Source organism: Gorilla gorilla, chromosome 14, assembly GCF_029281585.2.
Source record: "Gorilla gorilla gorilla isolate KB3781 chromosome 14, NHGRI_mGorGor1-v2.1_pri, whole genome shotgun sequence".
In the NCBI taxonomy this organism is placed as follows: Eukaryota; Metazoa; Chordata; class Mammalia; order Primates; family Hominidae; genus Gorilla; species Gorilla gorilla.
The window spans coordinates 37,879,004-37,986,317 of NC_073238.2; the positions used below are offsets into that span (position 1 = coordinate 37,879,004).

General features: G+C 40.2%; 1 protein-coding gene across 8 annotated transcripts; it reads left to right on the forward strand.

The window, feature by feature from the left end:
- The first annotated feature begins 895 nt into the window (after positions 1-895).
- On the forward strand, positions 896-106,663 carry TNFRSF19 (TNF receptor superfamily member 19). Of its 8 annotated transcripts, none has more exons than XM_055359677.2 (10): positions 896-1,438; positions 20,705-20,807; positions 23,897-24,007; positions 46,421-46,599; positions 57,270-57,355; positions 89,609-89,773; positions 90,958-91,083; positions 98,556-98,658; positions 99,269-99,674; positions 103,947-106,663. In XM_055359677.2, the coding sequence occupies exons 2-10, from the start codon at positions 20,739-20,741 to the stop codon at positions 103,953-103,955; spliced, it is 1,254 nt and encodes a 417-aa protein (XP_055215652.2). In that variant the 5' UTR covers positions 896-1,438; positions 20,705-20,738; the 3' UTR covers positions 103,956-106,663. The 8 variants fall into 8 exon arrangements, with proteins under 8 accessions (XP_055215652.2, XP_055215649.2, XP_004054303.3 ...); XM_004054255.5 differs by lacking the exon at positions 896-1,438 and adding an exon at positions 9,896-10,113; XM_055359676.2 differs by lacking the exon at positions 896-1,438 and adding an exon at positions 9,938-10,117.
- The last annotated feature ends 651 nt before the right edge of the window (positions 106,664-107,314 follow it).

Sequence of the window (107,314 nt, forward strand, 5' to 3'; positions counted from 1 at the left end):
TTCAAGGAAGATGAAACTTCTTCTTATCTTCTATTTTACTAAATACTCAAAATAAAATAATCATATTGTATTGAATCTGACATTGTTAAGGAAAATAGCTTAAAAATTTTAAATAATGAGCAATATGTTTAATTTTAAAATATGAAGAATTAGGCTAAGGTGGTAATTTTTTAGTGAGTTGAAAGTCCAAACTATGAGTTTGGAAGAAACAGCCCTAAAAGGCAAATAACATGGCTTTGGAATAATCACAGGGCAAATGCTTTGTTCTACATAATTCTTCTTTTGTGAATTTTAAAATGCTCAACAAGTATTAATGAAATATGTCTAAGAAGTAGATATTGCTTTCAAATCTAATTTCCAGAGTCCCAAACTAAGGCAAAGATTGAGATTAAGTCTCTGCCCAAAGTCTTAAGTGAGCCAGTGGAAGATAGCAGTTTATTCATGAATTGTTGGTTATCTGCTGCTTAACTACTTAACACACCCCGGTTTGATTGGTAATCAGACCCTAATAATGTATGTTTTAAAGAAAGGGCAGTTTCCTTAAAATCCTTAAAGACTTGTCACTTTGAAAACTGGAAACACAATGTGAAAATGTTATCGGTCCATCTGGCAGTGTCCTTGGGTGTTTTTCAGAGTGGTCTCATAGTGCTATTTAACTATGCTGAATATTTGACACCCAGTCTCTGTAGGAAATTGTGATTTTTATCAGCGAAGAGGCAATTAAATGCTGTCATTTGGCACGTCCATCCATCAGGGATCTTATCACCCAAGAAGCATCCAGCAGCAGTTGCTGTCCTTTCCAGCTGGCAGACAGATAACAGAAACTGTCCTGTGTGAGGCACAATAGTCTAACGTGATTAGAAATCAGCCAAACTCTGGCTTCTCTTGAGCTATACTCCCCCACAGGCTGAATTATAGCTCTCCTACCAGTCCCACGGCGCGGAATGATGTCATGGGATCTGCAGTTCAGCGAGATGAAAGGGATAAAGCAGAACCCGCTGGCACTAGGAAAAGCTTCCAACACACAGTCCACAACACAGCTTGGGAACCAAAAAAGCTGCAGATCCAGCCACTCAGCCCAAGCATGGGAGAACTACCAGCATTGCCTCATTGCAAAAAAGAGGAGGAAAACAACGTGATCCATGTTTAACAAAAGAATCTGTGGACTAGGAGGCGGGAGGGTAACTACCTGCTGAAAGTGAACTTTCTTGATATCCATGCATATATATAAACTCAGCCCTGCCTTTGATGTTCAGCAACTGATCACTGATCAGATTACAGGCATTTCATCTCCCTGCTCGTCTGCCTTTGATCTGCATGGTTAATTTTATTTTCCTGGATTTGAAGTTTCGTCTGGGCTTGTGCTGACATACATTTTTGGGAAGGTAGAAGCATTTGGCACAGAAGTGCTGCCAGGAGAAACTAAGTTGCCGAACGGGTAAGTACTGCAAAGAGCTCAGCATGTTGCAGGTACTCTGTTTTAAGTTTTGTTGTAGCTTTCACTGCATTTTTCGCATGTGTTCTGAGAAAAGAATGGTTTTAATTAATTTTTTAGAAAGCATTTATACAGCTGAATACTACATGATGCTGAACGTGTGTATCAGAGTAACTATGGAACTTGATGTAATTTTTAGTAGTTTGTACAAGAGGGTTTGCAGTCTGTCATGCAAATTTTACTTGGAAATGAGTTGTACAAACAGGACAAAACAGAACAGCGCTAACTTTAGCATGCAACTGGTACTTCAACCCCTGAGATCTGTGAGCTATAATTGCTCTAAGTATTTACAGGTTACCTTATTTAGTAAACAGTCAGTGCAACTTTGCTTGTTGAAAATGCTTTCTTTGTTTTCTTATATAAAAGAGTAAAATGTACCTCTGGCAATACTGTTTCTTTAGTTTATTTATTCTCTCACTTCCAAGATGTAAATCTATCAAATACATTTCCTTATGCAGTTTGTACACTCAAGGGAATCACTGAAAAACCATCAAGTATGATTAAAGACTTTTATGTGTAAAACTGAAGAATTTTAAAACAGTGAGGATAAAGTTGCACTAAGTTTGGCTAAAAATACTCTAGTGATTTTCTATAACCTTTGGAAACAGCATAAGCCTTATTTACAGTAACATTCACAAGGTTAATATTCCTAAATTAACATTTACTTTACATTTATAGTGACAGCTGTATTAAGTCAAAATTTGCCAACTGTTTATGAAAACTGAGTAATCAACAGTTATTATGTTACATAAAGTATCTTAGTCACATTTTCACTTTAGCTAATGCCCAACATGACAAAACCAAATTATATTGCTGTACCGAATTTGAAAGTTAACTGTTATTTTTTTGTCAGTTCATGATACACACACACTCACGCTCACACACACACAGAGTAAAATCTTTACAGTGAAATATAAAAACTAAATACAATGGAAAAGTAACACTGTTACTTTGTTCGCGATTTTTTTTTTTAATGTTCTAGTCCTAAATTTATCTGGGCAAAATATTTAATTATTATCACAAGTCTATTTGATGCTAGCTGAACCACAAAGAAACCATAAGTGATAAGACCAGTTATCCTTCAGTCTGAAATTCTGATGAAACAGGAAAGGTCTAATGAGTCTCATTTCATAAGTAATTAATTGTTCACAGCCAATTAATTAAATTACTTTCTACACTTTCCTCTTGATACTAGAAGGGTAATTAGCATTGTTTATTTAATTTTAAAACTTTGCTAGTTGTTAAGTGGAGGTTATTTAAAGCCATGCTAAACTGATTATATTTTTAAAGTGTGTCATTAATAATTTAATCTTAAAGATTTAACTGCTGTTTTTAGTCATGCCAGGAGAGGCATTTGCTTTTTTTTTCTAAGAGTACAACAAATCATGTTCACAATATCCTGCAATATCGGTTTAGTTTGATTTTTTTTTAATTTGTTTGCTTAAAATCTTCCTTTTAATCACAAAAGTGGTATTAATGTTCACATTCAGATAAAGAAAATTAGCCTTTTAAAACAATGACTGGAGACGGTGCCTAAAGAAATAGTGTGTCTGAAACTTGCTCATTTAGTTCAGATTTGGATTTTAAAATTTTTAAAATGACTGTTTATCCTGCTACTAGGATCATTTTAACAAATACAGGCTCTCCTCAGCACAAAACAAAGGGGAGAATTAGCAATTATCTGATTAATTTAGGCTTTGTAGAAAACTAGCTTGGGCAAGTCAAGTCCTTGAAAATCCACTTCAGTGTTTGAATTAATTCAGTTAATTGTTTACTTCTAGTGTCATTGTTGAGAAATGAAATAGAGTGTATTTGATTTTAAAAGAAAGATGGTTATATCTGAAGGTACAGGTACAGTCTCAAAAGGCATTTCCTAATTAATTGCCACAAAATGACTTTGGCAGATATAGTCCTATTACTTCTACTGAACAAAACCCTTATGTGACATTTTTCAAAGCACTTTCCTATCTGTTGCTTCAATGGCAGCTTTGTTACTACAGAAAGTCCAAGTCTTCAAAAGACTTTTATGTTGAGTCCTGATACTGTCACCAATTAGCTATATGACCTCAAGAGAGTTTCCTCATGTGTGAAGTGAGGGAGTTGATCACATCATCTTTATGAAATAAGCAGAATTGGAATTTTTATGGCCATTTTACAGATGAGGAAACTGAGGCTATAGAAAATGAATGTCCCTATCTTAACAAGGTCACATGGCTGATTTTCCCAGTTCTAGTCCAATGTTCTTTCCAGTCTACCATGCAGGGTCTGCTTTCCAACAACTGCTTAAACAAATGCACTCTGTAGCTCATCAAGGAACAATGTTAGTTTGAAAAATAAAGACAGCCACTTCCTATTGTAGTGCATTTTTTTTTTGTTTCCATGATAGATATGTCAGTCAGCTGGATTCGTCTGATTATTTTCCAACTGTTCCTTCTACTTCTGGACTTCTAAGCTGTCTAAACACAGTAGCTGCTACCCATAATTTAACATAATTTAACATGTAAAATAATTTTCACAAAAAGTTTAATGCATCAATGTGATGTGGAATTATATATGTATTTCTGTGTTTGCCTCTGTGTGTATGTGTACATAGGAGTTTGGCATTATATCAACACATATTTGTGTGTTTTGAAGGAATTGATATTTTCTTAGATGATGCCAGTGGCATCCACAAAAAGTTTAATAATTAAAGGTTAATTTTCCTCCAGGGAAATTCCCAGTGGGATTTTGTGAAACTTCAGTTGACAAACTCAATGTGCATTTCAAACATGATATGATATGTGTTTCATATCATGTTTGATTATGTTAAGAATCTTGAGCATGTTTTCATTAGCTCTTTGCTTTTCTTCCTTGAAAAAATATATCTTGGGGCCCGGAGCGGTGGCTCATGCCTGTAATCCCAGCACTTTGGGAGGCCGAGGCGGGCGGATCACGAGGTCAGGAGATCGAGACCATCCTGGCTAACATGGTGAAACCCCATCTCTACTAAAAATACAAAAAATTAGCCAGGCAAGGTGGCAGGCGCCTGTAGTCCCAGCTACTTGGGAGGCTGAGGCAGAAGAATGGTGTGAACCCGGGAGGCAGAGCTTTCAGTGAGCCGAGATCACACCACTGCACTCCAGCCTGGGTGACAGAGTGAGACTCCATCTCAAAAAAAAAAAAAAATCTATCTATCTATATCTTGTGTGAAAAATTTTAATTTAGTTACTGATAAAATTTTATACAAATACAGGACTCTCATGGCCAAACAACTGCCCTCATAATAGGGCTTATCACCCTCCTTAGGATTCCTATATATACAAGATTATTACTAACATGACCTAATATTTATTAATTCACTCATTATCAATTAATTCAATATCAAGTACTTGTGCAAGGATAAATAACATGTGCAAGATTATAGGAATAATTCAGTGGCAGCATTGTGATCTACATTTTTTTTGTTCTGGGGCTAGGTGATTCATTCTTTCTCTTATAAGAATTACACAAAGCTGAACTTGACTGTCAGCAAACATTATAGCCAAAATTTTGGCCAAAAATGTGGGCTCCAGTTTTTTTTTTTCCTTTTATATATTTTGTAAGAACTATTAGACATTTTTAATAGTATTTTCTGTCAGGATGGCCATAAAGGACCTCCCTAAGCCATGAAGGCATAATCTGTTCTCCCTCTGCTTCAGGAGTGAACTGAACTCAACCATCTGGCATTGGTTTAGTCGGATTCTCTTTCTGTGATGGCAAGGCCAGTCCAAGCCACCCTGGAAGAATGAGTGATTTGGTCCCCTTTAAAGGATGGTTCTTTAAAACACTGTCCCTCTGGGTTGGGTGAGCTCTGTGATGGGAGGGCAGAGGGAGGCTCCCTGGTGGCTGTGTTGGCTGTGCTTTAATTTCTCCTCTACTGTCACTAGTCATTCAGCTTTGGCTCCAAAGTTGTTACCTCAAACCTACCCACTTGCCAAAATCAATACTCACTTCTTTAGATTAAGTAGGTAGTTTAACACCCTCCTTTGTGACTTAAATTTTCTCTTTGATGAGAAGGGGAAGGAGAAGTCATGTGGGGGTTTCAATTGACTTCATAAAACCATTCCTTCCAACGTAACCCACTGTCTTTGAGAGAAGTTCTGATAAAGATAGTTTTCTCCATCCTGTTAAATGCCCCCCATTCTTTGGTGACTCTATAGCTTAGCACCATGGGCTGCTGCTCAGCCAGCCTGGCCTCAAGCCAGCCCTAGGTCGGGGAGTCCACCACGTTCATCAGGAAGGAGAGAAGGAGAGTCAATGGACTGTCTCTTTCCTCATCAAACTCATGAAAAGGGTCTAGCCAATGAGGTACTCAGGGCCAAACTCACAAAGATCAGTGCAAGTGCTGCAACTTGTAACAACTTTGCTCTGTAAGTGTCTTGAGCTCCACTTACAGGAGGAGGCTATAAAAATAGCCTCCTTGGGTTTTTCATATATATTGGTTTATGCACCCATGGTATGGTGAAGATTATGTTAAGATACAGAAAGCCCAGATTCTGATTCCAGCTTTGTTAATTAACTTGGTGTGCGGCATTCAGGAAGTCACTGGGCATTGGCCTCACAGTGCTCCCTCAGCCCCATGCTGATAGTCTATAATTGGCAGTAGTGGGTATTGGGAATTACTTAAATAGCTAGGTCTTGGGGGTTCCTCCTCCACATATTTTCTTAACTGTATTTGGAAAACTTTATTACCCTTTGAGATTCTCACTCTCAATTACTAATTCATCCAACAAATTTTTAATGAGAACTTACTATGTGCCAGAAACTGTAAACCAAAGAGATAAAATTTCATATTCTCCTGTAGCTTGCATTCTATTCCACTTTTTTCCCAAGGAATAGTGATTTACACTAGAAATGACTAGAAGTCAGGCAATTTTTCATTAGCTTTGCTACCAGTGAGCTAATTTATCACTGAAACTATTTTTTCAGGGGTTTTTCAAGTTTTCCTTAGTTCAACTTCTGGGGAAAAATATTTTAAACAAATGCACTTTGTATCAGCTCAGATATTGCTAAAACTATCTTCAGAAAACTAACTTTTAACATAAATCTTAAAAACAAACACCTCTATCAAGATTGTCATAGCAATTTTGCTTTTCCAGTAAAAATTTTAACCCATTAATGATATGCAGTGTTTTAAAGGAAGTAAAATGCTCCCAGTCCTAATTACAAGCATCCAGTTTCATTTTGCATGAGCCTAAGGATCACAGAATTCTCTTTTTTTTTTTTTTTTTTTTTTTTGAGACCGAGTCTTGCTCTGTCCCCCAGGCTGGAGTGCAGTGGCATGATTTTGGCTCACTGCAACCTCTGCCTCCCGGGTTCAAGTGATTCTCCTGCCTCAGCCTCCCTGGTAGCTGGGATTACAGGCACCTGCCACCATGCCTGGCTAATTTTTGTATTTTTACAGAGACGGGGCTTCGCCATGTTGGCCAGGCTGGTCTCAAACTCCTGACCTTAGGTGATCCGCCTGCCTCGGCCTCCCAAAGTGCCGGGATTACAAGCGTGAGCCACTGCACCCGGCCCACAGAATTCTTTTTATACTACTATGGTGCTCAATTGTGTGCCTGAGTTTTTGTTCAGACACTGTCTCCAAATCATATAACACTCAAATGAGGGAAAGTGGGAACTATAGTGTTTGTTCCCTCAGCATCTGAGGGGGACTGCTTTCAGGACACCCTCTTGGATACCAAAATCTGCAAATGCTCAAGTCCCTTACAAAAAATGGTATAAATTTGCATATGCTCTGAATCATCTCTGTATTACTTATAATATCTAATACAATGTCAATGCTGTGTACATAGTTGTTATACCATATTGTTTAGGGAATAATGACAAAATAAAGTGTACATGTTCAGTACAGACACAACCATTCTTTTTTTTCAAATATTTTCAATCTGCAGTTGGTTGAATCGATGATGTAAAATCCATGGATGTGGAGGGCCAACTGTGTTTAACTTAATGAGTCTCTTTAAAGAATTAGATGAATCTAACAGCTGGAGTCCAGAGGTTCAATGTCCTTTTTCTCACTGTCAATGATCATTTATTGATTGATGCTAGGCATTGTAAGAGGATATATTGCTACTAAGAATGGCTATTTCTAAGTGTTAGGCATTGGCCTAAGCACTTTAAATACCTTATCTATTAATACTTAACAACCATCAATGAAGCAACTCATTTTACATATGGAGAACCAGAAACTTAGAGAGGTTAAGTAACTTTTCCAAAGTCATGCAACTATTGAATGACAGGTTGGCATTGGGACCAGATTGTCAGATGCCCAAGCCCATTCAGGCTAACAATAGTTGTAAGCTAACAGGCTAACTGGGAAGATCAGTCAAAACACATAAAATGATTCAAGAACTAATGAACTCAGTAATGTGTTACTGTCTCTAAGGACAAAAGGAGGTCAGAGAGAAGAAGAACATTTGGTTGAAGTCAGAGAAGGTAGTTCCTGAGCTGGCAGATTCAATTCCACTCAGAAAGATTTGGTTGAACATTTATTTGAATGATTGATACTGTCAGAGATACAAATCGGAACAAAATATGCCCCTTCTCTGAAAGTGTTTTTAACTCCTTGAAGAAGAAAGTTAGTACACAGAATCTTATGATACAGGACACAATGGGCAAGTGCTAAATTGCCACAAACCTTGGAGCAAGGAAATACATAGGCTCAGAATTGAGGGAAAACTCGTGAGAGCCGTGGCTTTTGAGCGAGGTGCTGAAACTGGAGTAAGACAAGTAGGTAAAGCTCACAGGTAAGATGGGAGAGCACGAAGAGGAAGTAGAGAGCAAAGGAAGGGCCACGCGGCGCAGTTTATAAAGCCTGCTCCAGAGGCGAGGCAAGGCTGGAAATAGGTGTAGGGCTGCACCTGGACATATCGGAATGCTAATCTAAGGAGCGCAGAATCCATTCTTTACAGTGAGGAACCTCCCGTGACTCTTCAGCCTGACAGTAGCAGTGATGAAAGGCGGGAAGCAGCGTTGATGACCGAGGCAGTGCTGTGGTGAGGGGTGGGGAGGGTCTGCATGGTGGTGAAGGAGGTGGTGGGCACCAAGACAAAGAGAGGACGATGGGGGACTGCGTGAGACCTTGCAAAGGAAGATGCAGGAACTCAGCTTAGAAGTGCTGAGTATCCATCGTGTGCTAGGCCCCGGGATATCAAGGAATTAGGAGATGCCCTCGGGAGATCCAGGTGTAGTTGGGGAAGGAAACAGATAAAGAAGTGACTTTTCAGGTTCAGCGGGATGTGGGAATGAATATGGTAGTGATGTGCACTGAGGGCTGGAGTCTGATCAGGTAGCCGCTGGGAGATGGGACAGGGAAGCACACACTTGCCTTGAGGTTCAAATTAGATAACGTACATCATTTGGAAATCGTTTACCAGTAAGTCGTTATTGTGATCTATATTCTGGATGTGTTAGATTTGAAATATACAACCTCTGTGACATCGGGAATGATAATATTTTTAACATTGTTCACAAGTACCTAGTATAATGCTTACGCTGTTGGAAGCTTGGGATCACAAGCTGTGCTTTTGGGCAATTAAATACAACAACCTATTCACTCATTCATTCAACAAATACTGATGGAGGGGCTCCAGTGGGCCTTGGGGTGTAGAAAAGAAACAGGGACTTGGGTCCATCCACACAGTGCAGTTGAGTCGGGAAGTCAAAACCAACACGTGAGAAACGGTGGATGCCTTGGTACCAAAGTCATGCACCGTATCTTGGGTGAACGAATAGAACAATACTGCTTGCACTTTTACAGCATTCTACTGGTGGAAAAGTATTTTGTTACAGACGCGATTCTCTTAACCCTTTCAGCAAAACTGCCCAGTGAGTCCCTGGCCCTGGCCCCGCCTCGCACGCGCTGGTGCTACAGCTGTGGTGCAGACGCCCTTCCGCTGCGAGGGTGCGGCCGTCTCGGGGCGAGTGCTTCCCGGCCTGCAGGAGGCGAACTCGGGCTTCCCCGGGAGGCGTCCGTGGGAACGCGCACCTGCGAATCCCTGCCGGCTGAGGAGCCGAGGTCTGCGACCTCTGCCGGACCTGAGCTCAGGCGCAGCAGCGCAGACCTGGCCGCCGTATCCCCTCTGGGTGGGATGCGGACCCACGCGGGAAAGGCTGAAAGGTGGGGAACACCCCGGCGGAAAGGAACCCTCCCTCTCTGCTCTGAAGGAAAGTTTCCCAACACGGCCATGTTCTTGGTGGTCTCCGGTCCCCCATCCCCAAGCCCCTAGTCAGCCTCACACTCATCCGCTTCAGTAGCCGCGGAGTGGGGGCCTCCAAAGAACCCAACTGCAGAGCAAGTCCGGCTGACGCAGTGGGGGCTGGGGGCGGGGCTCTGGACGGGGGCGGAGCCACGGTAAGGGCGGGGCCCGGGTGGGCGGTGCCCTGGGCGGGGCTCCTGGTGGGCGGGGCTCTGGGGTGGCGGCCGTTGCCGGGCTACGGGAGAGCGCGGAGCCCTGCGCGGGGAGGTGCACGGCGTGCACGCTGGACTGGACCCCCGTGCAACCCCGCGCCCTGCGCCTTAACCAGGGCTGCTCCGCGCGCCCCTGAGCCTCGGGCTCCGACCCGGACCTGCAGCCTCCCAGGTGGCTGGGAAGGTAGGTGCGTCGCTGTCCCGGGCGCGCGGCGTCCTGCGAGGTCTTCAGCCCTCGCCCTGGTGGATCCCCGCTGGGTGGGAGCCGGGAGAGGAGGCGGCCGCCCGAGGGAGGGAGGAGCGCAGGCGGGGGCTGCTCACGGACGGAGTACTGCGCGGCGAAGGGCACCCCCGAAGGGGCTGACCGGGTCCCGGGGCCGTGACAGGCGGCGAGGCGGTGGGAGGGGAGCGTGTGAATTCACGCCGGGTCCCCGCGGGCGACGCGAGCGACGCGACCTGGACTCCTATCCGGGATATTGTAAATAGATCTGCTTGTGAGGCTCACGACTGGGAGCCTGTCACTCTGCCCAAGCCCGACCCGGCCCCGGCGCCCGCCCGCGTCCTGCGGAGGTCCCCTGAGCCAGCGCGCGGCTGCAGGGGTCTCGGGGCCGCATCCCGGACCAGCGCGAGCGGCGGGAGAGCGTTGTCTGTGAGCGGCCCAGGGTATATTCATTCTGTAGGAAAGAGTTCCTTAGAGTTCAGCAGGAATTATTAGTATATTGAGGAGTAGAGCCTGTGATAGATTTAGAGAGTGAGAAAGCCAGCTCTTACAATGCGTGTAATGCCATCTCATGGGACAGAAATTTGGCTAATATACTCCTGGAGATCAAGTTTGGCGGATCAAAATTCTGTGATCTGTTTTGATGGTAGTGCACTAGTCATCCAGTCTCCGTTCGCTATTGTAAGAAATCCATGTCATTTGTTTGCATTTTAATAAAGGACTCAATTTGCATACAAAATCATCACCATTGTTCAGTGTTTCTTTTAACTGAAACAGTTTAACCCAAGATATGTATGAAGACGTAGTTTTTACTCCGATTACAGTTTCTTTGACTACAAAACCAAACAATTTCTTTATGCAAACAGGAAACAGTTATTGTTAAACATACCTCATGCAAACGATATTTCTTAGTGTTGTCATTTCAGGATCAGATATTAGATGCAAAAGGGAGGATTACATTGCGTTACTTCAGGATTTACTCAGTACCTTTTCTGTGGTGCAGTTTCACCTTAGGCGTTTTTGCCAACACTGCTTTCATGTAGTCTTAAAAATTCCAGGCAGTGCTTATTTTCTAATTGAAAGGTATAGAACTGGAGGGGTGAGAATTGAGTCCTAGTGTGGAAGACAATTTTTGACATTCACAAAGATGTGAGTACTTAAAAAGAAAGCTTCTTTGCATAACACTTATCAAATTGTTCTGAAAGTAAAACAAAACATAGAAATGCATTTTCATTTGCACAATATAGCCTTGGCATCAATGCATGAAGCATTATCATGAGCTCTCTTCTTTACTTTTTAATCTATGAAAATGTCTTACCGTATCTACTTTATTACCAAAGCCACATGGCTTTACTGACTTTAGGAAACTTTTTTCCATAGTAAGTGCTAACTCTGAGAGGTGGTGTTAGTATTTTCAGAACAATCATAAAAGTTATTTGTTTCTTTGGCCGGAGTGTGTCTTGCAACTCTGAGTCCAGGCTGGATCTTGAATATGCAGTTATGGACACATGAAGAGCATTATGCACTGGAAATTGCAATGTCAATGTGCCTTTTCGTTTTTTTTCTTGTTTTTTTTTTTTTTGAAACGGAGTCTCGCTCTGTCACCCAGGCTGGAGTGCAGTGGCGCTCTGCGCACTGCAAGCTCCACTTCCCGGGTTCACGCCATACTCCTGCCTCAGCCTCCCGAGTAGCTGGGACTACAGGCGCCCGCCACCACACCCAGCTAATTTTTTTGTATTTTTAGTAGAGACGGGGTTTCACCGTGTTAGCCAGGATGGTCTCGATCTCCTGACCGCGTGATCCGCCTGCCTCGACCTCCCAAAGTGCTGGGATTACAGGCCTGAGCCACCGCGCCCGGCCGTCGATGTGCCTTTTCTATCCAGAAGACTGAATAAGGAACATTGCTCACATGTAAAAGTAGCTGTAAAAGGGATTTTTTAAAGGGACAGAACTTTTTTTTTTAACTTCAGATGATAATAGGCTTTTTAACATATATTTTATAATGGAAAATGGATTGCGACATGTAATGTCATATGCTGTCCTTAATATATTAATTTCCTAGTTATAGCTCTGTTACATGAATTTAGGGCATGTTGGGGACTTTTTAAACATAAGTAAGGAATTCTGCTAACATTCATAAAAAGAATTTGAGTCTCTTTTTTCACCTATTGCAATCTCTGAACCTATGCTTAACTCAATCCCCTGTGGCCAATTCTACCCCTCAAAAATTAACACGATTCAAACAAAAACTCCAGGCATCTTTAGTACGTGAAAAAAGCCAAAGCCCTTTTAAAACTGATTTATCAATATTTAAAATCAAGCATTAAAAAGTCTGAAAAAGGCCAACATGTTCTATTTGTGTTGACTACAGATTGAATATGAATGCCCACTTGAATAAAACACACTCCCAATAAATACATTGACAGCTGCCTATGTGATAAGAGAGCCAGGGAACAGTTAAACGGTTAAATATATTTGTCTTGTGGCAGCTGATTATTAAATATTCACAGGCTTGGCCGGGCGCGGTGGCTCACGCCTGTAATCCCAACACTTTGGGAGGCCGAGGCGGGCGGATCAGGTGGTCAGAAGATCAAGACCATCCTGGCTAACATGGTGAAACCCCGTCCCTACTACAAATACAAAAAAAAAAAAAAAAAAAAAAAATTAGCCGGGCGTGGTGGCGGGCGCCTGTAGTCCCAGCTACTCGGGAGGCTGAGGCAGGAGAATGGCGTCAACCCGGGAGGCGGAGCTTGCAGTGAGCTGAGATCGTGCTACTGCACTCCAGCCTGGGCAACAGTGCGAGACTCCGTCTCAAAAAAAATAAATAAATAAATAATAAAGATTTGGGATAATGCATATGTGAATTACCCCGATTTGATCATTACACATTGTGTACATATATTAAAATATCACTGTCTCCGATAAATATTACAATTATTACATGTTAACTGAAATTCAACAAAACTAACACCTTTAGTGAGATTGATTCGCATACAGTAAGTGGCATATATTTAAATTTATAATTAGGTAAGTTTTGACATACTGTGAAACTGCCAACACAATCCTGATGGTGAACACATAAAACACACCCAAAAGTTTCCTTACAACTCGTTGTAATCCCTTTCTTCCATATTTCCTTGCCCTCTTCAAGCCCCTGACAACCTCTGATCTGCTTTGTCATTATGTATTAGTTCGCATTTTCTAGAATTTCATATAAATGTAATCGTATAGTATGTCATTCTGGGAGGAGGGGTCTGGCTTCTTTCACTCACAATAATTATTTTGAGTTTCATCCACATTATTACAGGTATCAAAAGTTAAATCATTTTTATTGCTGACTAGTATTCCATTGCATGCACCATAACTTGTTTATTTCTTGACTTGTTTATGGACACATGGTTGTTTTCAGTTTTCAGCTATTATATATAAAACTGCTATGAACATTCATGTGCAACTTTTTGTATGAAAGTTTACTTTCCAAAATATTGGGAGAAGAATATCTAGGTGTTATTAAAGGTGTGTGCTTAACATTTTAAGAAATGTCCAAATTGTTTTCCAAAGTGTTTGTTAACACTTTCATTTCTAGTAACAGTGTACGGGAGTTCGAATTCTCCAAATCTTCACCAACAATGGTGCGACCAGATGTTGTATTTTAGACATTCAAATAAGTAGGCCGTAATAGTTCATTGTGTATTTAATTTTCATCACTCCAGTGGCTAAAAATGTTGGACCAAAAAAAAATGATAAAATAACCCTCTAGGTGAAGAAAAAGAAAATTAAAGTGGGTATGAACATAATTTTTTTTCATGATTTAGTGATTGAGTAGTGAGTTCTTGGTATTTTATGTGTCTAAAATGTTTACATTTAAAAGTAAGATGTTTAAACAGTATTGGGTTATCTTCTGGTCCACATGTCACATAATATGTACTTTTATTTACCTTTTAAACTGAAGTTTTAAAACCTGGGTTTTAAAAAGAGAACAACTACCCATCAGCAATTACAGAAGACAAAGGAACTTGTGTATCTGAAGACTGAATGTTATTTAGCAGCTCTTTGGTCAGCTTGGATTGGTTACATATGTGGAAACTGGGAAATAATAGGGGCTACTTACACTGGAGAAGAACACTACAAATGGTGTAAAGAGTGGTTTTGGAATGTATCCAGACTTCCTTCTAAAATAAAAATTTAAACAGCTGTGTTTGAGAGATGGGTATGCACAATTCTTGTAAGAAAGACTGTGTAGATGTTTGAGGCCCCCTTAGTCCCTGATGCTACCATTGTTCCATTTGCATTTCAGGGTAGAGAAACATTCATGAATTTTGGGAAAAACACATTAGTTACAGTATGCTTGTTGACTGAACATTTTGAGAATTCTGACAGTGATTTTCCTAATGCAAAGATGATAAAATGTACAACTTAGAGAAATAAAAAGAATTAGTCTCAGAAAACCCTGCACTAGGTTATTTTTTGTTGTTGTTGTTTTTATTTTTATTTATTTATTTTTTCTTTATTTCCATAGGGTTTTGGGGAACAGGTGGTATTTGGTTGCATGAGTAAGTTCTTCAGTGGTGATTTGTGAGATTTTGGTGCACCCATCCCCTGAGCAGTATACACTGAACCCAATTTGTAGCCTTTTATCCCTCACCCCCTTCCACCCTTTCCCCCCAAGTCCCCAAAGTCCATTGTATCATTTTTATGCCTTTGCATCCTCATAGCTTAGCTCCCAGTTATGAGTAAGAACATACAATGTTTGGTTTTCCATTCCTGAGTTACTTCACTTTGAATAACAGTCTCCAGTCCCATCCAGGTTGCTGTGAATGCCATTGATTCATTCCTTTTTATGGATGAATAGTATTCCATCATATGTATATACCACAGTTTTTTTAGCCACTCGTTGATTTATGGGCATTTGGGCTGGTTACATATTTTTGCAACTACGAATTGTGCTGCTATAAACATGTGTGTGCAAGTATCTCTTTTGTGTAATGACTTCTTTTCTCCTGGGTAGATACCCAGTAGTGGGATTGCTGGATCTAGGTTAAGTTTTATTTAAAAAAAAAAAAGGAGCCTAATAGAGGCCCTTACTGTTTTGAACTTTGGGAGAATTGGAGATACTGTATTTGGCAGCAGAAAATTTTTAAGTTTTTAGGGTTTTTAGTAGAAAATACCTTGTAATTTGAAAAAGAGAAACCATTCTCATTTTCCAGCCAATAACAATACGTATATTCTTAGCACACCTTTGTGAGTTCCTAGGCTACAAAGAGATCTGCCAACTCTACTATGTAAGAAGAATGATTTTCAGAATATAGTGAGATTGAAAGCTAAGATACAGAATAGCTAGAAGCCGGGGGTTATTGTTTTGTTTGGAAATAGCATTACTCTAAATTTCTAATTAATGTTTTATTCTCTTTGCATGTGGGACTGGCAGTATTTCTAAGTCATTCGTGATTATGTTGTGCCATTAAAATGTCAAAGGCTGTATTTATAGCATTGGCTTTATTTCAGTGCTGATTTATAAATTGTAAAACTGCCAGTTGAATATCAACATTTTAAAAATGTTTCATCTTATTACATATTAGAAAAATGTATGGGTTGAATATAGTTTCATTACATAGTGTGAATACAGTTTTTTTGATGAAAACTGTTACCAATTGCATGCACTGCATCTGTTGGATAATAAATAGCTTTCAAGAGATAGGAAAAAAACAAAATTAAATAATTTATTCTGAAAAAAAGAGTATCCAGATTATTAGAATTATTACAAAGCACATATGTTTTCGTCATTTACACCATCAAAAATATAGATGATTCTCAGAAAGGTTACTGATTATAATATAATTTTCTTTCTAATTATCACCATTCTTCCTCCTTAGTGATTCTTGTCTGTATTAGAGCACTACCTTCAAAAAATGGGGTTCTGACCTGGATTTGTTCTACCACAGTGACTTGCATTTCAACCTCAGGTTATATTTGCTCATATTTTTCACATATACTATTTTATCCCTTAGAACTCTGAGAAGTAAACTGTTATCCCTAGTTAATGAATTTCTCTCTTCATTTAGCATGCATTGGGCACATATTGTGAGTTACAGTTCTATAGTGAAATCACAGCTCTTGTCATTAAGCCCTCAAATCTTATTTGATTGGTGGTCAACTCCAGTGGCTGGGTTGGTGATAAAATGAGGGAAGGGAGCCCAGCGTGACAGTGGGGAGTGGTGGAGACTAGTGCACTAAAGATATGTCCTTCCGTGTAAGGGACAACTGATCATTAGCTCTAGCTCATATTGCTTTGATGTGGGACTCAAGGCTGTCAGATTGTCTAATTTTTCAAGAACATTTTTCATTTTTAATACTGAAAGCAAATTTTAAAGATTAAGTGCTGCAGTGACTAAAGAAAATAAATGTAGCCGGGCGCAGTGGCTCACGCCTGTAATCCCAGCACTTTGAGAGGCCAAGGCGGGCGGATCACGAGGTCAGGAGATGGAGACCACGGCGAAACCCCGTCTCTACTAAAAATACAAAAAATTAGCCAGGCGCAGTGGCGGGCACCTGTAGTCCCAGCTACTTCGGAGGCTGAGGTAGGAGAATGGCGTGAACCTGGGAGGCGGAGCTTGCAGGGAGCTGAGATCACGCTACTGCACTCCAGCCTGGGTGACAGAGCGAGACTCTGTCTCAAAAAAAAAAAAAAAAAGAAAAGAAATGCTGACCAGATGCAACAAAAAGGCTAGAAAGAGAGAGGAGTAACAAGGTAATTATGCAGTGAGTGGAAGTCCGGGGTGCTGTGGAAGCAGAAAGAAGAGATGCTGATGCAGATTTAAGGGGATTCCAGAAGACCTGTGACAGGCCGGGGCAGGCATTGTAGAGGAAGGGACAGTTGAGGGGCCTGTTGGTGGAAGCAGTCACTGTGGTTTGAGATCCACGGGTCCGCCCAGCCAATCAGAGATGAAGCCCAGAGCTGCCCTTCCCCGGCAGTGCACCCCTGTCTCGGCGTGGTGACACGCTAGCACCGGTGTTCATGATTTTGGGCAAGAAGGCACAAGGGGTGTGCATTATAACACCTATTGGATTTATCTTAGTTAGAGGGAGGCCAATTAGGACACATCCGTGTTAGTTACCATTCACTCAAATGAGCAGGCTGAGCAGCTTTGAGAAGCAGCCACTCTGTGTGCAGCTGAACAGCATGTTTCCCCGCTCTGCACTTGGGGTTTGTGTCCCTTCTTTGCATGCTCCTGATACTGCCAAGCTGCGTATTGTTGTTGAATAGCAGATAGTGAGGCCGACATTTCATGCTTGTGGAATACAGTAAACCAGGCATCATTAGTCTTCTCTCTAGTGCTTATGTGGAGGACATGTACAGAGGAACAGTTTCTCTGTACATGTCCTCCAAGAAATGCATGCTACACTGTTACAGATGCTGTGGAGACTGGAGGTTTTGGCAAACTGTAAAAACCCCAGCAGCCAGACCCATGGTACATAATCTCAGTTATTTGTATGGCTTGTGCTTGCTAAATCATCCCCAAGTAAATAGAACACTGAAGCATATAAAAGCATTTTTCTATCTTTGGGCCAGACCTTGAATGTCCAGAATTTAAAAATAATTTTAATAAATAACCTTTTGATTGCCTTATTTTTATTTTAAATATTATTACTTAAACGCTTAAGCTATTTCATTAAATTTTCCTTCTTTTTATGAATGCCAAATAATTTCTTAAGGAATTTCATTCCACTCCAGGAAATTCAAGGTCACACTTATAACCCTCCACCAGCTAAATTGTTTATTTCTAAAATACTCCTAGGCCAGGCTATGTCAAAAGGTGTTTTGGAGATCACTACCTTGGCCAAGCTGTGAGCTCCATTGAAGGAACAAGTTGTAGTGTCTTCTAGCCTAGTCCTGCCTCCTTTCAGGCACCTAATGACCGTTTAACCAATGTTTGTTGAATAAATAAATACATGATTAAATGTATTATTGCATTATGTGTCTCTCATCAGTTTTGTTGAGGTAGCCATGCTGTCCCGAATGGCAGGAGTCATTGGATGCTGGTGATGGGTTAGGACACAACCCTAGGTCAGCATGGCGGGATGCTGAGGAGCCCTGTTGTGGAGTTACCAGGCATGAATTGGATTTGATTTCCACTGGTTCTAGTATTTGTTTCCTTTGACCTTCAGTTTTCTCTTCCATCATATGAGGATAAATGTCTACTTTAGAGTGTGGTAGAAAGGAGAAAAAGTTATCCTTTTTTAAAGCATTAGCACAGTACTCAACATTATAAATGTTTGGTTCAAACTCTTAGTGGATTCTTAGTCTTCAGATGCCTTCTGCAGGCTCCCAGGTCCCGAGCTGTTGCCACTTGACTGCGGCCGCCTAGTGCCTCCTATTTGTCCGATGGATTACAGTCTTCAAGGACTGTCACATCCTAACGGATCATTTGATCCTCAATAATAATGTCATTAACATGAAGGACAATAGTAGTTGCTAACACTTCTATAGCACTTATCATAAGTGCCAGAAACGGTTTACATCAGCTAATTCTCCTGAAAGTGCTTTACAGCTGTTAGACTCATTCCTCACAGCAATTTCAGGAGGTAGGTACTATCATTCTGCCCCATTTAGAGATGAGGAAACTGAGACTCAGGGTTAAGTAACTTATCCCAGGTTGCACAGCTCATAAGTAGTGGTCTCAATAACAACAGCAGCAGTAACAGCATCAGCAACTGCTCCGGGCGCTGGGCTCAGCACTTTGTGTTAGCCCAGTTAGTCCTCACAATGCCCCTGTGAGATGGGTTCTATTTTTGTCTCCTTATGGATGTGTAGCATCAAAGTGACCATGTTAAGAAATGCTTCACAATTTGTCTGCCTTTTTCAGTAGTTAGTGTAGCATCCCACTAGACGATTCTATCCAGACTAATTGCTCGAATATGGTATGTGCTGATTGACTTGTCAATTTCTTTGTCTCATATTTTGTGTAAATGCTTTGGCATTATCCCTGTTTTTTCTTATTAGTTTTAATTCCACCTAAATTACACATTTTTTACTTTTAGAACTTAATACATTTTTTAAAATGTAAGATCGTATCATGAAAGAAATAACCTGAAGCATGTGCTTCAAAGAATGTGATTTTTATCTTCTCACCCTAACCCTGTGTCTACACAAGCAGTAAGTTGCATGGTTGAGTAATTGCTGGATGATTTTGAGATATGCCAGCAGGAAAAAAAGTTATGACCAAGTAGCTGGAAAAGTGAAAAAAGCTGTTTGAATTCACTTCAAATGGGTCATTCACTCAACAAAGGTAAATGATTTTTCATTGCCCCGGCAATGTGACCTGCCCAGGCAGTGGACGTGGTTCATCTGGGTTCAGCCACTTCCGGGGTACCCGTCAGCTCACCCCTGATAGCCGCTCAGCCTGCAGCGGAGGCAGCTCTGCCCCCTCTGCCTCCTTTGTTGTTGTCGTTGTTGTTTTTCTTGAGCTGTTTGCCCATGGTTCTGGTTCTGTGCTCTGGTTTCTTTCTAAGTCAGATGATCCACTTGGGACCTGTTAGTTTTGGAAACTTCAACTTTAAAGGAAACAGAACCGCTGTTTCTCTACCTGATGGAGCAGCCAGATGAGGCTTCGCTTTTTCTTTTTGATCTCTTCTCCGGACATGTGTGGATCTGTAAAAAACAGCCAGGTTTGGTTCTACATTTTAGATCATTCCTGGTAAAGATAAAGAGGCTTGGTTTATCTTGTATTGAAATGTTAGGTTAGTGCCTGTGATTTCATCACTCGTCAATGACTTTCAGATGTTTTAAGATGAATGCTTATTTTTCTGCCATACATACTTTGCCCTATTCTGGTTTGGGAAAGAATTCATAAATGCAAAATATTGTCTGTCTGCTTCTTAGTGAAGACGAAGTTGTCAAGATACAAGCCTGGTGTCTTTAATAGCACATTGTCTGTCAGGGCGTATGTGACACAGGAGCTGTAGAAAGGGATGCTCCACCTGGGTTTGCATCCAGCTGTGCCTCTCACTAGCAGTGTGACCTTGGGCAGGTTGCTTAGCCCTCTCTGAGTTTCCCCATCGCTAAAATGGGAATAATGATAGGATCTACCTTCTAGAGTAGTTGTGAGGATTAAGTGAGTTAGCATGCTGAAAATAGTACCTGGCACATAGTTGTTATTTTATCACTATTATTACCCTGTTGGCATTGTCCAAACCCAGATAAATGGGAGGTTTATATAGTCACTATTTGAATAGAATTTCATGCTGAGTGAAGTAGATTGGCTGCTGTAGAGACATGGGTAGAAAATGTCAATAAAGGCGGGTATAGCCTGGGAACTCAGAGCCTATAAGAGTTTTGCATATAATGTATAGGTAAACAGAGCTTCAATTCTCATAATATGAGTTATAAAATAATTACATATTATTTGTCTTTTTTCTTTTTTAAAGGTGGTTTCTTTTAAAACACAAGTAATATTTATTACCTAGTCTATATAGTAAGTGGTAAATATTATATAGTAAACAAAGCACAGTCACTGATGTTTTTAATATTAACTGCATCTTCCTATCTTTTATTTAGAACTCTCCAACAATAAATACATTTGATAAGAAAGATGGCTTTAAAAGTGCTACTAGAACAAGAGAAAACGTTTTTCACTCTTTTAGTATTACTAGGCTATTTGGTAAGTAAAGTCCTTTTTTCTTTCATAAGAATGTGGTGAAAGAATTCATGTACTAATAAGTAGTAGGAGTACCAAAATCATTTTATTTTTTATTTTTTTTGAGACAGAGTCTTGCTCTTTTGCCCAGGCTGGAGTGCAGTGGTGCAATCTTGGCTCACTGTAACCTCTGCCTCCCGGGTTCAAGTGATTCTCCTGCCTCAGCCTCCCGAGTCACTGGGATTACAGGCACCCACCACCACTCCCAGCTAATTTTTGTATTTTTAGTAGAGATGCGGTTTCACCATGTTGTCCAGGCTGGTCTTGAATACCTGACCTCAGGTGATCCGCCTGCTTTGGCCTCCCAAAGTGCCGGGATTACAGGCATGAGCCACCACGCCCAGCCCAAAATTATTTTCTATTTCTGATCCAATATTATGTTTTTATCTCTTTCAAATGGCATTTTATTATTTTTGCATGTAATTAATAAGTGAAAGATTGCTGCTCATTCATGATATTTGTAACAATTGTTGAAATTATCTTATTTAAATGTAGGTGAAGTCATAAAATTGCAGTGTTGCTTGTGGCACTATGATGATGATATTATTTTGCCTTTATAGGCATATATCTCTTGTAACATATTCTAGAAGCTAAAAGACCATAAATTCTAATTTGGAGCCCATGACCTACACGGTTTATGAATAATTTAGAATAGATTTTTTAAAGTTATTATTTTATATAGTTGTTTATATTCTTCTTGGTTCCAAAAAGCAGGAAACACAGATGGAAAATTTTAATATTTGAAAGTTTGACAAAAGATTTATGAACGTGTTCAAAAGAACAAAGTTTATTTAATTTAGTGATAAAATAATGATCTACAGATATATAAAGAAAGATTTACACTGAAGACAGTATGCAAAGTTTTCTTGAAAGACGAGGTTAGGCTGGATGCTGTGACTCATGCTTGTATTCCCAGCACTTTGGGAGGCTGAGGCAGGTGGATCGTTTGCGGTGAGGAGTTCAATACCAGCTTGGCCAACATGGTGAGACCTCATCATTACTAAAAATACAAAAATTACCTGGGCGTGGTGATGCACACCTGTAATCCTAGCTACTTGAGAGGCTGAGGTAGGAGAATCGCTTGAACATGGGAGGCAGAGGTTTCAGTGAGCTGAGATTGCGCCATTGCACTCTAGCCTGGGCAACAGAGTGAGACTTTGTCTCAGAAATAAATAAATAGATAAAAATAAAAAAATAAAAAAATAAAGACAAAGTGGGATTCAGGTGAATGTAGGAGAGCTTCCCTGCTATAATTGGAGGCTGTTAAACATTGAATAATGGTCTAAGAGGAAGGTTGTGTAATTTCTTTCTCTTTACAGTCTCTCTGTGGTGGAAGGGAAGCTCCTACCCCTTATAAATAAGTAAACTGCAAGATTGGGAGTTGAGGAGGAGTTGAGGCAAGAATCTTTATAGCCTTAAAAATTTTTCTTTCTTTCTTTCTTTTTTTTTTTTTTTTTTTGAGACGAAGTCTCGCTTTGTCACCAGGCTGGAGTGCAGTGGTGTGATCTTGGCTCACTGCAACCTCCGCTTCCCAGGTTCAAGTGATTCTCCTGCCTCAGCCCTTGCAAGTAGCTGGGACTACAGGTGCGCACCACCACACCTAGCTAATTTTTGTATTTTTAGTAGAGACAAGGTTTCACCATGTTGGCCAGGATGGTCTCAATCTCTTGACCTCGTGATCTGCCCACCTGGGCCTCCCAAGGTGCTAGGATTACAGGCGTGAGCCACCGTGCCTGTCTGCCTCAAAGAATTTTCTAGTCTCAAACCTCACCTTGAATTCTTCCTCCTGCTTGCCCTAGATGTTAAACCTTTGACCTTAAAGAGGTTGTTAGATATCTTCACAGATATTCCTGCTTCAAGGTGGAGAAGGTTTGTACAGAATTATATGCATCAAAAACAATGTCCTGTGCTCAACTGTGTGGTAAGCATTAGACAGAACAGCAGTGTCTGTTACCCCAGTTCCTCCTAAGATTTTCAGCTTCCATTAAGGAAAACAGAACCGCGTCAGTTGCACTATTCAGGGCATTCTTGCTTAGGGTAAGGGGTTGGACCAAACGTCTTCACCAAGTCTGTGATGCTGCTAATACCAACGTTACTCATGAAATACTGTCCGTTAAGCAGATAAACATACTTGTCTAGGATGATATCATACAAGGAGAACTTGTTGTTTTCAGAAAAAATAAGAGAAAAAAGCTATATTTTGGAAAATGACAAATAACCTCTGTTTTTGCCTAAGTATAAATTTTCCATTTAAGTCCTATGCTGTGAACCAAAGCATACTGTTAGGTCCCAGGCAGTGGCTCAGTGGTAATCAGTAAAGGCATAAGCTTAGATTTGGATGGCACTTCTACTTTGAAGAGTCCCGAGAGTTGGGCCACTACTGCCATCTTTATCATCATCACCAAGAATTTTACTGGTGTCCTGATTGTTAGAAATTATTATTTGAAAGACATCCTCTAAGGAAATGTAGTTCAGTTGAAAAGGGTTGAAACTTCCTCATCAAAACCGCGTGGCAGATAAGTCTAAACGATAATTGCGAAGTTCTTGTGGCTACACTCTTGTGGCTATACTAATTATTCAGTTTATTTAATTCATTATACTTGAATATGTTTATATTTCTTAGATTAAAAAATTTTTCAATTCAGATTTTTTTCTGGTAGCAAAAGGACCTTGGGTCATATATCAAAGAAAGTCATAACTGTTTTTTTTTTAAATATCTTCTTACTTAGAGAAGATAACAGCTCCTAAGTCATGTCATATCTTGAGTCCCAGAGGGTATCTGAGGAGGATAGCAGTTAATTCCAAGAAAATGGGATACCCTGTTTAGAGAATCAATGAGTATTCTCTGGAATACAGAGAAGAATTTGGCTTATTTAGTTGTTCCACTGACTTATTCAGAAAGTGTGTTTTCTTCCTAAAGTGAACATTGAATTGACTTGAACTGATATTTACATTCAGTGATTGTGTGACTAATATTGAAAATATTGTTCCTTTCTTGCAAAAAAATGTTTAACATACTTTAAGATAACATTTTGTTAAATTTTTTTTTTCAGTCATGTAAAGTGACTTGTGAAACAGGAGACTGTAGACAACAAGAATTCAGGGATCGGTCTGGAAATTGTGTTCCCTGCAACCAATGTGGGCCAGGCATGGAGTTGTCTAAGGTATATTGGATACATGGCAAAGTTGTGTATCTGTGTTTGTAAAATGCATCGTCTTAACTCAATTCTTTGAGTTAATTATTAATGAAACTTTGGATACCATGACAGAATTATTGGATCATTATGTCACTTTAGCCAAATATCATGCAATTCCTTTTTTAATACTTTTGATTCATGTGTCTTACTGAGATAAATAGGTTCTCAAACCCAGAATTCAACAGATGTCATTGTTTTATATAATTTAAGATTTGTAGTGTTTCACTAAAACAATAAAATTTTTAAGGTTAATTTGCATTAATCAATAACAACCGAAATTCCATTGAAGATTTAAAACTAAAGCATTGTGGGGTGGCTAGCAAGATGGCCAAATAGGAACAACTCTGATCTGCAGCTCCCAGCCAGATCAATGCAGAAGGCAGGTGTTTTCTGCATTTCCAACTGAGGTACCCAGCTCATCTCATTGGGACTGGTTAGACAGTGGGTGCAGCCCATGGAGGGTGAGCCAAAGCAGGATGGGGTGTCACTTCACCTGGGAAGTGCAAGGGGTCCAGGTACTCCTTCCCCTCGCCAAGGGAAGCCTTGAGGGACTGTGCCATGAGTAATGGTGCACTCCAACCCGGATACTACGCTTTTCCCATTGTCTGTGCAACCCACAGACCAGGAGATTCCCTTAGGTGCCTACACCACTGGGGCCCTGAGTTTTAAGCACAAAACTGGGCAGCTGTTTGGGCAGACACTGAGCTAGCTGCAGGAGTTTTTTTTTCATACCCTAGTGGCATCTGGAACACCAGCGAGACAGAACCATTCACTCCCCTGGAAAGGGGGATGAAGCCAGGGAGACAAATGGTCTAGCTCAGCAGATCCTACTCCCATGGAGCCCAGCAAGCTAAGATCCACTGGCTTGAAATTCTCACTGCCAGCACAGCAGTGTGAAGTCCACCTGGGACACTCAAGCGTGGTGAGGGGAGGGGCATCTGCCATTACTGAGGATTGAGTAGGTGGTTTTCCCCTCACAGTGTAAACAAAGCCACCTGGAAGTTCAAACTGGGTGGATCCCGCCACAGCTTGGCAAAGCCACTGTAGCTAGACTGCCTTTCTAGATTCCCCCTCTCTGGGGAGGGCATCTCTGAAAGAAAGGCAGCAGCCCCAGTGAGGGGCTTATAGATAAACTCCCATCTCCCTGGAACAGAGCACTTCAGGGAAGGGGTGGCTGTGGGTGCAGCTTCAGCAGACTTAGACGTTCCTGCCTGCCAGTTCTGAAGAAAGCAGCAGATCTCCCAGCAAAGCACTCGAGCTCTGCTAAGGGACAGACTGCCTCCTCAAGTGGGTTGCTGACCCCCCAGCCTCCCGACTGGGAGACACCTCCCATCAGGGGTCCACAGACACCTCATACAGGAGAGCTCTGGCTGGCATCTGGTGGGTGCCCCTTTGGGACGAAGCTTCCAGAGGAAGGAACAGGCAGCAATCTTTGCTGTTCTGCAGCCTCTGCCAATGATACCCAGGCAAACAGGGTCTGGAGTGGACCTCCAACAAACTCCAGCAGACCTGAAGCAAAGGGCCTGACTGTTTGAAGGAAAACTAACACACAGAAAGGAATAGCATCAACAAAAAGGACATCTACACAAAAACCCCATCCAAAGGTCACCAGCATCAAAGACTAAAGGTAGATAAATCCACAAAGATGAGGAAAAACCAGTGCAGACAGGCTGAAAATTCCAGAAACCAGAATGTCTCTTCTCCTCCAAAGGATCACAACTCCTTGCCAGCAAGAGAACAAAACTGGCAGAGAATGAGTTTGACAAATTGACAGAAGTAGGCTTCAGAAGGTGGGTAATAACAAACTTCACCAAGCTAAAGGAGCATGTTCTAACCCAATGCAAGGAAGCTAAGAACCTTGAAAAAAGGTTAAAGGAATTGCTGACTAGAATAACCAGTTTAGAGAAGAACATAAATGACCTGATGGAGCTGAAAAACACAGCACAAGAACTTCGTGAAGCATACACAAGTATCAATAGCTGAATCAATCAGGCAGAAGAAAGGATATCAGAGATTGAAAATCAACTTAATGAAATAAAGCGTGAAGACAAGATGAGAGAAAAAAGAATGAAAAGGAACAAACAAAGCCTGCAAGAAATATGAGACTATGTGAAAAGACCAAACCTACATTTTATTGGTGTCCCTGAAAGTGATGGGGAGAATGGAACCAAATTGGAAAACACTCTTCAGGATATTATCCAGGAGAACTTCCCCAACCTAGCAAGAGAGGCCAACATTCAAATTCAGGAAATACAGAGAACACCACAAAGATACTCCTCAAGACGAGCAACCCCAAGACACGTAATCTTCAGATTCACAAAGGTTGAAATAAAGGAAAAAATGTTAAGGGCAGCCAGAGAGAAAGGTCAGGTTACCCACAAAGGGAAACCCATCGGACTAACAGTGGATCTCTCTGCAGAAATCCTACAAGCCAGAAGAGAGTGGGGGCCAGTATTCCACGTTCTTAAAGAAAAGAATTTTCAACCCAGAATTTCATATCCAGCCAAACTAAGCTTCATAAGTGAAGGAGAAATAAACTCCTTTACAGACAAGCAAATGCTGAGAGATTTTGTCACCACCAGGCCTGCCTTACAAGAGCTCCTGAAGGAAGCACTGAATATGGAAAGGAAAAACTGGTACCAGGCACTACAAAAACATACCAAATTGTAAAGACCATTGACACTATGAAGAAACTGCATCAACAGGCAAAATAACCAGCTAGCATCATAATGACAGGATCAAATTCACATATAACAATATTAACCTTAAATGTAAATGGGCTAAATACACCAATTAGACTGGCAAATTAGATAAAGAGTCAAGACCCATCAGTGTGCAGTATTCAGGAGATCCATCTCACGTGCAAAGACACACATAGGCTCAAAATAAAGGGATGAAGGAATATTTACTAAGCAAATGGAAAGCAAAAAAAAGCAGGGGTTGCAATCTTAGTCTCTGATAAAAGACTTTAAACCAACAAAGATTGCAAAAGACAAGGGCGTTACATAATGGTATAAGGGATCAATGCAACAAGAGGAATGGAAGGGCTAACTATCCTAAATATATATGCACCCAATACAGGAGCACCCAGATTTACAAAGCAAGTTCTTAGAGACCTACACAAAGAGACCTGGACTCCCACACAATAATAGTGGGAGACTTTAACACCCCACTGTCAATATTAGATCAACGAGACAGAAAATTAACAAGGATATTCAGGACCAAACTCAACTCTGGATCAATTGGACCTAATAGACATCTACAGAACTCTCCACCCCTAATCAACAGAATATACGTTCTTCTCAGCACCACGTCGCACTTACTCTAAAACTGACCACATATTTGGAAGTAAAACGCTCCTCAGCAAATGCAAAAGAATGGAAATCATAACAGTCTCTCAGACCACAGTGCAATCAAATTAGAACTCAGGATTGAGAAACTCACTCAAAGCCGCATGACTACATGGAAACTGAACAACCTCCTGAATGAACTGGGTAAATAACAAAATTAAGGCAGAAATAAATAAGTTATTTGAAACCAAAGAGAACAAAGACACAATGTACCAGAATCTCTGGGATACAGCTAAAGTAGCATTTAGAAGGAAGTTTATAGCACTAAATGCCCACAGGAGGAAGTGGAAAAGATCTAAAATTGACACCCTAACATCACAATGAAAAGAACTAGAGAAGCAAGGGCAAACAAATTCAAAAGCTAGCAGAAGACAGGAAACAACTAAGATCAGAGCAGAACTGAAGGAGATAGAGACACCAAAAAACCCTTTAAAAATCAATTAATCCAGGAGCTGTTTTTTTTAAAAGATTAACAAAATAGATAGATCGCTAGCTAGACTAATAAAGATAAAAAGAGAAAAGAATCAAATGGAAACAATAAAAAAGGATAAAGGGGATATCACCACTGATCCCACAGAAATACAAACTACCATCAGAGAATACTATAAACACCTCTATGCAAATAAATTAGAAAATCTAGAAGAAATTGATAAATTCCTGGACACATACACCCTCCCTAGACTAAACCAGGAAGAAGTTAAATCCCTGAATAGACCAATAACAAGTTCTGAAATTGAGGCAATAATTAATAGCCTACCAACCAAAAAAACCTCATGACCAGATGGATTCACAGCCGAATTCTACCAGAGGTACAAAGAGGAGCTGGTACCATTCCTTCTGAAACTATTCCAAACAATCGAAAAAGAGGGACTCCTCTCTAACTCATTTTATGAGGTCAGCATCATCCTGATATCAAAACCTGGCAGAGACACAACAAAAAAAGAAAATTTCAGGCCACTATCCCTGATGAACATCAATGCGAAAATCCTCAATAAAATACTGGCAAACCGAATCCAGCAGCACATCAAAAAGCTTATCCACCACAATCAAGTCGGCTTCATCCCTAGGATGCAAGGCTGGTTCAATATACTCAAAACAATAAATGTAATCCAGCACATAAACAGAACCAATGACAAAAACCACATGATTATCTCAGTAGATGCAGAAAAGACCTTTAACAAAATTCACCCCGTCATGCTAAAAACTCTCAATAAACTAGATATTGATTGAATGTATCTGGAAATAATAAGAGCTATTTATGACAAACCCACAGCTAATATCATAGTGAATGGGCAAAAGCTGGAAGCATTCCCATTCTCATTGAACAATGAGAACACATGGACACAGGGAGGGGAACATTACACACCAGGCCCTGTCATGGTGTGGGCGATAAGGGGAGGGATAGCATTAGGAGAAATACCTAATGTGGATGATGGATTGATGGGTGCAGCAAACCACCATGGCACATTTATACCTATGTAACAAACCTGCACGTTCTGCACATGTATCCCAGAACTTAACAGTTATATATATATATAAACCCTAAATCATTGATAACAGAAATCATGAATGCTACTACTTACTGGGACTTCTTTTTCTTAAAATGAATGTTAGCATTACTAGTCAAGAAGTAGAGCCTGCCAGTGTCTTAAGTAAAGATGCTCTGAGATAGCAGGCATTTTCCAAACCATGGTTTTGAACATTCCTTTGACAGTATGTGTCTTATTATTGATCTCACCACAGTGAGTGTATGTTACTCCCAGGAGCACTTTAAATATATTCATTTCAACCACTATACGCTAAGAAACTGTGTGTTAGTGTGTGTTATATCAGGACACATTTCACAGTCTTGGATGTTTTGAAGCCTGCCTTTTCTTGTGAGCACATTCAGAGCTATACATCCATTTGCTTTATTTGCTGATCTTTTGAAGATGTTACTAGTTGTGGAGAAGTGATGTATTGTTTTGTTTTAAATAAAACATCAAAGCCTTTTTGTTAGAAAAGGAACAATAGATTTTTCTTTTTATTTAAAGGGACTTTTAAAGAGAAGTCCTTTTCCCCAACAGACTGCCATTATCTACAGTTGAGTCTTGTCATTCATAGATTTTTGATCAATGATCTATAAACAGCAGGAAACAAGGAATTATGCATTCCGCAAGTGGCTTCTGGTAGATAGCGTTTCTCTCTGGCTTTTGTGTTAAATGAGTGGTGGCTTTTAGTATCCTGGGCTTTACATTTGGATTGAAACTGACTGACCTTCAAAGTCTGTGTGATATCTCATTAACAGTAGCATCTCAACAGGTATTTTTCAACCCCTGTTGATTACAGTAACATGCACTTTCAGACATAGATTTTTCTGTGTTGGGTGTAAAAAGATTAATTTTTAACAGGTTGACATATCTAGGATCAGTGAACAAAGTATTTAAAAATGCCATCATGCCCAAGAGGAAAATAGACTGCTGATGGAAAGAGTGAAACTCTGTAAAATATTTGAAGAGATTTATTCTGAGCCAAAAATGTGTGACCAGTGGCCCATGACACAGCCCTCGAGAGATCCTGACAGCATGTGTCCAAGGTGGTAGGGCTACAAGTTGGTTTTATACAATTTAGGGAGACATAAGACATTACTCAACATTGGTTCAGTCTGGAAAGGCAGGACACCTGGGAGTGGGGTGCAGGTAGGGGAAGGGGGATTCCAGGTCATAGGTGGATTGCATGATTTTCTGATTGGCTATTGGTTATTATCTAAAGACCTGGAGTCAATAGAAAGGAATGCCTAGAGTCAATAGAAAGGAATGTCAATAGAAAGGGTTAAGATAAGGGGTTTTAGAGACCAAGGTTTTATCATGCAGATGAAGCCTCCAGGTAGCAGACTTCAGAGAGAATAGATTGTAAGTGTTTTCTTATCAGACTTAAAGAGTCTGTTCCATCAGTAATTCCAGAAGGGAGGAGGGTACCATGAGGCATGTCTGGCTCCCCCTTTCCATCTTGGCCTGAACTAGTTTTTCAGGTTAACTTTGGAATGTCCTTGGCCAAGAGGAGGGGTCCATTCAGATGGTGGGGGCTTAGAATTTTAATTTTGGTTTAAAGATGATGACATTTTCTTTTCCTCAAACATTCTTCTTTTCCCAAATCTCAGTGAAAATCTGAATGAAACTTCACAGATTCTGAGACATGAGTGAATAGTTTCTAAGAAATTACTGTCTTATATTCATCCTTTGAATCTGCAGAATATAACCTTAAGGTAATTTTTGGAGAATCAGACCATAAGATGAAAGTCCTATTCGCCTTAATATTTTTGTTGATTAAGAAATCATTTTCCCATTTCTGATTTCATATATATGAGGAATTTAGAGGTTGTCACTCTATCCCAACAGGAAGTAAAAAGCTGAACAAACTGAAAAGTCCGCAGCTCTTAGACCTGCAAGAGAAGTGAGGTCGCAGGCAGCTACAGAGAATCACAATACACTGCTGCAGAAGCCTCCCCTGGAGCCAGCACCAGGGTGGGAAACCTGCACTGTTATTGACAGCCTGCTGTAGCCTAGGTTTGGAAAAGTCTGAGAGTTAAAACTCCAGGAGGACCCACTCATAGAGCACCCTCCCATGCTTTTGTGAGTTTTACTTCCAGGAACTCAAACCGATTTTCATAGTAAATGTCAAAATCAAAACAAAACCAAACCAAAAAATCCCTTGTTTTTCTGACAGGGGAGGCAGAAAAGGAACATTTTGAAATATGCTAGAGTGCTCTTTTTCTTAACAAGGACTGCCCTCAAGAGAAACACATACACCAAAGGCTCACCTGCTGGGGTTTTATCAGAGCCTAACTGACCTGGGGGAGGGAAATACTGACTCAGTCTGCTCCAGCCATTCTCTCCCATTTAAGGGAGAGGCACTGGGGAAGCTTACGACGCACAGGCCTGCACAGGACTATGGAAAGCTGCCCTTTCCTTCACATCTCGCCTCCACATTACTAAAGGCCTGTTTATAGCAGCTCCTTCTACCCAGTGTATCATGTATGACATTTAACAAAAATGTACAAAGCATACTAAAAGGCAAAAAATACAATTTGAAGAGACAATGCAAGCATCAGAACCAGACTTGGCAGGGATCTTGGAGTTATCAGAGAGAATCAAGAACAACTATGATTAATATGCTAATAGCATTAATCATGAATATTCTGATTTAATATGCTAATCTGAGAAAGGAACAGAAGAAATATTTGAAACAATAATGACTTAGAATTTTCCCAAGTTAATGCCAGACACCAAACTGCAGATCCAGGAAACTCAGAGAACACCAAGCAAGATAAATGCCCCAAAACGACACCAAGTATATCATTTGCAAATTGCAGAAAAACAAAGAAAAAACCCTCCAAGAAACTAGAGGGAAAAAACTCCATATGTACAGAGGAGCAGAGATAAGAGTGACATCTGACTTTTACTCAGAAATCATGCAAGGCAGAAAGAGTGCAGTGAAACATTTAAAGTATTGAGAAAATAGCACCTAAAATTCTGTACCCTGAGAAATTTTCCTTCAAAAGTTAAGGACAAATAAAGACTTTCTCAGTCAATTGAGGGAATTTGTTACCAGTAGACCTGCCATGTAAGAAATGTTAAAAGAAGTTCTTTAGACAGAAGGAAAATAATATAGGTCAGAAACAGGGATCTACATAAAGAAAAGAGCATCAAAGAAGTGCTAAGTGAAGGTAAAATAAAAACTTTAATTTTCCTATTCTTAATTGATGTAATAGATGATAGTGTGTTCAAACAAATAATAGCAACAATGTATTTGATTGAGTATGCTTGTGGGTACACACACACACACACATAAGTGAAATTAATTACAGCAATGATACAAAGGGTGAGGAGGAGGAATTAGAATTATTTTGTTGTTATAAGGTATTCACACTATCTGTGAAGTAGTACAGTGTTAGTTGAAAGGAGGCTTGGACTGGTTATAAATGTGTAGTGCAACCTCTAGGGCAACCGTTAAAACAGGTATAAAAAGAAGTATAACTGATATGCTAAGAAAGGAGATAAAATGAAACCACATAAAATGCTCAATTAAAACTACAAAAGGGAAAATGTGGAAGACAGAAATAAGAACAAATAAGGCCAAGAAATGGAAAACAGTAATATATATGGTAACTATTAGCCCAACTATATAAATAATCATTTTCAGTGTCAGTGATCTGAATGTACCAATTTATAAACATTGTCAGAGCAGGTCAAAAAACAAGATCCAACTCTGTGGTCTACAAGAACCCACTTCAAATATAAAGACACACATAGATGAAAAGTAAGTGGATGGAGAAATATATAACATGCTAACACTAATCAGAAGAGCAGGAGTAGCTATATTAATTTCAGACAGAGCAGACTTCAAAGCAAAGACAGATGTCAGGGATAAAGATGGACATCACATAATCATAAGGGAGCTAATTCTCTAAGAAATTATAATAATCTTTAATGGGTATGCCCCTAGCAACAGAGAATCAAACCATGTGGGACAAAAACTGATAGAACTACAAGGAGATATAGATAAATCCACTATTGTAGTTGGAGACTTCAACACTATCAGAAATGGACAGATTCAGCAGTCAGAAAGTCAATATGGACATAGTTGGACTCAACACCATCAATCAACTGGATATAACTGACACCTATAGACAACTTCATTCAGCAACAGCAAAAGACACATTATTCTTAAGCTCTCATGGAAAATTCACCAAGCTAGACCACATTTGGGGCCATAAAACACACCTTAACAAAGGTAAAAGCATAGAAATCGTATAGTGTCTGCTGTCAGATCACAATGGAATAAAACTAGCAATCAATAACAGAAAGATAGCTGGAAAATTCTAAAATACTTGGAGATTAAGAACACACTTCTAAATAACACATGGGTCAAAGAGGATATTGCAAGATAAATTTAAAAATATTTTGAACTAAATGAAAATGAAAACAGAACTTGTCAAAATTTGTGGGATGCAGTGAACCAGTGCTCAGGGGGTACTGAAGGCACATATTAGAAAAAAGAAAGAGCCAAAATTGGTGACCTAAGCTTATACCTTATAAAACTAGAAAAAGAAGAACAAATTAAATTCAGAGTAAGCAGAATAAAATAAATAACTATTAAAGCAGAAATCAATGAAATTAAAAACAGAAACTCAGTAGAGGGTGAAGAATCACCAAAAGGTGAGTCTTTGAAAAAGTTCAATAAAACTGATGGTCCTCTAACTAGGCCAACTTAGAAAATAAGGGAGAGGACACAAAGTACTAATATCAGCGATGAAAGCATGGACATCACTATAGGAACATTAGAAATGCTGTGAACAACTCAGTGCCCACACATTTGGTAACCTAGATGAAGTGAATCAATTCCTTGAAAGACGCAGTCTGACAAAGCTCACACAAGAAGAAATCCACAGTCTGTATAGGCCTATATTGACTGAAGAAATTGAATCAATAATTCATAACCTTCCAAAACAGAGAGCACCAAGTTAAAGTGAATTTACTGGTGAATTCTACCAAAAATTAAGAAGAAATTATACTCATTATCCACAACTTCTTCCAGAATATAGCAGAGAAAATACTTTCTAACTCATTCTGTGAGGCCAGAAATCACCCTAATGCCTAAACCAAAGACCTTACAAGGAAACTATATACCAATATCTCTCATGAACAAAGATACAAAAATTCTCAACAAAATATTAGCAAATTGAATCCAACAATGTATATTAAAAAAATCACACACTGTGACAAAATGGGATTTATCCCACATACACAAGGCTGGTTCAGCCTTTGAAATTCAGTTAATGTAATATGTCACATCAGTGGGCTAAAGAGGAAAAAAATCACATATAGCAGTAAGTGCACAAAAAGCATTTGAAAAATCTAACACCCATTCATGATTAAACAACAACAACAACAAAAACCTCTCAGTAAACTAGGAATGGAAAGGAATTTCCTCTACTTGGTAAAGAATTTCTACAACAACCACAACAAAACCAAAACTCTAGAGTTGATATCATACTTAATGATGGAAACTAGAAGCTTTCCACTAAGATCAAGAACAAGGCAAGGATGTTCCCTTTCACCACTCATTTTCAGCATCATACAAGAAATCCTACCTCATGCACCAAGACAAAAAAAAAAAAAAAAGAAATAAAAGGTAAACTGATTTGGAAGGAAGAAATAAAGTTCTCCTTGTTCACATATGGCATAATCATCTATGTAGAAAATGCAAGGGAATTAACAGAAAAACTCCTGGAATGAATAAGCAATTATAGTAATATTTCAAGATACCTGGTTAATGTACAAAAGTCAGTAACTTTCATATATACTGTCAGTGAACAAGTGGGATTTGAAATTAAAAACAATATAATTTATATTAGCACCCCCCCAAAATAAAATACCTAGGGATAAATCTAACAAAATATGTACAAGATCTTTATGAGGAAAATTACAAGACTCTGATGAAAGAAATAAAAGAAGAACTAAATAAATGGAGAGATATTCCATGTTTATGGATAGGAAGATTCAATATTGTCAAGATGTCAGTGTTTCTCAACTTGATTTATAGATTCGATGGAATCCCAATCAAAGTCCCAGCAAGTTATTTTGTAGATATTGACAAACTGATTCTAAAGTTTATATGTAGAGGCAAAAGACCCAGAATAATCAACACAGTTATTTAGAAGAAAAAGTTGGAGGATTGACACTACCCACATCAAGACTTACTGTAAACATATAGTAATCAAGACAGTGTGGTATTGACAAAAGAAGAGACAAGCCAATCAGTGGAACAGAATAGAGAGCCCAGGAATAGACCCAGGTAAGTGTAGTCATCTGGTCTTTGACAAAGTAGCAAACAACATGATGGAGAAAAGATAGACTCTTCAACAAATGGATCTAAAACAACTTGACATCCACATGCAAAAAATGAATCTAGACACACCTAACTCAAAACAGGTCACAGACCTAACTGTAAAATGCAAAGCTATAAAACTCCTAGAAGATTTTCTCTAGAAGACCTTGGGTTTGGTGATGACTGTTTTATATGACACCAAAGGCACAACCTATGAAAGAAAGAATTAATAAGCTAGACTTAATTAAAATGGAAAATTTCCACTCTGCGTAAGACACTGTTGAGAGAATGGAAATACAAGCCAGAAACTGGTGGAAAACATTTGTAAAAGATATCTGAAAAAGGACTGTTATTCAAAACATACAAAAAATTCTTAAAACTCAACACTGAGAAAACAAACAAATCCAGTTTAAAAATGGGTAAAAGACCTTAACAAACACCTCACCAAAGAAGATATACAGATGGCAAATAAGCATATGAAAAGATCCTCCATATAGAATGTCATCAGGGAAATGCAAATTTAAGCAATGCAATACCACCGTACACCTATTAGAAATCCAGAATCCAGAATCCAGAACACAGACAACACCGAAGGCTGTTAAGGATGTGGAGTGACAGGAGTTCTCATTCCTTGCTAGTGGGAATGCAAAATGGTACAGCCATTTGGAAGACAACTTGGCAGTGTCTTACAAAACTAAGCATACTCTTATTATTTGATCCAGCAATTGAGCTCCTTAGTATTTTGTCAAAGGAATGGACACTTAACGCTTATACAGATACCTGCACACAGATGCTTATAGCAAGTTTGCTCATAATTATGAAGACTTGAAAGCAACCCAGCGGTACTTTAGTAAGGGGTGGGTAAATAAGCTGTGATCCCTACAATGGAATATTACTCTGCACTAAAAGGAAATAAGCTATCAAGCCGTGAAAAGACATAGAGGACCTTAAATGCACATTACCAAGTGAAACAAGCCAATTGGAAAAGTCTGCTTCCTGTATGATTCCAACTATACGACATTCTAGAAAAGGCAAAACTATGGAAACAGTAAAAAGATCACTGGTTTTGCCAGGGGTAAGGGTGAGGGAGGGATGGATATGTGGGCATGGAAGATTTTTAGGGCAGGGAATCTACTCTGCATGATACCGTAATGGTGGATGCATATCATTCTGTGTTGTTCAAACTCACAGAATATAACACCAAGAATAAACCCTAATGTAAACTATGGAACTTAGGTGACAGTGATGTGTTCATAGATTGTAAAAAATGTATCATTCTGGTGCAGGGTGCTGATAAGAATGAGCCTTTGTGTGTGGCGGGGGAGGGCAGAGCATTGTAAGGACTATCTCTCTACCTTCCTCTCAATTTCGTTATGAACCTAAAAACTGCTCTAAAAAATTGTGTTTCTAAACAGAAATAATCCATCTTCTGAGAACAGTATCTGATAACAGGTGCTGTATTTCATATTCCCATGGCTATCCAGAGAAATATTTTCTCTAGATAGCAGTTTTCCATAAGGATTGAAACAGCTGTCCCCCTGTGAAGGAAGAGCCAAAGGGAAGCAACCAGAACATTTCTGCCTTTATGTACTTATTTCATTTGTTCATCTTCTGTTCCCATATTTATAATTTTTTTTAAAAAAGACCAGGACAAATTGAGTGAGGAGCAATAAAAGTAAAGGTAATAATGTCAGAGAAAAATGAGATTCTTAGGACCCACTCAGGTGCACAGTTGTATACCATGTTACCACATGCCTGCCCTGAGCTGTCCACCTGGAAGCCCATGTTGTTCAGTTTTCTACCCTGTATCTACAGAGCACCCAGCTCCTGACACAGTACATGAGTGAACAAATCAGTTAATCTCAAATATTACTTGGAAAAAAAAGTGACACTTAAATCTGGTAATATAAAAATGAATGAATTTGTATATATGTTATAAATCATATATTTTGCCAAGTCTTTTTTCTTAGTTTTAGCTCATAATAAATAAAATCAGCAACTTAACTTTGCTCATGCTCTAACATACAACAGAGAGGCAAAGGATTCAGATACACAAATGAAAACATAAATATATTTTTATTTTCCACCCCACTTAACTCAGAGAGCTTGAGCTTTTTATAAGCAGTTACTTTAAGGTTAGATGTTTTTAAATTGTCCATTCATGAATTTGTGATTTCTTCTTTTCATTGTTCCTTTTGCAACAGCATATGTCTTTCAGAGGAAAGAAAAATAAGTTATGAGGATATTAAAGTCAGATAAATCACTGAAATTAAAATTACATTTAACTGGCTAATTTTCACTTCCAAGCTTTACAAATCAAGGGAAAATTTAGTCTTTTGACTAAGACTAAGCTTTAAAAATTTTTTCAGACAACTACGTTTATAAATAATCTTTTTTAAAGCTTGAGATATTAAATGTATAGTTTGGGCCAGGCACAGTGGCTCACACCTGTAATCCCAGCACTTTGGGAGGCCGAGGCAGGTGGATTGCCTGAGGTCAGGAGTTCCAGACTAGCCTGGCCAACATGGTGAAACCGCATCTCTACTAAAAATACAAAAATTAGCCAGGCGTGGTGGTGGGCGCCTTTAATCCCAGCTACTTAGGAGGCTGAGGCAGGAGAATCGCTTGAGTCTGGGAGGCGGAGTTGTGGTGAGCCGAGATTACACCACCGCACTCAAGTCTGGGTGACAAAGTGAGACCCTGTCTCAAATAAATAAATACATAAATAGATAGACAGTTTGGAGGGATACCTTTTAATTTGTAATTAAACAAGCCTCAGGGCCCTTTTTGACTGAGGCTTAGAATTTTGGTTACCTATGGTATTTGAAATTTTGAAAGCAGAGTAAACATAAAACTTTTTAAAGTTAATTATGAAAAAGAAGAAAAGCTAGACCAAACTATTGATATATACAACAGAAGATTTTTTTATATTGTGGGTAAAAGTACATTTTTTAGTAGGCCATTAGCATTTTCAAATAACCTTTATTGTAACATTGTTATATTATTTGCTTCTCTGTATTAAAAGTATCTTAAAACTTCTGACATTTTCTGTCCTCCAGTCCATCTGTCTAAAATAACGCACTCTGGGTCATGAGGTTCTTTCAATTACAGACATGTACCTGTGCCTTAAAACTAAAGCCTGGAAGTGCTTTGGTTAAGCAGGTATAGTTAAACTTTCCATCTGCGGTTTTATTTCTCCTAATTATTATTTTCTTTGGAAGGCATTCAATTCTATTTTTTCCCAAGGTATCTGAGCGTCTCTTCCATTGTTAGTTAGGTTTCTACCATAAAAATGTGTAGTCAGGGCTGGCTGGGGCTGCTGGAATCGTATTCCTGGATACAGTCTACGCCTTGACCCACCAGTGGTGTGTGGTCAGTAGGTCCCAGCCTCTTTTCACTTCCTTTCAATTATTAGGTATTAAGAAGTCTGCACAGCAGCTCCAGGTCCACCGATACTGTTGCTGACTTAGATTGATGATACCCTTCTCTTCCTTGGCCACTTTTAAAAGATTCTTATTTTAACCGTTTACCTTGGATATCTTGGGCTATGTTCACGTAAACGACATCTGTTAACATAAATATGAGCTATCTCTTGTAATACATATACAACTGAGATAATATTAGCTAATTTTTCATACAGTGAGCCAGGTACTATGTGATCTTTGTATATTAAATGATGGAATCCTTACAACATATGTTTTAAATAGGGAATATAACCATCCCCATCTTATGGACAGGGAAACTGGGACACAGTGGTTCACTGATTTGTCCATTGTCACTGCTAGTAAGTAACAGTGCGGGAGGAAGGAGTGGTGGAGCCACGTGGGAGTAGCAATCTCTTGCTCGTTTTGTAAATAGCCTAGTGCAATTCTCTCTGATAGAACTGTCTGTGATGGTGGAAGTGGTCTCTGTCTGCTCTATCCAGTATACGAACAACTAGCCACTGCGGTTACTGAACACTTACAGAATTTTATTTCATTTTAATTGATGAAAATTAAATGAGGCCACATGGGGTCTGGCTATTGTATTGGACAGTACAGCTCTAGAATGATTAACTTTCTTCCAGCAATTCTGGCATGGGACCAGCCTGTAAAACAAGGAGATACCAGAATCATGTTGACCTAACGCACATGCACCGCGGGAGCTGCCTTGCTGGTCAGCCTTCTTCCTGTCCTTCTTCCTCTGAGCCACCCTCGACCTCGCCACCAGTTCCCGACCCATCTGTTTCCGGTCCTCCATGCTCCTCATGCCAGATGCTGTTGCCCTGGGCGTTCTGAGCAAGCGCCTCTCGCTAGCTCCTTTGCTTCCTTCCCTGTAAGCCCCAAGCAGCATCTCTTCCCATTCAGTTCTTTTTTAGAAATTTTGCTTAATACATAGTTATCTTTCCTGCATTTTTAGGAAAATATATGACAGGTCGCTGAGCCATGTGGAGCCTGAGGATTTTATCCCATTGAGCCGTATTTACCCTATCTCTCCTCCACTACAGGATTTCGATTTTGAAAGTGTATGAGAAAGATAATTCAGAATATTTTTCCTATTTCAGAGTCAAAAAATACAAAAGCTTGTTCTGGGCGCCCCATAAGTAGTACCTGCTCGGCATTCTGAACCATAAATATGGTGAGGGTTACTCGGCCATCAGGCATCCTTTCAGCTCCCAAAAATAAACCTAACTTTGGGATATGTGGGAGAGGATGATTTTTGTGTTCCTGAAGTAACCACATTAGACTTTTAATTCTTACTGCCTAGAATTCACCCAGCCCCAGCCCATCCTCCTCACTGGTATTAATGCCAACAGTGTGCTTGTAACATGATCGCCTCGCAGCAGTAAATCAGGAAGCTAGTTTTTGCTTGAACCACTTGAAACAGGCTTCAAGTCTCTGGCACAGTTTTCAAAGTAAACTTTTCTAACCAATTATTGGGAGGACTTTAGTTAATGTGAAAAAATTAACTCTTGTAAACAACAACATACTTTCCTCCACACGGGGCATACCCAGCTTCATATTTCTGAAGATGTTTACATTTTTGAAAACTGTTTTTGTCTCTATGAGGAAAGTTTTAAAAAAGTTAATTTGTAAGCATAAAAAATGAGATTCATTTCTGCCATTTAATTACAGTGTTGCTCACTTTATTTATGTTTAATTATAGCTGATCTAGCCTAGGGATGGTTGTAAGATATTAACAAGCCCTTGCTTGTCAGTTTTCTCTAAAAAACTCAAGCACAGATTTTTAGAAACTGAAAGTTGAGGGGAAATATATCTTCAATGTTGTTTTATTAAGGGAAATTAAAAGTTGATTTCTAAGCACCAGCAACATAAATCTAATTTGTCATTTCCATTTACATGCCCTAGATTTTCCCTTCAAATAACTTCTCCATCCACATTTAGAATTTAACATTTAACTTTGAAAGTTCAAAGGACTGCAGTTAATAACGCACTGGCTGTACAAATAAATAGTGCTTTCAACCCAAGGCCCAGAATGTGTTTCCTGGACGACAAGGGTCTGTGAGTTTTCCCCTGTGGTCTGAAGAGCTGCTTCTCCAACCTGTAGGTAGGACCCGCTTATGTTTTTGTTAAAGGCTGGATTTGCAGAAGGAGAAAATAGAGAAGGGGATTTGGGAACTGTTTACTTTGAGTCATTTTGCTACTGGAAAACCACCAAATGTGGCTTAAAAATATTGGGCAGAGTGACAGAGCTACAGCTTGGGTGGAAGTAGCCCAGCTGAACCCAGCCCTCTGCTCCCTTGGGACCAAGATAAGGAAAGCCGCTGACCCCACTCCACCCAGACATCCCCAGCCCAGCCCACCCTGCCTGCCACCCTGCAGCCCAGGAGGACTATATGGCCTCACCACATGGGAGCCCTTGCTGGGGCCGTTACAAGCTATTGCTCCCTAGGATTTTTTAAAAGTATTTAGGAAATACTACCTTAAACAATATTTGTTCATCCATTTGTTTATCAGCAGGCATTTATTTCTTATTCACCGGCCTGTTAGATACCAGGCTTTTGGGAAGGAGAGGTGGAGGGAGGCATTGGATACCATGGGTTGTTCACGTCTCATATGATTTTAGGAAGTAAGTAGGGGCCCTATAATAATGCCTTTTTATTGCATTATTATTTTATCTATGCATATATTTTCCCATCTTAAAGTTTATTGACAAAAAATGTCTTCTCAAGGATTCGGGGAAGTACTGTGTACTTCCTTCAAGCTTTTAAGGTACCAGGTCATAATTTCAAGAATACAGACTACGGGGTATTTTAAAACAGAAATGCATTTCTACCATTGATATTAATGGCGGACCATGCTCCATAAACATAATCACATATCCCTTATCCTGAAGCCCAGGCTAAAGATGGACGTACTCTGCCTATACCCTCCTTGCCCTCCCCTCACCAGACACACACACACATGCGCACGCGCACACACACACACACACACACACTCCTCTTGCCATGATGGGAGGGACAACTCTAGTGCAACTTGGAAAGTGTCAAAGAAAACCCAGAACTGGACAGTGGAACAGCAGATTTTACTCAGGACTGTTGCAGTAGAGGAAATGAAAGCTCAGTGTAGAACTGGGCTCCACTCCAAATACAGCACAGGCAAGTGGGGATATATAGCCAAGGAGCAGGCTGGGTTTGGTGGATGGAAAATCGTGAAGAGGAACCGTCAGGGGTGAGGGAGATTCTGGCTCAAATGACCTCACAGGATTCTTGCTGAAGACAGGCCAGGGTGACCAGGCATCACCTGGGAGATGGTGAGGGTTGAGGAACCTGAGAAGATACTGAGCATGGCCAGATTTAGCCAGGTTTTTGGGAAACTGGGCTCTTGAGGACAGGGCCCAACAGAGAGTGGCTCATAAGAACCTATCTAGAGTTTGGTCAAGGAGAGAGTCCTTGTCAAAAGGCTAAACTCAGACATAGCTCATTTCATTATTTATTTGCTTACTTGTCTGCCTGCAGCAGAAAATAATATACCTAGGGAAATTACTTCTTTCTATCCCTATGGGGGAAAAAACAAAAAAGATTTGATACTGTTTTCATTTGCTGCATGGTTAGGTCATCTGATCAATACAAATGCAGTGGGCCAAACCTAAATGGATATCCTCTCTGTGCCAGGACTTGGGGTGCAGTGGTGAGTAAGAACAGCTCCAGCTCTATCCATGCAAGGGAATACTCTCTATTTGCTGATATGGAGCACTGTCCAAGATGTATGGCATGGGAAAACAAATCTAGTTGCAGAACAGTGTTAAATACATGCACTCACGCTAGGAGGATATTTTTGGCAGGTCACCCCAATACCTGTGTTGGGGGAGTGGGAAGTTAAGGAGCAGGGATGGGAAGAAAGGTGTATGTTTGATTATTTTTGTTAAATCTCATGTGTGTAATAGTTTTTCAGTATACGAATGATAAAAAGAAAAGAAATGATCTCGGCCAGGGTGGTGACACAAGTTTGTGAAGGCAGTGTCAATCTGTGCTAACCAATGTCACCATGGGTTGGAGGCTGTCGAGCTTCCCTTTCAGCTGTTTTCCCTCTTTCTTTTGTTCTTGGTAATTATTTACTGAACTTAATGGGGAAGATTTCAAGGCATTTTAACCACCCAGCTTTACTGAATGAAATGAAAACATCAAAGCAGACATTTATATTGGGGGTAATTTAGTATTTATATGTAGTTTACTTTATAGCCTGGATTATGAGTAATTATAGAGTCTGTGTTTAAGGTGCATTAGAAATATGACAGTCAACTCAAAAAGCGGTTGCTGTCATGGACACCATACTGTAATTTAATTCCTTGGAATCACCTTCTTTGAATTTCTAGTTATTTCATGGTTTCTAGTTAATTCAATGTGTAGAATGGTCACTTCATCAATTTCTTAGACTTTTATGAACTGCAGGCTATTTTTTAATAGTTTCAAATTAATATTAGGCTTTAAAAATATTACACTTTGAAAATAGTAAATACTTTAGAGAAAATCTATTTTAAGTAAAATTTCCCAAATAAACAGTCTTTATGAAAGCTCCCATGAGTATTTGGGATATGATCAATGAATTTTATTATTTTGTCAAAAAATAACCACAAAGACCTCCACCACATTAAGTTGTATGTTCATTTTCAAAAGAGTTGTGACACTCAAAACTTTTAGTCCATTGGATTACTTGTACAGTTTCTCAGTGGAGGGAGGAGGTGACTTGGAGACAGTCAGCAGGACAGGGAGCCACAGTTGAATGACTGACTGGCAGGAACGCAGGGCTCTTATAGCACGGTGCAGCAGTTGACTCAGATAGGGTTGAATTAGAGTTTGTGTTCCATTAAACTTGTTTTAATTAAGAAAATTATGATTTCTTTTTGAAAGATTCTTAGTCAATAAAAATGTCTTAGATGTAAATTGGGGTCTGATGATCCCCTTATTTCCAGTGAAGCTTTATGATTCTTGAATCAGCAAAGTTGGTTTATTTATTGGATTGTAGGAAATCCAAAATCCTAACACTTATAGGTATAATTTGTTTAGGAAATGTGCACTCCGTGCTTGATTTAGAGTTTAGCACTTTATATGTATTCCCATTTATTCCTCACACAACCTTTAGGGCAGGTATTCTTATCCCCATCTCACAGATGAAGAACTGAGGATCGGAGAATTCCCAAAATAACTTGGCCAACAAGTGGCAGAGCTGGCATTCAAACTCATGTCTCTTTAGATCCAATGTAGGAAAATACATACTTTTCTCCTATGTTGACCTGGCTTGAAACAGAATTTCCAAGGACATTTATTTCCAGTTAATGCACCCCTTTCTCTACATTCTCCTTTCTCTTTCCCTTTGTTTTCCCTTGTACTTCTCCTCCTTCTTCTTTTCCTTTGTTGTGTTTTAACTCGTACATGAGACTCTTACAACCTCAAGCTGCCTGGATCAAAGTGTGATTTTGAAATACTCTGCTCTTTCCTGAACCTTTGCTGTGGAGAACCCTAGCTTGGGAACAAGGCGGAGACCACCCCCAGAAGGTCACGTGCACCTGTGCTTTGATCCCAAGGGACTTTGGAAGTGGGAGGCTCTCTCCTATACTTCAGAAAGCCTGTGCCTGCACACAGCTCTCCCAGCAACCAAAGTGCTCAGCAAAAACACAGCTGTCCCAGCCCAGAGCCAGAGTCACAATGATCACCCCGCAAAGACCCAGCACATGTCCAGAGAAATTCTTCTTGAATATGCATCTTTATTGTTTTCCTATTACAAGAGTAATGGATGCTTTTTGCAAAAATTACATTTTGCAGAACTATAAAACTTGAGACCACCCTGTAATTCTAATCTTCCCCTCCTCTGAAAGAGATAATCCCTGTTAACAATTTTAAAGAAATTCTAACTTGTTAATCAGTTCTTTAAATCAAGTGTTGTTTTTCTCCCCCCTCCTCTCTGTGCCTCTGATGTAGAACATTGTGTGGCTGGAGCTCTCAGGAGTGAGGAGGAGGCTGACCTTCCACCTTTTTCTCCTCACTTCTTTGTTGTGCGCACTCCTGATGTACGTTTGAAAGACAGGCAGAGTAATTGAAAGGAGGAAAGAAAGTATCACTCACCCAAAATGTGAATGAGTTAATTAGTAAAAATCTAGATGGAAGTGATTCCTCCGAATCCTTTGTTGAGTAGTTTATTAAGTACAGGCAGCACTATCCTTCAAGTTGGTTTTCATTTAATTTTTGGCCAATAAGTACTGCTTAGTTGATTTCATATACAAATATGGATGAAGAAATTAAAATATGTAAATTTTACAGAAAAAATGGGAATGTTGAACTAGGTGGGACTTGCATTTTAGCATCCAGGGTTTACAAATGAGGAAACTGAGGTTTCTTGCAAACCTTTCTTCCTCTGCAGCATCCAGTCTGCATTTGTGGGCATGCCCAGCCTGCTGCCTGCATGGGTGCCCTTCTTGCTCTTCTTAAGCTACTGTCTGTTTTTTGTTAATGATGAGTGTTCTATAGAAACCATCACAAAGACTGACAACAGGTGTTACCAACAGTGTGTAGTCCTTCAGCCGCTTCCTGTGGATAAGTAATACATACATATATATATATATATATAGTACCTGGCAGGCCCTGTAGTGTAGTGGTTATGAAGCCTGACTCTGGAATTAGACGATGTAGGTTGAAATCCTGGTTCTAACACTACTTCTGTCACCTAGCCCAAGGTACATAACTTCTCTGATGCTCTATCCCCCAATCTATGAAATGGGAAAAATGGCACTGCTGCCCTGATTGGGAAGGAGTATGGATTATTGAGATAATGGTGTAAAGTTCTTGGTCTAGAGTAAGCACCCATAAATGTTGGTACTTACATGAATGTTTTTGTAAACAATGGAATCATACTTCTAATTCTGTATTAAAACTTATTTTTAAAATTGTCGTGAACACAGATCACATCTACATTCTTCTTTTTATAGTTGCATTATAATTATGTTACATGATATGCTATAGTTTACTGAGTTCTTGAACTTGTGGAAATGACTGTATGTGGGTCAAAGAGCCATTTGTTTTGCCCACTCTTGGAAAACAGTGTGTTCTGATGTTCAAATCTAGAGAAGCTTGAGACCTTTAGTACCACAGAGTTTGTCTCAACAGGAAGTTAACATCCTTTTAACAAATATGTAAGACTCTTTCTACTCTCAGGAAATACTAAATTGCTAACTATTTCAAGGAGCTCTCCATTTGGATTGATTTCTAGGCTTGTCCGCTAATGAAATTTCTTATGCACTTATCCTCATTTTTGAAAATAACACCCCTGATATCAAAGTACTGATTTTCTGCCTTAGAAGTGAGTGTGTGAATGTTTCCCTGGCATTAGCTTCTGAGCATGCACATGACTGGCTTAATTAGAGTAGAAGAATTGCCATAATTCTGCCATCCACTGATAGTAACGCAGCAGTGGGAGCCTGAGAGACCCTTGATTATTCTCATGCTCACGGCTTCTTGAATAAAGTGGATGACTAAGTGGACTTACCATAGTAAGAGAGATCATTAGCAGTGGAAGACACATTTGAACTTGCTGAAAGAGCTGCCTTTGTGTCTAGGAAGGCCGACACTTGGTAATTATTAGACCAGGTCTTCGTTTCATCCTAGCGGTCTTTCCTTTTCACGCTTGCAAAGTCTGAATAGCTTTCCATTGCCCGTTAATCCCCACAGGAATGTGGCTTCGGCTATGGGGAGGATGCACAGTGTGTGACGTGCCGGCTGCACAGGTTCAAGGAGGACTGGGGCTTCCAGAAATGCAAGCCCTGTCTGGACTGCGCAGTGGTGAACCGCTTTCAGAAGGCAAATTGTTCAGCCACCAGTGATGCCATCTGCGGGGACTGCTTGCCAGGGTGAGTTGGCCAGTTTCTTTCACTTGTAATTATTTAATTAAGTAACTTTTAAAAAGGCAATTCCCTTGTTCCATTCTAAACTGGAATGCATGCTGGTATTAACCTGAAGATGCTGGTGGAGTATTTGTGACTTCTTTCAGTATTAACCACTGGATTATCTGTGGTACCGTGTGCCATGCATGCAGCAGACACTGGCTATAAAGAAAATGAATAGGCATGCTAACAAAGGATTTCTGTTATGAAAATCTAAGAGTTCCTACAAATCAGTAAAAAAGAAAACTTGGACAAATGGACACAAAAATGAACAAGCAACCCACAAAAGAGGCGACCCATGCGACTGGCAATCCTCTGACAATGTTCACCCTCATTAGCATCAGAGGAGGGCAGGTTACACCATTCAGCCATTCAGCAGAGATGTGCTCAACCACCTTAGGCATTGCTTTACATACTTGGGCTATGTCAGAAAATAAAGTGGCAAAGATCCCTGCCCAGGGGGAGCTTATTTCTTATAGATTTTTTGTTTGTTTGTTTTGTTTTGTTTTGTTTTGTTTTGTTTTGTTTTGAGATGGAGTTTCATTCTTGTCACCCAGGCTGGAGTGCAATGGCGCAATTTCAGCTCAGTGCAACCTGTGCCTCCCAGGTTCAAGTGATTCTTCTGCCTCAGCCTCCCGAGTAACTGGGATTACAGGCATGCGCCACCACGCCCGGCTAATTTTTTGTATTTTTAGTAGAGACGGTGTTTCTCCATGTTGGTTAGTCTCAAACTCCTGACCTCAGGTGATCTGCCTGCCTCAGCCTCCCAAAGTGCTGGGATTACAGGTGTGAGCCACCATGCCTGGCTTCTTAATAGGGTTTTAAAAAATATTTAAATAGTAAATAATAAAGAAACAAATTATGCAGAAAGATAGAAGATGATAACTGCTATGGAAGAAACCCTAAGGCAGACAAGGGTGATTGGGCATGGCCACAGTGAGGGGCAGGACAGTGACAGCATAAATTGGGTTGTCAGGATAGGCTTTATTGCAAAGGTGAGATCTGAGCAAAGGCTTGAAGGAGACGAGGCACTGAGCCAAGCAGAGAGGTGGGGAAGAGCACCGCAGACAGAAGGAACCTCCAGCAAGAGGTTCTCAGGTGGGCATCTACCTGGTGTGGGTAAAAAACTGCCAGGAGGCCAAGGGAGTGGCAGAGAGAGGGAGGTGTGCAGTACACCGAGTTACAGAGAGCAGGGGAAGGGGTGGGCAGGTGCGAACGCAGAAGCCTTAAATAGACTTGTCAATAAGGCAGCCAGGTCCAGGGAAAGGAGAGGGACCACACCTGGGCCAGGGGGAGCACCAGGGAGGAGGAAGTTAAATTCCTGACTGCTTCTAAGTAACTGTGGGATGGATTAATACAGACAGCTGGAGGAGAGAGTCTGGATGAAGAGCCGGACTCAGGGTGACAAGGGGGGTGATCTGTAAGGCAGGGAGAAGCCATTGCTACACCAAGTATGCAGAGAACTGGATGAAGCAGAATATCCTTAGAGCTTAATGGAGATAGAGTGGAGCCAAGAGTTACTGACCAAAGACAGAAGAGAGAGGAAGCAGAGACCCTGGAGCATCAGAAACCAGTCTGTATTGCAAAAGTAAGAAACAACCAGAAACTGCATTGCAGGGGCAGCAAACATTTATTACTTGCAATGTACCAGGCACCTGGCCAAGTACTTCTCATGAATTATTTTCTATACTTTTCATAATGTTTTAAGAAGGAAGAAACTGAGACTTATTCAGGCAAGATCACCTAACCTGTGTGTGGTGAGTCTGGGAGTCACATCATGGGAGTCTAACATCAGAATTCATGCTCCAAGGCACTACAGACAAAAGACTCTAACTGGATCGACCACAAGATCAGAGTGGTTTTGACCAGATGTCCCGGGGGTGGGGTCTTGTTGAGGCCAGAGAGGAGATAAAGCTCTGGGCCTGAAGGGTGGAAACAGAGTAGAAAATAGACTAGTGGGTCCCACGTGGTCATATACAGAGACCCAGCACCTAGGGAGCTGTAAGATGTAGTGGGCTAACACCAAAAGTACAAGCAGCAAAAGAAAAAATAGCTCTGTTGGACTTTATCAAAATTTTGAACTTTGTACTTCAAAGGAAATCCTTTGAAGTACAAAACACAACCACACAACCCACAAAATAGGAGAAAATACTGGCAAATCATATGTCTGGGAAGGAACTATCTTAAGTAGAATATGTCCTCACATATTCTTACAACTCAATAATAAAAAGACAAATAATTCAATTAAAATAACAGTGAAGGATTTGAATAGACATTTCTCCAAATATACAAATGTCCAATAAGCACATGAAAAGTTGCCCAACATCATTAACAATCAGGGAAATGCAAATCAAACCCACATTCTTCAACCCCACTAAGATAGCTATAGCCAACAAAAACCAGACGGTAACGGTGATGACATGGAGAGATTGGAATGTTGGTGATGACGTGGAGAGATTGAAACCCTCATACACTGTTGGTGGGAACGGCAAAGGGTACAGCCAGGTTGGAAAACAGTTTATAGAGTTCCTTCAGAAAGTTAGACGTAGAGTTACCACGTGACCTGACAGTTTGACTCTTAGGTATATAACCAAGAGAACTGAAAACACGTCCACACAAAAACTTGTACACTAGTGTTCGTAGCAGCAGTTTACATAATAGCCAAAAAACTGAAACAACCAAGCTCTGGTTTGAATGTGTCCCCTCCAAAATTCAGGTGTTGCCAGTGCGATTGTATTAAGAGGTGGGGCCTTTACGAGGTAATTAGGTCATGATGGGCCCTCCCCTCACAAATATGCCCTCATAAAGGGGCTTGACAGAGGGAATTTGTTCCTTTTTTATTTGCCTTCCACCTTCTGCCACGTAAGGACACAGGATTTTTTCCCTCTGAAGAGTGCAGCAGAAAGGCCCTCACCAGACGCCAGATACTGGCATCTTGATCTTGGACTTCCCAGCCTTCAGAACTATGAGAAATAAATTTCTGTTATTTATAAATTACCCAGTCTGTGATATTCTATTACAGCAGCACAAAACTGACTAAGACAAACCCAAGTGTCTATCAACTGATAAATGGAAAAACCAAATGGGATATATTCAAACAATGAAATATTATTCATCAGTAAAAAGGAAGGAAATGCTGACATATGCTGTGAGATGGATGAGCCTAGAAAACATTATGCTAAGTGAAATAAGCCAGTCACCAATGATGGCATATTATATGATTCTATTGAAATGTCCAGAATGGGCAAATCTACAGGGACAGATAGGAAATTAGTGTTGCCTAAGGGCTGGGGTTGGGGAGAGTTGGGAATGGGAGGTGACTGATAAGGTTATGAGGCTTCTTTGGGGGATGATGAAAATGTCCTAAAATTGATTGTGGTGATGGTTGTACAACTCTGTGAATATATGGAAAACCATCCAATTGTACACTTTAAATGGGTGAATTGTGTGGTATATAAAGTATAAGTCAATAAATCTGTGCCTTAAAAAAAAAGGAATGGTCTATAATCTCAGACCTGTGATGATATCTATGGATAGCATTACTCAGAGTTTTGATCTTGTGCAAATCTAATTGAGGACATGAACTGAACATCTCACACACCTCTGTTGTTCGTGTTCTCCAGTTCCCTGATAAAAGCCTGTCTGTGCGTGTATACTCTCTACACCTGGGGGTAGAGAAATGAGGAGGTCTTCAGGGGATGTACAGCCTGAGATAGGCAGTGCCCAGGGAGGGTGGGGAAAGGCCTGACCTAGGACTGGGATTTTATAGAGCCCATGCGGGGCTGTGCTGCCGGAGTAGGGGAGCAGGTCTGCCCGGGACTCCACCGTGCCTGGTTCCTCCTGCTTCCCCGTGGTCCTTGTCATTTGAGCCCACTGCTCTAGTTTCTACAGTGTTTGTTTATTCTTTAAGTAAATTCTTAGCTATAGGAAAGTTATAAGTGAATAGACAGTTGAGTGATGTTTCACAATTTATTTATATGATTACTTTAAAATCCCATTTTTTTCTAAGTCAGCATTAGTATATGAGGCAGGCGTAATTACATAGTGACTTTTACCCAGGTCTTTTCAAAGTGTTTTCAAAGTACTCTTCCAGTTTAACTGTACTTCTGTGAAGAAACCAAATAGTTGAAACCCATTTTATAAACAGAAAAACTGAGACAGAAAGACGTGAGCAAAATGCATATTGCTCCCCAAAAAGTGATGCAGAAGTCAGGCAAAAGGCAGGCATTGCTCTTTTTGGTGCCACTCTGCCTCCTGCGGCCTCGTTCTCTAGCAAGAACCTGCTGCTGTCCATAGGCCTAGGTCCCCCAGGACACCAGCTGCTTCCCTCTCAGTAGCAGGTAGGGTGTGGAAATCATCTGTCCTCCGTGCCCACAATTTGAGTCATTCAAGAGAGCCAGTCCCCTTATTCCCACATCTGCTCTGTGACTTTAGACAAGTCATTTAACTTCTCTGAAATGCACCCTTCTCACCTGTAAAATGACCATGCTGTAAGAATCCACCCTGCAGAATTGTTAGAAGGATTAGAAATAGAAGGCATGTAAAGTGCCTAGCAGAGTGCCTAAGCCATAGGAAGTGCTAATGGAATATTGGACATTATTGCCAATTGATGATTTTGGGGGCCAGTGAAAACTTGGCATGACTTTTTCAGAGTGTGGCCAACAGGCCTCCAAGCTCCTCTGCTGGCACCCGGTTCCTGATCCCTTCCTGGCTCAGGGGAACTGGAACCCGCCCTGAAGAGTAGGCTGACCCCTGCCAGCTCTTTACTTCTTCTGGTGACAATGACAACTAACATTGAGCACTTACTATCATCCGAACCACTCTGTAAAGTAGGGATTCCTACCACCCCCTCTTAACAAAGAGGGAAACTGGTTCTCAGAGTGGATAAATGACTTCCCAGAATCACCCAGCTTGTAAATGAAAGGACTGGAATTCACCTTGCAGCTCCTCTGCCCCATGCTTAGGTGAATGTCTGATATCACTGGGAGGTCACCGCTGGGGCTTCCGTGATTGATTGATGGGAATCACAGGGACTGCCTCCGCCCGTGTGTGCTGTGTGCCCACTTCACCCTCACCCTACCCTCAGCAGACCCCTTGCTCCTGGAAGCTGCCTGAGTTGCCTGGGTTTTCGCATCCCTTTGCCTCAGCTCTCTGGTCTGTGCTCAGGGTGTTCCCTAGTAACCATGACACTGTTTAGGAGACCTAGACTCTTACTCTAATGATTAATCTTGTCATTAGCATTTGTTCACCTTCAAATAAGGGGCCATTGCTGTGGATTGCTGAGGAACACAAACAGCAGGCTGACTAACCACCAAGGTGCTAGCAAGAGCCCAGGACAGAGCAACGCTGTCATCCAGTGTCTCACAGACACTTCAGAAAATCCCGCCCTGACTTGACTGTGATTCACAGGGCATAGTAACTGCCCTCAACCTTGTGTTAAGTGAGGTCATTGTAAAACCAGAGCTGTTCTATGGCATGCCATCTCCTTGCAGAAATGCACTCACTGATTGAAGAATGCGGTCTACAGCCAGATTTTTTTAAAATAGCAGTTTTCAAACACTGTGTTCATTAGGCTAACCAGTGCTATTTGGATTCAGTTCAGTTAAAAATTCCTCTTCATTGGGAGGCTGAGGCAGGTGGATCGCTTGAGCTCAAGAGTGTGACATCAGCCTGGGCAACATGGCGAAACCCCATCTCTAAAAAAAAAAAAAATACAAAAATTAGCTGGGCATGGTGATACACACCTGTAGTCCCAGCTACTTGGGAGGCTAAGATGGGAGGATGGCTTGAGCCCAGGAGGCAGAGGCTGAGGCAGAGCCAAGATCGCACCAGTGCACTCCAGCCTGGGTGACAGAGCCAGACTGTCTCAAAACAAACAAAAAAGAATGAAGAAGCAAGCAGACCAGATACTGCTGATAGCTGCTCTCAGAGCTAGGTCTGAGCATCACCTCTCCATGCGTAGTAGTCACACGGGAGCCCCACTCACCCTCCTTTCTAAATAGCATTTCTTATTATTTCTAGTTAGTATTTAATGGTCATTCAGGCCTGGCGTGGTGGTCACACCTGTAATCCCAGCACTTTGGGAGGCCGAGGATGGTAGATCACGCGGTCGGGAGTTCGAGACCTGTCTGGCCAACATAGTGAAATCCCGTCTCTACTAAAAATGCAAAAAACAAAATTAGCCGGGCATGGTAACGCGTGCCTGTAATCCCAGCTACTTGGGAGGCTGAGGGAGGAGAATCGCTTGAACCTGGGAGGCAGAGGTTGCAGCGAGCTGAGATCATGCCACTGCACTCCAGCCTGGGCAACAGAGTGAGACTCCATCTCAAGAAATAAATAAACATTATTTAATTAATTAATTAAAAAATAAAAATGGTCATTCAAAACATGACAACCTTCTAGCCTCATTTGTCTCATGGTCCTCAAACTTTTAAAAAAATTTTTGGCAAATATATTCTCTTTGATTGTCAGGGAAAGCTCAGACCTCTAAACTATTTTGTCACAATTAGAATTCTTTATTTTTAAAATGTTAAGTAGTTTCTATGCTTGATCATCAATACCTCCCATTTTCCTAACTTTTTAAGTGTTAAAAGATGGATTTTTGTATCCCCAATATTTATTCTTGAGAATGTTGGATATTACATTTTTTAACTTTTTTTGCTTTTTACATGAAATGAGTTTTTATATATAAAACACTATTTTGTGCTTTCTTGATATTTAATTCAATGAACTTCTATTGAGCAAGTTTTCGGGGTGAAAAGATAAAAAGTATTAGTCTGGATGTGTTACAATGTTTAGCAAGACTTCTTAAAGAAGAAAGCTCCTTTATATTGTCTTCTGATTTTTTTAAAAATTGTATATGCATTTTTTTATTGTGGTAAAAAACACATAACATAAAATTTACCATCTTAACCATTTTTAGGTGCGCAGTTCAGGAGTTAACTATATTCACATTGTTGTGAAACAGATCTCCAGAACTTTTTCATCTGCTCAAGCTGAAACTCTATACCCGTTAAACAACTCCCCTTTGCTTCTTCCCCCAGCCCCTGGAAACCACCTTTCTTTCTGTTTCTGTGAATTTGACTACTCTTAAGTACCTCATATAATTGGAGTCATTCAGTATCTGTCTTTTTATGACAGGCTTGTGTCACTTAGCATCATGTCCTCAAGGTTTATCCATGTTGTAGCATGTGACAGGAACCCCTCCTACTTGTTAAGACTAATAATATTTCATTCTGTGAAATACTTTGTTTAGCCATATTCATCAGTGGACATTTGGGTTTCTTCTGCCTTTTGGCTACTGTGAATAGTGCTGCAGTGAATACAAGCATGCAAGTATCTCTTCAAGACTCTGATTTGAGTTCTTTTAGATATAGACACAGTAGTGGAATTGCTGGATTATATGGTAGTTCTGTTTTTAATATTTTGAGGAACCTACGTGCTGTTTTCCATAGCGGCTGCACCATTTTATTGTCCCGTCAGCAGTATACAAGGGTCCCAGTTTCTTCACATCCTTGCCAACACTTGTTATTATCTGTTTGTTTGTTGTTATTGTTTTGATAGTAGCCATCTTTATGGGTGTGAGGTGATATCTCATGTGGTTTTGACTTTTCAGTTCAGGGATGATTAGTGATGTTGAACATGTTTTTATATACCTGTCAGCCATGTGAGATATTTCTCCAAAGACATTTCTCTGGAGAAATGTCTATTCAAGTCCCTTGCCCATTTTTAAATTAGGTTGATTTTTTAATTGATGAGTTTATAGGAATTCTTTATATATTATAAATATTAACCCTTTATCAGACATATGATTTGCAGATATTTTCTTCCATTCCATAGGAATGTTTATGTCCTCTGATTTTAAGTTTAATATAGTCCCATTTGTCAATTTTTTCTCTTGTTTCCTATGGTTTTGGTGTCATATTTAAGAAATCATTGCCATATCTAATGTCATGAAGCTTTTCCTCTATATTTTCTTCTAGGAGTTTTATAGTTTTAGGTCTTAGTTTTAGGTCTTTAATCTGTTGCATGTGGATGTCCAGTTTCTCCAACATTCCTTAAAGAGACTGTTCTTTCCTCACTGAGTGGTCTTGGCACCTTGTTGAAAGTCATTGACCATATACACGACGGTTTACTTCTGGGCTCTCTTGTCTATTCCACTGGTCTAGTTGTCTGTCTTTATGCCAGTACTACATATTTTGATTATTGTTGCATTGTATTAAGTTTTGAAATCAGGAAGTATGAGTCCTCAAACTTTGTTTTTTTTTTTTTTAATTTTTACTTCATAAATGCCAAAAGGAGTAATTTTATTAATATCTAATGGGAAGTCACTGTATTATATATCCTTTGGAAAGATTGTCATAATCAAGTGAAAATAGAATGTTGAGCAATTTCTGAATGTATCTGGGCATTTGAGATAACTTACCTAGTTTCAAATGCAAATTTTGCTTCTACCATAAATTATACAGATTTGCTACTACATTATGCAGTTTCACAAAATAATTGCATCTACCTGTCCTTTGTAGACTTGTTCTCTATATTACTATTTTTGTCATAGAAAATTTATGTTATATATATGAAAAAAGAAAATCACTTGAATTCCCACAATCTAGAAATAGTCGCTGTTCATATACAGTATATAATATACTCCCAAAATTTTTTCATTGCAAATATATACACATAACTTTTTTTTTTTTTTTTTGAGATGGAGTTTCACTCTTGTTGCCCAGGCTGGAGTGCAATGGCATGATCTTGGCTCACTGCAACCTCTGCCTCCCAGGTTCATGTGATTCTCCTGCCTCAGGCTCCTGAATAGCTGGGATTATAGGCACCCACCACCATGCCCAGCTAATTTTTTGTATTTTTAGTAGAGACGGGGTTTCACCATTTTGACCAGGCTGGACTCCCGACCTCAGGTGATCCACCTGCCTCAGCCTCCCAAAGTGCTGGGATTACAGGCGTGAGTCACTGTGCCTGGCCACACACAACTATTTTTATATGTATTGGTAAAGAATCTGAGAAAATTGATAATAAAAGTGTGTGCCTGCGCAAGATGGAATTATATGCATTCCTTTGTTTTCACTTAATGATATTTCATGACTTTTTAAAAATGGCTTTTTTTCATCATTTTTAAAGGACACCTGGCGTTCCATTGCCTTGGGTCTACCCTGATTGGTTATTGGTGGACATTGGGATTGTGCCTAATTAGCTTTTTTCCTTTCGTAAACAATGCTGTGATTGTATTCTTTTTTTTTTTTTTTTTTTTGAGACAGAGTCTTGCTCTTTTTCCCAGGCTGGAGTGCAGTGGTGCTATCTCAGCTCACTACAAGCTCCACCTCCCAGGTTCACGCCATTCTCCTGCCTCAGCCTCCGTAGTAGCTGGGACTACAGTCGCCCGCCACCACGCCCAGCTATTTTTTTGTATTTTTAGTAGAGATGGGGTTTCACCATGTTAGCCAGGATGGTCTCGATCTCCTGACCTCGTGATCCACCTGCCTCGGCCTCCCAAAGTGCTGGGATTACAGGCGTGAGCCACCGCGCCCGGCCTGTATTCTTACACATACATCTTTACCCAGTTGATTATTTCTTTAGGATGAGTTTCTAAATATGAAATTACTAGATAAGAAGTGTAAACTATTTTATTGAGTTCTAGTGACAGATTGCTAAATTGCCCTCCTAAAAGTGGCAGTTTATGTTCCCACAGGCAATATATACATATACCTATTGGCCTACACTCACACCAGCACTTTACTAATTTTCTAAGTAAAAATGATATACTTTCATTTTAATTTGAATGTACTTGATTAATAATGTAGTTAAACATTTTCATCTTAAATTTTTTTAAAAAATTTAATTGCATCGTGCTTTTCAGTTTAATTGTGAAATTTTAAAATTATGAAACATTCTTCTTTTGGGAATGAAAGTTGTTTGCTTATTTTTCAATTATAGTGTTCATTTCCACGATCAAGATTTTTAAGTTTTACCTTATAGACTGAAGGTATAGACAGTACCATAATTAGGACAATTTTTCAATCTTTGTTTGCCCATTACCTATTATTGTTGATGCTATATTTATTTATTTTTGTCCTTCAGATCTCTTTAAAATCTGTGTGTGTGTGTGTGTGTGTGTGTGTGTGTGTGTGTGTGTGTGTGTGGTTGCTGTTCATCTCTTCCACTCTGACTCCTGGTTTCTTGTTATGCCTAGAAAGACATTCCTGTATCAAGATTGTATGAGTATTTCCCTACATTTTTCCGTTGCTTTTATGGTTGCTTGGTTTTTTGGTGTCTGAATTCCAAATGCTAAAACCTAGTTCTTTATTCATTTATAAGGTATTTTGTCGTTTAAGTTTCGATAGAAATGCCGAAGACCACTGACTTTATATTCCCCCACCTGCACCCCCCACCCCAATATAGAAGAAGTGCACTGAGAAGCATCTGCAAAGTTACGTTTAGGGAATTGATATTTCTTAAGTGTCCACTGCTTCCTCTTCAAAAATGTGTCTGCCTAAGATACTATTATTTAAGCCTCTGTGTACTTTTAACCGTAGAACTGGTAATGGAGACTGCTGGTAATTTATGACCACAACTGTAAGCTTAGATGAAAGAGTTAACACGGAGTATTTTCCTTTCTCTTCTAGATTTTATAGGAAGACGAAACTTGTCGGCTTTCAAGACATGGAGTGTGTGCCTTGTGGAGACCCTCCTCCTCCTTACGAACCGCACTGTGAGTGAACGCAACACAGGCAGAGCCAAGGGGATACCTGGCCTTTTGAAAAAGTTTAAATTTGTAAACGTTTCTTCTCTGGCAAATGGAGCCAAATCCGTCTCTCCTGTGGTGTGTACAGTGTGTCCTCTTTTATCAGGCTTCTGGCAGGACAGAAAGTCCCTTTGTTGTGTGCCTCAGTCAGCAAACCGGGCCCAGGGATTTGAATCTCAGAGTGGAGTGCAGACATTTTGCCACTGCTCAGCTCCTTCTGAAGCCTTCCCTGGCTCCCTGGGTCTGTAATTCAGGCGACTTTGAATAACCAGGCGGCTCACATCCTCACTCTTAGGTCTTCGTGCCCTGGCCCCATGAATTCCTGGATTTTCCTTTCCTAGTCCCCAGACAGGATCATATGGTGGCATCTCTGCCTTCCCAGAGAAGTTCCTCTCTGTGAGTCACCTGCCCTCACTGTGTGTCACTAAATGGAACTTAGTTCACTTCATCCATTCCTTCTTTTCTCTCATTTAACAAATAAATGAGAAAAGAGAACTCCATTGCATGCTGGTGATACAACTGTATATGACAAAATTGTGCCTTTTCCTCTTTATGTTAACATTAGTTACTCCTTTTGACTATGTATTTTGTGTAGCTATAAAAGGTATTTGTTTCAAGTTATCAACCAGCATCAATTTTGAATAGGAAGAAGAGTGGCCTCTCACTCTTTTTAATCCTAAATACAAACCTGGTCAATAGAAACCCACAGGAAGGGAACCGGTGAGTGGCCTCTATGTGGCAGAGCACGCTTGTCTGTGCCACAGCAGGGCTCAGGAGAGCCACACTTCACGGCTCAGGGGAGAGCGAAGGGCAGGAGGGAGGATGGAGGAGGCTGCTTTATCCCACACACAGGTCGGTCATGCCTTTCTGGGGAGCATTGTTTTGATGTCATTTTTAATGCATAGGCTCTGTCCTATTGCTTTTTGCTATGGTAAAAGTCCCCTCTGAACTAATTGAAAGTTAGTGCGTCATTTGATAAGGTCACATAGTACTTCTCTTTCCAAGAGTGTCATGAAATTTTGCAGTCCATATTAGTGTGTCCTTTACCAAAATGCATTATTTTCTATTCTTCATTTGAAGTGACAGAAAAGCAAAAGAAGTTGGAAGATTTTCTTTTATAGAAAACATATATCGATCCTCATTTTTATAATAGGTAAACATTCACCAAATAATTCATTGCAAATAACAAATGCAATATTGAATGCCTGTTATCAGTCACAATGCATATGCTTTACTTATTTTGTTTTACTTTTCTCAATAATCCTATCATCAGTCCAAATTTGTCAATGAGAACACTAGTCCAGAGAGGTGAATCCTGTTCTGTTGTTGGCTTCTAAGTCCCAGAGACAGTATTCAAATTCCAGTCCAATTCTTTCTACCACAACCTACTGTCTCCCTAAGCTCCCTAAGGAAAACTAGGCTATCTCATCTTTCCTGTACATTGACTCTTTCTTGTGTTGTTTGCTTTAATATTAATCACTTAAAGAAAATGCTAAAAATCTAACATGTCAGAGACACTGGAAGAGTGTCTTTATGCCACGACACAACCCATCAAAGGACAAGCCCTCTTGCCAGTTTAACATGCAGTGACCTGGGCCTGCCTGTGGGCCAGCCCAGCCACCATTCTGTCAGGAAGGTGAGTTAAAATCATGCACTGCAGCCCAGACTGCTGCACAGAGATTCCGTGAAGTCAGTATTGCCACTTTAGAGTCAGAAAGTCTTAGGGGTTTTTTCCCATTAATTTATTGGATTTATATTTAATACAATCAAGTCAAAACTCTGAGGCTTTGGGATTTTCTGCCTTCTGGGTTCTGACTAAGCTCAGATATCACAAATTTGCCTTTGAAGGTAGATCTCACATGTAACTTTTAGTGTCTTGTGAAGTCCTTAGTAATTTAGTGTTGGGTGAAGTCCTTAGTATTTTAAAAAGAAAATTAACCAGTATATATATATACATATATATGTGTGTGTGTATGTTTCTTCATATATGAAACTTTTTAGAAAGCAAGGAAGAATAAGCTATTTGTCAAAGTAAAACTTGCAGTGTGCACAGCTGATAGCCTTTCAAATCACAAAGCAAGACAGGCTGGTAGTCTTCAGTGAGCATGAGTCCTTATCTCTGTAAAAGAAAGTTTGCTGCCTTTGGCACAGTTCTTGGCAGTAATTCCAGAATACAACTAATCTCCTCAAAAGAGATTTTGGAGTCTTTTGGGAAAATTTTGTAAGGCGCCTTATGTTTTCATTTCTTCCACTTTGGGCTTTTTTTTTTTTTTTTTTTAGCTCATCCATAAAGAGCTACTGCTTCAGTGATTTTTTTCTCCCCCTTGAGGAGTTCCTGTGCTGCTTAGATTCTCAGCTAGAAGAAAGTGACACATCTCAAGCTAACTTAAGGAGTGGGGTTTGTTTCAAGGACATGCCTGGTAGTGGGAGAGGCAAGAACTCTCTGGAACCAGGAGTAGCCCTCCCTGGGGGTCCCAGGTGGCTCGGAGTCTGGTGGCACACCACGCCTCTGCAGAAGGAGACCCTGTATGCTGCATGCTCTACAGCAGCTCTCTGGGTCTGCGGGGCTGTCTGTCCTAACCTAACGGGTCTCTTTGCTCTGGATTTCCCATTTCTGTCAGCTGCCCCAGGGACCACCCCAGTACCACGCCTATCTGTGGCTGGTGACCTGAGCCAGCACTCACCTCCCCGAGGGCTAGGTCTTCCCTTGTGAAATGGAGTGGTACCTGCCTGCTAAGGAACAGACCCACCTGCCTGCTGTGGTTGTGTTGCCAGAAGTGTTAGATTCACATCTTGGCTGCACTTTGTACTGATGGTGTAACCTTGGGCAAATAGTCTCCCCTCTTTGAACCTCTGTTTACTCTGGAAAATGCCCAAGTCTGCAGATTTTGGATAGAACTAAATGAACTAGTAGTCCAGCAACATGATACCTGCCCTGGGGCAAGCTCAGTAATGACTGTCTACCTGCTGGCCTGCCTTCTTTCAAACCATGACCCCGCCTGTCCTCGGCCATACCCTGACCCAGATGTGTTCTTTGGAGGGTCTGCTGCTTTGGAGTTGCCCTGGACGGGGAGGATCTCATGGTGCATCTGGCTCTGATGTTTGTCTTCTGGGGCTTCACCTCCCCTGGTGGGTGAGCACTGAAGGGTACCGGAAAGGGGTTCCATGGAGTTTTGTGCCTGAGCAGCTCAGATGGGGGCCAGGTGCTGTGGCTCACGCCTGTAATCTTACTACTTTGGGAGGCTGAGGTGGGAGGATCACTTGAGCCCAGGAATTCAAGACCGGCCTGAGCAACATAGTGAGACACCATATTCACAAAAAATAAAAAATTAGCTAGGGATGGTGGTGTGTGCCTTTGGTTCTAGCTACTTGGGAGGCTGGGGTGGGAAGATTGCTTGAGCCCAGGAGGTTGAGGCAGCAGTGAGCTGGGATTGTGCCACTGCACTCCAGCCTGAACAACAGAGTAAGACCCTGTCTTAAAAAAAAAAAAAAAAAGAAAAGGTAAAAAAAGAAGAAACTCAGATGGCTAGACTGGGAGGCTGAAGGCTGAAGAGACCCGAATTAGGCCAGTCTCTCCCCTCTCTATCTGGATCTGAGGCCTCTGGCCCTACTCCCACCAGATGAGCTCTACGCCCCGCCTCCCCAATAACAATGGATTTGTGATGATAATCCTCCCATAGCCCCTCTGTCTGGGCACTAATAGCATTAATGTGTGATACTGACTGGCTGGGCATGGAGCTCAGGGTTGATGAGTGACACTCCTGTAAACTACAGATAAATAAAAGACGCCCATTACATAGAAATGCCTGCTGCAGGCATTGTTCCCCCAAGTAACTTCAGTTCCTAATCACCTGTGCCCACTTAGAGCTTCAAGGAGAAATAGAGAAAAATACACAAGAAAGTTTAGAACAGTATCCTGCCTTCAGTCTGATAAGAAATGCAGATTTAGTATGATTTCTTTTAGCAGTGTTTACTTAATTTGGAACAAATACTGTGGTTGGAACAAATGGTTTTGAAAAAATTCAAAGGGGTTTTCACCAGAGTAAAACTTTATTTAAGTATGTTTAACCTAGATGTTTGCTTTGTTCTCGGGGGCTTTGTAAGACAAGCCACGTGATTCTGGAGAGATAAGGGATCAGATAAATCACTGTGTGGGAGAAAGGAAAGCCTGAGCTGGGCTGACCTGCAACTCTTAGGAATTGTATGTGGCTTCATAGTCTTAGAAGACAGCAAGCAGTTGTTTGCACCAATAAGTAATAAATCACATTATTAAAAGTTTATTATTTTCCAAAGGAAGTTTAAAATATATTTTAAATAACAAATAAAGGCAATTTCAAAATAAACTTTGAGATGTATTTGCTCATTAAAGATAATTTTTAACATTTAGTAGAAAAAAGTGAGTGGTGGAAGGGAACCCCAGTAGTCCCCTAAACAGAGCATTTGCAGCATTGATCATTACAAAAACAAAGCATTCTAAGGGTTTTCTTTTCAGCCTTTTTTCTATCTATGCCACTGATTTTGAAAAGATGAGCATAATTACACTGTACGTACTATTTTGGATTCTTTTGCCACTTCGGATATACTTTTTTCATATAATGACTTGTCTGGGTAAAGTGTCACACAGGTATGTGGCCTACAGTTGGAATTCTGAGGCTGTTCCTATTCCACGTGACACTGCTGTCCCCTTCTGTGCAAGCTGTCATGCTTTATTCATGCACTAACGATGGAAGTCCATGAGTGTACTTCTGTGTCCAGAGGTACTCATATTTTTGTCTCTTGACATTCAGTGTTAAATTATTTTAAAGTAAGAGTGCCTGGTAAGTAAGAGTACCTCTTTTAAACCAAACAAAAACAAATTTAAAAGGAAATAAATTGGGAGCATTTTGAAATCAATACAGGTTTCCTTTAAAGGAGAAGGGAGAGGAGGGAGTCTGGGAGGGAGGGGGAGAAACAGCAAGTTCCTCGTGTTGAATTCCAAGTTGACTTCAGCTCTTTCCTGGGTATTTCAGCCAACCAAACCATGGAGTTAAGAAGCCAGCTCTTGGTATCCTCTTCTTCCTGGGCACTGAAACATTTACTGAATCTGATCAGAGTAAATGACTGCATAATGAGACGCAGATGAGATATAGATAATCCAAAAGCATTTTCCATTTGCTGGGAACGTTATGTGATTTTTACTCTGTTTGTGGATGGTTTTTTGTTTCTGCAGTGGAGTTGTTTCTGATGAGTTTGCTAATACTTAACAGCCCCCTTTTCCAAGAGGACTTCCTGGGGCCTCTGCATGATGAGCCCACAAAGCCAGTGCGTAGAGGACTAATTAAGGGCTCCATTTACTGAGGGTTTTCAAGTCGGCTGTGGTCCTCAGACCAAGACTCCTAAGTGTCCAGCCAGGGGATCACTGGCACAGCTGCTCTTCAGGGGCCTTGCTTTGGGTATTGTTTCAGGAACACATAACTGCTACTATGCATTTTAAATGAGTGTCTGAGGCAGCAGAGAAGGGGTGGCTTCTTATAGGCAAGTCTTAAATATTTAGCTCTTTACTGCCAAACAGAACTTTCAGGGCAGGGAATAGGAAGACAATGAGATCAAAGGAAAGCCCATGGTTTGTGGAAGACAGATTACCCAGCCAGGCCTCCCTGGGAGGTTCAAAGCAGGGATTCCCTCCATTGTTCACTCATTTATGGTTGGTTTAAGTTACTGTTGCTCCTTCTCCCCTTCCTTCCATTGTCTAGAGTTCCTTGGTTTTCTTTACTGTATCTCTTTCTTTTTGTCAATAACATGTGATTTCATTATTTTACTGGAAAATAATCTAAAATAGTAGTAGTCAAAGGTTGCTTATGTGGAAACCAAATAAACACAGCTGAAAACTTAAACCAGGTCTCCCCACAAAGTCCCAGCTCTATATCTCTATCAAGAGGACACCTTTAAATCTCTCCCTTGGAACTCATTTATTTTTTGTTGCAAGCATTACTGTACCAAGCCAAACCAGCCATGGTGGAGAGGATTAGAAGAGAGAGGAGAAGCTAATTGAGGAAGAGATGGAGGCAGCCAGAAGTGAAAGCGCAGCCTGCAGGGAGGAGTCAGAAACTCACAAAAAGCAGCATGAAGAACCCCAAACCCACTGTCATTTGATGCCTTTTAGTGTGGAGCAAACAGACCTTTTCATCCTAATGACTGACCCCTGAGGTTTTCTCTCTAATACCCCTTAGTATGATAATTACAGTTCTTATTATTATTCCGGACCCCAAAAAGGGGTGCAGGGATGATCAGATTACACTTGTTGACGTCTTTTTTTTTTTTTTTTTTTTTTTGAGACAGTCTCACTCTGTTAGCCCAGGCTAGAGTGCAGTGGTGCAATCACCACAGATCACTGTAGCCTCAACTTCACAGGCTCAAGTGATCCTCCCACCTCAGCCTCCTGAGTAGCTGGGCCCACAGGTACATGCCAGCATGCCTGGCTAGTTTTTGTGTTTTCGGTAGAGCTGAGGTTGAATTCCTGAGCTCAAGTGATTCACCTGCCTCAGCCTCCCAAAGTTCTGGGATTACAGGCATGAGCCACCGCACCCGACCATGAAGTCTTTTTCAAGAAAGCAGAAAACTGTTGTAATTCATTTGAAAATGATTTACATCAGAAATGACCCTCTCAAGGTTATTTGCTTATTGAGGCAAACAATTGTTTTCTGAAAATATGTTGAAAATTTGTTACAGCAAACTCCTTATTTTCTGAGGATGCTCAAAACAATAGCTGGGGCTGGGCATGGTGGCTCATGCCTGTAATCCCAGCACTTTGGGTGGCCAAGGTGGGTGGATCACCTGAGGTCAGAAGTTTGAGACCAGCCTGGCCGACATGACGAAACCCTGTCTCTATTAAAAATACAAAAATTAGCTGTGCGTGGTGGCAGTCACCCGTAATCCCAGCTACTCAGGAGGCTGAGGCAGAAGAATCACTTGAACACGGGAGGCGGAGGTTGCAGTGAGCCGAGATCGTACCATTGCACTCCAGCCTGGGTGACAAGAGCGAAACTCCATCTCAAAACATAAGATAAAATAAAATAAAAAATAAAACAAAACAAGAAACAATAGCTGAGCAGTTTAAATGTCTTGGCCTGTTTAGAGAAAAAATACACCATAAATGTAATTGGTTTATATAATTATTTAGCTATTTCAAACACTTATTCTCCAGATATGTTTCCATAGCCCTAATTTCATTAAAGTTACAGAAATCAGAAAATTCTTTAAAAAGTTTCTTAAACACATGTGCCCTACATTGATTCTTGTCTCCCAAGAAATGCCCTTTTTCTCAAATTGAAATCTTTCAAATTTAGCAGTTTTCTCCCATAAAGTTGCTAAATATTTGTAAGTCATTGACTTTGTCTGTTATCAGTAAAAATGGAAAAGTTGAATGCCTTGACTGAATGAGTTGACAGCACGCCTTGAATTGGGAGCTGCTCTTCAAAGTCGCTGTGTGCCTGAGCCTTTGGTGGGACCTTCTGAGAACAGTAGCAGTTGATTATTACCCAGTCACCAATAAATCTAATTTCACTGGCTTTTGTCTTCAGTCTCTGTTAGACATTTAAAACCATTGAGCTGGTTTAAATATTTACTCACAATCAACAGGTTGTGATTTGTTAAAGGGCATCACCAAATTAAATGTTTTTCAGATTAAATACAGTTTATTTTTAAAAATATAAAATCCAGCAGGACTGTTTCCCTAAGCTGTGGACTTAGTGAAATCAGGTGGACCTAAGTCCACAACCTAGTGAAACAGTGCGTTGGTGGCCACACACATGGATCAGCGATTTGTGTATGTCCCCATCAAATGCTTAAAATAAGTGTGAGCTTATGGAGGAAAGCAGACTCACATTTGATGCCAAACCTGTAGTGGATATACTCAAAGTTCAGGCTCTATCACTCCTTTTTGTATAGGGAGCATTTACCCTCTTGAGGTGGCATGTGAGGGCCTGCATCGTGTGGGAAAACAGCTCTTGGGTTCACGGTCTAAGGAAGACCAGGGGATGTGGCCTTAACCAATGGATTGGGATCGTTTTGTCTTTAAACTTGGGTGTCTAGCCACTTCCTAGGGGGTTTACTTGAGTACCGTCGTTTTTGAGAAGGGAAAAAAGAAGTTCCAGAATAGTGTGAAATAGCAAGTATTTCTTGCATTCCGAAAGGTACCAGGCATTTCATCTGTATTTCTCAGCCTGCCCTTCACATAATGGTCCATGGTGTGTGTTTCCTTAAAGCCCTCATTCCACAGGACATGGTCACGTGGAGGGGAGACGAGTCCCACCCCAGGCCTTCCTGACAGCACAGACAGGCCAAGCTCAATACTGCCTCTCCAGGTGAACTCCGAGGGACAGGATTAAGAGAGTTTTAAAATAATTTATAAATTAAGAAAAATTCTGAACCTATAAATAAAATGTAATTGAGTCATCCTACTTGAAAAAATGGGTAAAGAATCTCAAAGGTTGAAAAGGGCATTAGAAAGTTAAAAATGGAAGCTTGAAGTCAAATTTCAAACAGGAATTAATTAATTTAGAAGATAATATCCCACTTTGGGTTTTTAAAACATTATTTTTTGAGACAGAGTCTCGCTCTGTCATCCAGGCTGGAGTGCAGTGGCGTGATCTCGGCTCACTACAACCTCTGCCTCCCAGGTTCAAGCGATTCTTCTGCCTCAGCCTCCCAGGTAGCTGGGATTACAGGTGTGTGCCACCATGCCCGGCTAATTTTTGTATTTTTAGTAGAGACGGGGTTTCACCATGTTGGCCACGCTGGTCTTGAAATCCTGATCTCAAGTGATCTGCCCGCCTTGGCCTCTCAAAGTGCTGGGATTACAGGTGTGAGCCACAGAGCCTGGTCTAAAACATTATTTTAATTGCTTCATTTATTATTTCGATTATCTCAGAGAAAATATTTTAAATATTCATGAGAATTTTATCTATTGTAAGTCATGCAGCAGTTTTCTTAATTAAATATTTAAGAAACATTTTTCTTGATAATTATAATTTTAAAAGGAAGTTTTAACTTTCAAAATAATTTTTGAACTTTACTGAAATATAATGTATATACAAGGAGATGCATCCATTTTAAATGTAAAATTCAGTGAGTTTTGATGGATGTATAACTTGTGTAATCATTTCCGCCATCATGATACAGAACATTTCTGTCACCCTCCCATAAGGAAAGTGACTATTTTTAAGCATTGGTCTTCTTGGAGTGGCCTCAGAGGGGTCCATTAGTGAGATGTCTAGGGGATATGGTTTAGGCATCTTTTTGCTCTATTGCTGTTGTAAAATGTGTGCATGTGTGTGTTAATGTTTCCTGTCCTTGCTTCATTCTGTGTCAAGAGACCAACGGGTTATGTTATGAAATTTTCTCTTTAAATGATTTTCTGAAAAATCTTCACTATTGAACTTTGTAAAATGCCATTGAAAATAATTCCTGAAAATATTGCCAGGGGTCATAGGAGGCATGGTTTTCTTCAAAATGAGAAAAATTGCTTTTTAAAATTCTTGGTATTGGGCTGTTTAACACAGGAAACATGTCAGGGAGTCTGTTTTGGGTGCAGAATGCTAGTCTAGATATTAATGAAGTGCTGCAGAAACACATCTCTCCCACGTTGTGAATGATCTCCTCGTCTTCTCCTTTAGGGACAGCTATCTTGAATGCTAAGATGTCCGTATCACTGATGAGGACACTGGGGCTGCCCTGGTGAAAACCACAGGCCAACTTCCCAGTTCTCAGGGAGTTAAGATTCCAATGCTGCAGGGCAGAGCTATTATTTACAATAAGGTGCTGAGGGAAGGTTTATTAAGGTGACCCTAGGACAGGGCCCTGAAAGAGGGGAGGAGGCAGAGACACCCACAGCAGAGGCCACAGCTGGTGACTGAGTCGATAGGTGCATCAGGTAGGGCTCCTGGGCTGTTATGAAGATACATTTAACTTCCCTCGGACTCCTGTTGGAAATAGAGTTGAGGGGAGCAAGGGAGGAAGCAGGAACTCACTCTCCTAGTTTCAGCAGAGCATTTTTAGCTGGCACAGTAAATGTATGTGCTTTGAGAAATAGTGTGGCTTTTCACCCCTTTCTCAAGAGTTGGTTATTAGTTTATTTAATTCAATTAATTTAATTTAAATAAATCATGTATTTACTAGTTATGTGTTAATAATATTATAATATTTGCTATGTTTTGTTTTCCTCTTCAGATAGTCAAGGAAAATTAGAGTTGTTTTTTTTTTTTTAAACCCAAGTGAAACACATATTTGAAAGAGGTTAACTTAAGCTTTTATATTCTGCCGTAAGCTTTTACATTATCATGAGTGTTTTCTATGATTTTAGGCCCGGGGCACACAGATAAAGGCGTGAAAAATAAAATCGGGGGAAGCTCTCTCTGATTACTAATTTTCTCATAACTATCTCAGTTGATATCCCAAGACTAATGCAAACCCATCTATTTGATGTTTTTCATGAAAGCTCATTTAGGCTTCGCTGTGAAGAAGGCTTGATTTTGAGTCCTAACACTTAATTTTCAGACAAATTATTTAACTTTTCTTCATCCCTGTTTCTTAAAATTAAGATGCTAGTGATTGTAAAAGAGGCAGTAATGCCAGGGCCGAGTCCTGAATCGCCTTCCTGTTCCAAGTCTCAAGAAAAACATTCTCTTTCTAACCTAACCTGGAGTTTTGTGCTTTGCCATAAGTCCTGTCAAATGTAAAATTATAAGTGAATTAATACCGGTATCAATTCTGCTGGCATAGAAGATAGCAGGAAGCACTGTCTAAATCCAGATTTTCTTTTCAGTCTAGACTCAAACAACCATACCAAACTGTGCACAGATATACATTTTTTTCTTAGTTGGAAGTTAATGGGTGGAAATAATTTGAGTGTCATCATCTGAGAATAATTTCACAGATTACTTCTTCAAATAGTGCAGTGAGGTAAATAAGAGTTATCCACTGATGACAGGGAAGGCAGCCTCACAGGATCAGGGTCTGCAGGCTAACACCTGCCTGTCTCCACATGGCCTTCTCCAAATGCAAGGGAAAATGGACACTCCCTGCTTTCTTTCACAGGGGCTGGAGGCCGGAGCCCAAAATGGAGCCTGGCACTCAAAGGGTTAAGGAGAGTCCGTGGTGGAACTGGGAGGGCGGAGGCCCAAGTTTCTGGTCTCTGTTGGATTCCCAGATGGCAGCCCCAGTTGAAGCACACTATTTTTAAGCTTGCTCTCCCTAAGCACAGATGTTCAAGGCCATAATAATGTGTTTCTTTTATGGTGTGTTTTCTGTTTCTCGGTGCAGAAGTTTAAAAGCTTCATTGTTTCATCAGTCAGATAAACACAGCAAGACGTTATGGGTCCGTAGAATATTAAAAAGAAAAACATCCTTGCCAGTAGGGAAGGTTCCTTTACTCTCTCATGTTTGTGAGAAACACTGGAGGTAATCTGCTGCTATTGTGCAGCTTTTAATTGTTTTCAATGTTAATGATGGTATTTATGGTAATTAACGTACAAAACAGCTGTACTTACAATCCAGCAAGTGCCAAAGAGGATCCCGAAGCAGTGAGTTGCTCCAGCATAATGGGGTGCCTTCAGTCAGCCCTGCAGTTAGGGCCAGGCGCTGAGGCCTGGGGTGCACCTGCCTGTCTTGCCAGCCCCTCCCCATGGTCATTGCTTTTTCCGTCTTCTTTTCTTTTACTCAAAGACAGGCGTGATCATATTTGGCCTAGTCCATCCTGGTGGGCAGCAGGTCTCTAGACCAAGTGATCTGGAAGCAAGATGGAAAGAGCAGAAACCAAGTTTGGTTGAGGAACTGACCAGATCTCAGCTGCGGTGGCCGTCAGCCCCTGTAGCAGCTTCCTCCCTGACTTCCTCCCTTCTGCTGATGTTCCTGGGTCCCTGGTTTGCTTCAGAATCCCTCTTACTGCCTTAGTTTCTCTCCCTCACCCCGTGCCTCTGAACCATCCTCTTGATTCCTTTGCTCCCTCAGCCTCCCATCACGCTGCGGGTTCCTGTCCCTGGGCTGCCGGGTGCCCTTCAATCCTGTTTTCCTTGAGTTTCATTGTGGCATCATGCCAACATTTCTACTGGTCTGTTGGGTAATTAATACACATGCACATCATAGAGTGGAAAACTCTTCATGTCTTTATCTTGTCCATCTGTAATTTGCTTTTGTCCTGTTGAGAAGAAATAAGAGCTGTTTAGTTCAACTCAACAATTAATTTTTATTTTCTTGATAGAAACATTCACATTTTATACTAATAAATAAAAACCAAAGTCAAACTTAAGGAAATATTAAGGCCAGGTGTGGTGGCTTTCATCTGTAATTCCAGCACTTTGGGAGGCTGAGAAGGGTGGATCACTTGAGGTCAGGAGTTCGAGACCAGCCTTGCCAACATGGTGAAACGCTATCTCTACTAAAAATACAAAAATTAGCCAGACATGGTGGTGTGGGCCTGTAATCCCAGCTACTCAGGAGGTTAAGACAGGAGAATCACTTGAACCCGGGAGGCAGAGGTTGCAGTGAGCCAAGATCATGCCACTGCACTCCAGCCTAGGCAACAGAGCAAGGCTCCATCTCAAAAGATAATTAAAAAAAAATTTAAATTCATATAGCCCCCGTAGCAGGTGTCCTTGGGGACACCAATTCATGACATAGCTCCTTTCCTTTGCCTCCCCTCAGGAGCCCTGCTGTGCACAGTTATAGCCACATGCCAGGGGGATTTGTCCTCCCCTTTCCCTGGAGCCTCCCACCAGTGTTAGGAGCAGACTATGAAAGATTACAGCTCTTGGAGTTCATGCTTGGTGCTTCTTCCCTAGGTAGCTCCACAGCCAGTACCACCTGGCACAAACCAGTCAGGCCCCCTGGAAGATTTGGCCAGCAGGGCAGTGGTCTGCGTGCCCTGACCCGGCCCTGGAGGGAGCGGGCGACAGTGAGAACTGAGGCAGTGGTGGGAGGGAGGGAGAGGAGGAGAGAGCCCAGAGGATTTGGAAAGACCATTTCCAAGCGCTGCACATGGCTGGATTTGAAAGGATATGCTAAAATTGTTCTTTATTTTTCTAGCAATTGAAATACAAAGGACTTATTGTTGCAGTCAGAATGAATGATGATACTGTGGGGTTTTGGCTTAGGAACAGAACAAAACTCTGCTGACATGAGCGCAATACTCTGTACTCAGGTTAGTAAGGACCATCAACTCACTTTATAGTTTTAGACAGCATTGACACCTGACTAAGACACTGTAGTGCTGTCAAGCCAGGCAGCGGAGACGTTCTGGGTGGTGCTGACCTGCAAGAGAAAGGGGTTTGGCTACCTGAGAGGCTCTGTTATAAAACATGCCGTGGGAGGCCGTTTGTGTAGTTGGAGGAGGTTCGCAATGCAAAATAATGGTCTTGATTGGACAGGGAACCAGTCCCGTATCTCCACACACCAAGTAGAGACTTGGTGACTTCTAGCTTACTTTTAAAAATCAATTTTAGTAACCAAACAGGATGCTAATACAGGTCAGAAAATGTAGCTAGCTGTGTTGATGAGAATCATTAGAAACTGCCAGATTTCTATGTAACTTCATGCTGCCAGCTTATCGCCAAGTAAGTGCTACTACAGCCTTCCTTGACGACTAACCTGTACCCAGCTTTGAGTGACAGTGTGATTCTCTCTAGTTAAAGCTAAAACAGTCAAAGAGAGAGGGGAGGCACCAGATGAGTTGATCTTTCTGGTTATAAATGCTAGGCTGGGCCAGGTGGCCTCCCATCTTCTTTCTCCTAACCACCTTTCTCCTGCACACCTTCTCCTCTCAAGTAGGCCTTTGTCTTTCCATGTTGGCAAACTGCATGCCAAGGTGTTCATCTGAGAGTGTTCACCAATCCATTCTTTGAACGAATTAAATCAAATTGGCTTGTCTACAAAGAGAATTCTCATATGCTCCTCTCACCAGCCTTTTTTTCCTGCCATAATTTTGCAGTAAGTGAGGGAGACCATTTGAATGTTGATAGTAGAACTAAAAACATAGGTCCAAGGAAATACAGGCTTCTTCTCTGCCTTTTTTTCTTCAGGTTCATTTCTGTCAAACTCCTTTCCTTCAGTGCCTCTTTTCTTGCATGTATTTTAAATATGTGATGTTATTGTTTCTTAATGTTCATTAATGCTGTTATTTTCTTGTTGCTACATGATTAATAAGTCCAAACCCAGGTCTTAGTGCCCAAGCAGCTAGGGAGGAAATAGTCATACTGTTTTAGTTCGTTTAATAAGAGCCTCCATGAAAGATTTTTGAATCTTAGTACCATAATTGAGTGTAATTTTTGTACAATCAGCTGTGTCTCGCCTGTGCAGAATTCTCTAATGATCTATTTAAGGAAAATCTTCTAAATACAGATCTTGGGCTTGTTTTCCATATCCCTTGAGTGAGAACATTTACCATGATGACTTCTTTAAAAATTTGGCAGGAGGCACCTCAGCTATGTATTCTGAGAGCTGTCTATGTAATTGACAAATAATTAAATGTTTTCTTATTTGCAGATCAAGGATTTTCTTTTTTGGTGAGGGATGGAGTCTTGCTCTGTCACCCAGGCTAAACTGCAGTGGCACAATCTCAGCTCACTATAACCTCTGCCTCCCATGTTCAAGTGTTTCTCCTGCAGCCTCCCAAGTAGCTGGGGTTACAGGCATGTGCCACCACATCTGGCTAATTTTTTGTATTTTTAGCGGAGATGGGATTTCACCATGTTGGCCAGGCTGGTCTTGAACTCCTGACCTCAAGTGATCCACCTGCCTCAGCCTCCCAAAGTGCTGGGATTACAGGCGTGAGCGACCGTGCCTGGCCAGGATTTTCTTAGTAATGGCTTTACCATTTCATTCACAATATTCCTTGAGTTTAATTATTTTGCTAATTGTTGCTTATTGTTATATAACATTGCTTGATATTACCAATGAAGAAATCATTTTGATGAAGTCCTTTGAGATACTTAGATAAATGTACAGATGCTGCTTGACCTACAATAGGGCAACATCCAGATAAATTTGTTGCAGATTGAAGATATATGTCAAAAGTGTTAGTACGCCTAATCTAACGAACAGCATCGCTTACCCTAGCCTGCTTTAAATGTGCTCAGTACACTTATATTAGCCTACACTTGGGCAAAATCATCTAACATAAAGCCTATTTTATTAGAATGTTGAATATCCCATGTAACTTACTGAATACTGTATCATACACTATGTCAAAATTGCAGTGGTTTCACGCCATTGTAAAGTCAGCAAATCTTAGATTGAACCATCATAAGTTGAGGATTATCTGTAACAGTGTCTATGTCTTTTATAAGAAAGAAGTCTGAACTTCCGGAAAAGATTATTTTGGTTTGTTTTTAATAATTAATTCTCCTTCTTAACTTTAGTACTTGAGGCCTATGGGGACACATGCATCAACAATTAGTTGCAAGTCACTCATTCCATCACGTTTTCAAAGGCCTCTCCACTATATAGGTGGTTTCAGTTAAGAGACACTCCAGATTCTGACATAATCGTTATAATGTCTTGATTCTGAATAATAATTGGAGAAAGCATGACTAACACTTATGGCAGTTTACTGTGTGCCAGGTTCCATGCTAACCCTTTATGTGCAGTACTTCATTCAGCTCTCACAAAAATCCTGTGAAATACATATTGTTATTTCTTGGTTTTACCAATAAGGAAACTGAGGCAAGAGGCTGTCATTTGCTGGTGGTTACACAGCTAGTGCATGCAAAGCCAGGAGGAGAACCCAGACTGTTGGCTGCAAAGCTGTTAACCATTAATATGCAGCATCTTCCAGTAAGTTTTAAAGCCAAGAAAGAGGGAAGGAAAGAGGGATGATGGCCTGTTGATGTGCTTGTTATCACACATGGACCAGTGGAGGGAGGCTCTATCTAAATCCTTTTAGAAATTTAAACTATGATCCCTCAGAAGCAGAGTGCTTACATTTATCAATAAGCAATGCTTTCAGTTTTAGCAGTATATACCTACTCCAGAGCTCCAGCAAAAAAATCAGGTCAGGTCTTTGGAGTAGATGTGTTTCCAGTTTACTCCTCATTGACTAAAATCAGGTTCATGTAAGCAAACTTTAATGTGTGTTCACAGGCACATGAAAATTTACCACATCAATTCTGCAAATGCAGTTTTTTCATACGTATATTAATTTATCTAGACAGTCAGTGCTGCCATTTTCTGCTTCATCAGTAGGTGTAATTAAAAGCAACTATTCTTTGTAATTAATTGTTGATATTGCGTTCTTACCTTTAACGCTTCTATCCAGAGTAATGTTCTGTCAGTACCAAACTAATAACAATAAACTTATTTCTCTCTCTGAGAGGAGATTTAAAGCCACTGGCTATTACCTAAGATTTTCCAAGAGCAGAGATAAAGTAGCATCTAAGAACTGATAGAGTAAGAAGTTGTTATTTAAAGAAGTTTCTGCTTTTCTAATAGCATACCTCTTCTGTTTTATAAATTCAGCAACATGTTTTGATGAAAGCTCTTGTGAATGCAGTAGAGAGCTTTGATTCATGTAATTGCAAGATTTGGACCTTTCTGCCTATAATTCAGAAGATAAAAATGGGATAATAGAAACCATTTTGGAACATTAGCTGTAATTCTATCTCTTTGAATGCCTTGTAAAAGAGAGTAATGTTTATTAATAATCTAAAGGAAACTGTTTTTTAAGTGACTCTTGTAAGAACTTGAGAATTAAATGTGAGAGGAATCAAGTGTTTTAAATTTCAGAACGGATATAAACATCTCCCCCAGTTTCACACAGGACATTTCACATTTTCTTCTGGTTTTCTTCCAACACACAGTAACAGGCTGAGGATGGCAATAAAACAATGATGGGCAGGCAGCCAGAGGAAAACAGAAATAGTTAAATCAGAATTGCCGGATGGCGAGAAGGTGCGAAGATCCTCCATGGGATATCTCCAGGGCGAGTCCTGCTCTGTGTGGTTCTAAATAACTAAATGACCTCCACCCCCCAATGCCCCAGTTGAGATCCCATCAGTGCCATTGCAATGTGCATTTCTTTTGTTCCAGGGATAGTCTTTCATCTTTTACATTTCACTTTACTTACCCTGGCTCATAGCCCTTAGACACAAGTTCATACAACAATCTAAGTGGGAAAAAAAGATATAAAAGTGTACCTCTTAGGAGTGAGTTCTGCTCACAATGAAAGCATCGTTATGAATCATCAGTATTAATATTAAAACAGAGACAGCTTGAGGCCACCATAGGGTTCTGCCTTGATTCACTTACATTTAAATCACAAAAGGGCTGATAATTAGGGCAGTGCCTACCAAGGGAACTTAAAAGAAGAGTCAAGCTCAGAAGTTCTGTATTTATAAACCAATGTTGCAACATGGCTCACCATAGGGGAAAAGTTTGCATAGCTGTACTGGTTTTGATGTGCCCTCAGTTTGATATGGTTTGGCTATGTCCTCACCCAAATCTCATCTCGTAGTTCCCATAATCTCCACATGTTGTGGGAGGGACCCAGTGGGAGATAACTGAATTCATGGGGGCAGTTTCCTTCATCCCGTTCTCATGATGTAGTAAGTTAGTTCTCACAAGATCTGATGGTTTTATAAGGGGCTTTCCCCCCTTTGCTTGGCACCTCTCCTTGCTGCCGCCATGTGAAGAAGGATGTGTTTGCTTCCCCTTCCAGCATGATTGTAAGTTTCCTGAGGCCTCCCCAGCCCTGCTGAACTGTGAGCCAATTAAACCTCTTTCCTTTATAAATTACCCAGTCTCAGATTTGTCTTTATTAGCATCATGAGAACAGACTAATACACAGTTCAAAAAAGAAAAGCAGTGAAAACGATATCAGGCCCTAGCTTGGAAACGCAGCCCTCAGAGCATATTTGAGGACTGTGGTCTGACATGATGAACTTTTGCTTCTACTTTGTGCAGTACAACTGCGGTGAGCTGTCCTAAACACAGACGGTAGGAAATAGGCTGGCCTGTATGTCTGCCAGTCTCAGATGCTGGTGAGCAGAGATATCAAGCCCCTGTGTATATATATATATATATATCTGGGCGAAGTTTCAAAAGTAACATCAGAATGATTCCTTAGGAAAAGGATGCAAATCCTAGTGTAATCCTTCTGTGATCCTCTATTTGAAAAACAATACTTTCTTGCTCTAAACAACCCACTTCAGTAATAGATCACCAGTACTCTTAACTCCACTGAGCTCTGCTCCTCTTACTTTGTGACATCACATTTTCAAATCACATTTTGGTTTCATTTTAGTTCAGAATCGTTCAATAATAAATTTGTAAGGGGCTACAATGGGCAGGGTCATTAATTTTTTAAAAATCACCAGTCTTTTTCTTCAGAATGTACAAACTTGCTTTCTGTAACTAATCTCTAAAATAAAATATCCTGATGTAGCCTACCTTTATTTTTTTGAGACAGAGTCTCACTCTGTTGCCCAGGCTGGAATGCAGTCGTGTGATCTCAGCTCACCACAACCTCTGCTTCCTGGGTTCAAGGGATTCTTGCACCTCAGCCTCCCAAGTAGCTGGGGTTACAGGTGTGCGCCACCATGCCCGGCTACTTTTTGTATTTTTAGTAGAGACGGGTTTTTGCCATATTGACCAGGCTGGTCTCAAACTCCTGGCATCAAGTGATCTTCCCGCCTTGGCCTCCCAAAGTGCTGGGATTACAGGTGTGAGCCACTGTGCCTGGCCTGTTGTAGCCTACTTATTTAAGAATCAGAAGAATTCATCCCGCAAAGCCTTGGTTTATTTATGTGTTTCTTGAAATATGTTCTTTATACCTGCTTGTTTTCCCCTTATCTCAGAGGCTGACTCCTCCTCTATCAGACTTCCTAATTTCAAAGCCTACCTGCATTCTGCCCTAGGTCCTCTTCTTTACACTGTACACACCTAGGTGATCTGATCAGTCTCTGGCTTTGGACGTTACCTATGCACTGGTGCTTTTTGAATTTATATCTCCAGCTACAATCTCTTTTCTGCCTCAGTTGTGTATGTGCAGCTGCTGGCTTAACAGATCCACATGGATAAATAGGCATCTCAAACTTAACAATTAAAATGTTTTATACCTCCTTCCTCCCTCCACCAAACCCATGGTCCCTCAAAACTTCACCATCTCCATAAATTAATAGACAGCACCTAATTCATCCAGTGGTTTACTCTAAAACCTAGGTGTATTCTTGATTCTGCCTTTCCTTGCACCTGACTCACAATCCATCAGTGTATCCAATTACTCTTAGAACAAACAGTTCTCAAATCAAGCCAACTGACAAGCCTCCATGACTGTAATCTTAACCCAAGCCATCACCATCAATATCTGGACCGGTGCGGCACCCCCAGGCCTGCCCTTTCTCTTTCCCTCCCCGGTCAGCGGGCAGTGATCTTTCTGAAGTGGAAGGCAGAACCTGGCACCCTCCACCCTGAAGCCCCCCCAATCACTTCCTATTAGCTTCCTTTTTAATTGTGGGAAAACATATATAACATAAAGTTTGCCACTTCAGCCTTTTTTAAGTATACAAGTCAGTGATATTAATAACATTCATGATATTGTGCAGCCATCAGCACTAAGCTACTTCCATATCTCTTTCATCACCCCAGATAGAAGCTCTACACCCATTAAACAAAAGCTCACTGTGCCTCCCTTCCCCCACCCCTAGTAATTTATAATCTACTTTCTGTCTCTATGAATTTGCCAATTCTAGGTATCTCTTGTAAGTGGAATTATATTAGTATTTGTCCTTTTGTGTCTGGCTTATTTCATTTAGCATAATGTTTTCAAGACTCATTCATGTTGTGGTATGTATCAAGTTTTCTTTCCTTTAAAAGGCTGAATAATATTCCACTGTATGTCTATGCCACATTTTGTTATCCAGTCATCTGCTGATGGACGACTGGATTGTTTCCACCTTTTGGCTATTGTGAATAATGCTGCTATGAAGATATACAAGTATCTGATTCCTTATTTTCCATCCCTTCGGGTATATACCCAGGAGTGAAATTGCTGGACTGTATGGTAACTTTGTGTTTAACGTTTAGAGGACTACCAAACTGTATCCCACAGCAGCTGCACCATTTTATGTTCTTACCATAATAGTCATACATTCACACAGGTCCAAATTTCTCCACATCTCCACCAAAACTTGTTATTTTCTATTTTTTAAGTTGTAGCCATCCTAATGGGTATGAAGTGGTATCTCATCATGTCTGGATTTATATTTCCCTAATTATTAATGGTGAGCATCTTTTCATATGCTAATTGGCCATTAGTATGTCTTTTGGTAAATGTCTATTCAAATCCTTTGTCTGCTTTTGGATTTGTTTGTCTGTTTTTTGTTGTTGAGTTGTAGGAGCTCTTTATATATTCTGGATATTAAATCCTTACCAAATGTATGAAATGCTAATATTTTCTTCTGCTCTGTGGGCTGTCATTTCATGTCCTTGATGGTGTCCTTTAAAGCACAAAAGTTTTTAATTTTTATAAAGTCCAATGTATCTATTGTTTTCTTCTGTTTTCTGTGCTTTTGGTGTATATTTAAGAAACCATTCCAAGCCCAAGGTCATGAAGATTTTCCTCTATGTCTTTTTCTAAGATTATTTATTGATTGATTGATTTAGAGATGGAGTCTTGCTCTGTCACCCAGGCTAGAGTGCAGTGGTGTGATCTTGGCTTACTATAACCTTGAACTCCTGAGCTCAAATGATCCTCCTGTCTCAGCCTCCCGAGTAGCTGGGACTACAGGTGACACCACCATGCCCAGCTACATTTTTTTTTAATAGAGATGGGTTCTTGCAACGTTGCCCAGGCTAGTCTCTAACTCAAGCAATCCTTCCACTTCAGCCTCCCAAAGTGTTAGGATTATAGGCATGAACCACTGTGCCCAGCCTCTTGTAAGAATTTTAGTTTCAGCTCTTGAATTTAGGTCTCTGATCTATTTTTAGTCAACTTTTAAATATGGTGTGAGGTAGTCTTCAGCTTCATTCTTTTGCAGGTGGACATCTAGGTTTCCTAAGACCATTTTTTGAAGAGGCTTCCCTTTCCCCATTGAATGGTATTGGCACTCATTTAAAAAAATCAGTTGACCATAAATGTATTGGTTTACTTCAGGACTGTCAATTCTGTTCCATTGGTCTATATGTCTGTCATTATTCTAGTACCACACCACCCCCTTTTTTTTTTTAACTGTAGCTTTTGTAGTAAGGTTTGAAACTGGGAAATGTGAGTGCTCCATCTTTGTTCTTTTGTAAGACTATTTTGACTATTTCAGGGTTCCTTGAAATTCCATATGAATTTTAGGATAGGCTTTTTCACTTCTGTAAAAAATGCCATTGAATTTTGACAGGAATTGCATTGAATCTGCATATCACTGTGGGTAGTATTGTCATCTTAACAATAGTAATTTTTTCAGTCTATGGACATGGAAGGTGCTTCCATATATTTTGGTCTTCTTTAATTTCTTTCAATAATGTTTGGTAGTTTTGAGTGTACAAGTCTTGTACCTCCTTTGTTAAACTTATTCTTAAATATTTTAGTCTTTTTGATATTTTGTAAATGGAATTATTTTCTTAATCTCCTTCTTAAATTGTTCATGCCTAGTGTATAAAAACACAGCTGATTTTTGCCTGTTGATTTTGTATCCTGCAATGTTGCTGAATTCATTTATTAGTTCTAACAGTTTTTTGTGGAATCCTTATCGTTTTCAACATGTAAGGTAATGTCATCTACACATAGAGGTAGTTTTGCTTCTTCTTTCCCAATTTGGATGCTTTTATTTCTTTTTCTTGAGTAATTTCTCTGGCTAGGACTTCCAGTACTATATTAAGTAGAATTGGTAAAAGTGGGTATCCTTGTCTTCTTGATCTTGGGGGAAAGTAAGTGTTCAGTTCAGTCTTTCATCACTGAATATGATGTTAGCTGTGAATTTTTCATATATGACCTTTGTCATGTTAAGGAAGTTTCCTAGTTCATTGAGTGTTTTTATCATGAAATAGTGTTGGATTTTGTCAAAGGCTTGATCAGCATAAATAATTTTGTCGTGTATTTTTCCTCTTCATTTTATTATTGCTTATTGTATTGATTGACTTTTGTATGATTAACTACCATTGCCTTCCTGGGATAAATCCCACTTGGTCGTGGTGTATAATCTTTTAATATGCTGCTGAATTCAATTTGCTACTATTTTGTGGGTAATGTTTGTCTCTATCTTTATGAGGGATCTTGATCTGTAGTTTTTTTTTCCTCATGGCAGCTTTATCTGGCTTTGGCATGCAGTAATGCTAGCCTTGTAGAATGAGCCCTCTTCATTTTTTGGGATGAGTTTGAGAAGTGTTGGAGTTAATTCTTCTTTAAGTATTTGGTTGAATTCACCGGTAAAGCTGTCAGGTTGTGGGCTTTTCTTTTTCAGGAAGTATTTGATTACTGATTCAATCTCTTCGGTTATATAGATCAATTCAGATTTTCTGTTTCTTCCATTTTGTTAGTTTATGTGTTTCTAGGAATTTTTCCATTTTATCTAATTTGTCCAATTTGTTGGCATATGACTGTTTATAGTATTCTCTTATAATCCTTTTTATTTCTGTAAAGACTTTAGTAATATTCTCTTTCATTTCTGAATTTAGTAATTTGACTATTCTCTCTTATTTATTTAGTCTAAAGTTTTGTAGATTTTATTGATCTTTTCAAAAAGTCAACTTTTGGTTTTTTTTTTCCATTATTTTCCTATTCTCTATTTCATTGATCTCTGCCCTAGTCCTTACTTCCTTTCATTTGCTACCTTTTAGCTTCGTTTGGTTTTTTTTCCCATAATGTTTTAAAGTGGAAGGTAAAGTTACTGACTTTAGATCTTGCTTCTTTTTTAATGTAGGAATTTATTGATACAGATTTCCCTCTGAGCACTGCTTTTGTTGTATTCCATAAGTTTTGGTATGTTGTGTTTTTACTTTATTCACCTCAAAGTATTTCCTAATTTTCTTTGTGATTTCTTCTTTGACCCATTGATTATTTAAGAGTATATTGTTGCATTTTCATATATTTGTGAATTTTCCAGTTTTCATTCTCTCATTGATTTCTAATTTTATTCCTTTATGATTGGAAAAGCTACTTTGTATGATTTCTGTCTTTTCAAACTTATGGACACTTGTTTTGTGACCTAACAGGTGGTCTGTCCTGGAGAAGGTTCCATGTACACATGAAGAGAATGTGTATTCTGATGTTGAGTACCTCCTGTCATTCTTAGAATAGAATCCAGACTTCTCACTGCAGCTGTAAATCCCTACAGGAATTGACCGCAAACAGCTCTTCTGGCATAAAATCCCTCCATTCTTCCCCTAGCTCTTGCTTAGGAAGTATTTTTGACTGACTTATTAATTAACATAATCTTTAGTGTAATGGCAATAATGTATCTTTTGATGGCAGGTGAAACAAGTACAATGTATCTTTGTGGAATGTTTTTAAATATGTGGAATAATCTTGTACATGAGTGTGCATAGCAGCACTATTCACAAGAGCCAAAGCTGGGAAAACCAAGATGTCCATCATCTGAGAAATGGCTAAACAAAATGTGGTGTATCTATACAATGGAATATTATTCAGTCATTAAAAAGTGAAGCTCCGATACAAGCTACACTGTGGATGAACCTTTAAAACATTATACTAAGTGAAAGAAGCCAGACATAAAAGGCTGTATAATACCATATATCCATTTATATGACATATGCAGAATAGGCAAATCCATAGAGACAGAAAACAGATTAGGGCTTGCCAGGGGCTGGAGGGATGGGGGAAAGGGAGTAACCACTTAATGGGTGTGGAGTTTCCTTTTGGGGAGATAAGAATGTTCTCGAATTAGTGGTGATGGTGGCATAACATTGTGAATGTATTCAGCTTCTTAATAGTAAATCTTATGTCTATTTTACTATAATTTTAAATCAGTTCAATTTTAAAAATATAGATATGGATATAAATGGAAGAGCAAACAGAACAAGCTTTTTTTGGAAATAATATTTCTTTTGGTTATTGAAAAAGAAACATAGTCCTAAGACTAAAGTCTAAAATTTAAAAAACATAAATGACGAAGGCTTCTTCTTTCACATGTATCCAGTGTCAGAGTGCTTGGTATAAAGTGTATTTTACAAATTCAACTATTTTGTTTATTGGCAGACTCCATAGTGGTACATCTGGAATTCATATGTTGAGTGTTACATAGATATTTTTGCTTAATCAGTTTAGATTAACAAGATAAAGCTTACACTTCAGAACTGTATGCTTGTCTCAATTAAGATTGAAGAGAGCTCTTTGTTAATAATTTTTTAAAGAGCATGACTAGAAATAGATTCATCATCAGGTTTTAATTTTGTTAAACTTTTATTTGATTTGGGCTTTTTGATGGTACTGGTGCTGGTAGAAGAGCACAGAAAGCAATGGATTGAATTGTAGTTTACTTGAAGCAAATATGAAGGTCAAAGATAAAATATTTCAGTGAAAAATATTTTTAAATGTCTCATTTTTGTGCTTATATTCCAGTACTTATTGCTAATTGAATTGCATGTGTCAAAACATAGTCACCAATAAGTAAAAATGCTTGCATTTCCAATTATGTTGGAGTTGCCAGAGTGATATGTTATACAGAAGGAAACCAGATGTGTTATTTTCATGTGCTAAACTCTCTAATGAAGACATAAGGTGTTAATGAAATCTCAAAGGTGGAAGCCCAGACAGAAAGCATAATTAGTTCATTTACAACTTGATCTTCCCTACTACATTTATTTAATGCTCATTTTATGATACCACATAGACCTTTAAAATAACACTTAAAAATGAAGTTTATAAGCCATATGTTGTTTTTTACTGCAATAAAATTCAATAGCCTCCTTAATCTAGGGTTTAGATAAAACAGGTTGGATTTGTAAAGTCATGCTTGTGTTTTAAATTAGGTCAAGCTATATTGTATGTGTTAGCTGATTAACTAGAATATACTGGTCTATACAGAATCTGAACCAGTAAACCTTCACACTATAGTCTTTTTTTTTTTTTTTCACTCTAAATGGTTGGAAAGAACATAGCATGCTAAAAAAAAAAAAAAAAAAAAAAAAAAGCATAAGTTTTAAGAGTCAAACTAACCTGAGCTCAGATCTAGATCCAGCCACCTAATGGTTGTTTGGCATTAAAAAGTATGTACAGATACATATCAACTTCTCCATCTATGAGATCCTTTCTGCACAGGGTTATTACAGCGCCCAGAAAGTGGGTATATAGGGGCTGGCCCCTGCACGTGTGGTTATATGGTAGCTGTGATGGTGTTGATGATAATTCAGCTAACTTTTGTACGAAAGACAAATATAGGTTCCTGTGGTTAACTGCTCTCTAGGCACTCACTGTTTTCTCCATACCTCTGTCTACTGTTGGATGGGAGTAAGTAAAAATGTCAGATTAATACGACTAATTTGGTAAAATGATGTGAATGCTTAACTGTCCCCGTTATCCAGCTCACCCGATAGTTCCTGAAATTGGTACCAAAGCACTTGTGTTGGAAGAAGCAGTTCACCTCCTGAAGGTCTTCCCCTTTTCTTCTTTGGGCATTCATTATAAATCAGTCATCATTTTATATAGATCGTTAACTAAGATTACATTTGGCATATAATAAGATCCTTCTGTGATGACTCCATGAAGCGCTACTTAAAATGGACTAGAGAAGGCTAAGTTTTTGTTTGATATTCATTCCAAGGATGTGGTCAATGGTCTACATGGATTTTCTATTGATATATATCTGAGCCACCCTTGCTCTCTCATGCATGGCCTGATTAATTGCAAAAACTAAGTGCATGCAAACAAAACTGTTCTTTGCTCCAGCTGTTTCCATCTGCATTGTCATTAGCGACATAGCCCAAGGTGGAAGGTTATTAGACAACCAATGAACACATCATTGGCATAATCTCATCTTATTGATTGGACAAGTCCCCATTAAGTCATCTTTCTGGAATACTTGGGATTTTTCCTTTTATTTCATAGACATTCATTCATTCCGTCATTTAACACATATTTATCAGGCACCAGCTGTGTGCCAGGAACCCTTATAGATGTTAAAAATACAAGCAAAACTCCCTGTCCTTTCTGTGGGAGATATAATTTGCTAGGATAAATACTAAGCTGCTGTAACAAAGAGACCCAGAAATATCGTGGCCTAAGTAAGATAGAAGTTTCTCTCTCTCGTATTTAGCAGTTCAGCCTGGGAAAGAAGCTCTGCGTCAGGATGTCTCAGAGCCCAGCTTCCTGCCCCCTGTGCTAAGCCAGCCTTAGACATCTGCTTCCCACAGAGGATCAAGGCTTGGCTGCTACATTCACCTCCCAGCTCACAGTGAGGGGCAAGTCTAGGTCAAGCAATGGCTCCCTAAGTGAAGCTGACCCACACATAACCCACACCCCTTCTGCCCACTTTCGTCCCCACTGACTCTAACCTGGATATGGTCAGGCTCAGCTGCAGTGTGGCTTCTTGCTGGACCTAGCTTAACGACGAGCCTGGTGGGTGTGTTTGAGAAGCAGGGTGGGATCTCCAACTCCTACCTTGGGAGAGAATGACAGTGAACCAAACAAGTAAAGTATACAAAATGTCAGATGATCGTCAGTGCTGTGAAGGAAGAGAAAGCAGGGCAGTGGGTAGGAAGTGCTGGGGAGAAACTGCAATTGTAAATAGATTGGTGGGAAGCCTCACTGAGGTGGTGACATTGCGGAAGGACTCCGGCAGCTGAGGTGCAGTCCTTGCGGCAGTCTAGGGGAGCATTGTGGACAGAGGCACTGACAGGTGAGGAAGATCTGTGGGAGGGGCAGGGAGTGTGTTGCGGGATTTGTTTGTAGTTGGGGGCACGTGCTTTGGACATGGTGAGTTGAGATGCATCTTTATCCACGTGGAGGTGCCAAGTAGGCTGTGGGATGCATGACTCTGGAGTTCAAGAGAGCAGATCAGACTGGAAAGAAAATTTCAGAGTAGTGAAATCAAGTATCCTACTTCATCTTTCATGTAAATGCCATGCTCATTTCTGCAGGGAGAGCACAGCCAGGCCACAGTGGCCATGGGACTTTCTGGGCAGCATATCTGTTGGAGTGTGCCTGGCAGCTGGTTCTGCAGGAGCTCACCTGCCCTAATAGAATGTTCAGGCCCTTCTGCCTCAGTGGGTCTTGGTGTCTGCATGAGGAGCTTGCCCAGGGAGGAAACTGAGATTAAGAGCTGTGAAAAAAAGTCTTGTTTGTGGCCAGGGTGGAAAGTGGCAAGAGCCAGGTTTTGGACAACAGTTCCCTTCCTCCCAAGCAGCCCCGCCTGAATGGGGCCCTTTGTTAGGAAAATTCTCCAGGAAGAAGGATGTTTTGTTGAGCAGGTTTTTAAACATTGCACAGTAGGAAGTTGGAGAGGTTAAGCAAGTAGGGAGTAGCAGTAGAAGGCAGAGGAGGGAGCCTGGCAAGCCCAGGCAGAGTCCAGCTGTGACTGCCTGTGCACATCCTTTCCCATTTCCCTCCCTACTCGGGCCCTTTCCAGATGCAGTCACCTCCACAGAATGCCCCCCGCCCCTGCCCCAGGACACCCAGTCGTTGCTCAGCACGCTTACTGCCCCCACGTCTGATCACAGTGGCCCGTCATGCAGACACCAAGACCCATGGGAAGGCAGAGGACCCCGAACATCTCTGGGCAGGTGAACTCCTGCGGAACCAGCTGCCATGCACACTGGGGCAGCTCTGCTGTCTGGAAAGCCCTGTGACTGCTCTGTGGCCTGGCTGAGTTCTCCCCGCAGAAATGAGCAGGGCCCTTTCAAAAACAAACATGAGCTGTACTTTGGTTATCATTACCCGACAGAATGTTTTGATCTCAGAAGCCACCTGCATCTGTGGAGCAGTGCGGTCTACTAGAGGGGCTCAGAAGGCCTGAATCCAGTTTTCAAGCTGCCTCTGCTTTGCTGTGTAACCTTGAGCATGTGACTCAAGGTCTTGATTTTCTTGGGTATCAAATGAAGCTCATCAATGAACGCTCACCACTTTACCTAGTGAGGAGGGTGAGGCACTGAAGGTGTGTTAGAAGCTGTGTCTACAGAAGCTACTGTGCACGTTTTAGCCACCTCTGTGGCTTGCAAATAGGTTCCTCATTTGCAGCATCTGAGAAGTTGCTCTTGCCCTTGTCCAGTGTGACAAGTCTCTCCAACAGATGTGTTTCAAGGCTTTCCAGCTATGCTTGAAGCTCTTTAGGGGATGCAGTGTGGGGAGAGGATATGGATTTCTGCACCTTGGTCTACTCCAAAGAAGTTCAGATGGGACTTTATAAAAACACTTGGCAGATTTTGCTGGAGACCTCCATTTCCTTTTCTTCTATTCAGATTTTCCTCCAACTTTTTTAATGCCTTGTAGGATGTCGTACTTGTAATAGACACTCAGGACATAATTGTTCAGTTGAGTTGAACTCCTAAGGAGGTGCATAATATAAAAGTGAACCCATGTAATGTAGGTAAAATTTAAGCTGAAAGAAAACAGTCCTTGCTCTGAAGTAAATTGCTAAAGGGTAGTGCTAACATTATGGTGGAATTTAATAACTTAATTGGTTAGAGTAAGAAATATTTTGTATTCCAGAAAAGTTAAAAACTTTCCAAGGCATGTGGGCCTTCCTATTTCCACTTCTTCAGAAGTACTTTCGGAATCCTAATAAGATACGGGCAGAATTCTTGGCTGGCGTTCAGTCTGCTTAGTGAACTAGAACGGGGCATTTAGTCAAGGCATGTGAGTGGAAAGAATCTTTCATCTCAGTATCATTGCCACAGGTTAGCAAAACAATGCCTTTTCCTTTAGCGTAGATAAGTTCTTTTCTTAGGAATTATCAGCAATATCTCAATTAACAAAAACTTTATAGAGTGGAAGCCACTTTATATAGCTAGTATAAATCTGCCCCCCCCCTTATTTTTGGTTTTGTTTTGTTTTTGTTTTTGTTTTGCTGCTCAAGTCAAAAAGAATTATAAGAAAATAGTTTTTTTACTAGAAACTAAAAAGAATTAGTTTCTAGAGCTGTTCTAAAATCAAATGATATTCAGTTCAATCTCCTATTTATGTCTGCATTGCTATATGTGACAAAGCTAAAAATGATGAACCAAAAATGACGAACCCATTTCCTAGAAAAAAAGAATGTTTGCTCTGAGTGTTACCGTAAACTCATACACATAAACAAGAATCAAGAAGGCAGTTTCCAGAGCCCTACTTCCCATTAGCACTCTCTGAGGGTGTTTGGATCAATAAGACGCCTGTTGTTATATAGGTGTCAAAAATCAAGAAGTAAAACTTGTATATTTTTCTTGTTCATCTTTAGATGTCACTGCCTGGGGAAATGTGTGGAGAAGGGGCATATTGGATGTACTTTTCCTTTAAAATTGATATTACTGTGGCAACTATATATCATTGACATTACAGTATTGTGCCCTATAGTATTAGATATGTGTTAACAAGACACGTTTAGAGAACATAAATCCTGAGTTACAAACCACGAAATTAAGAAGAAAATCTCCACTTTTGGGACATTTTAACCTGTCTGTAAGTTAGAGACAGTTCCTTTTATATTAAGGAAAATAAGTTGACGAATGTATTATAGAAGGATTTTAAACAATAAGAACTCAAAGGACTCTAATTATGATACTACTTTAACCCAAAATCCCTATTCTTACCAGGATTTTTCTGAATATCCAGTTTTGTGTCAATTGATGAGCTTAATGGTTACAACAGTTGAGAACTTTGAAGTCCTCCACTCAAATCATGTATTAAGCTTCATTTTTACGACAGCTATTGCTAAAACCCCATATTGTGTAGGGCTGGGTTATTTGACCAAAAATTTAAGCTAAGGAGACTCTTCTCCCTCTGAAGTGAACGCCTTCCTCACCAATGTAAATGACAGCTTCCCACAGCTTCACCATTTGGTCCAGATGGATAATGCTTTCATTTCCAAGTCACTTCCCCTTCTCTGTGGCTGCTATTTCAACTTGCGTGGGATGCAAGTTCCTCTCCAGTTATGCATTTTCAGTGTTTGCACAGCTGTGCTTGTGCTCATATGGCCTTTTGTGACTCTGTCCAGTGATAGAGGCTGTTTCAGATTAGATTTAATCTCTATCAGGTCAGGGGTGTAATTTTTTTTAGCTTGCTGTATAATGAACATTTAGTGTGTGATGTTTGCTTATTATAGTGTTCTATAGAGTTAGAAGTGATGAAATATATTTTGTGAATATTAAACATGTTTACAAATAAATGTCCTTTAAAATGTATGATTGGATTATGAGCCTTATTCATCTAAGCCCAAAACATATGGTGTGTGTGCCTTCCCAGATGGCAATAAGAGAATTTTATATGTGTGGCCTAGAATCACTGAGACTGGAAATACCAAGACTCGTGCTCCAAGATGATAGTTCCTGCTATCCTGTTTTTATGATTCAGTAATATTAACCCAAGTGTTTCTCTCTGGCTGTAGCCTCAGGTGTCATACGATCTTATTGGGAGTGAGGGGCGCGTAGCCAGGGAGAAGGAGAAAGGCACCAGATGACAAATTGGCTTGTGTTTAGGTGCCATCTTGTACAAATATAGACACAGACCTTCAATCTCTAGAGTTGCAGTGTCCATTATGATAGCCATTAGCCGCGTGTGGCTACTGAGCATTTGAAGTGTGGCTAGTCTGAATTCAGATGAGCTGTGTCTTTAAAACCACACCGGATTTTAAAATTTTAATACAAAATAGAGAACGCAAAATATGTCATAAATAATTTTTATATTGAATACATATTGAAATGCAATATTTAAGATATATTGGCTAAGTAAAGTAGACTACAGTTAATTTTACCTGTTTCTTCTTCTTTTTTTTTTTTTCTTGAGACAGAGTCTCGCTCTGTCGTCCAGGCTGAGCACAGTGGTGCGATCACAGCTCACTGCAGCTTCGTAGGCTCAAGGGATCCTCTCAATTCAGCCTCCCAAAGTGCTGGGATTACAGGCATGAGCCACCGCACCTTGCCTCTCTTTTACGTTTTAAATGTGGTTCCTAGACAACCTGAAATGACATGTGAAGCACACATTATACCTCTATCTGGAGTAATCTTCAGTCGAGGGGAGGCTCCTGTGGTGAGCGGCACCTGCCGGGGAAGCGGAGTGAGGGCCCCTCAGCTCACTCAGGGCATCTGCTTGGGAAAGAGAAAATGTAACTGCCCCTCTATGTAGATTCATGCCCCTTTTAAATCCATTTCTCTCATTATTTTGGGGTTAGTTAAGTAGGATATGCTGTTTAACTGCACTGGATATAGATCTCTGATTTAAATGAGTTTGTTTATCCTGGTACCCTCAGGATAGTTTTAAAATGGTAATTACTGTCATCATCATTACAGTGGCTAATGATTCTACAGCACAGCCAGTCCCACACACTTTACATAACGCATAAGCCAGTCACTATTATTACCTGCATTTGAACAGATGGCAACTTGAAATTCCAGTCAGTGTCTCAAGGTCACACAGGTAGAGGTTGACCCAGGCCATGGGGTTCAGAATCTGCCCTGAACCACAAAGCAGTACTGCCCTCTAAAATAAGATCTATTTCTTGACTTTCTTAGCACATGACTATGCCGGCCTTTCCATAGTGTAATAACAGTATTAGTCTTTTCTCCAAAACTTAGATGTTTTCCAGTAGTTTAACAGCTAAGGCATTCAGAGATGTTTACTGTCTCAAAAATTGGGGTCTACTGTAAGGTTCTGGATGATCCAACTCCTTGTTTTCCCCTAAAGTTGCCCCAAAAAGCATACATGCATTCAGTCTGCTTAAAAATGTGGTGTAATTCCAATTAAATACAAAACATTAGTTCCCTGCCACATGCCAAGTACTGGGCAATCAGAGGTAAAGATGACAGACCCCCAGCTCACAAAGAATTCTGCTCTGGTGGAGCTGAAGGCAGATTCTAGTAACACAATGTGTTGAGGATTGTGTGTCCGTAGTGCTCTGGGAACAGAGGAGAGGGACACCCTGCACATTGTGGGGTGCCGGGTAAAGGTGTCCCATTAAAGACATCTTCTGGGTGGAGGGGGTGCTTGAGCCATCTTTAAATATCTCATGCTGGTTTTCTCACAGCATGGGAAGGCCACTGGTAAGGGTGCCTGCCAGCTTCGCCGTAAACACTGCATCTGCGGTTGTTCAGAGCATGCTGACCCCATTCCTGTGGTTTCAGGTGCCAGCAAGGTCAACCTCGTGAAGATCGCGTCCACGGCCTCCAGCCCACGGGACACGGCGCTGGCTGCCGTTATCTGCAGCGCTCTGGCCACCGTCCTGCTGGCCCTGCTCATCCTCTGCGTCATCTATTGTAAGAGACAGTTTATGGAGAAGAAACCCAGCTGTAAGTTTTGAGCTCATTACATTTCTTAGCATTTAGGGGAAGGGCATTATTACTATTGTCGTGCAAGTGTTCCACAAGAGACTTGGCTGAGACAAGCACCAGTGAGTTGTGAAAGAACGCAGGGCACAAGAAACACAGGTGATCCTTGAACAGCAGAGGGCTAGGAGAGCAGTTAAGAATCCACACGTCAGTGCTGACTCCCCAAAAACTTAACTACTAATAGCCTATTGTTGATGGGAAGCCTTACTGATAAACAGTCGGTTAATACATCTTGTTTATTATATGTTTCTTTGTTTTTTTGTTTTTTTGGAGACAGAGTCTGGCTCTGTCACCCAGGCTGGAGGGCAGTGGCGTGACTTCAGCTCATGGCAACCTCCGCCTCCTGGATTCAAGTGATTCTCCTGCCTCAGCCTCCGGAGTAGCTGGGACTACAGGCGCCCGCCACCACGCCTGGATAATTTTTGTATTTTTAGTAGAAACGGGGTTTCACCATGTTGGCCAGGCTGGTCTCGAACTCCTGACCTCGTGATCCGCCTGCCGCGGCCTCCCAAAGTGCTGAGATTACAGATGTGAGCCACTGCACCGGCCTATTATGTGTATTATGCCCTGTATTCTTACATTAAAGTAAGCTAGAGAAAAGAAAATGTTACTAAGAGAATCATAAGGGAGACAAAATAGATTTACTCTTCATTAAGTGGAAGCGGATCATTGTAAAAGGCTTCATCCTCATCATCTTCATGTTGAGTGGGCTGAGGAGGAGGAGGAGGAGGGTTGGCCTTGGTGTCTCGGCGTGGCAGAGGCTGAAGACAATCTGTGTATAAGTGACCTGCGCAGTTCAAACCCGTGTTGCTTAAGGGTCATCTGTAGAATTCACTGAGGTTGCACAGCTTTGTAAGGAGACTTACAAGGCTGTGATGTCCCTGCGCCACTAGGCAAAAATAAAAATCATTCTCAGTAATGGCAACATTAGTACCCTACATTTTGAACTTTCTTAACAAATTATTTCATGTTTGTGCTTCCATGTAAGAAGAAGTCATCAAACATTGGAAGGATAGCTGATTTGTTCTTTAAAAATACAAAAGCTAGAATGGCACAGGTCTGCATTGAAATACAAAAGCTAGAATGGCACAGGTCCGCTAGAGAGGAGACTGTGTTCCCTGACAGAGTTCTCACCCCTCATTTAGGGTCTCTGCGGTCGCAGGACATTCAGTACAACGGCTCTGAGCTGTCGTGTTTTGACAGACCTCAGCTCCACGAATATGCCCACAGAGCCTGCTGCCAGTGCCGCCGTGACTCAGTGCAGACCTGCGGTAAGTTCAGCAGGGAAGTGCCGTTAGGAGGACTGGAGGTGCACAGAAGCTGAAGCAGCAAGAATTGGTCCTGGTGTATTCATCTCACAGCGAGGTGGCTGTGTTGAGTCTTCTGGTTAAAACTAATCTTGTTAAATTATTCTCCACCATCTCCTGTTGGTTTGAGTGTTTCGAGTCTCTTAAGTATTAAAAAGGAAATAAGCATCTCGTTAAAATTCTAGAATTTTTCAGCAACTTTTGGGTCATGTTTGTCTTTCTTGTTTTGAGTCAGTTTATTTAAAATCACGGTAACCTTTGGTAGAGTAGGACTTTATATCCTTTGCTGTCTGGTTGATTCAAACCAAACACTAATATGCCTATTTTAAAAATATGTCTATTATAAAAATATATCTATTTTTAGAATTTCTTAAAGAAGAGCTGAGAAGTCCATTTCAAGGTTTTACACAAACCATAATTGCCCCTTGGACTATTGACAGATTCAAAGTTTAGGAAAGTAATTCAAAAGGAAACTGGTCTCTAACTTGGGCAAATAGGGGCAAAGGTAATACCAACTTTTTAAAAACTTTTATTTTAGGTTTAGGGGTACATGTGCAGGTTTGTTATATAGGTAAACTCATGTTACACGTTTATTTTACAGATTATTTAATTATTTAAGCCTAGTACCCAATAGTTACTTTTTCTGCTCCTCTCCCTCCTCCCACACTCCACCCTCAAGTAGACCCCATTGTGTGTTGTTCCCTTCTTTGTGTTCGTGTGTTCTCATCATTTAGCTCTCGCTTATAAGTGAGAACATGTGGTATTTGGTTTTCTGTTCCCGCCTTAGTTTACTGAGGTAATGGCCTCCAGCTCTATCCATGTTCCCACAAAAGACATGATCTCATCCCTTTTTATGGCTGCATAGTATTCCATGGTGTATATATACCACATTTTCTTTATCCAGTCTGTGATTGATAGGCATTTAGGTTGATTCCATGTCTTTGCTATTGTGAATAGTGCAGCAGTGAACATTCATGTGCATGTGTCTTTATGGTAGAGTGATTTATATTCCTCTGGGTATATACCCAGTAATGGGATTGCTGGGTCAGGTGGTAGTTCTATTTTTAGCTCTCTGAGGAATTGCCACACTGCTTTCTACAATGGTTGAACTAGTTTACACTTCCACCAACAGTGTGTAAGCATTCCCTTTACTCTGCAACCTTGCCAGCATATGTTATTTTTTGACTTTTTAATAATAGTCATTCTGACTGGTGTGAGATGGTATCTCATTGTGGTTTTCATTTGCATTTCTCTAATCATCAGTGCTGTTGAGCTTTTTTTCATATGCTTGTTGGCCACATGTATGTCTTCTTTTGAGAAGTGTCTGTTCATGTCCTTTGCCCAGTTTTTGATGGGGTTGTTTTTCTCTTGTAAATTTAAGTTCCTTATAGATGCTGTATATTAGACCTTTATCGGATGCATAGTTTGCAAACATTTTCTCCCATTCTTTAGGTTGTCTGTTTACTCTGATGATAGTTTCTTTTGCTATGCAGAAGGTCTTAAGTTTAATTAGATCTCATTTGTCAATTTTTGCTTTTGTTGTGATTGCTTTTGATGTCTTTGTCATGAAATCTTTGCCCATTCCTATGTCCAGGATGGTATTGCCTAGGTTTTCTTCCAGGGTTTTATAGTTTTGGTTTTTACATGTAAGTCTTTAGTCCATCTGAGTTGATTTTTGCATACAGTGTAAAGAAGTGGTCCAGTTTTAATCTTTGGCATATGGCTAGACAGTTACCCCAGGATTTATTGAACAGGGAGTCTTTCCCCATTGCTTTTGTCAATTTTGTTGAAGATCAGGTAGTTGTACATGTGTGGTCTTATTTCTGGGATCTCTATTCTACTCCATTGGTCTATGTGCCTGTTTTTGTACTAGTACCATGCTGTTTTGGTTACTGTGGCCTTGTAGCGTAGTTTGAAATCAGCTAACATGATGCCTCCAGCTTTGTTCTTTTTGACTAGGATTTCCTTGGCTAATTCAGGGTCTATTTTGGTTCCATATGAATTTTAAAATAGGTTTTTCCTAGTTCTGTGAAGAATGTCTTTGGTAGTTTGATAGTAATAGCTCTGAATCTGTACATTGGTTTGGGCAGTATGGCCACTTTAATGAAATTGATTATTCCTATCCATGAGCATGTGATGTTTTTTCATTTGTGTCTTCTCTGATTTGTTTGAGCAGTGTTTTGTAATTCTCTTTTACCTCCCTGGTTAGCTGTATTCTTAAGTATTTTATTCTTTTTGTGGCAGTTGTGAATGGGATTGTCTTGCTGATTTGGCTCTTGGCTTGGCCGTTGTTGGTGTAGAGCAATACTAATGATTTTTGTACATAGATTTTGTATCCTGGAACTTTGCTGAGGTTTTTTATCAGCTGAAGAAGCTTTTGGGCAGAGACTGTGGGGTTTTCTAGATATAGAATCATGTCATCTGCAAACAGGGATAGTTTGACTCCCTCTCTTCCTACTTAGATGCCCTTTGTTTCTTTCTTTTGCCTGATTGCCCTGGCTAGGATTTCCCATACTGTGTTGAATAGGAGTGGTGAGAGAGAGCATCCTTGCCTTGTGCCAGTTTTCAAGGGGAATGCTTGCATCTTTTCCCCAGTCAGTATGATGTTGGCTGTGGGTTTGTCATAGATTGCTCTTATTATTCTGAGGTATGTTCCTTCAATACCTAGTTTATTGAGAGTTTTTAACATGAAGGGATGTTGAATTTTATTGAAAGCCTTTTCTGCATCTATTGAGATAATCATGTGGTTTTGTCTTTAGTTCTGTTTATGTGATGAATCACATTTGTTGATGTGTATATGTTGAACCAACCTTGCATCCCAGGGATGAAGCCTGCTTGATCGTGGTGGATTAGCTTTTTTGATGTGCTGCTGGATTCAGTTTGCAAGTAGTTTGTTGAGGATTTTTACATTGGTGTTCATCAGGGATATTGGCCTGAAGTTTTGTTTTTTTGTTGTATCTCTGCCAAATTTGGGTGTCAGGATGATGCTGGCCTCATAGAATGAGTTAGGAAGGAGTCCCTCATTTTTTTGGAATAGTTTCAGTGGGAATGGTACCAGCTGTTCTTTGTCATGTGGTAGAATTTGGCTGTGAATCCATCTGGTCCTTGGCTTTTTTTGGTTGGTAGGCTATTTACTACTGATTCAGTTTGGGAGCTCATTTTTGTTCTGTTCAGGGAATCGATTTCTTCCTGGTTCAGTCTTGGGAGGGTGTATGTGTCCAGAAATTTATCTGTCTCTTCTAGGTTTTCTAGTTCATGTGTATAGAGATGTTTATAGTAGTTTCTGATGGCTATTTTTGTTTCTGTGGGGTCAGTGGTGACATCCCTTTTGTAATTTTTAATTGTGTTTATTTGGATATTCTCTCTTATTAGTCTAGTTAGTGGCCTATATTATTTATTTCTTCAAAAAAAAACAACTCCTGGATTTTTTAATATTTTGGGTGGTTTTTCATGTCTCAATTCCTTCATTTTAGCTTTGATTTTGAATATTTCTTGTCTTCTGCTGGCTTTAGGGGTGAGGTAATTTGTTCTTGCTTCTCGAATTATTTCTGTTGTAATGTTAGGTTGTAAATTTGAGATCTTTCTAACTTTTTTATTTGGGTGTTTAGTGCTATGAATTCCCTCTTAACACTGCCTTAGTTGTGTCCCAGAGATTCTGGAATGTTGTATCTTTGTTCTCATTAGTTTCAAAGAACTTGATTTCTACCTTAATTTTAGTATTTACCCAAAAGTCATTCAGGAGTATGTTGTTTAATTTCCATGTAATTGCATGGCTTTGAGTGATTTTCTTAGTCTTGACTTCTATTTTTATTGCACTGTGGTCTGAGCGTGTGTTTAGTACCAACTTTCTTTGCTATGTATTTATATTCTTCAGCACGTGTTTTTACACTTACACATCCCACTCCCCCACCACCCAACCACCTTACCTCCTGTGCAAATTAAAACCCTCTATGGCCAACCACCCTCTCTACAAGTCTGCCCCAGTTCCCCCGTCCTCTTAATACTTTACAGTTCTGTTAGCACCCATGGAAGCAAAACTAATAGCACCATTTTGTCTAATAACCCATCTGTATTTGTTTTCACCATATTCCATTAGATTGACTTGTCCTCTTGGAACTGTCTAATCAGTCTTCTCAAGAAATTATCAGTTAAGTGTTCCAGTCTCATGTTGTATATACAGCCATGCATTGCTTCTATGCAAACCTTGTAGAGTGCACACAAAGCTAGATGGGATAGCCTACTACAGAGCTAGGCTATGTGGTATAGCCCATTGCCCTAGGCTACAAACCTGTACGGCATGTGACTGCACTGAATACCGTAGACAGTTGCAACAAATAAGTACTTGTGGATCTCAGCATAGAAAAGGTACAGTAAAAATACGGTATTATAAACTTCCAGGACCACTATGGTATAGTTGGGCCATCATTGAACAAAATATTGCTATGCAGCATATGGCTATATGGAATAAGATGATTTCATTTTAATTCTTTTTCTGCTAATTATTACTATCTCCTATTTTGGGAATGGGTGAAGAATAAAATACAACACTTTCTGTGGTGTGTGGATCTAGTTTTGCCTTTGCCTATATAGACAAGACTCTTAGACACTATTAATGGTAACTGTGTGATCCTTAAACGCCCCCAAGCATTACATTTTCCTAGATACAATACCGTGGACACTGTTACTAGAGTCAGAGTAAGTAGGAACACTTTCTGGAGAGATGAACTCTAATTTTAAATTTTAAATGTAATAAAAGGCAGTTTGTATAAACTCTGCCTCACCTTACTTCAGTCTGAAATGAAAGATTAAATATACAGATGGCCTTGTTGTGTGACCTCCTAACAGAACACTGGGGCCAGAAATGATCCCCATGCCAATGCACTGGTTCAGTGCAGCTTATTTCAAATGTTTCCTCTTTAATGGCAGATACTTTTTTCCCTTTAACTTTTTATTTTGACATAATTTCAGAAATCAGTCATAATTACAGAAATATCGAAAGCGTAGAACAAAGAATTCCCACATGTCCTTTACCGAGATTCCCCAAATATTAACATGTTACCCATGTTCACATTTGCTTTATCCCCTCTCTCTCTTGTGTGTGTGTATACTTGTTTTTCATTTTCTGTTTTAAATTCAGTTGCACATATGATGTCCCTCTCCCCCTTAGTACATCAATGTTTGCTTCCTAAGAACAAGAACATTTTCTCTCACATAACAGCATAATTATTAAAACAGGAAATTTGTGTTAATTCAGTGCCATTATATAATCTACAGAGCGTATTCGTGTTTTCTTAATTGCCCCAGTATTGTCTTTTGTAGCAAAAAATATTCTGAAAACTTCTGTTGCATTGAGTTGTCAAATCTGTTTGGTCTCTTTTAATCTGGAATTGTCTCGTAATGTTTGTGTCTCATGATACTGATTTTTTTTGAAAAGTACAGGCCAGCACTTTTCAAAACTCTACAGTTTTGTAGAATGACACTCAGTTTGGGTTTGTCTGATGCTTCCTCAGGATTAGATTCAGAAATACTGCTGAGGGGATGCTGAGTCCTCAGCGCACTGTATCAGGAGGCGGAGTTGTCTATCTGGCCTGTGCCTGGTCAGGGTAACCTTGGTCACTTCGTTAAGGGGGTGTCTGCCAGGTTTCTCCAGTATAAAATGTCTGCTGTTCTCTTTGTAATGAATAAATATCCTGTAGGGGATACTTGGAGGCTGTGTAAATATCCTGTCACACCCCAAACTTTCACCCTGTAGCTTAGCGTACTCTGATGATTTGTACTGGAATCAGTCATTACCATGATGGTTAACAAATGCTGGCTTTCTAATTCCGTTATTCTTTCCACATTTATTAGTTGGCTTCCTATGGTAAGAAGGAACTTTCCTTCTCCATTTATGTATTTATATACCTTAGTTAGTTTAGACTCATGGACTGTATTCAGTGGGTTGCAGCCCTTTGGTGTCACTATTTATTCTGATGCTCATGTTGCCCTTCATTTGGAACTCCCTTCAGGCTGGCTTATGTGCCATTTTGACATGTCTGCATTATTCTTTTAGCACTTTCTTACTTTCTGCCACCAAAAGAAGTCCCAGGTTTATCGTGTACTTTCCCTAGAATCAGCCTTTCTACAAGGAGTGACAGTGCCTTTTGCTTTAAAACAATTTTGAAATGTCTCATGGTGAGCGTGACACACGTTTGTTAAGTGGCAGTAAACCCTGGCGAGTTCAGCGGGGTCAGAGCACTGTATGTTTAGATGGTCCGGACGGAGGCCTTGCTTTGAGGGAGACTTAGATGCAGGCAGGCCAGTCATCCTGTTTCTCACGGGCTTGCAATTGCATCTCAATATTTGGCATTCATTTTTGTAAAGAGAGACTGTAGTTTCATAATTTTTTTCCTGTTTATAAAAGTAAAGAGATATTCCTCATGGAAAATTTGGATACACACAAACATATAACTATATATGTAAATGTATAATTTCTCCAATAGCCATATATGTAAATGTATAATTTCTCCGAGTCTTCCTTTGTGTATGTGTGTGTATTTGTGTGTGTGTGTGCTTTAGTGTGTTTGTGGTTCTATAAATCAGAATGATATATATATATATGTATAGACAGAGTGAGAAATCAAGAAGGCTGTTCAAAAAGCTGAGTGTTTATTTTCAGCTTATAGGATTGAGAAGATTTATTTTTAAATTTCTTATCTAATCTCTATATTTTAGATTTTTAAGCTTATATTATCTTTGTAGCACAAAAATACATCCAGCTTCAGTGATATATTCAGCTTGTAAAGCTGTGTGCACATATCTACTTATTCCTTAAGTGACATTCCTAGCAATAAAAAGAAATGGTGTGTCTGTGTATATGGAGTTAGAGGGTTCGAACGTTCATGCTCTCGTCTGCGTTAGGAGGCCACTCAGCGGGAAAGTTGTCCTGTTCCTCCTGTCCTCAGTGGGGCCAAGAAGTCTCACTTCGTGGTCTCCCACAGACTGCTTTATTCCTTTTCCCCACTTATTATTGTAGTGAAATACACATAACATAAAATTCACCATCTTAACCATTTTCAAGTGTGCAGTTCAGTGATGTTAAGTACATTCTCACTGTGGTGCAGCCATCACCACCATTCACCTTCCAGAACATTTTTCATCCTCCCAAACTGAAACTCTGTCTCCATTAAACAGCAGCTCCTGGTCTCCCCATTGCTCCAGCCTCGTAGCATCCGCCCTTCTTCATCTGTCTGTATGAGTCTGTCTACTCTCGGTACCTTATATAAGTGGCTCATCATATGTTTAAGATAAGAAAAAAAGAGAACCTTGTATTCCTTTTCCCCCAAAAGTCACCCAAAGGGGAACATCTAAATTTCCGAGAGCAGTGTTGAAGTGTTATTAAAGTGAAAGCTGCCGGAGGGAGGCACTGTGCTTCACACCTGTGCTGTCTTCCCTAGGGCCGGTGCACTTGCTCCCATCCATGTGCTGTGACGAGGCCTGCAGCCCCAACCCGGCGACTCTTGGTTGTGGGGTGCATTCTGCAGCCAGTCTTCAGGCAAGGTAACTAGGTGCTTTCAATCAATCATTTCATAACCCCCTGTGCAAATATGCATTCTACTAATTTACCGATTTTCATCTGAAACAATGGAAACATCACCTCTTAAATATTAATGACATTCTGGATATTGGTGGGGTGCAATTCTCAGGGAAGAATTAGGTGGCTCTCTCAAGGCCACTCATATCCAGTGCAACATTCTTTATACTTTACTCTTCATTAATTTTATTTTTGTCTTATGTCTGTGATTTTTGACACCTCTGTCATCTGTAAGTAATTAACATGTAAGTAATTTTTACCCATGGAATAATATTTTAGAATTTTAGAACAGCACTCAAGGAAACTCAGATGAGACCCAGGAAACTGCATGTTTTAGACATTGGATTAAGTATAACTATATTAATTAGAAGGAGGTGTCAAAACTCAGTTTTCAAATAAATGGAGTAATTTGACTTATTGTATTGAGATGAGTTTATAACAATAGGAAACACTAGAATTCTGATGCAGTAAATTGCTATTTCATTTAGAAGACCTAAAATTACGGCTGACATGCTTCTTTGTAGTAGTGTTTTTCTCCCCATCAAAGACTTTAAGTTCTTTTGGACGTGTGTGCAGAAACGCAGGCCCAGCCGGGGAGATGGTGCCAACTTTCTTCGGACCCCTCACGCAGTCCATCTGTGGCGAGTTTTCAGACGCCTGGCCTCTGATGCAGGATCCCATGGGTGGTGACAACATCTCTTTTTGTGACTCTTATCCTGAACTCACTGGAGAAGACATTCATTCTCTCAATCCAGAACTTGAAAGCTCAACGTCTTTGGATTCAAATAGCAGTCAAGATTTGGTTGGTGGGGCTGTTCCAGTCCAATCTCGTTCTGAAAACTTTACAGCAGCTACTGATTTATCTAGATATAACAACACACTGGCAGAATCAGCATCAACTCAGGATGCACTAACTATGAGAAGCCAGCTAGATCAGGAGAGTGACACTGTCATCCACCCAGCCACTCAGACGTCCCTCCAGGTAAGGCAGCGACTGGGTTCCCTGTGAACATAGATAGCACTGACTTACAGTAGATCAGAACTCTGTTCCCAGCATAAGATTTGGGGGAACCTGATGAGTTTTGTTTTTTTTGCATCTTTAATAATTTCTTGTATGTTGTAGAGTATGTTTTAAAATAAATTTCAAGTGTTTTTTTAAAAACTAACACAGCTAATATATAAGAGCGAAGTGGACAGCTGCATTCTTTTATTCCTCTTTGTAAGTACAGCCACTTAGCACAGCACCTGCTGCCTCCTTCCTTGGTTGAGAGAGATGAGTCGGGTATGGGAGCATCTTGCAGACAATTCCTGACCTTCATTTCTTCCTGTTATATATACTTATTATTATATATATATATTACTTATGCCCAATACTTAAATGTACTTCATTCACTGCCAAGTTTATGTGAATTTCGGTCTCCTAAAGCTGCTCTTTTCCCTCCTCTCTCCTTGGCTGTTGTTTTCTGGATCACTCTGCTTTACTGGATTGGTTGATTTGGCTAGAAATTGATTGTTGGTTGTGACCTGAGACCAGGTCATAAGACCCTCTCAGGTGGAATGGTTTAAGATCAGGTTTGGGTGGAGCGAGGGTGGCACCTGCAGAGAGATGGGGGCTTTCTGCATGCTGCAAAGCTGGAGGCAGCAAAGGATTCAGGGATAACTGGGCACGTCTCTGCTTTCTTCAGGTGAGGATGTGGCCTTTGCTGAATTTGACCTAATGTTTGTAAACATTTCCTTAAATGGGAGCGCATGTATTGTTAGTGTAAGTTCTAGGAGAAAAGTGTCAAGCCTTGAGTGTAAAAGGGCAGAGTCACAGCAAGAGTCCAGCTCCCAGACCCACAAGACCCTGCCCCACAAAGAGGTTGCTGCTCTCACTGCCTGTCCCTCCCTGCCCCAGATCAGGGTTGTGGGTGCTGAGGAGGCAGCTGAGCCTGCTCCAGAGGGGCCTCACTTCCATGTCATTCTGTATCCTGGCCTGATTATATCAGAGACTTAGTGCAGAGTCAAAGTGTGAACGCTGATGTGTTCCTTTTAAGATCAGTTCATAAGTTACGTACTGATCTAAGTCTGCAGCACTTGTTTTTGTTTTTGGTTTTTGAGTTTTGAAACGGGGTCTCTCTCTGTCGCCCAGGCCGGAGCTCAGTGGAGCAATCACAGCTCACTGCAGCCTCGTCCTCCTGGGCTCAAGCCATCTTCCCACCTTGTTTGCTTTTTTAAAGTACAAAAAAAAAATTATCTGGAGAGCTTTTAGGGGATTCTATAGACAAAACATTTTTTAGCTTTGGAGGGAAAAAATTGGTTTCATTCTCAAAACGAGGGAATGGAGAAGTAAGAGAAGGGAGACGAGTGAATGAAGGAAAAACAAATTAGGCAGTTAACACATACAAAGTATCTACCTCTGAGCTTTGCCTGGAGTTAGGAAAGGCTGTTCACTGATCTTGTTCTTTTGAGCCATCCATAATTTGTAAAATTGTTATGATAATAAATAAGAAAAGACTTAAGAATTAACCTAGCTGAGTGTAAGTCTCAAGAATGGACTGTGCCCCACACAACGTAGGAACTGAGAGGCCCCAGCAGCCGAGAGCAGGTAACAAGTCCTTCAAAGCAGAGAGCATCCACTGACGGATCAGAGGATGCTAGAAACAGGCGGAACCCCCCTGCTCAGCAACAGAGGCCTCAGCTGCCTCCCAGCAGCACTAAATGAGGGGCCCTCGCCATGTCTAGTGCATCATCCGTGCCTCTCTTGTTAGGAGATCATCTGAAGAACTAGGGTTACGGTGCTGCCAGCTGACGAATGACTGTTTTTCAGTTTTGTCAGGAAACAGAATTACCACTCACCTTAATTTTGTAGCTCGTACCCAAGTTTGTGATGTCAGTTGCCGAGACTAAGGAATGAAACATCTTCATACGAGGTCATCCCGGAGCCAACTCATTGCCTGCTTTTTTTCTGTGTATGCTGGTGGTGCGGTGGGGACAGGATTGATAAGCACTGTCATCACAGCTGTATGAACATGATATTTTAGAAACATGTTTTAGTTGATGAGATTGGCATATCATGACTTACTAACTCTTTTTCAAAGACATGCAAGGTAGTTCTCATGATTTATATACACTTTCAACTCAAATCATTATGAAAAGAAAGTTACAATTATATCTAAACTGAACCTGATGAGAAAATATTACACTCAAGTTGCACAGTATAATAATTTATTAACGAAAGGTTTTTACTAACTTTTCAAGATGTGTAGTCCTATAATTGTTAGATTAATTTAGGTAAATCTAAGTATGACATTGAATTTAAAAAAGGAAGTGTTAAAATATAAACCATTTTGATTTTTCCCCTTTAATAGTGAATAATATTTTGAGCCCATTTTATGAGATAATCATTTCCAGATGCTGGAAAAAAAAAAACTTTAGTTGCACTTACTAATCTGTGAAATGTAGCAAATGAACCTTAAGCTACTTCAGGCCTTTGGGGGCCTGGTCCTCCTCTTTATTTCAAGGTCCAGCCAAGTGTTTAACTCAAGTAGTTTTGCTTTTGTTTTTCTTTCCCAATCTAAATTCCAACCCACATTTCCCCCAACAGGCTAATTTTCCAACTAGAGGACACATTCACATCTCATAAAGAATTTGATTTTAGGCTGAGGCAGGAAGATGACTTGAGCCCAGGAGTTTGAGGCTGCAGTGAGCTAGGATCACGCCTCTGCACTCCAGTCTGGGCAACAAAGCAAGACCCTGTCTCTTAAAAAATAAAATAAAATAATTTTATTCCAGCAGCTCACTATTATGAACCAAAGCACAGGGCTTCTTGTTAATTTTATCCATTCCACAGGTTTGTGTTCAATTAGCTTGGCTCCATGATGTGGGCTCGTTCATAGCTCAGGAAAACAACATGTGTCCATCTGGGAGGTGGATAAGGAGCAGCTGTGGCCAAACAGCACTTCTGTCTTTACGTGGTGTGAGGCCATGATTTCAGCGCACGATGCATTTGTTTACACAACCTGCATTTCCACACACTAGTTTTCTTGTGGGTGATTTAAGATGACCCATAATCTGATGATAGTTATGGTTCCAGATAAAGCAAATAGGTGTGAGAGCCTTCTTTAGTTTGTATGACTCAATTTTCATCAAGTTTTTCCTATACACATCTCTCCAGAAGGGAACAAAACTGAGATATTTGGAACATTTTTTGCTGAGATATTTGAGAGAACAAAGCCAGCCTGTTTACTTACAGGAAAAGCATATCTTGAAGTTGTTTTTAATGCAACATTTAAAATGTCAACAGGAACAGAGAGAAAGAAGGTTAGAAAACATATGAGAGGACCCTGGGTTCTAGTGTTTCAATCTATTGAAATGTCTACTTTTTCCTTATTGGCAAAATGAGGATAATTTGCCTCCCACAGAAGGGTTCATGTAGTTATTATAATCATGTCAGTTAATCAACATATTTGATAAAACTATCTCCTGTTATTGGAAGTGTTTCATAAGATTTTACTTCTAAATAATCTCCTTAGACCTAGGAATAATTTTTTTGCATACACTTAACCTGGTATGTGACCAATGCCAAATTAGTGGTAAGTTAGTGAGGGGTTAATACATGAAATTAATGTTCAGTGGTTTCACTTGTCCCCTTCCCGGCATTGACGTCAGTGCCCTTTGTGATGAGGACACGTCTAATGGCTACACTTTGCTGAGGATATTCTCCCGATAAGGACTGTGAGTATGCTAGGGAGATTGTTATAAGAGAAATCTTATTCCCAGCTATTTCTGAACATTCTCCAATAGTTTAATGGAAGTACATTCAAAGACTAAGTTGGCAGATAAAGAATGGTACTATTCATTCATCTTTGTTCTTTGAAAGAAAGGAAATACAGAATCCTAAAATATTTACCTACAAATGCTTTAAAGGAACACAATATAGAAGAAAGAAGCTTTAAATGTTTGAATAAGGTTGAAAGCCCACAAAAGAATTGTTTGTTAATACATTATGATTGCTATGGGTTACGGTGTCATCTTTTAAGTACTCTGCAGTTATTGGGTGACTATGAATTGTTATGAAAATATTTATTTTATCCTGAGATTACATGGGTAGCTGGATATTTGGATACTATTGAATGAGTTTCTTGTCCATATGCTATTAAATCCATGTATACTACTAGTAAAAGTTATGCATAATAATTCTTTACCATTGAAATTTAGCAGATTTAACTTGTAAGACATTATTTCTAAAGCTTCCTTTCTGTTGCTGTTTTAGGAAGCTTAAAGAACCTGCTTCTTTCTGTAGTAGAAGCGTGTGCTGGAACCCAAAGAGTACTCCTTTGTTAGGCTTATGGACTGAGCAGTCTGGACCTTGCATGGCTTCTGGGGCAAAAATAAATCTGAACCAAACTGACGGCATTTGAAGCCTTTCAGCCAGTTGCTTCTGAGCCAGACCAGCTGTAAGCTGAAACCTCAATGAATAACAAGACTCCAGGCCGACTCATGATACTCTGCATCTTTCCTACATGAGAAGCTTCTCTGCCACAAAAGTGACTTCAAAGACGGATGGGTTGAGTTGGCAGCCTATGAGATTGTGGACATATAACAAGAAACAGAAATGCCCTCATGCTTATTTTCATGGTGATTGTGGTCTTACAAGACTGAAGACCCAGAGTATACTTTTTCTTTCCAGAAATAATTTCATACCGCCTATGAAATATCAGATAAATTACCTTAGCTTTTATGTAGAATGGGTTCAAAAGTGAGTGTTTCTATTTGAGAAGGACACTTTTTCATCATCTAAACTGATTCGCATAGGTGGTTAGAATGGCCCTCATATTGCCTGCCTAAATCTTGGGTTTATTAGATGAAGTTAACTGAATCAGAGGAATCAGACAGAGGAGGATAGCTCTTTCCAGAATCCACACTTCTGACCTCAGCCTCGGTCTCATGAACACCCGCTGATCTCAGGAGAACACCTGGGCTAGGGAATGTGGTCGAGAAAGGGCAGCCCATTGCCCAGAATTAACGCATATTGTAGAGACTTGTATGCAAAGGTTGGCATATTTATATGAAAATTAGTTGCTATAGAAACATTTGTTGCATCTGTCCCTCTGCCTGAGCTTAGAAGGTTATAGAAAAAGGGTATTTATAAACATAAATGACCTTTTACTTGCATTGTATCTTATACTAAAGGCTTTAGAAATTACAACATATCAGGTTCCCCTACTACTGAAGTAGCCTTCCGTGAGAACACACCACATGTTAGGACTAGAAGAAAATGCACAATTTGTAGGGGTTTGGATGAAGCAGCTGTAACTGCCCTAGTGTAGTTTGACCAGGACATTGTCGTGCTCCTTCCAATTGTGTAAGATTAGTTAGCACATCATCTGCTACTTTAGCCATCCGGTGTTGGATTTAAGAGGACGGTGCTTCTTTCTGTTAAAGTGCTCCATCCCCTACCATCTACACATTAGCATTGTCTCTAGAGCTAAGACAGAAATTAACCCCGTTCAGTCACAAAGCAGGGAATGGTTCATTTACTCTTAATCTTTATGCCCTGGAGAAGACCTACTTGAACAGGGCATATTTTTTAGACTTCTGAACATCAGTATGTTCGAGGGTACTATGATATTTTGGTTTGGAATTGCCCCGCCCAAGTCACTGTCTTTTAACTTTTAAACTGAATATTAAAATGTATCTATCTTTCCTAGTACATTTTTATCTTCTCATGTATTATCCATGGTTTTCTCTGTTTGTGAGAGATTAGTAAAATTTAATGAGCCCTCTTTCTTGTGGCCGTTTCTCCATAGTTTTAGGTTTTGATATGTGTTTACTAGCTTGCCTGTGTCTGGTACATCTCATGACCTCAATTCCCTCACCTGAAATAGGAAATGAGAATGTTTCATTGTAGCCCCCAAGCTGTCATGTCATCCTAGTGCCTAGTCATAATTAATTGACTTTTCCTGTATTACTTCTTTTTTTAAGTATAAACCAATGATCCTTTGGTAGTCAAGAACTCTTAGGAACATTGCCTTTTGGACGTGTAAAATATTTAGGATTTGACCACACAATGGCTATGAAAATGCAAGTAGTTTCCTCGCGTGACCTCACCATGATTCACATACATGCCACTGTTTGCAATCTGGTCTGTTTGCATTTCTGTTATGACAGAGAGATGATGTTTGCATTTCTGTTATGACAGAGAGATGATGAAAGTAGGCAGGGCTGTGTTCCTTTGTGTAGCCTGTATATATTTTCCATATGTAGAGCCCTGATTAACTTCAAGGACAAACACTGGCTGGAGAAAGCCAGACTGATGGGAATGAGACTTTGGCCAAAAATCCCAAAACATCATTTTCAATCAGTAGAGAAGTGCTTAGGGTTGAAAATTGATTTCATTTGCTACTGAATTTGGTAAATCCTGGGTAACTTTTATCAAGATGAAGACATTTTACCCTACCTACTCTAGAAATATACAACAATGTTATATTTTACACTCCTTGTAAACATTTGAGGAAAAAAATGCAATTTGCACTTCACTTTGTTGGAATATCCCATAGCACTCAATAAACTCAGCTGCTAGAGTGCCGATGTCAGGAGGGCTGCGTCGGGTAATGCGTGTGGCTGAATGGGCATAACCACTGTGGCTTCTTGTGCTGCAGAAGCTCGTTGACAAGACCGAGGAGGATTTCAAGAGCAACCAAGTAAAGTCATGCATTTTCTAATTTTGTGTATATGGAATATATTTTTAAATAGAGATTTTTCTACTTTAGATAATGTGTTAATATTGCTATTACCTAGGTTAAGCACTATTGTCTGTGCTGGTAAGAAAAAAAAAGGAAAGGAAAACCATCATTGCTTTAAAATAGCTTATATCAATTTAGATTTCATCATTACTATTTTGCATACTGGAATTTATAAATGTGTAAATTATCATTTTCTTAGTTTTGTAATACCTTTTTTATTTGTGAATAAAATTATCACCTGGTATTCTTATTTATGTGTTCAGTGAGAGAATGATTGATTTTGTGGATGCAGACATGTTTTTTTCTTTTCAGAAGTCTGTGTGAGGGTTTTGCAGAGTTCTGCTCTCTCAGCACAGGCAGCGGCTCCTGCCTGTGGTCCCAGATACTAGGAGGCTGAGGCAGAAGGATCATGAGCCTAGGAGTTTGAGGCATGCCTAGGAATTTGAGGCCAGCCTGGACAACATAATGAGGCTGTGTCACTAAAAAATGTGCTCCAGAGAGGGGTGGAACCCTCTCTGCCTCCTCAGGCTTTTGGAGGGCTATTTGTAATCCTCACTGGTGACCTGTGAGGGACAGCCTGGGAACATAACCAGGCGCATTGGGCTAGTGGAAGGTGCTCTGCGGCCCCTGAGAAGCTTTGGCATCAAGGTCTTATCATGATCTCATTTTTTCTCTTCCTCTTATGGCACAAGGAGGGAAGGAACTAAAGAGAAAGTTTTGTATCCTTGATGGAGCTCAGCCAGGTGTCCTCCTGCAGAGGAGGACTAAAGAGAGGAAGGTGGAGGCTTCCACAGATCAGGAATCCTTTTCTTCCCTCTACTCAGTAAAACTTTTAAGGCTATTAGATTTTGAGAGAGGACTTTAAACTTTCTGGAAAAAAAAAACTTAAAAAATG

Excerpts from the sequence above, each read along its gene's own strand:
- TNFRSF19 (XM_055359674.2), top strand. The coding sequence starts at position 20,739 with ATGGCTTTAAAAGTGCTACTAGAACAAGAGAAAACGTTTTTCACTCTT. Across the intron at positions 57,356-89,608 it reads TCCTCCTTACGAACCGCACT|GTGCCAGCAAGGTCAACCTC; the intron begins GTGAGTGAACGC and ends CTGTGGTTTCAG. Across the intron at positions 98,659-99,268 it reads GCAGCCAGTCTTCAGGCAAG|AAACGCAGGCCCAGCCGGGG; the intron begins GTAACTAGGTGC and ends ACGTGTGTGCAG.